Source organism: Pongo abelii, chromosome 1 (genome assembly GCF_028885655.2).
Source record: "Pongo abelii isolate AG06213 chromosome 1, NHGRI_mPonAbe1-v2.0_pri, whole genome shotgun sequence".
Classification (NCBI taxonomy): domain Eukaryota; kingdom Metazoa; phylum Chordata; class Mammalia; order Primates; family Hominidae; genus Pongo; species Pongo abelii.
Window position 1 is genome coordinate 100,060,194 of NC_071985.2, and position 127,731 is coordinate 100,187,924.

The window sequence follows — 127,731 nt, forward strand, 5'->3', positions numbered from 1 at the left end:
TTGGCCAGGCTGTCTCAAATTCCTGACCTCGTGGATCTGCCCTCCTCGGCCTCCCAAAGTTCTGGGATTACAGGTGTGAGCCACTGCGCCCGGCATTTAAAATTTTAATATGTACTTTTTGCAACCCAGAACTCATTGTTCAGTATGGGTTTTGATACATATAAGAAGGGATATTATGATACCTGAGACAGTTAACTGATGGGAGTATTGATAGCCATAAAGGTTGGTTCCAGGCCAGGCGCAGTGGCTCAAGTCTGCAATCCCCACACTGAGGTGGGTGTATTACTTGAAACCAGGAGTTCAAGACCAGCCTGGGCAAGAAAGTAACAAACACCTCATCTCCACAAAAATTTAAAAATTAGCTGGGTATTGGGGCGTGTGCCTGTAGTTGCAGCTACTCAGGAAGGGGAGGCTGAGGCAAAAGCATTGAGCCCAGGAGTTGGAGGCTGCACTGAGCTTTGATGGCACCACTCTACTCCAGCCTTCATAACAAAGACCTTGTCTCTTAATAAAAAAAGATTGATTCTAGGACTGTAGAATAGATAGTTAAACAGCATGGGATATGAGGGAAATCCTTAGCAGTATTAATTTTGCATTCCAATTTCATGTTGACGATACATACGATGGCTTTTTGTTTTAAAAGCTTTTATCTTGAGAACATGATGTCTGGAGTTAAAGGTATTGGCATATTCCACACATCTGTACTATTCTTGAGTGTGATCGCTTAAGGTGTCAAATTGATAACCTGGCAGATCCCCATCACCTACAGTATAAAGGACCCTAAAGTAAATTGGTTGAAGAAATTAGATCCCAAAGATTCTTGGTGAATTTTGAAGTCTTCATCAGTATATCCATATTAAAAGGAGATGACAGGAAGCCAAAGTAATTATGGGCTGACAGGACAACTGGATCAGTTTCATTAAAAAGGCTAACTTGAAGATAAATGTTTTGACTCCAGCTCTTTAGAGGATCTAAAGTGACCTTGATGGACAGTGGAAGAAATCACAACATGGAATTCCTTGAATAAAAATTTATTTACTTTAAATAATTTTGTCTAATGTTACATATACACAATTTAAAAACTATTTACAGCCGGGCGCAGTGGCTCATGTCTGTAATCCCAGCACTTTGGGAGGCCAAGGCGGGCAGATCACAAGGTCAAGAGATCGAAACCATCCTGGTCAACATGGTGAAACCCTGTCTCTACTACAAATACAAAAATTAGCTGGGCGTGGTGGCAGGCGCCTGTAGTCCCAGCTGCTTGGGAGGCTGAGGCAGGAGAATCTCTTGAACCCAGGAGGCGGAGGTTGCAGTGAGCCAAGATCATGGCATTGCACTCCAGCCTGGCAACAGAGCAAGAACCCATCTCAAAAAACAAAAAAAAACCTCTTTACACTGTTGAAAAAAAATTGTAATATGTACTTACAGATTGCCCTAAATTGATTTATATTCCCACCAACCTTGTAAGACTGCCATAGGCCATTTGCCCACTAATACTTGATATTAGATATGAGTGGTCATTTAATTTGTTATTATTATTATTATTATTATTTTTTTTTTTTAGAGACAGAATCTCACTCTGTCACCCAGGCTGGACTACAATGGCATGATCTTGGCTCACTGCAACCTCCACCTCCTGGCTTCAAGCAATTCTCCTGCCTCAGCCTCCTGAGTAGCTGAGATTACAGGTGCACGCCACCATGCCTGGCTAATTTTTGTATTTTTTAGTAGAAACGAGGTTTCACTGTATGTTATCCAGGCTGGTCTCGAACTCCTGACCCCAGATGATCCGCCTGCCTCGGCCTCCCAAAGTACAGGGATTACAGGCATGAGCCACCGCGCCTGGCCTAGTCATTTACATTTTTGCCAGCATGAAAGATAAGCAAAAGTTATACATACACGCATATACATACATGCATGTGTACAGATTATGGGTATATGTGTATGGGCATGTATGTATATACCATTTGTATTGTCCTCCATTTTAACTGCTTATTTTGCCCATATTTTTGTTGTCTCTCCTAGGTTATTTTTTAGAGACAGGATCTTGCTCTGTCACGCAGGCTGGTATACATGGGTGAGATCATAGCTCACTGTAGCCTTGAACTCCTAGGCTCAAAAGATCCTCCCACCTTAGTCTCTCTCAAGTAGCTAGGACTACAGGCACACAACATCTCAAGATCCTGGCCTCAGGTGAATCGCTTGACCCCAGGAGGTGGAGGTTGCAGTGAGCCGAGATCGCATCACTGCTCTCCAGCTTGGGCGACAGAGACTGACTCCATCTCAGAAAAAAAAAAAAAAAAAATCCCGAACGCAATTGATTCTCCTGTCTCAGTGTCCCAAAGTGCTTGGATAATAGGTGTAAGCCACCATGCCCTGACACTTTATTTTTATTTATTTATTTATTTAGTTAGTTATTGAGACAGAGTTTCACTCTTGTTGCCCAGACTGGAGTGCAATGGCACGATCTTGGCCCACTGCAACCTCTGCCTCCCAGGTTCAAGCAATTCTCCTGCCTCAGCCTCCTGAGTAGCTGGGATTACAGGCATGCACCACCATGCCCAGCTAATTTTGTATTTTCAGTCGAGACAGGTTTTCTCCATATTGGTCAGGCTGGTCTCAAACTCCCGACCTCAGGCGATCCACCCGCCTCGGCCTCCCAAAGTGCTGGGATTACAGGCGTGAGCCACCGCGCCCGGCCACTTTATTTTTTTTTAACCTTTGCATTGAACTTTGCATTTGACCCATTTAAACTGCATCTTAGCTAGATGCAGTGGGGTATGCCTATAGTCCTAGCTACTTCAGAGGCTAACGTGAGAGGATCATCTGAGGCCAGGAGTTTTAAGGCTGTAGTGTGCTATGAATGCACCTGTGAATAGCAGCTGTGCTCCAGCATATAGAGACCCTGTCTCTAAAAAATGAAAAAACAAAACAAAACAAAAAAAACCTACCTCGTTAGATTTGGTCCTGCCTGCCAAGATCTCTTTATATTCTGATTCTGCTATCCAACATATTATCTCTACCAGATTATTGATGTCTACAAATGTGATACTCTGTCATCAACGTTCTTAACTAAACCATTTGTACAAACATTGAATAGGACAGCACTCAGAACAGTATGCAGTAGACATTTCTAATTTAATATTAATCCATTGTTAGTTAATAGGATTCTGAGTATTGTTTGCATTGCCTGCTCAGCCAATAGTAACTGGGAGCCTAGTTCAACTGGAACGTGCAGCTGCAGGCCCCATAGACTTCACAGAAGAGAGATCTGAGTTCTGTGTCTCAAGCCAAAAGGAGAAAAAAAAATTTTTTTTTTCTTTGAAACAGCGTTTTGCTCTTGTTGCCCAGGCTGGAATGCAATGGTACGATCTCGGCTCACCACAACCTCTGCCTCCCAGGTTCAAGCAATTTTCCTGACTCAGCCTCCTTAGTAGCTGAGATTACAGGCATGCGTCACCACGCCCAGCTAATTTTGTATTTTTAGTAGAGATGGGGTTTCTCCATGTTGGTCAGGCTGGTCTTGAACTCCCAACCTCAGGTGATCTGCCCATCTCGGCCTCCCAAAGTGCTGGGATTGTAGGTGTGAGCCACCGCGCCCATCCCAAAAGGAGAAAAATTTAAATTTAATAGTAAACAAGTTTTCTACCCATTTCTTGGGCTTATGTCATCTGAGTCATTTCCTCTAAAGATCTGCTTCTTTCATTTCAGAACCCACAAATTTTCTAAACACCTATAAATTGTCATTCATTCTTCAATTTTGTATCACCTAGTTTGGGTCAACTACAGTTCCAATCTACCACATCCTTTCTGGCTTCACTTCTTTCCTTATCCACCTTGGACTTCATGGACAATGATCTCAAGACACTTTTACCACACCCTCAGTTACCTTTGTCTTTTGTTCTTTGGTCCCAACCACCTCACCCCTCCCCAGTTCTAGACCAATGTAACCTTTATGTTTATTTGCTCATTCAAGAAATATTTATTGAGGGCCTGTTGATATGCCAACAGTTGTTCTAGGTATTGAGGACACAGACGTGTTTTCTCCCATTCTGAGTGTTGGCTTCTGTTTTATAGGAGAGCATTAGTTAATCATGAGTCGGAACTGGTACCAGTATGTGGTTTCCAGCCTTAACTTGGCAGTCCTCATGGGGAGCCAAATGCCTTGTCAATTTCTCACAGCTGCTCTCCTTAAGCACCTCTTTCTAGTCCCAGCCTCTGCCTTTTGTAGACCACCTTACAGTCGACCTCAAAAGGATAATAAACCAGTGCCGCATTCCCCAGCGTTCTTCCCTTTCCTTTTCCTTTTCCCCCTCCCCTCCCCTCCCCTCCCCTCCCCTCCTCTCCCCCAGGCTGGAGTAGTACAGAGGCACAAATCTCAGCTTCCTGCAACCTCTGCCTCCCAAGTTCAAGCGATTATCCTGCCTCAGCCTCCCTGGTAGCTGGGATTACAGGCACCCGCCACCACATCTGGCTAATTATTTTTGTATTTTAGTAGAGACAGGGTTTCAAATGATCCACCTGCCTTGGCCTCCCAAAGCACTGAGATTACAGGCATGAACCAGCACACCTGGCCTCTTCCCCCCCTCCCCTCCCCTCCCCTCCTTCCCCCCTCCCTACTCCCTCCCCTCCTTCCTCCCTCCCTACTCCCTCCCCTCTCCCTCCCTCCCCTCTCCCTCCCTCCCCCTCCCCTCCCCTCCCTTCTCTTCTTTTTTTTCCTCGCTCTGTCACCTAGGCTGGAGTGCAGTGGCACGATCTCAGTTCACTGCAACCTCCACCTCCTGGGTTCAAGCGATTCTCCTGCCTCAGCCTCCGGAGTAGCTGTGATTACAGGCACCCGCCACCACGCCCGGCTAGTTTTTGTGTTTTTAGTAGAGAAAGGGTTTTGCCATGTTGGCCAGGCTGGTCTCCAACTCGTGACCTCAGGTGATCCACCCATCTCGACCTCCCAAATTGCTCTTTCTCTCTCTCTCTCAATCTCTTCTTTCCTTCTTTCTCTCTCTCTCTCTTTTCTCTCTCTCTCTTCTTTTTCTCTCTCTTTTTCTCTCTTTTTTTCCGCCAGACCAGGTCTCACTCTGTCACCCAAGATGGAGTACAGTGGCGCCATCACAGCTCACTGCAGGTTCAACTTCCCAGGCTCCAGCAATCCTCCCACCTCAGCCTCTGAGGAGCTGGGACCACAGGTGCACATCGCCACACTTGGCTATTTTTTTTTAATGTTTTTTTAGAGACGGGGTCTCACTATGTTGCCCAGGCTGGTCTCCTGGGCTCGAGGGATCTTCCCGTCTCAGCCTCCCAAAGTACTAGGATTACACACATGAGCCACTGTGCCCAGCCACATTCCTCCTTTTGACCTCTAAACTATGAGGGCACCCATCTGTATGTATCTTCCTGCCTGGCTGAAGAAGAGGATCTCCTTACAAAGGCCTTATAACTCAGACCTTTACCCACCCATCTGTCTCTTCTGAAATACTGCACCCTAACACTTATCCTTTCTCACTTTTATAATGTATTTTATTCTGCATGGTCATTCTCTTTAACTTACAAATATGTTTGATTCCCTCCTTCTAGATAATCTTTCTTCAACCCAACCACCCTTCTGCTTTCTCTTCACTCTCACATTTCTTGAAAAAAAAGTTTTATTTTCTTTTGAGATGGAGTCTCACTCTGTCAACAGGCTGGAGTGCAGTGGCGCAATCTCGGCTCACTGCAACCTCCGCCTCCCGGGTTCAAGCAATTCTCCTGCCTTTGCCTCCTGAGTAGCTGGGACTACAAGCGCGCACCACCACGCCCAGCTAATTTTTGTATTTTTAGTAGAGACGGGGTTTCACTGTGTTGGTCAGGATGGTCTCGATCTCTTGACCTCGTGATCCGCCCACCTCAGCCTCCTAAAGTGCTGGGATTACAGGCGTGAGCCACCATGCCTGGCCAGAAGTTTTATTTTCATTTTATTTTATTTATTATTATTATTATTATTATTATTATTATTATTATTATTATTATTATTATTTTGAGACAGAGTTTCACTCTTGTTGCCCAGGCTGGAGTGCAATGGCACGACCTCGGCTCACCACAACCTCCGTCTCCCAGGCTCAAGCGATTCTCCTGCCTCAGCCTCCTGAGTGGCTGGGATTACAGGCATGCACCACCACGCCCGGCTAATTTTGTATTTTTAGTAGAGATGGGGTTTCTCCATATAGGTCAAGCTGGTCTTGAACTCCTGACCTCAGGTGATCAGCCCGTCTCAGCCTCCCAAAGTGCTGGAATTACAGGCGTGAGCCACCGCATCAGGCCTGGAAGTTTTATTTTCTTCCTTTTTTTTCTTTGAGACGGAGTCTCGCTCCGTCACCCAGGCTGGAGTGCAGTGGCGTGATCTCGGCTCACTGCAAGCTCCGCCTCTTGGGTTCACACCATTCTCCTGCCTCAGCCTTCCGAGTAGCTGGTACTACAGGTGCCCGCCACCATGCCCCGCTAATTTTTTTGTATTTTTTAGTGGAGATGGGGTTTCACCGTGTTAGCCAAGATGGTCTGTATCTCCTGACCTGATGATCTGCCTGCCTCGGCCTCCCAAAGTGCTGGAATTACAGGCATGAGCCACCGCGCCCGGCCGGGAGTTTTATTTTCTATACCTTCTTCACTTCTGTCAGCCCACTGAAATTAAGCTTTTATCCTTATGACTTTACTACATCTATTCTCAAAATGCCTAATTGCCAAATACAATAGCCTATTTTCAGTCCTTATCTGAATTTTTTTCCTCTCTTGTCCTTTTAGGAACTCCTGATTTTCTTCTCAATTTCATATACTCAATGAGACAGGGGTCCCCAAACCCTGGGCTGCAGACCAGCACCAGTTCATGGCCTGTTAAGAACCGGGCTGCACAGCAGGAGATGAGTGACTGGCAAGTGAGCATCACAGCCTGAGCTCCGCCTCCTGTCAGATTAGCAGACATTAGATTCTCATAGGATTGCAAACCCTACATGAACTATGCATGCAAGGGATTTGGGTTTCATCCTCCTTATGAGAATCTAATGCCTGATGATCTGATGGAACAGTTTCATCCCAATACCATTGCCACCTCCTGCACCCCTGCCCCCAGAAGATCCATCGAAAAATTGTCTTCCACAAAACCAGTCACAGGGCCAGGTGCCAGAAAAAGAGTGGTGAGGCCAGGCACGGTGGCTCATGCCTGTAATCCCAGCACTTTGGGAGGCTGAGGTGGGCAGATCACTTGAGGTCAGGAGTTCAAGACCAGCCTGGCCAACATGGTGAAACGCTGTCTCTACTAAAATACAAAAATTAGCTGGGCATTATGGTGGGTGCCTGTAATCCCAGCTACTCAGGAGGCTGAGGCAGGAGAATCACTTGAACCCAGGAGGTAGAGGTTGCAGTGAGCCGAGATCACGCTGCTGCACTCCAGCCCGGGTGACAGAGCGAGACTTCGTGTCAAAAAAAAACTATATATATATGTATATATATAGATATATGCATATATATGTATATATATGCGTATATATGTATATATACGCGTATATATGTATATATATGCGTATATATGTATATATATACACATATATACACACACACACACACACAAACACACACACACATATATATATACACACATACAGTGAGCAAGATAAACCAAGCTTCTGTTCTCATAGAACTAACGGTGGAGGTATAAACATTCACCAAAGAATCAGACTTCCATTTCCAGCAATATAACAGACTAGACACTCTGAATAATTATTCTACTATAAAACACCCAAAACCAGGCCGGATGTGATGGCTCATGCCTGTAATCCCAGCACTTTGGGAGGCCGAGGCAGGCAGATCACGAGGTCAGGAGATCCAGATCATCCTGGCTAACATGGTGAAACCCCGTCTCTACCAAAAATACAAAAAAATTAGCCGGGCATGGTGGTGGGCGCCTGTAGTCCCAGCTACTCGGGAGGCTGAGGCAGGGGAATGGCCTGAACCCGGGAGGTGGATCTTGCAGTGAGCCAAGATCGCGCCACTGCACTCCAGCCTAGGCGACAGAGCAAGACTCCGTATCAAAAAATAAATAAATATAACACCTAAAACCACCAGCTTGAATATAAAAAGCAAAAAGCATGAATTCAAGACACATATGGCTGGAACTGGCGACAGCTCTAGGGGAATCTGCCAAATCCCCAGTGACAGAGCTTCAACTTTAATGAGCTTCAACTTTAATGCAGTGGGCACAGGCTCCGCTGTCAATGAAAGGGTAAACCAGGCCGGGCGCGGTGGCTCACACCTGTAATCCCAGCACTTTGGGAGGCCGAGGCGGGTGGATCACAAGGTCAGGAGATCGAGACCATCCTGGCTAACACAGTGAAACCCCGTCTCTACTAAAAATACAAAAAATTAGCCCGGCGTGGTGGCAGGTGCCTGTACTCCCAGCTACTCGGGAGGCTGAGGCAGGAGAATGGCATGAACCTGGGAGGCGGAGCTTGCAGTGAGCCGAGATCGCACCACTGCACTGCAGCCTGGGCGACAAAGCGAGACTCCGTCTCAAAAAAAAAAAAAAAAGAAAAAGAAAGGGTAAACCAGTAAATACCCATCTTGAAAAAAGAGACAGCAAGGAAATGTCCCTACCGCAATCTTGGCTCTGAATCAGGGGTGGAAGTCGGGGATTGTGAAGACCTCCCCTGGGTATTCACAGGCTAGTCTTCATGAGTTTATAGTCTAAGTTTATACTACCTGAATAGACAGAAACACTTCAAGCCCAGAATTTCATTTATTTATTTATTTACTTGCTTACTTACTTACTTACTTACTTACTGAGATGGAGTCTCCGTCTGTTGCCCAGGCTGGAGTGCAATGGTATGATCTTGGCTCACTGCAACCTCTGCCTCCCGGGTTCATGCCATTCTCCTGCCTCAGCCTCCCGAGTAGCTGGGATTACGGGCACCCACCACGATGCCCGACTAATTTTTGTATTTTTAGTTGAGACCGGTTTCGCCATGTTGGCCAGGCTGGTCTCAAACTCATGACCTCAAGTGATCTGCCCACCTGGGCCTTCCAAAGTGCTGGAATTACAGGCACGAGCCACCAAGCCCAACCAAGCCCAGAATTGATTTTAAAGTAGTTACAGGGTGATAGTAACCTAATTGTCAGGCACTGCAGAGAACGAAATACAAATCCTCTCTGGAGAAAGTCACCTTCAAGGCAAACCTAAAAAAAATCCCTGGAGTTCAGATGGTAAACTATAAGGAAAAAGAAATCCCTATTGTTAAGTTCCTTTGAATATGTGTTCACTAATAAAAATCCCACAAACACAAAGCAACAGGAAGTAGGCAACCATGAATGAGAATGAGCAGAAATCATAAATAGCAGAATTACGCCCACAGAGACTTTGGATATTAGAATTATATTGCTGCATATAGAGAAGTATGTTTGCCAGGAGCGGTGGCTCACACCTGTAATCCCAGCACTGTGGGAGACCGGAGGTGCGTGGATCACCTGAGGTCAGGAGTTGAAGACCAGCCTGGCCAATATGGTGAAACCCCGTGTCTACTGAAAATACAAAAATTAACTGGGCATGGTAGCACGTGCCTGTAGTCCTGGCTACCTGAGAGGCTGAGGCAGGAGAATCACTTGAACCTGGGAGGCGGAGGTCGCACTGAACCAAGATCATACCACTGCACTCCAGTCTGGGTGACAGAGCAAGACTCCATCTCAAAACAAAACAAAAAAGAAGTATGTTTAATATATATAAAAGCCTGATTCAAGCACCGGACAGAAAAAATAATGTATCACTAGGGAATAAATGACTAAAAATGACAAGACTTCCATAACCATTGCTTGGTTTAAAAAAAAAAAAACAGGCCAGGTGCGGTGGCTCACACCTGTAATCCCAGCACTTTGGGAGGCCAAGGCAGGCAAATCAGGAGGTCAGGAGTTCAAGACTAGCCTGGCCAACATGGTGAAACCCCGTCTCTACTAAAAATACAAAAATCGGCCAGGCGCGGTGGCTCACGCCTGTAATCCCAGCACTTTGGGAGGCTGAGGTGGGAGGATCACGAGGTCAGGAGATCAAGACCATCCTGGCTAACACAGTGAAACCCCGTCTCTAATACAAATACAAAAAAAAAAAAAAAAAAATCAGCTGGGCATGATGGCACATGCCTGTAATCCCAGCTACTCGGGAGGCTAAGGCAGGAGAGTTGCTTGAACTCGGGAAGCAGAGGTTGCAGTGAGCCGAGATCATGCCATTACATTGCAGCCTGGGTGACAGAGCAAGAATCTGTCAAAAAAAAAAAGATTTTTAAAGGAACAATTTCTAGAAATGTAGATACAGTAATTCAACAAATAACTAAAGAAATAATTACATATATACTATGTCTATGTGTGTACGTGTATGTATATATAATATATACTGTGAAGGAAAATAAAGGGTGCCATGAAAACATATCATAGAGTGTTAGGGACTGAATTTTGCCTCCCTTCTCCCTACCCAAGATTCCTGTGTTGAAGTCCTAACCCCCAGTACCTCAGTCTGGGATTGCATTTGGAGAAAGGGTTTTAAAGAAGTAACTAAGGTTGGCCGGGCACGGTGGCTCACGCCTGTAATCCCAGCACTTGGGGAGGCTGAGACAGGTGGATCACCTGAGGTCAGGAGTTTGAGACCAGCCTGGCCAACATGGTGAAAACCTGTATCTACTAAAAATACAAAAATTAGCCAGGCATGGGGGCATGTGCCTGTAATCCCAGGTACTTGGGAGGCTGAGGCAGGAGAATTGCTTGAACCTGGGAGGCAGAGGTTAAAGTGAGCTGAGATTGCACCATTGCACCCCAGCCTGGGTAACAAGAGTGAAACTCCATCTCAAAAAAAAAAAAAAAAAAAAAGGGCACTGGACAAGATACAGCCATTTACAAGAGGCCCTAGAAGAAACAACCTTTGTACCTTGACCTTGGACTTCTGGCCTCCGGAAGTGTGAGGAAATAAATTTCTGTTGTTTAAGCCACTTAGCCTTTGGTACTTTGTTATGGCAGCCCCAACAAACTAATACTTAAACAATTCATCTCTGGTTCTTCTTTCTCTTTTCCTGCCCAGCTCTTAAACATTGGTATTCCTCAGAGTTCTACATGGTCCTCCTTTCTCCTGTTACATAGTCTTCCTGGATAAGAAAGGGCTCTACAATTAGACTTGAATTCAAATGCTAGCCATCAATTAAAAGCTGGCTATAAATTCCCACATCTACATTTAATTTTCTTTTTGTGTAAAAAATGGGGATAAGAATATGATATGTTTCTCTTAAGAGTTGTTGGGAGGACTAATAATAATAATAGGGTGGGTGAGGTGGCTCATGCCTATAATCCCAGCACTTTGGGAGGTTGATGTGGGAAGAGCTCTTGAACCCAGGAGTTTAAGACCAGCCTGTGCAACAAAGCAAGACTCTGTCTCTACAAAAAAAAAAAAAAAAAAAAAATTTAATTACCTGTGTGTGGTAGTGTGTGCTTTTAGTCCCAGCTACTTGGGAGGCCAAGGCAGGAGGATCACTTGAGCCAAGGAGTTCAAGGCTGCAATAAGCTATGATCAAGCCACTGCCACTGCCCCTTGCCTGGGCAACAGAGTGAGACCGTATCTCAGAAATAATATCTTTTCTTGGCTGGGCGCAGTGGCTCACATCTGTAATCCCAGCACTTTGGGAGGCTGAGGCGGGCGGATCACAAGGTCAGGAGTTTGAGACCAGCCTGGCCAACATAGTGAAACCCCGTCTCTATTAAAAATACAAAAAAATTAGCCGGGAGTGGTGGCAGGCACCTGTAATCCCAGCTACTCAGGAGGCTGAGGCAGGATAATGGCTTGAACTCGGGAGGCAGAGGTTGCAGTGAGACAAGATTATGCCATTGCACTCCAGCCTGGGTGACAGAGTGAGACTCCATCTCAAAAAAAAAAAATAATAGTAATATCTTTTCTTCAGTACTAATTATGTGAAGAGACTGAACTAATTGTTTACTTTCATTATTCATTTAATCCATAATAACCCAGCAAGGTTGTTGTTTTATTCATTTTATAGCTGTGGGAACAGACCAAGAAGGTTAAATTACTCAGGCAGGGTCACTCAGCTAGTAAGGGGCAGAAGCAGATTCAAACCCACATCTATCTGGCATCAAAGCCTATGCTCTTCAACTGTGAATATAGCTAAATTTCAAAGGTAAAGTAGAAAAGAATTCATCTTTGATTTCCATTTCATTGGAAGAAGAGAGCATCACCAAAGACAGGAGCATTCTCTACAAGAATGATAAAGTGGTGAAGTTCTAAAGGAGCAGTCCCAAACTATTCTCATCAAGACTGCCTAAATGCCCCACCCGCTAGCCCCTTAGAGGGTTTCTCTTTCTTTCTTTTTATTTTTTATTTTTTTGAGACAGAGTTTTGCCCTTATTGCCTAGGCTGGAGTGCAATGGCGTGATCTCGGCTCACGGCAACCTCTTCCTCCTGGGTTCAAGCTATTCTGCCTCAGCCTCCCAAGTAGCTGGGATTACAGGCATGTGCCACCAGGCCCAGCTAATTTTGTATTTTTAGTAGAGACAGAGTTTCTCCATATTAGTCAGGCTGGTCTCGAAATTCTGACCTCAGGTGATCTGCCCACCTTGGCCTCCCAAAGTGCTGGGATTACAGGTGTGAGCCACTGCGCCAGGCTGAGGGTTTCCCTTTGTTTTTTTTGTTTGTTTGTTTTTTGAGATGGAGTCTCACTCTGTCACTCAGACTGGAGTGCAGTGGTGCGATCTCAGCTCACTGCAATGTCTGCCCCCCGGGTTCAAGCGATTCTCCTGCCTCAGCCTCCTGAGTAGCTGGGATTACAGGTGTCTGCCACCGTGCCCAGCCCAGGCTAATTTTTGTATTTTTTAGTAGAGACGGGGTTTCACCATCTTGGCTAGGCTGGTCTTGAACTCCTGATCTTGTGATCCACCCACCTCAGCCTCCCAAAGTGCTGGGATTACAGGTGTGAGCCACCGCGCCCGGCCGGGTTTCCCTTTCAAAGAAAATTGAGGCCATCAATTATGAGTGTCCTACCCATGCACAAACACCAGAATGTCTGCCATTTAACAGATGCTCAGTAAATGTTGTCTTCTCATTAAACTACAATCTACCTCTTGATAACTCCTGAAATATTTCTGTAGCCCTGACCATTCCTGTAGCCTTAATCCTGCATATCTAACTGCCTGTTGGATTCCTTATCTACTGAGTCTCACAGCACTTCTGGCTCAGTATGTATCATCTTTCCCAACAAAGCTTGTCTTCCAAATATATACACCCTTATTTAAAAGCATCACTTGGCCGGGCACAGTGGCTCATGCCTGTAATCCCAATGCTTTGAGTTCGAGACCAGCTTGAACAACATAGCAAGACCCTGCCTCTACAAAAAAAAAAAAAAAAAAAAAAAGTAAGCCAGGTGCAGTGGCTCACTCCTGTAATCCCAGCACTTTGGGAGGCTGAGGCAGGTAGATCACTTGAGGCCAGGAGTTCAAGACCAGCCTGGACAACATGGCGAGACCCATCTCTACTAAAACAAAAATTAGCCAGGTGTGGTGGCACACGCCTGTAGCCCCAGCTACTTGGGAGGCTGAGGCAGGAGAATTGCTTGAACCCGGGAGGTGGAGGTTGCAGTGAGCCAAGATTGCGCCACGGCCCTTAAGCCTGAGCGACCGAGTGAGACCTGTCTCAAAAAAAAACAAATTAAAAATGAGCGTGGCCAGCACCTGTAGTTCCAGCTACTAAAGAGGCTTAGGCAGGAAGATTTCCTTGAGCCCAGGAGTTCAAGGTTATAGTGAGCTATGATGGCATCGCTGCACACCAGCCTATGTGAGACAGCAAGAACCTGTCTCTAAAAATATATAAAAAATAAATAAATAATTGAAAAAGCATCACTAGTTACCCTACCTCCCATTATGGAAATCTTTTTTTTTTTTTTGAAGCAGAATTTCACTCTTGTTGCCCAGGTTGGAGTACAATGGTGTGATCTCAGCTCATTGCAACCTCTGCCTCCCAGGTTCAAGCAATTCTCCTGCCTCAGCCTCCCGAGTAGCTGGGATTACAGGCACGTGCCACCATGCCCAGCTAATTTTTTGTAATTTTAGTAGAGACAGGGTTTACTCCATGTTGATCAGGCTGGTCTCAAACTCCTGACTTAAGGTGATCTGCCTGCCTCGGCCTCCCAAAGTGCTGGGATTACAGGCTTGAGTCATCGCACCCGGCCGGAAATCTTGGAAGTTATCTTAAACTTCTTCCTTTCTCTTTGGTCACACATCCAATTGGTCATCAAATCCTGCTGATTCTACCTTGAGAAATACTTCTCAAATCAAAGTCCTTTCATCCTTTCCCATTCTTTTTTTCTTTTTTCTTTTTTGAGACAGAGTCTCACTCTGTCACCCAGGCTGGAGTGCAATGGCGTGATCTCGGCTCACTGCAACCTCCACCTCCCAGGTTCAAGCGATTCTCCTGCCTCAGCAGCCTGAGTAACTGGGATTACAGGCGCCTGCCACCACGCTTGGCTAATTTTTGTTATTTTTAGTTCACCATATTGGTCAGGCTGGTCTCATACTCCTGACCTTGTGATCCGCCCACATCGGCCTCCCAAAGTGTTGGGATTACAGGCGTGAGCCACCGCGCCTGGCCCCTTTCCCATTCTTGATAAATTTGTTCAACTCCTTGTCAGATTTTCCCTAGACAATTGCAACAACTCCCTAGCTAGATTCCCATGGACCAGCCTCCCCACCTCTTTGCCCACCACTCCTAGACTTGGCTTCCTAAATTACAAAATTCGATCGTGCCATCCCTGCTTAAAATTTTATCAATAGCACTGAAAGCCCTTCACAATCTGTCACCAAACTTCAAACTTTGCCCCCACCACTCCCCTATGCACTTACTACATACTAACAGGTACTACTGGCTGGACAGGGTGGCTCACACATGTAACCCAGCACTTTTGGAGGCTGAGGCAGGCGATCGCTTGAGCCCAGGAGTTTAAGAGGGGGTAGTGGTGTACACCTGTAGTTCCAGGTGGCCAGGGGAGAGGGGCGGCTGAGGTGAGAGGGTGGGAGGATCACCTGAGTCCAGGAGGTCGAGGCTGCAGTGAGCCACGATCATGCGCCACTGCACTCCAGCCTGGGCAACAAGAGTGAGACCTTGTTTCCAAAAAAAAAGCTACTACTTATTTGAGTGTTTATACGTTAGATACTGGGATAAGCAAGTATATATATCTTTTTTTTTTTTTTTTTTTTTTTTTTTTTTGTGATGGGGTCTCACTCTGTCACCCAGGCTGGAGTGCAGCACTGCAGCCTCCACCTCTAAGGCTCAAGAGATCCTCCCAACTGGGACCACAGGCGCACACCACTGTGCCCAAGTAATTTTTTATATTTTTGATAGAGACAGGGTTTCATCATATTGCCCAGGCTGGTCTCCAACTCCTGAGCTCAAGTGATCCCTCTGCCTCAGCTGGGATTACAGGCATGAGGCACCGTGCCCAGCCTATATATACTCTCATGTATCAGTGTTTCTCAAATGTTTTTGTCTTAGAGCCCCTCTATATTATTATTTTATTTTATTTCTAATTAGTATTTTTAGTAGAGACAGAGTTTCCCCATATTGGCCAGGCTGGTCACAAACTCCTATCTCAGGTCATCCACCCGCCTCAGTCTCCCACAGTGCTGGGATTACAAATGTGAGCCACTGCGCCAGGCCTTTTATTTTTTTTGTAGAGACAGGGTCTCACTGTTGCTCAGGCTGGTCTCGAACTCCCTTGCTCAAGCTATCCTTCTGCCTCAACCTCCCAAACTGGAGATTTGGGATGCTGGGATTTACAAGTGTCAGCCACCATGTCTGGCCTATATTCTTAAAATGTATTGAGAACCCCAAAAAGCTTTGTGTTTATGTAGGTTGTATCTACCAACATTTGTCCTAATGGAAATTAAAACGGAAAGACTTTAAAAATATAGGATCAAAAAAATATATAGACAGAATTAGAGCCAGGTGCGGTGATTCACGCCTGTAATCCCAGCACTTCGGGAGGCCGAGGCAGAAGCATAGCTTGAGCCCAGAAGGTCTAGACCAACCTGGGCAATATAGTCAGACCCTGCCTCAAAATAAATAAATAAATAAATAAATAAATAGAATCAGATTTTGAATCCAAAAATCCAAAATCTGAAACTTTTTTTTTTTGAGACAGGCTGTCTCTAACCCAGGCTGGAGTACAGTGGCACGAACACGGCTCAGTGCAGCCTCAACCTTCTGTATTCAGGGGATTCTCCTACCTCAGCTTCCCTAGTTGTTGGGAACACAGGTGCATGCCATCAAATTTTTTATAGAGACAAGGTCTTGCTATTTTGCCCAGGCTGGTTTTGACCTCCTCAGTTCAAGCAGTCCTCCCTGCTCAGCCTCCCAAAGTGCTGAGATTACATGCATAAGCCACCATGCTCAGACAGGTGTTTTTTTGTTTGTTTGTTTTAATCATGCATGGATGTTGAACTTTATTTAATGCCATGTTGTTTTTTTAACTATTAATTGCATGCATAGGCTGGGGCAAGGTGGCTCACACACCTGTAATACCAGCATTTTGAGAGGCTGAGGTGAGAGGATTGATTGTTTCACCAGTCTGGACAACATAGCGAGACCCTGTCTCTACAAAAAATAAAAAAATTTAACCAGGTGTGGTGGTGCACCCCTGTGGAACCAGCTGTTCGGGAGGCAGAGGTAGGAGGATTACTTGAGCCCAGGAGGTCAAGGCTGCAGTGAGCCATAGTTGTGCCACTGCACTCCAGCCTGAGTGACAGAGCAAGACTGTCTTCAAAAAATTAATTAATTAATTTTTTTGTTTTTGTTTTTGTTTTTTTTTAGATGGAGTTTTGCTCTTGTTGCCCAGGCTGGAGTGCAATGGCACGGTCTCAGCTCACTGCAACCTCCGCCTCCCGGGTACAAGCAATTCTCCTGCCTCAGCCTCCTGAGTAGCTGGCATTACAGGTGCCTGCCACTATGCCCAGCTAATTCTTTAGTAGAGACGGGTTTCACTATGTTGGCCAGGTTGGTCTCAAACTCCTGATCTCAGGTGATCTGCCCGCCACAGCCTCCTAAAGTGCTGGGATTACAGGCGTGAGCCACTGCATCCCGCCCATGACAAAGTTTTATTAACATTTTCAGGGTGGCAAGGGAGTCATGGAAAGCTAAGCACATTGTGATTCTGAAAAAAAAAAATGGGGTTCTGTCAGAAAGGAAGAAAGGGAGGATAAATATTGGATAAGACGGCTGGGCGCAGTGGCTCACACCTGTAATCTTGGCACTTTGGGAGGCCAAGGCGGGTGGATCACGAGGTCAAGAGTTCAAGACCAGCCTGGCCAAGCTGGCGAAACCCCGTCTCTACTAAAAATACAAAAATTAGGCCATGCATGGTGGGTCATGCCTGTAATCCCAGCACTTTGGGAGGGCAAGGTGGGCAGATCACAAGGTCAGGAGTTCGAGACCAGCCTGGCCAACATGGTGAAACCCCATCTCTATTAAAAATGCAAAAATTAGCTGGGTGTGGTGGCGGGTGCCTGTAATCGCAGCTACTTGGGAGGATGAGGCAGAGAATTGCTTGAATCCAGGAGGCGGAGTTGGTGGTGAGCCAAGATCTCGCCACTGCCCTCCAGCCTGGGTGACAGAGTGAGATTCCGTCTCAAAAAATTAAAAAATAAATATTGGCTAAGACAAGTAGCAATGTCTGTTACACCTCCTGAGAGGCTACTGAACTCTAGTTATATGCTAGTGTTACCTGGGGAGACTTGGGCCTGAATTTTTTTTTTTTCTTTGAGACAGAGTCTTCCGCTTTCACCCAGGCTGGAGTGCAGTGGCACAATCTCAGCTCACTGCAACCTCCGCCTCCCGAGTTCAAGCAATTCTTCTGCCACAGCCTCTCCAGTAGCTGGGATTACAGGCACCCATCACCACGCCCAACTAATTTTTGTATTTTTAGTAGAGATGGGGTTTCACCATGTTGGCCAGGCTGGTCTTGAACTCCTGACCTTAGGTGATCCACCCACCTCGGCCTCCCAAAGTTCTGGGATTACAGGCGTAAGCTACCACGCCTGGCCAAATTATGATCTTATATGTGAAATTGATTGAGTATGTATAGATGATTGATTATGGTGGTGTGATGGGAGATGCTGTGCTGGCAGCCCAGTAGTAGGGCATAGGCTGGGCACGGTGGCTCACGCCTGTAATCCCAGCACTTTGGGAGGCCGAGGCGGGAGGATAACTTGAGGTCAGGAGTTTGAGACCAGCCTGGCCAACATGGTGAAACGCCATCTCTACTGAAAATACAAAAATTTCTGGCGGCGTGCACCTGTAATCCCACCTACTCGGGAGGCCGAGGCAGGAGAATCGCCTCAACCCGAGAGGCAGAGGTTGCAGTGAGCCAAGATTGTGCTAATGGACTCCAGCCTGGGCAACAGAGCAAGACTCCATCTCAAAAAAAAAAAAAGAGAATATGGCATAAACAGGCCTTAGAGATTAAAGGCTAAAGATTAGCCTCAAGTTAGGAGAAGAGAACATGGTGCTCCAATAGTTCCAGAAATTTCTATCAGCAGAGTTGAGAGCTTCCCAAAGCACAAATTATATATAGGGCCTAAAAAGGAAAAAAAGAAAAACACTGCTTTACCAGGCTAAGGAATAAAGGAGTGGAGTAATTAAGAGGGGCAATCGAGATAAGAACAAATAGTTTTTCAACTAGAAGATAGGGGAAGGCAACATGAGATATTAAGTATGTCCAATTTCAGGCTCCCAAAGCCTGGAGAACAAAGCTATTGAGTACATCTTAGTTCCTACACTGGGGCCTAATTTTTTTCCTGTTTTGAAAAAAAAATGATGTAAAAATTCTCTGAAACAAAGATACATTTTGAGGAGGAAATGTGCTCCCAGTTTGTGGAAGTTTCAAAGGATTCCTTTTTTTTTTTTTTTTTTGAGACAGAGTCTCGCTCTGTCACCCTGGCTGGAGTGTAGTGGTACAATCTCGGCTCACTGCAAGCTCCACCTCCCAGGTTCATGCCATTCTCCTGCTTCAGCCTCTCGAGTAGCTGGGACTACAGGCGCCCGCCACCACACCTGGCTAATTTTTTGTATTTTTAGTGGAGATGAGGTTTCACCGTGTTAGCCAGGATGGCCTCGATCTCCTGACCTCGTGATCCGCCCGCCTCAGCCTCCCAAAGTGCTGGGATTACAGGCGTGAGCCACTGTGCCTGGCCAGGATTCTTTATATATATATATATGATTCAGTATGTAAAAATGATCGATTATGGTGTTGTGATGGGAGGTGCTGTGTTGGCACAGTATGAGCGAGTAGGGCATGGGCCAGATGCAGTGGTATATATATCTATCTATCTCACTATATATATATATATATATATATATATATATATATATATATATATATATCTCACCATATATATATATATAAAAATCTTTTTTTTTTTTTTACTTTTTACAAAAGGTAGGCTATGTTTATTAGAGTCACAAGCAGTTCACTGTCTCAGCGTGACTCAAGACCACAAAAAACCCATTTCTCCCTCACTTCATTCTGAGTCCTGGGGTTGAGACCTAGACTGGCAGGTGAACTGCCTGGGGCCCATTCACAGGTTTACAAGTTTCTCATTGAGGGCAATCTGTGACTGTGTGAGATTGGCCAGGTAGGTCACCATCAGCAGGTCATTGATGTTGCTGTTGAGCATGCTCTCGAAATCACTGGTAACTATTTTGGGTACTTGCTTAACCAGGCTTGTTAAGAAGTGGTCCACAGTATTGTCAGCTGACATCTTTCCAGACAGTACATCCTCTGCATATTGCAACACTGTGCCTAGGACATCCCAGATGCAAGCTGATGCCCCTCCTACTTGCTGCAAGTCACTTGAGAGTTTGATCCCTTAGTTGGGGTTAAAACAGGTCTTCATAATCAGGTCAACTCCAAGGCATTCAGTGTCATAGTATGTATATATCACCGTCAGAGGTGTGAACATCACTCCCATGGTCCTCCCAGGTACACCCATTAAAGTACTGACATAGGGTTTGATGCTCATGTGAAGGGGTGGGTTGCCCCTCCACACCTGTGGGTGTTTCTCATTAGGTGGAACGAGAGACTTGGAAAAGAAAAAGACACAGAGACAAAGTATAGAGAAAGAAATAAGGGGGCCCAGGGGACCAGCGTTCGGCATACGGAGGATCCCGCCGACCTCTGAGTTCCCTTAGTATTTATTCATCATTCTTGGGTGTTTCTCGGAGAGGGGGATGTGTCAGGGTCATAGGATAATAGTGGAGAGAAGGTCAGCAGATAAACACGTGAACAAAGGTCTCTGCATCATAGACAAGGTAAAGAATTAAGTGCTGTGCTTTAGATATGCATACACATAAACATCTCAATGCCTTACAGAGCAGTATTGTTGCCCGCATGTCCCACCTCCAGCCCTAAGGCGGTTTTCCCCTATCTCAGTAGATGGAACATACAATCAGGTTTTATACCGAGACATTCCATTGCCCAGGGACGGGCAGGAGACAGATGCCTTCCTCTCGTCTCAACTGCAAAGAGGCATGCCTTCCTCTTATACTAATCCTCCTCAGCACAGACCCTTTACGGGTGTCGGGCTGGGGGACGGTCAGGTCTTTCCCTTCCCACGAGGCCATATTTTAGACTATCACATGGGGAGAAACCTTGGACAATACCTGGCTTTCCTAGGCAGAGGTCCCTGCGGCCTTCCGCAGTGTTTGTGTCCCTGGGTACTTGAGATTAAGAAGTGGTGATGACTCTTAAGGAGTGGTGATGACTCTTCAAGCATCTGTTTAACAAAGCATATCTTGCACAGCCCTTAATCCATTTAACCCTGAGTTGACACAGCACATGTTTCAGAGAGCATGGGGTTGGCGGTAAGGTTATAGATTAACAGCATCTCAAGGCAGAGGAATTTTTCTTAGTACAGAACAAAATGGAGTCTCCCATGTCTACTTCTTTCTACACATACACAGTAACAATCTGATCTCTCTTTCTTTTCCCCACACTCATGCAGTGGTTCTGGAGACTTCTGACCACAGTGAGGTGGATGGGGTTGGGGGCCATCAGGCTGTAGTACTTATGAATCAGCACAGAGTGTTCTGTGATGTCATGGCCTGTAGCCTACCAGTCCAGGATGAGCTCATTTTTTATGCAGTTCATACATGTTCTTAGCAAATTGCATGCCAACAGCCACTTCATCTTCTGACTCATTGTGCAGCACTGAAAACCAATTGGTGACCACCACTGAGTGTTTGTTGACAATTCCCAACAGGGTCCCAATAACTCAGGCAGCTCCCTCATTGCGTCACTCTTAGCTGTCCACAATGGAGGCCAAAATGACAGGGTGCAGCCTGACCACACAGCCCCGGGGAAAGGGTCCTAGGATAGCAGGACCAGACAGAGCAGGCACTGGGGTCTGCGCTGGAGCTTGCGCTGAGGCTGGGGTCTGGCCCGGAGCTGCAGTCATAGCCGCAGTCATAGCCGCTGTTGCTGTAGGGTCTGAAGATAAGGCTGGCATTGTGGCCAGAGCTGGAGCTGTAGCCAGTGCTGGCGCTGGGGCTGGGAACGAGGCTAAGGCTGCCACTGGGGCTGGGTCCGGCATAGCTGGAGGAACACTTGCTGGTACCGCCAGGGTGGCCATCTTGTCAAGAGAGAAGCTATATATTAATTATTATTTTTTTTTTTTTGAGATGGAGTTTCGCTCTTGTTGCCCAAGCTGGAGTGCAACAGCGTGATCTCAGCTCACCGCAACCTCTGCCCCCCAGGTTCAAGCGATTCTTCTACCTCAGCCTCCCTAGTAGCTGGGATTACAGGCGCCCACCACCAGGCCTGGCTAATTTTTTTGTATTTTTAGTAGAGACAGGGTTTCTCCATGTTGGCCAGGCTGGTTTTAAACTCCTGACCTCAGGTGATCCTCCTACCTCAGCCTCCCAAAAGTGCTGGGATTTACAGGCTGAGTGACTGTGCCCGGCCTTTTTTTTTTTTTTTTGAAACAGAGTCTTGCTCTGTCGCCCAGGCTGGAGTGCAATGGCGCGATCTCGGCTCATTGCAACCTCCGCCTGCAAGGTTCAAGTGATTCTCCTGCCTCAACCTCCCTAGTAGCTGGGATTATACTTATGCACCAACACATCTGGCTGATTTTTGTATTTTTAGTAGAGACAGGGTTTGCCATGTTGGCCAGGCTGGTCTTGAACTCCTGACCTCGTGATCTGCCCACCTTGGACTCCCAAAGTGCTGGGATTACAGGTGTGAGCCACTGCACCCGGCCAACAATGGTTTTTTGTTTTTTGTTTTTTGAGGTTCAGGACTGTGGCCAAGATATTTATCTTAAGAATAAGAGACATTCTTAGGGAATGTGGACAAACCCAGAGGTTCCTATGACTAACTAATACTAAGGACCAGGAGACCTAAGTGAATTAAAATTCCCTGAGGACAGGCCCTCCCAAGAGATCATGCTGACTCCTTGCCTCCTTGATGCACTGGGTGAGAGCACTGGTTCTCTAGGGCAGTCCATAGGAGTCGAGAAGGTGGTCTGCCTGCTGATCTTGTATAATATGATGTCTATCTGATGATATGTTACACTCTGTTATGTTATCTTCTTAGTCATCATGGCCTATAGACCCTGCTCCACAGTGTCTCTAAATGTATCTTTTCCATTTCTACTGCCATCACCCTACTACATGTCACCATTATTTCTTTTTTCTTTTTTTTTTTTTTTTAATAGAGATGGGGCCTTGCTATGTTGCCTGGGTTGGTCTTGAACTCCTGGGCTCAAGCAATCCTCTCACCTCGGCCTCTCCAAGTGCTGGGATTACAGATGTGAGCCACCACACCCAGCCCTAACATTATTTCGTGACTATGATACTGCAGTAGCCTCAACATTTATTTCTTTGCCTCCAATTCTCTCTCCCTTAATCCATTCTAAAGCCCACCATTAGAGTAATGAAACTAAATTAGACTATGCATCATGGTACTCTAGGGCTTAGTGGTTCCCAATTGCTTAGAAAAGTTCAAAACTCTTTGACTTTCAAAGCCCTCAATAGTATGTCCCCATCTTTTTTTTTTTTGAGACAGAGTCTCACTCTGTCCCCAGGCTGGAGTGCAGTGGCACGATCTCGGCTCACTGCAACCTCTGCCTGCCGGGTTCAAGCGATTCTCCTGCCTCATTCTCCTGAGTAGCTGGGACTACAGGCGCACACCACCATGCCCAGATAATTTTTGTATTTTTAGTAGAGATGGAGTTTCACCATGTTGGCCAGGATGGTCTCAATCTCCTGACCTCATGATCCGCCCACCTCAGCCTCCCAAACTGCTGGGATTACAAGCATGAGCCACCGTATCCAGCCTGGCCCCCATCTCACTTTTCTATATATCCCATGTTGTTAAACATTCAGGTTCATCCATTCAACAGTGGAGTGTCTGCCATGGGTCAGGCATGGCTGGGGTTACGAAGAGAAGTACATTAAGTGCTCTCATCAAGTGGACAACCAGAGAGAGTAATAAAATTGAAGAGTAGCCAGTATAGAAGAAGGGAAATCAGGAGTGTGTGGTACCCTAAAAAGCACAGGAAGAAAGTGTTTCCACACAAGAATGATCAACCAAGTCAAATACTGCTGAGAAGTATAAGGAGGCCTGCAAATTGACCACTGAGATATGGCAATGTAGAGGTCATAGATAACCTTGACAAGTTTCAGTGGTGAGAATCAAAGCTTCATAGGAGTGGGTTCAAGGCAGAAAAGGAGGTGAAGAGGTTGCTATACAAAGGAACATCAGGCTGGGCACAATGGCTCACACCTGTAATCCCATTTTGGGAGGCCGAGACGGGAGGATGGCTTGACTCCAGGAGTTTCTACTAGCCTGGGCAACACTGAGGCCCCATCTCTGCCAAAAATAAATTTTAAAAAATTAGCTGGACGTGATGGTACATGCCTGTAGTCCTAGCTACTTGGGAGGCTGAAGTGCTCAGATGTTCAGTGCTGCAGTGAGCCATGATTGCACCACTGTACTTCAGCCTTGACAGAGCAAAACTCTGGCTCTGCTGGGCGTGGTGGCTCACGCCTGTAATCCCAGTACTTTGGGAGGCTGAAGCGGGTGGATCATGAGGTCAGGAGTTCAAGACCAGCCTGGCCAACATGGTGAAACCCCATCTCTACTAAAAATACAAAAATTAGGCTGGGCACAGTGGCTCACGCCTGTAATCCCAGCACTTTGGGAGGCCGAGGCGGGCGGATCACGAGGTCAGGAGATCGAGGCCATCTTGGCTAACACGGTGAAACCCCATCTCTACTAAAAATACAAAAAATTAGCCGGGCACCTGTAGTCCCAGCTACTCGGGAGGCTGAGGCAGGAGAATGGCGTGAACCCGGAAGGCGGAGCTTGCAGTGAGCCGAGATAGCGCCATGGCAGTCCAGCCTGGGTGAAAGAGGGAGACTCTGTCTCAAAAAAAATACAAAAATACAAAAATTAGCTGGGTGTAATGGCACGCACCTGTAGTCCCAGCTATTCAGGAGGCTGAGGCCGAATTGCCAGAACCTGGGAGGTGGAAGTTGCAGTGAGCCAAGACTGCGCCATTGCACTCCAACCTGGATGGCAGAGCAAGGCTCCATCTCAAAAAAAAAAAAAAAAAAAAAAAAAAAAAAAGGCCGGGCGCAGTGGCTCACATCCGTAATCCCAGCACTTTGGGAGGCTGAGGCGGGTGGATCACAAGGTCAGGAGTTTGAGACCAGCCTGGCTAACATAGTGAAACCCCGTCTCTACTAAAAATACAAAAATTAGCCGGGCATGGTGGTGCGCACCTGTAGTCCCAGCTACTTGGGAGGCTGAGGCAGGAGAACCGCTTGAACCCAGGAGGTGGAGGTTGTGGTGAGCCGAGATTGTGCCACTGCACTCCAGCCTGGGCAACAGAGCAAGACTCTGTCTCAAAAAAAAAAAATAAATAAAATAAAATAAAATAAAATGTATTTGAAACTCGGTGTCGTGGCTCATGCCTGTAATCCCAGCTATTCAAGAGGCTCAGGTGGGAGGATCCCTTGAGGCCAGGAGTTGTAGACCATCCTGGATAACATAGCAAGACTTTGTTTCTTTTTTTTTGAGACAGAGTCTCGCTCTGTTGCCCAGGCTGGAGTGCAGTGGCACGATCTCGGCTCACTGCAACCTCTGCCTCCCGGATTCACGCCATTCTCCTGCCTCAGCCTCCTGAGTAGCTGGGACTATAGGCACCCGCCACCACGCCCGGCTAATTTTTTGTATTTTTTCTTAGTAGAGACGGGGTTTCACCGTGTTGGCCAGGATGGTCTCGATCTCCTGACCTCGTGATCTGCCTGCCTCGGCCTCCCAAAGTGCTGGGATTACAGGTGTGAGCCACCGTGCCCGACCAAGACTTGTTTCCTAACAAATAGGGCCAGGTGCAACAGCTCATGCCTATAATCCTAGCACTTTGGGAGGCCAAGGAGGGCAGATGGCTTGAGGCCAGGAGTTCGAGATTGGCCTGGACAACATGGTGAAACCCCATCTCTACAAAAAAAAAACAAAAATTAGCCAGGCATGGTGGTGCTGGCCTGTAGTCCCAGCTACTTGGGAGGCTGAGGTAGGAGGATCACTTTAGCTCAGGAGGTCAAGGTTGCAGTGAGCCGAGTTTGAGCTCCAGCCTGAGCAACATGGTGATACCCGTCTCAAAAAAAAAAATAATAAATAATGAATAAAATGCAATTTATTTTAAAGTGAAACTTGCATTTCCTTTTTTAGCCTCTGTACAAGGAAAAATCATACTCTTCCTATTTCCTCAATCTCTTTCCACTTTACCACCTGATAAAACTTTACTTTATAAAGCATGAGAGCAAAGCTACCTCCTCCATAACACTTTCCTCTAGCTCTCTCAGCCCAAAGTGAATTTCCCAACCTCTTAACTCCAAAATGAAGTTGTTAATGCCTTGTGTAGAGCATACATTCCATCTCACATTATGGTTAGTTGCTGTACAAGATCAGACATTCCTTAAATAGAGAAACCATTTCTTATTCACTACAACCACAAAATGCTCTATCCTCGCCGCTCATACTATAAACTCCTATGGTTCTAGGTCCTGCCCAAAACATAAATGGGTGGTATGGACGCCGTATCACCTTACTAAACTGTGACATTTTGGGGATTAGGAACTTTTGGCCAAGAGGGTGACTCACGCCTATAATTCCAACACTTTATTTATTTATTTATTTTTGAGATGGCGTTTCGCTCTTGTTGTCCAGGCTGGAGTGCAATGGTGCACTCTCAGCTCACCACAACCTCCGCCTCCCAGGTTCAAGCGATTCTCCCGCCTCAGCCTTCCAAGTAGCTGGGATTACAGGCAGATGCCACCACGGCCCGGCTAGTTTTGTATTTTTAGTAGAGATGGAGTTTCTCCATGTTGGTCGGGCTGGTCTCAAACTCCCGACCTCAGATGATCTGCCCGCCTTGGCCTCCCAAAGTGCTGGGATTACAAGTGTGAGCCACTGCGCCAGGCCTCATTTTTTTTTTTTTTGAGACCGAGTCTCGCTCTGTTGCCCAGGCTGGAGTGCAATGGCACTATCGTGGCTCACTGCAACCTCCGTCTCTTGGGTTCAAGCAGTTCTCCTGTCTCAGCCTCCAAAGCAGCTGGGATTACAGATGCGCACCACCACACCCATCTAATTTTTGTGTTTTTAGTAGAGACAGGGTTTCGCCATGTTTCCCAGGCTGGTCTCAAACTCCTGGGCTCAAGCGATCCACCCACCTCAGCCTCCCAAAGTACTGGGATTACTGGCATGAGGCACAGAGCCCGGTCTGTAATCCCAACACTTTGGGAGGCCAAGGTAGGAGGATCACCTGAGTCCAGGAGTTCAAGACCAGCCTGGGCAAAATAGCGATATCCCATCTCTACAAGAAATAAAAAAATTAGCCAAGCATGGTGGCATGCACCTGTGTTCCTAGCTACTCGCGAGGCTGAGGTGGGAGGATCACTTCAGCCCAGGAGCCCAGGAGGTTGAGGCAGCAATGAGCTCTGATGGTGCCACTGCACTCCAGCCTGGGTGACAGGGCAATACCTCATCTAAAAAAAATAAATAAAAAGTGAGCTTGCTCACCTTTCCTATGTCTCTCAGCACCTTGCTTTTGAATTTTAGCTATTATTTTTACAGATCTTTTAACAAAAAGGCTGCTTTAATTAACGTTAACTAACATACATGGCATATAACAAGATCCTTGTTCTCAAGGGCTTTTACAAACGTCTAGAGTCAAATGTGCCTTATTATCAGTACAAAAATAAATGGTGTCAGCTGGGTGCGGTGACTCACGCCTGTAATCCCAGCATTTTAAGAGGCTGAGGCAGGTGGATGACCTGAGGCCAGGAGTTTGAGACCAGCCTGGTCAACATGGTGAAACCACATCTCTACTAAAAATACAAGAATCAGCTGGGCTAGGTGGCTCACAACTGTAATCCCAGCACTTTGGGAGGCCGAGACAGGCAGGTCACTTGAGGCCATAAGTTCGAGACCAGCCTGGCCAACATCGTGAAAACCCCATCTCTACTAAAAAAACTAGCCAGGTGTGGTGGCGCACGCCTGTAATCCCAGCTACTTGGGAGGCTGAGGTACGGAATCGTTTGAACGTGGGAGGTGGAGCTTGTAGTGGGCCGGGATCGCCCCATTGCACTCCGGCCTGGGCAACAGAGCTAGACTCTGTCTCAAAACAAACAAAAATGGTGTCAAGACTCTCAGACGAGATGCTAATGGATTAAAGCGTATATGTAAATAGCGCCAAAGACTATGGAACAGAGATGGGAGAAGCAAGCAGGGAGGCAGGAATAGTTTAGCTGTGGCAGTTTTACCTTAGTCCACTTACATAAATAGTTCTTTAGGGTAGCACATGGAGCATCCTCATTTCCAAACATTGGACTGAGAGTAGAGAGCTGTGCAAAATAACCACAAGTCCCCAACTATGCCCTCTTAATTATCCCTATCATCTAACACTGTTGTTCCCAACCATCACTGAACTTCCCCGTCCTCTTCCTTCAACCCGTGTTCGTCAATGGTTGAAATTTTGATTTGGTAAAAAAAAACCTCTGGCGAAAACCAGCAAAAAGAGCTCGCAAATCAGGTCTCAGGGAAGCACAGAGGTAGCCACGAGAAGGCCCGAGGTGCACACGGAAAGAGCTCGAGCCCAGGAGGAGCGCGAGCCCAGGACACCAAGCGCTCGGAGCCGCCGTTACGTAACCGGCACCCAGAGCCTCCGAAGACCGGAAGGCCCCGCTCAGGCCCCGGCCCCGCCCCGACCCGGCCGGGCAGCCGGTAGGTGCCGTGCGCAACCCTCCGGAAGCTGCCGCCCCTTTCCCCTTTTATGGGAATCCTTTTTAAAAAATAAGAGTTCGCTGACGCCACCCCGTAGGACTGGCCGCCCTAAAACCGTGATAAAGGAGCTGCTCGCCACTTCTCACTTCCGCTTCCTTCCAGTAAGGCGTCGGGGTCTTCCCCAGTTTTCTTAGCCAGGCGGCGGCGGCGACTGGCGATGTTCGGCCTCAAAAGAAACGCGGTAATCGGACTCAACCTCTACTGTGGGGGGGCCGGCTTGGGTGCTGGCAGCGGCGGCGCCACCCCTCCGGGAGGGCGGCTTTTGGCTACGGAGAAGGAGGCCTCGGCCCGGCGAGAGATAGGGGGAGGGGAGGCCGGCGCGGTGATTGGCGGAAGCGCCGGCGCAAGCCCCCCGTCCACCCTCACGCCAGACTCCCGGAGGGTCGCGCGGCCGCCGCCCATTGGCGCCGAGGTCCCCGACGTCACCGCGACCCCCGCGAGGCTGTTTTTCTTCGCGCCCACCCGCCGCGCGGCGCCGCTTGAGGAGATGGAAGCCCCGGCCGCCGACGCCATCATGTCGCCCGAAGAGGAGCTGGACGGGTACGAGCCGGAGCCTCTCGGGAAGCGGCCGGCTGTCCTGCCTCTGCTGGAGTTGGTCGGGGAATCTGGTAATAACACCAGTACGGACGGGTCACTACCCTCGACGCCGCCGCCAGCAGAGGAGGAGGAGGACGAGTTGTACCGGCAGTCGCTGGAGATTATCTCTCGGTACCTTCGGGAGCAGGCCACCGGCGCCAAGGACACAAAGCCATTGGGCAGGTCTGGGGCCACCTGCAGGAAGGCTCTGGAGACCTTACGACGGGTTGGGGATGGCGTGCAGCGCAACCACGAGACGGCCTTCCAAGGTAAGGGGGTTCATTAATCGCCAAGGCCTCACTCCCTTTTTTCCATCTCTCCCGGGACTCACCCGCCAAGGGTGGGTGGAAACCGAAACGAGTCAGTGTTGAAACGTGTCTCATCCTATTCCTGAAGCCAGAATATTCTGGCCATGAGTCATTGTTTCCGCCCATCTTGATTCTTTTGGAAATGGCAGCTCTTGTTCAAAGACCGGAAAGAGTGGGATGTCAATTTCAAGTGGGGTCGACCTGAGTTCTATAAATCCCAGTAGCGACTTTCCCGCCGCGGGTGGGCAGGCGAATCTTGCGCCGGTTTAGACAAAGGAGGCCGTGAGGACCTGCATGCTTTTCTTCCCCAGGCATGCTTCGGAAACTGGACATCAAAAACGAAGACGATGTGAAATCGTTGTCTCGAGTGATGGTCCATGTTTTCAGCGACGGCGTAACAAACTGGGGCAGGATTGTGACTCTCATTTCTTTTGGTGCCTTTGTGGCTAAACACTTGAAGACCATAAACCAAGAAAGCTGCATCGAACCATTAGCAGAAAGTATCACAGACGTTCTCGTAAGGACAAAACGGGACTGGCTAGTTAAACAAAGAGGCTGGGTAAGTTTGCCTTAAGGATGAAAGGGGCAGGCCGGGCGCGGTGGCTCACGCCTGTAATCCCAGCACTTTGGGAGGCCGAGGCGGGCGGATCACGAGGTCAGGAGATCGAGACCATCCTGGCTAACACGGTGAAACCCCATCTCTACTAAAAAATACCAAAAAAAAAAATAGCCGGGCGTGGTAGCGGGGGCCTGTAGCGGAGGCAGAGGCAGAGGCAGGAGAATGGCATGAACCCGGGAGGCGGAGCTTGCAGTGAGCCGAGATCGCCTGGGCGACAGAGCGAGACTCCGTCTCCAAAAAAAAAAGGGTGAAAGGGGCCTTGGAGTGGAAGTAGAAAGAAGGATTTTTTTTTTAGAGAGGTGATAGCTAAAGGTTTTTATGACGCACGGCTGTTTGCAGGCTCTAACTAAAGGACCATTGTTTATTTGATGTTGATTTAAGTAGTGGATCCTTAGAGATAGTGGTATGGCGGTCTTGAATTGTATCAAAAATCTTGGTTTTCTCTAGGCTATTTTTTGTTCCAATTCAGTTGAATACTCTTCAGTGGAGTCAAACCATGAAAAAATAAGTCACCAGGGGAGGATAGCTGAAATAATTCCTAAGGCGCTTCCTGTTTTAATTGAGAAGATATGGGGTGGAGCCTGCGTTTTAAACAGAAACCAGATCCGATGCAGGATGTACTTAACTACGTTGAGAAAAACTGATCTGCGCAGTTGAGGTGTTACTGAAATATTAGGTGGCGGAGATTTGAGAATAAGGGTTTTCGTTTTTTACCTCATGGGAACTCTGGAAGTCCCTTTGTTAGGATAAATCCTAATAAGACGGAGATAGTACTGTAAAGTGAAGTTTAACTGTCATGGGTGCCCGCTTAAGAAACTGAAGAACTTATTTTCTGTCTTTTTTTTTTTTTTTTTTTTGCCCAGGGGTGAATAATAATTGGTTTACTATTGTTTTAGGGGAAAACCTTAGATATTTTAATTTACCTTCTCTCTGGATAGTAGTGTTGTTAAGAGAGCAGAAACCCATACTTGAAAATGTGCTTTTCTTTTTTGTTTTCTAGGATGGGTTTGTGGAGTTCTTCCATGTAGAGGACCTAGAAGGAGGCATCAGAAATGTGCTGCTGGCTTTTGCAGGTGTTGCTGGAGTAGGAGCTGGTTTGGCATATCTAATAAGATAGCCTTACTGTAAGTGCAATAGTTGACTTTTAACCAACCACCACCACCACCAAAACCAGTTTATGCAGTTGGACCCCAAGCTGTAACTTCCTAGAGTTGCACCCTAGCAACCTAGCCAGAAAAGCAAGTGGCAAGAGGATTATGGCCAACAAGAATAAATACATGGGAAAGTGCTCCCCATTGATTGAAGAGTCACTGTCTGAAAGAAGCAAAGTTCAGTTTCAGCAACAAACAAACTTCATTTGGGAAGCTGTGGAGGAGGACTTTTAGATTTAGTGAAGATGGTAGGGTGGAAAGACTTAATTTCCTTGTTGAGAACAGGAAAGTGGCCAGTAGCCAGGCAAGTCATAGAATTGATTACCTGCCGAATTCATTAATTTACTGTAGTGTTAAGAGAAGCACTAACAATGCCAGTGACCTGTGTAAAAGCTACAAGTAATAGAACTATGACTGTAAGCCTCAGTACTGTACAAGGGAAGCTTTTCCTCTCTATAATTAGCTTTCCCAGTATACTTCTTGAAATAGAAAGTCCAAGTGTTCAGGACTTTTATACCTGTTATACTTTGGCTTGGTTTCCATGATTCTTACTTTATTAGCCTAGTGTATCGCCAATAATACTTGACGGAAGGCTCAGTAATTAGTTATGAATATGGATATCCTCAATTCTTAAGACAAACAACTTGTAAATGTATTTGTAAAAATTGTATATGTTTTTACAGAAAGTCTATTTCTTTGAAACGAAGGGAGTATCAAATTTACATTAGTTTTTTTCATACCCTTTTGAACTTTGCAACTTCCGTAATTAGGAACCTGTTTCTTACAGCTTTTCTATGCTAAACTTTGTTCTGTTCAGTTCTAGAGTGTATACAGAACGAATTGATGTGTAACTGTATGCAGACTGGTTGTAGTGGAACAAATCTGATTGATAAACTATGCAGGTTTAAATTTTATCTGATTTTGGTAAGTATTCCTTAGATAGGTTTTTCTTTGAAAATCTGGGATTGAGAGGTTGATGAATGGAAATTCCTTCACTTCATTATATGCAAGTTTTCAATAATTAGGTCTAAGTGGAGTTTTAAGGTTACTGATGACTTACAAATAATGGGCTCTGATTGGGCAATACTCATTTGAGTTCCTTCCATTTGACCTAATTTAACTGGTGAAATTTAAACTGAATTCATGAGCTCATCTTTAAAGCTTTTACTAAAAGATTTTCAGCTGTTCCAAATGGAACTCATTAGCTATGTGCATATAAAAAGATCACATCAGGTGGATGGAGAGACATTTGATCCCTTGTTTGCTTAATAAATTGTAAAATGATGGCTTGGAAAAGCAGGCTAGTCTAACCATGGTGCTATTATTAGGCTTGCTTGTTACACGCACAGGTCTAAGCCTAGTATGTCAATAAAACAAATACTTACTGTTTTGTTTCTATTAATGATTCCCAAACCTTGTTTCAAATTTTTGCATTGGCATCTTTGGATTTCAGTCTTGATGTTTGTTCTGTCAGACTTACCTTTTATTTCCTGTCCTTCCTTGAAATTGCTGCTTGTTCTGCTCCCTCTACAGATATTTATATCAATTCCTACAGCTTTCCCCTGCCATCCCGGAACTCTTTCTAGCCCTTTTAGATTTTGGCACTGTGAAACCCCTGCTGGAAACCTGAGTGACCCTCCCTCCCCACCAAGAGTCCACAGACCTTTCATCTTCCATGAACTTTATGCTGTTAGCAGGTGGTAATACCATGGGTGCCGTGACACCAACAGTCATTGCTTTATCCTGTCTTTGGGGGAAATGTGTCAAAAGTCCCCTCAGGAATTTTCAGAGGAAGAAACATTTTATGAGGCTTTCTCTAAAGTTTCCTTTGTATATGAGTGTGCTCACTTAAATTTACAGAAAGAGGTGAGCTGTGTTAAACCTCAGAGTTTAAAAGCTACTGATAAACTGAAGAAAGTGTCTGTATTGGAACTAGGGTCATTTGAAAGCTTCAATCTTGGAACATGACCTTTAGTCTGTGGACTCCATTTAAAAATAGGTATGAATAAGATGACTAAGAATGTAATGGGGAAGAATTGCCCTGCCTGCCCATCTCAGAGCCATAAGGTCATCTTTGCTAGAGCTATTTTTACCTATGTATTTATCGTTCTTGATCGTAAGCCACTTATTTATATCATGTATCTCTAAGGACCTAAAAGCACTTTATGTAGTTTTTAATTAATCTTAAGATCTGGTTATGGTAACTAAAAAAGCCTGTCTCCCAAATCCAGTGGAAACAAGTGCATAGATGTGAATTGGTTTTTAGGGGCCCCACTTCCCAATTCATTAGGTATGACTGTGGAAGTACAGACAAGGATCTTAGTTGATATTTTGGGCTTGGGGCAGTGAGGGCTTAGGTCACCCCAAGTGGTTTGGGAAAGGAGGAGGGGAGTGGTGGGTTTATAGGGAGAGGAGGAGGCAGGTGGTCTAAGTGCTGACTGGCTACATAGTTCGGGCAAATCCTCCAAAAGGGAAAGGGAGGAGTTGCTTAGAAGGATGGCGCTCTCAGTGACTACTTTTTGACTTCTGTTTGTCTTACGCTTCTCTCAGGGAAAAACATGCAGTCCTCTAGTGTTCATGTACGTTCTGTGGGGGGTGAACACCTTGGTTCTGGTTAAACAGCTGTACTTTTGATAGCTGTGCCAGGAAGGGTTAGGACCAACTACAAATTAATGTTGGTTGTCAAATGTAGTGTGTTTCCCTAACTTCCTGTTTTTCCTGAGAAAAAAAAATAAATCTTTTATTCAAATACAGGGTGTGATATGGGTCTTTTCTCATCGACGCCTCTTTTTCCTTCCCTCTTAGGCAAACCTTTTAGAGAAGTCAGCTGAGCAAATATGTATAGGTGAATTCAAAGCAAAAGCCTCACAAAGCTGATTTGCCTTAGAGCAAAGGACAGTTCCTTTCTTCAATTCAAATTAGAGGTGTTGGGTTTTTAATTAAATATATTACTGCTGTACTTGGAGGAGTTCCTAAACCTCCAAGTAAAAAAATAAAAAACCTCCTTAAAATCAAAATTTCTGTCTTGATTTATTTATTTATTTATTATTTTTTTGAGACGGAGTTTTGCTCTTGTCCAGGCTGGAGTGCAATGGCACGATCTAGGATTACACCTGTAATCCTAGCACTTTGGGAGGCGGGGGCGAGAGGGGATCACCTGAAGGCGAGACCAGCCTGGCTAGGCTAACATGGTGTAACCCCGTCTCCACTAAAAATACAAACATTAGCCAGGCTTGGTGACACATGCCTGTAGTCCCAGCTACATGGGAGGCTGAGGCAAGAGATTCACTTGAACCAGGGAGGCAGAGGTTGTAGTGAACCGAGATTGCACCACTGCACTCCAGCCTGGGCAACAGAGCAAGACTGTCTCAAAAAAAAAAAAACAAAACTGTGTATATTGGTGTTCCTTTTGTTGCAAACAATAAAACCGAATTCTGGATAACTTTTTTGTCTTGCCTTATTGCCCAGGCTGGAGTGCAATGGTGAGATCTCGGCTCACCGCAACCTCCGCCTCCCGGGTTCAAAGGATTCTCCTGCCTCAGCCTCCTGAGTAGCTGGGATTACAGGCATGCGCCACCACACCCAGCTAATTTTGTATTTTTAATAGAGATGGGGTTTCTCCGTGTTGGTCAGGCTGGTCTCAAACTCCCGACCTCAGGTGACCTGCCCACATCTGCCTCCCAAAGTGCTGGGATTACAGGCATGAGCCATTGCATCCAGCCTCTGTCTTGATTTTTTGAATCACCAGTAGTATGTTTTGTTTTGTTTTGAGGCAGAGTCTCACTCTATCGCCCAGGCTAGAGTGCAGTGGCGCAATCTCGGCTCACTGCAACCTCAGCCTCCCGAGTAGCTGGGATTACAGGTGCCTGCCACCATGCCCGGCTAATTTTTGTATTTTTAGTAGAGACGGGGTTTTGCCATGTTGGTCAGGCTGGTCTCGAACTCCTGATCTCAGTGATCCACCCGCCTCATCCGAAGTGCTGGGATTACAGACCTGAGCCACTGTGCCCAGCCTTGATCTTGAGGTAAGAGGGTACTGTACAGCAAGTTACTCTACCATAACACCTAAATAATACCTAAAGTTCAAGAGTTTTGATGTTCTTGGCAGCAGTGCTTTTCCCCTTCTATTTTCCAAAAGGAGGTAAAAAGAACAGTCAATTTCAAAAACCCCTATCCTTTATTTTCAGCTACCTTGAAAGTGAGCTGAATCACCATGGAAATGTGCAAATGTGAGGTTTGCATACTTGGTTTTAAGCCCTGAGCACCATATGCTAATCAGGATTCTGTACCTCTCTGCAGTCAGTTGCATTTCTATTTAAAAGTGCATTTTGGTTTGGAAGCCCGTTTCTGGAGCCTAACTACCAAAAGGCAGCAACTTTTTGTATCATTACAAATAAAGCTGTGTAAGTGCACTCCCAAGCAAAGGCGTGGTAGGAGAGTAGCGCCCACAGAGGACCCAAGCCCAAGTTTTGGCCTGAGTTAAGTTAGTGCTATTGCTCCCGTTGACGTTCTATGATGTGAAGCCGTTTCTGGTACAGTGTTCCCTTTCTCAGCACCTTAAAAGCTTGGATTTAATAGTAACTGGGTAACCTTAATCACTAGTCAGAATAATCAACACTTTGCCTTATTTGACACAACCAGACTTTCTCAGTTCCTGTTCTGTGTCTAGAGCAAGGTCTTCATACTGTTTTCTTTCACAAAATTTTTATTTAAAACAGTTGTGACAGCTGAAGGATTTTTTTTTACAAAATTAAAATGAAATAACTTGTAGAACTGGTGTGTAGCATGGCTCCAGCCAGATGCCCAAAGCACTGGCTATTAGTTTTTGGAGTTCAGATGGTCAGTTGAGTCTATCCTAGTGCTTCACTTGTTCAATCATTATGGAACTTTGTTTCTAGAACGCTGCCACTCTTCAAAGGCTTCTCAATTTCAAATTTGAAAACTTAATTCTCTCCCTCTTAGTTTCAAAGTTGTTACAGTGTTATCTTACCTATGTGAAGTATGTGGAAAGTTGGGGGCTGGGGATTTTCCTCCAGGCCAATTAAGAAACGGCTCTCAGGGCCGGGCGCTGTGGCTCAGGCCTGTAATCCCAGCACTTTGGGAGGCCAAGGCGGGCGGATCATGAGGTCAAGGGATTGAGACCATCCTGGCCAACATGGTGAAGCCCCGTCTCTATATAAAAAATACAAAAATCACCTGGGTGTGGTGGCAGGCACCTGTAGTCCCAGCTACTCGGGAGGCTGAGGCAGGAGAATCGCTTGAACCCGGGAGGCGGAGGTTGCAGTGAGCTGAGATCACGCCATTGCACTCTGGCCTGAGCGACAGAGCCAGCCGCCGTCTCAAAAAAAAAAAAAAAAAAAAGGCACGGTGACTCACACCTGTAATCCCAGCACTTTGGGCCGAGGCGGAGGGATCACAAGGTCAGGAGTTTGAGGCCAGTCTGGCCAATATAGTGAAACCTCATCTCTACTAAAAATAAAAAATTAACCGGGCGTGGTGGCCGGCACCTGTAATCCCAGCTACTTGGGAGGCTTAGGCAGGAGAACCACGTGAACCCGGGAGGAACCCTGGAGGTGGAGGTTGCAGTGAGCCGAGATCGTGCCACTGCACTTCAGCCCAGGTGACAGTGTGAGACTCTGTCTCAAACAAAATAAAAGAAATACCTCTCTGGTGCGGTGGCTCACGCCTGTAATCCCAGCACTTTGGAAGGCCAAGGCGGGCTGATCACTTGAGGTCAAGTTTGAGACCAGCCTGGCCAACACGGTTAAACCCCATCTCTACTAAATACACAGAAATATTAGCCATGGTGGCGGGCACCAGTAGTCCCAGCTATTCAGGAGGCTGAGGCAGGAGAATCGCTTGAACCCAGGAGGTGGAGGTTGCAGTGAGCCAAGATCATGCCACTGCACTCCAGCCTGGGTGACAGAGCGAGACTTCCTCTTAAAAAAAAAAAAAAAAAAAATGCCGGGTGTGGTGGCTCATGCCTGTAATCCCAGCACTTTGGGAGGCCAAGGCAGGCAGATCACCCGAAGTCAGGAATTCGAGACCAGCTTGGCCAACATGGTGAAACCCCGTCTCTACTAAAAATACAAAAATTAGCCGGGCATGGGGTCATGCACCTGTAGTCCCAGATTGCAGTGAGCCAAAATCACGCCACTGCACTCCAGCCTGGCGACAGAGCGAGACTCCATCTCAAAAAAAAAAAAAAAAAAAAAAAAAAAAAAAAACCTCTGAAAATTTGGTGTCCTTTACTAATAATTCTTGGGAAGTAGGAAAAGGATATACGTAGCAAGCTTTTGTTCCCACACTATACTTTGTTTATTTGCAGTTCCCTTCTTGACCTGCATAGAATAATAGTTATTTTCCATTGGGAAATGAGAAATCTTCAACATTGAGGTAAGCTGAGATTTTTTTTTTTAAGAGGTGGGATCTCACTCTATTGCCCAGGCGGCAGTGCAGTGGGACTATCACGGTTCACTGCAGCCTTGAACTCCTGTGCTCAAGCAATCCTCCCACCTCAACCTCCAAAGTAGCTGGGACTACAGGTACCCCACCATGCCTTGTGTTTTGTTTTGTTCATAGAGATGGGGTCTTGCTATATTGCCCAGGCTTGTCTATTTAGCAGGAGCTCTAGGCAGCCAGATGTTGAGAGTGTCTTCATTTTTCCATTACATGACAGTAGACTGCTTATTATGTATCATGAACTGTTAGATAATGGAATTATAAAAAGATCATTCTTCCCCTTAAGAAACTCAAAAAAAGAGGGGTGTGGTGGCTCACGCCTATAATCCCAGCACTTTGGGAGGCCAAGGCGGACAGATCACAATGTCAGGAGTTCGAGACCCGCCTGGCCAATATGGTGAAGCTCCGTCTCTAGTAAAAATACAAAAATTAGCCAGGTGTGGTGGTGGACGCCTATAGTCCCAGCTACTTGGGAGGCTGAGGCAGAAGAATTGCTTAAACCCGGGAGGCCGAGTTTGCAGTGAGCTGAGATCGGGCCCCTGCACTCCAGCCTGGGAGACAGAGCAAGACTCTGTCTCAGGAAAAAAAAAAAAAGAAAGAAACTCAAAAAAAGATTGGGGAATAGTTCAAAAGAAACATGACAACTAACTACACATGTCAAAAAGCTATAAAGGACATGGGGACATTTGCGGAAATTTATGGATTGTATAATATTAGTACTGTATCGATGTTAAATTTCTCGAGTATTATACCTTGTTTTTAGGAGATGCGTGCTAAAGAATTTATGCATAACAAATCCCATAATGAGAATGCAAATGTGGCTAGATGTTAAAGTTTGTGATCTAGCTGGGCGCAGTGGCTCATGCCTGTAATCCCAGCACTTTGGGAGGCTAAGGCAGGCAGATTGCTTAAACCCAGGAGTTTGAGACCAGCCCGGGCAGCATGGTGAAACTCCATCTCTATAAAACATAAAAAAAATTAGCTTGGCATAGTAGCACGTGCCTGTGGTCCCAGCTACTGGGGAGGCTGAGGTGGGAGAAGCTCTTGAGCTTACGAAGTCAAGGTTGCAGTGAGCTGAAATTGTGCCACTGCACTCCAGCCCAGGCAACAGAGTGAGACCCTGTCTTATAAAAAAAGAAACACACACACAAAGTTTACAATCTAGTAAGAGTCATAGACATGGACAGAAATAATTAGAAGGCACTGTACAAAGCATTATAGGGTTGGGAAAAACGAGGGTGACAACTTCTAGACGTAGAGGGTAGTAAAGAAGGCTTCATGAGAAATGTGAGGTTGGACCTTAAAAGATGAGTAACGAGGCTGGGTACGGTGGCTCATACCTGTAATCCCAGCACTTGGAGAGGCTGAGGTGGGTAGATCACCCGAGGTCACCAGTGTGGCCAACATGGCAAAATCCCGTCTCTACTAAAAACACAAAAATTTGATGAGCGTGATGGTGCACACCTGTAATCCTAGCTTCTTGGGGGGCTGAGGCCGGAGAATCATTTGAGCCCGGGAGGTGGAGGCTGCAGTGATCCGAGATCATGCCACTGCACTCCAGCCTGGGCAACAGAACGAGACTCAAAAAAAAAAGATGAGTAAGAAACACGTACCAAAGCATGGAATTGGGAAAGACCCTCTGGGTGTATGGAGATGGGAGAAGCAGGGATGGACTGTGTAGGTAATTTTCTTATTCCATCTTCCTTTCCTGCCTTCTTTCTCCGCTCGCCGCTCTTGGTCAGTGAATACTGTATGTCTTCAGTTTTCCCCATCTCAGGCCTTATATAAAAATATTAGAGCCAGGCGTGGTGGCTCATGCCTGTAATCCCAGCACTTTGGGAGGCCGAGGCAGGCAGATCACCTGAGGTCAGGAGTTCGAGAACAGCCTGGCCAACACGGTGAAACCCCATCTCTACTAAAAATACAAAAAAATTGGCTGGGCGCGGTGGCTCACGCCTGTAATCCCAGCACTTTGGGAGGCCAAGGCGAGCGGATCACAAGGTCAGGAGATCGAGACCATCCTGGCTAATGCGGTGAAACCCCGTCTCTACTAAAAATACAAAAAATTAGCCGGGCGAAGTGGCGGGCGCCTGTAGTCCCAGCTACTCGGGAGGCTGAGGCAGGAGAATGGTGTGAACCCGGGAGGCGGAGCTTGCAGTGAGCCAAGATCGCGCCACTGCACTCCAGCCTGGGCGACAGAGTGAGACTCCGTCTCAAAAAAAAAAAAAAAAAAAAAAAAATTAGCTAGGCGTGGTGGCTTATGCCTGTAGTCCCAGCTACTCGGGAGGTTGAGGCACCAGAATCACTTGAACCCGGGAGGCAGAGGCTGCAGTGAGTCGTGATCACACCACTGCACTCCAGCCTGGGTGACAGAGCGAGACTCCATCTCAAAAAAAAAAAAAAAAAAAAAAAAATTGGCTAGGCACAGTTGTACATACCTATAGTCCCAGATATTCTGGAGGCTAAGGCAGAAGAATCACTTGAGCCCCGGAGTTCAGGGCTATAGTGTGCTACGTTGATCTGGTGTTCACGCTAAGTTCTGCATCAATATGGTGACTTCTTGGGAGTGGGCGACCACCAGGTTGCCTAAGGAGGGGTGAACCTGCCTAGGTTGGAAATAGAGCTGGTCAAAACTCCTATGCTCATCAGTAGTAGAACTGCACCTGTGAATAGCCACCGCCCTCCAGCATGGGCAACATAGCAAGACCCTGCCTCTTAAGATAAAAATTGGAAAACTGGTAGGAAAAAAAGGCTCTTTGGTCTAAATAAGTCTGGACTGGGTATAAATGACACACAACTGGATGGACTGTGTTTAGGAAGTAGAAAAGACTCAATTGCTTCCTGTATCATGTTAAAGTGGTGACCCTAAACACACAATCTCAGGATCATAGCCATCTTTGGATCTAGACTGAAGGAGTTGGCATTGACAGGCCTGGTTTAAATAAAGTTGCCCTTTTAAGAGCATCACCTAAGGTAGGTCACTGGAGCCTCACTGGTCCTTCACCCTCTAGGTTTTACATAGTCAGGGAAAGGAACCAAGGTTTTGCCTAAGAGCACTGTGCTGTCTGCAGAACAGAATTTTAATAAGAGCTCCCAAAAGTTATTTAATTGAAACCCTAAGATACTGAATGATGGCTTCCACTCTCCCTGATCCTGTTCCCGTGGGAGACTCAACTATTGCTATTCCCATCCTGATTCAAAAAACCAGTTTGCTCTAGCTGCCCAGACTTCCCCACAGGCTGCATTCTTGCCCATGAGCTCATTGTTTTGGCTTCTTTGCCTGTATAAATCTACTGCCAGTGCCAGAGGTCTCAGCCCGGGGCCCCCTAACTAGCTGGGGCTGCATTCCATTCAGAATTTCACCACCCCCACTTGGTGTTCTTCCCGCCCTCATGTGGTCACATGTGTATGTTTACTCAAGTTAGCCTGGGACAAGGTGTGCTAGGATAGAGAGCCAAGGAAGCAGAGAAGGAAAAGAATGTTTAACTGTTAGGTTTCATCCTGGATTAGATTTCAGTAAAAATGCTTTCAGTTCTGTGCCCTAAAAAGTGTTAATTTTCTTGTCTGGTAGGAGGAGCTGGTTTTGAAAATTTTGCTATACATTTCATAGTCTACCCTACTGGGCTGGTTATGACCCTCAGGTATTCAGATGTGAAGGGGAGAATGCAGTTAATTCTCCCTGGGAAACACCGCATTCACATGCATTTTATTCCTGAAGCTCCTATGCCCAGATCTATCAGGCCTGCCTTTCTCAGCTCACACAGCCATCCTTTAGGTTGCCTGGAGCAGTTCCCACCATCTCCGGCCCTTGGTGGAAATGGGGGGAGGGGAGACAGCTGGCCTGCTGCAAGGGAGCAGCTGTTCGGTTTCACTGCTTTGTTACTGAACTTTCCTGAGGGGAGGATACCTTGTTTATTTCCTTTTGCATGAGAGCCCAGATCTAAGGAAAGTGGGGCACACCTCAGGTAAAGGGCTATGGGAAGAGCATTTCTCTTTGCAGAGTTTTGGATTAATACTAGATGCTTAAGTGGTATACTCCTTTCCTCCACCCCCCTCTTCTTCATCTGTAAAAACAAAACCAAAAAACAAAACTGCAGGCTGCGGCTGTGGGAGGTGACTTTTTTTCATTTCTCAGAAATCCCTCATGAGGCAAAGCAGAGAAACAGAAAGAGGGAAACAACTTCGTGTCAAAATGAGGTTGTGTGTGTGTGTTTTGAAATGAGGTGGCTTGTTGTCAGCTTTAAGGAACAACAGCTCTGCAGAGGAGCCTGGTGATGGTGGGGAGGAGTGCTGGGCTACCTGCTTCCTTGCCCCTTGCCCCACTTCAAAGCTGGGTAGTTGGGGTCAGGTATGAAACAGGATGGAAGTCACTGTATCTTCCCTTCCCCATCATGAACCATGAAAGATGTATCAGTGCTACTGTATGAAAGAAAAATTTGACCAGTTGTGGTGGCTCATGCCTGTAATCCCAGCACTTTGAGAGGCTGAGGCGGGTGGATCACCTGAGGTCAGGAGTTTGAGACCAGCCTGACCAGCATGGCAAAACTCTCTCTCTACTAAAAATGGGTGTGGTGGTATGCACCTGTGGTCCCAGCTACTTAGGAGGCTGAGGCATGAGAATTGCTTGAACCTGGGATGCAGAGGTTGCAGTGATCCTAGATCATGCTGCTGCACTCCAGCCTGGGCCAGTGAGGCTATGTCTCAAAAAAAAAAAATTAGTAAATGCTTGTGGCTTACCATTATACATAAGCGTATGTTTGCAAGACAGTGTACCTTAAACAAAGACCAGGAATACTGTCATTTCCTGGACCCAGGAAAATTGGCCAGGCGCAGTTGCACGCGCCTATAGTCCCAGATATTCTGGAGGCTAAGGCAGAAGAATGACTTGAGCCCCGGAGTTCAGGGCTATAGTGCGCTATGTTGACCTGGTGTTCATGCTAAGTTCCGCATCAATTTGGTGACTTCTTGGGAGTGGGGGACCACCAGGTTGCCTAAGGAGGGGTGAACCTGCCTAGGTTGGAAATAGAGCTGGTCAAAACCCCTGTGCTCATCAGTAGTAGAACTGCACCTGTGAATAGCCACCGCCCTCCAGCATGGGCAACATAGCAAGACCCTGCCTCTTAAGATAAAAATTGGAAAACACTGGTAGGAAAAAAAGGCTCTTTGGTCTAAGTAAGTCTGGATTGGGTATAAATGACGCACAACTATCATGAATTTGAAAGCATTTCTAATTTCTTGAAAGTTTGAAAAAGTTTAAACAGACTTTTAGCTGAAAAGTCCTGAAAGACATTTGAAAAAAAAACATCAAAAACACTTAAAACTATTCAAGGTTTGGGCTGGGCACAGTGGCTCATGCCTATAATCCCAGCACTTTGGGAGGCCAAGGTGGGCAGATCACTTGAGGCCAGGAGCTCAAGACCAGCCTGGCCAACATGGCGAAACCCCTTCTCTATTAAAAATACAAAAATTAGCCAGGCATGATGGTGTGTGCCTGTAGTCCCAGCTACTCAGGAGGCTGAGGCAGGAGAATCACTTGAAGCCAGGAGGTTGCAGTGAGCCGAAATTGCATCACTGCACTCCAGCCTGGGTGACCAAGTGAGACTCTGTCTCAAAAAACAAACAAACAAACAAAAAACTATTCAAGGTTTGGATCATTGAGACCAAAATTATTTTGATAACAAGATGCCCCGTGTGAATGAAACTGAGTAATAGAAGGCTCATGGCCAGTAGTCGTAGCTACTAGGGAGACTGAGGCAGGAGGATCACTTGAGCCCAGGAACTTGAGGCTGCAGTGAGCTGTGATTATGCCACTGCATTTCAGCCTGATGACACAGCAAGACCCTGTCTCAAAAAAAAAAAAAAAGAAAAGAAGGAAGCCAGGCACCGCATAGACCCAGCTATTCAAGAAACTGAGGCGGGAGGATTGCTTGAGCCTAGGAGTTCAAGTCTAGCCTAGGCAACATAGTGAGACCCTGTCTCTTAAAAATATACATATAATTTTTAAAAATTCTTTTATTTTTACATAAATGGAAACAGGGTCTCACTGTGTTGCCCAGTATGGTCTTCAACTCCCGGACTTAGGTGATCTCCCTGCCTTGGCCTCTCAAAGTGCTGGGATTACAGGCGTGAGCCACCTTGTCTAGCCAAAAATAAATTTTTAAAAGTGTTTTTGGCCAGGCATGGTGCCTGTAATCCCAACACTTCGGGAGGCCGAGGCGAGTGGATCACCTGAGGTCAGGAGTTCGAGACCACCCTGACCAACATGGTGAAACCCTGTCTGTATTAAAAATACAACATTAGCTGGGCATGGTGACACATGCCTGTAGTCCCAGCTACTTGGGAGGCTGAGTGAGGAGAATCGCTTGAACCCGGGAGGCGGAGGTTGCAGTGAGCCGAGATCACACCATTGCACCCCAGCCGGGCAACAAGAGCAAAACTCCATCTAAAAAAAAAAAAAAGTGAAGAAACTAGATCTGAAGCCTTAATTTTCTCCCCCATAAACAGGACTTAATGATACTATCAGCTATCTTATTACCGCAAAGATTTAAAGAGAGACTACTGATACACGTGCTTTGTGCTTTTACCTTAAAGCACTATACAAATAGAAGGAGTTTCAGGACTGTCCCTTAAGGGTTTACTCTATTAACCATTTTCAAGTCCTTAAATTCCCTAGGAGAAGCAATTAAGAACCAGGCATCAGTACAGTATGTTGAATTAAAAGGTTCTACAGCTGTATTTTGAGGCCCGGAAGAGACACAAACAGGACTTTCTATGGCTAGGCAGAGCAGGAGTCACCAGTTAGGAAAAATCCCCAGGGTCAGAAACCACCTCCTTGCCAAATTTGCCCTACTGCGTTTTTGTATGGCCCACAAGCTAAGAATCATTTTGGTATTTTTAAATGGTTGAAAAAAATGGGCCAGGCACAGTGGCTCCTGCCTGTAATTCCAGCACTTTGGGAGGCTGAGGTGGGAGAACTGCTTGAGCCCAGTAGTTCAGGACCAGCCTGGGCAACACAGTGAGACCCTGTCTCTACAAAACAATTTTTTTAAATTAGCTGGGTGTGGTGACCTGCACCTGTGGTCCCAGCTACTCGGGAGGCTGAGGCAGGAGGATGGCTTGAGCCCTGGAGGTCAAAACTGCAGTGAGCTATGATTGCGCCCCACCCCCGCACTCTACCCTGGGCAACAAAGCAAGATCCTGTCTCAAAAAAAAAAAAAAAAATTAAAACTTTAGTGTCACAAGTCTGATTGGAACACAGCTACGCCCATTTGTTTACTACTTATCGTCTATGGCTGCTTTGTGCTGCTACAGTAGAGAAGCTGCAACAGAGATGATAGGGCCTGCAAAGCCTAACATATTTATCATCTACTCCTGTAGAGAAAAAGTTTGCCCAACCCTCTACTAAAGCTAAAGAGGAGTCTCATTTTGTGATGAAAGAGGCAGGCAACCAATAGTCAACAGTAAGGAGGAGAGGAATGTAGCGATGGGAGAGAGGAAGGGTGACCTTGTTCCAGGGGAGATGATCTCTGCCTGTCTCATCAAGGGCCTTTTAGCCTAGGGATCCCAGGGGTACAGTCTGCTCCTTTTTTTATAATCCCACCCTCTTTCCCCCAGTTTCTTTTCCTCTTCACTCAAAGTTCAGTGGAGCTATCTCAAGAGATTCAGGTAAGGCTCAGAAGAGCACAGCATACAAACATGCCGACCCAACCTAGCCGTCCTCCCCCAGCACAGGGCTCTTCCCAGGCCTCTCAGCACAGCTCTCCAGTGCTCACAGGAGAAATGCTCTGCTCTGGCCAGCTTCCAGCCAACTCTGCAGCTCCCCTTCAGCTGGCAGAGCTGATGGCTCCCTGGCATCTGACTGCCATATCTCGTGCATCCCTTGTTTTGGACTAATCTTATACATTCCTTCCTCAAATCCTTTCTTCCTTCAGACTCAGCCCTGAAACACCCTCTTCTTGAGTTTTCCCAGTCTCCTAGGTCAGGAAGCCCAGAAGTCAGATTCAGGGTTTATGCTGGCTACTTTGAGGTTAACCCAGACTTTTTCTGTCTCTTGTTGACAGACTTAGACTTAGGTACTTTCCTGAGGCTCTCTACTTCCTTTAGACGGTGTCTCTGCCCTTTAAAGCTGACACCTCTTCATCACCTACCTGTGGCAAACCACCTCTACTTGAAACACACACCTCCCCAAACCATAATTTCTACCGTAGCATGATTCTCCATGGTTCAAAGAGAGGAGAGGGCTTCCTGGGTCAGTTTACTCTGGTGGGGAAGATGCTAACATGAAGTCTCTATTTGTAAACCTGGGGACAAGGGAAGAGCAAGGAATGAGAGAGGGTCTGGCTGGAGAGAATCTGGAGGGAGGCTCTCCTGGCATCTTGTTCTCTCTACACCCCACCACCTTCCATGTCCATCTAGAGTCTCCCACTAGAGCTCTTCTCTTACAGGTTTCCTGGGAGAAGGTGGCTTAAGGCTGAGACACTTATGCCCTGGGCCGGCCACTGGGTTCCTGTGCTCTGCTTCACTCCTAGTTACCAGAAAGGTGGAATCTGGATAAGTGGAGGTGCGGAGAAGGTTCAAACTCTCCACCAGACCCATGCTGCAGCTGTGAGCACCTGCTTACAGGGAGGCCTGGGGGTTGGGGAAGTCCAGGAGCTAAATTTAGTCCAAAAGCTGCAACTTAAATTGGGTGGGTATTTACCCTGGGGAAGCTGGGAGGGGGAGGGGTGAGGAATCCTGACCCAGCTGAACTTGTGAGAGCACAGATCACCCCTAGTGTCACTGATACTCAAACCACAACCCCCTCCCCCAGCACACCCTCAGAAAGGAGGCATCCTCAACAATTTGCAGGCCTTTTGCATGCTTGATCTCTCTTGTGCATATCAAGTTTGTTCCTATCACTACCCCACCCTCAACTCAATTCTCAGGGGTCCAGTTCCTCTGAGTCCTTCCCTAAATTCCCACTACTGCACCAAACCCAGAGGCCCTCCCCACATTCCTCTGCCCTCAGGCTGCAGCTTCTGCTCTCCCAAGTCCCTCCAGAGGGTTTCAGAGGTCAGCGAACAGGTGTCTGGCCACACTACTCCCCTCTAAGGGGCCAAGAAAAGGGGTTGCTTGGGGTCGGGTTCCCTTTCCTGAGAACTTCCACACTGACCCCATAATGACCTCAGTGACCAGAGGAAGGAATCCTTAGGGGCTGCACTGAGTCCTAGCTCTAAAAGAAGAGGGGAAAGGGAGCAGACCCCCAGATGAGATCTCACCTCCTGAGAGGTCAGAGGCGGGAGGCCGAGAGGGAGCTCAGGGGCTGGCAGAAAGAGAAAGAGGGTGCTGAAGCCGGGGAGCCCTGCGAGGGGCTGCGACCGCACCTCCACCTGCGATTGGTTCTCAGGCTCAGGGCAAACGCCAAACCTGCCCAGCAACAGCCCTGAGCAGAGGGAGGGGAGCTTCGGGGAAGTCAGCTGAGCCGGCGCCGCCCAGCTCTGGGCTTCCAGGAATCGCTGGGATGGCCCCAGCCTCCACCCCACCCCTCCCTGGGTCTCAGGACTGTGCCTTCGGCCTTCTATACCTACTGGGCGGGCTCGGATCCGTTTCCCTGGCCCCCTACATCTGTGATTCCCTGCTGAGGCCTCTTTAGGCTCAGCGGAGACGTTGGAACTGGGCTTTCCTTGTGGCCCCCTTTCCTCGCTCCCTGCCCTGGGCTGACGTCAGTTTTATCTTCCTTCTCCATTCCCTTTTGCCTCCTTCCCCACTCGCTCTCCTCTTAAGATGTCCAAATTCTTCCTTCTCAGCCACTTTCAACCCAGAGAAAGCCCGAGTCCCAAAGCAACAGGAAGATGTGCGGGAGACCGCGAGTGTGGGGAGATCCTGCCGCCTCGGGCAACTCTGTCGTCCCCCACAGGGTCCAGGTGCTCAGAAAACAGCAGCCACTGAGTTCACTGTTTCCACAGGCCCCGTATTCCCGGCCGTGCTCAGCTGGGCTTGTGGAGCCGCAAGCGGGGGCGCTCCTGCGGCACCGCCCCTCCCGGGCAGCCCGGCTTCCAGGAGAGACTCGGCCTCAGTCTCCGAATGGCAGGGGTCTGGGAGAGGATGTGATGGCAAAGGCCTGCCCCTCTCAGGCCGACTCTAGCAAGTTCTCTACCTTGAGAGAAGCGAGTAGGAGGAGGAAGGAGGCAAGGCTGAGCCATCTCTGAGGAATGTGGCTTTGGCAGGACATCCAGTGCTGCCCCGCTCCTCCCTCAGTCCCGCCCAGGGCTCCGGAGCCGGGCCGGGCTCCTCCTCCTCCAGGGGAAGGGCTCGGGGCAGGAATCCCTTCCCTTTCACCACCCCAGGAGAAGCCCCAGAGCGTAGGGAAATGCGTACGGCAGAAAGGGAGACAGAAGGCAGGGCTAGAGAAAGGGAACAGGAAAAAAGAGCTTCGACAAGCCAACTGCCCTTCGCTCAGGCCCCAGCGGAAAGGGGCAGATACCCGGAGACTTCCCAGAGAGACTCGACCCACCAAAAAGCGCACCACGGCCGCGCAGCCCTTCCTTCAGCTCTGGAACCCAGCGCCCCACACCTCAACTGGGAGAACTGGTGACCTCTAGTGGCCCATGACCAGTCTGCAGGGCCTGGGGCTGGCGGGGATTCTCTGAGCCAAACTCTCCTCCTGGGCTCTAATGCTGTTCCCCTGCCCACCCTACCTTCTGCCTTCACACTGCTGAGGGGTCCGTAGCCGACAAGGAAGAGCCCGTTTCTCATTTGTCATGACCATCTTTAATAAAAAATAAATTAGTTCTGGGTGGGAACCATTTCAGGAGGCAGGGAGTGGGGCTACGGGCTGGGTGGGCGGGGCAGGAGGGGGGGCGCATGCTCACATTTCTCTTTTTCACCCTCTGCCCAGCTGGGCCTTGCTCTGGAGAGGGAGTCTCTTTCCTCCTGCCTTCCTGGGTAAGGCAGGATTGGCAGTGGCTGACCCCAGCCCTAGCTAATTAGGGAGGCAGGGGCAGAGATACTAGGCAAATGAGAAGGGGTCAGAGACACAGGGCGGCTTAGAAGATGTGAGGTCTGAACATGAGAAAGGAGGCTTAGGGCACAAAACTGGAGTTGGTGGTGAGGAGACCACACTCTAAGTAGCTCAGATTAGCAAGGAACTGCGGACTTGTTTTCCTCTCCACCTAGGAAAGTCTCAGGGAAACAGGTCTTGTCCTTCTCAGTCTGTGTAACTTCTTTTTGAAAAGTGATACACGTTTGAGCACACACATATCCATGCAGTCCCAAAAGCACACCTGAGGCATATGTGTACACACCCATCACATCACCACATGGGCCTGACCACAGACCTGAAAGTCACTTTCTGTCAGTCACCTTGCCACCCTCTGTCACCTGGAGGACATCCCTGCTGAGACTGGGACAGGCTGGAGAGCCAGGGGGTTCTGAGTGGGCCGATCAATGGGTGACCGATGGTGGCACAGAAAACCGTGAGGGTGCCCCGGACCCCTTTCAGGAGGGATCCTGGGGAGACCGCTCCAGGACATGTGCGCAAGAGCGGCAACAGGTGACTGTGTAGTAGGGGTAGACGCAGAGCCGGGCCTGTACCACCAGGGGGCAATGTGGAGAGCTGTCCTTGCATTGATCATCTGGGGACAGAGGAGGCCAGTGGGCACAAGAGAGTCACCAGGACCCACCCGTCTGGGAATGGGTGTGCTGCCCATTCCCACTGGTCCTTTCTCATCTCCTCCCATACTTCAGCTAATCCACTGTATTGGGGATTGGCGAGAGGGGGTTCTTTACCAGGGCGCTGGCTGCAGGGTTGGCTGTTACAGGGGCGCTTCCTGGAGGGCCGCAGTTGAGGAGGGCATCGGGTGCTGAGGGTCTGGTTGGCGCTCAGGCACTGGACCTCCCGTGTCTGCGTTCCCCCTTGGCAGGAGCGAGAACACTGGGGCGACCCCAGCCATCATATCAGACCTTTGCCAGGTCCTTAACCCCTGGCTGCCACTTTCCTTCCCAAAAGGTGGTGGTGGGGACACTCCTAGGACATTGTGAAATCCCAAATGGAGAGGGCCTGTCTTTCCTCCAAGTCTATAAGAAGTAGGACAGTGGTAACGCTTGACTGGGCTTATTCTGGGGCACAGAGAGACCTGGAGGGGGTACAGTGAGAGGAGCTCCCCTCCACTGGGGGACCAGGCTGAGCAGGGCAGGGCAGCGCAGCCAGGCACTCACCGGGCTCCAGGGCGTGGAAAACCATCGGTCCTGGCAGGTCTGCCCTTGACAGGGCTGCAGGGCAGGGGGCCTGGGGAGGTGAGAACAGTTGCTCGGAGAAGTCACGTTGAACTCCGTCCCCAGTTTGGATACACAGATGATGTCTCTACGCTGTGTGCCGGAGCCACATTCGGAGGAGCACTAGTGTAGGGGGAGGGCAGGGTGATGAGGGGAGGGGAGGACAGAGAGCACCCCAAGTGCCCACAAGGAATCCCATTGGGACTGGCACCCCCTTCCTGCTCTCAGCAGGCACTCGGCTTACCTCACCCCAGGGCCCTGTGTACCAGCGCCAAATCCTCTCACAGGGCCCCAGGCTGCAGGCGCGCATGTCAGGGGGCCGGCTTCCTGTTGGACAGCTCTGCCCAGTTCCTGCTCCTGCTTCCCCCTGGCCCGGCCTGAGGGCTGCCCCACTCCCAAGGCAGACAACAGAGCGCCGCTGGATTCCCGTCCCACACTCGGCTGAGCACTGCGGAGGAGAGAGGCCTGTGTGAGGGGCCTGCTGGTGACTGGCACAAGGGACAGTAGTGGGGCAGGGAGGGATGCATCCTGGGTCCAAATCCTGGGTGGTAGGGAACGTCCCCAAGTACCAGGCCTGGACGGGGAATCCTAGCCGGGCCCCTCATGGAAGTTGTTCTCACTTATCTCTGAGTTCCCAGCGTCAAGCATATAGCAGGTGCTTGATCAATACAAGTTTATTGAGCTGTGCTGGAAAGGCTGAGGTGTCCTGGGCATGGTTACCAAGGATGCAGCACATGGCTGGGGGTTCGGGGCTCACCTTGGAGCTCCAGTCGCTGTGGAACCAGGCGGTAGTACAGGGCCCCATGTCACAGGCCTCTCTGCTGGGGGGCTGCGGGGGGCCTGACGCGCACTCCTGCTCACTCACTTCATCACCATTGTTCCCAACACAGCGAACCTGCCGGCTTCTCTGGCCCCGGCCGCACCGCACGGAGCACTGAGGGGGCGAGGGGAATCCAGGGAGCTGGGCTTCCCACACCTTCTCAGCCAGCTTCCAGCTCTAGGACTTCAGAACCAGGCTCTGCCTTCGATCCCCAGCCCAGCAGTCACATGGCTTCGTGGGCTGAGGAGGAGGCTGAGCCCTAGGGCCCTGGGCCCCCAGTCCCTGGTTCAGTCCCTTATCTGACTTCTATATTGGGGGTCCATATGAAACCCTGTTTGTAAATAGTTTCTGCTGATGAAAAAGAAGTTGAAAAACCACTGCTCTTGTTCACCTGTGCCCATTCCCCTCCCCAGCACCTCCTTGCCTGGGCACACTCACCTGGCTCCAAGGAGAGCCAACTTCCCAATGGCCACAGAGGCGCAGCTGGCAAGACTGGGTGATGTTGGGCCGGGGGAGATGTCCACAGCGCTCCGGGGGCACCGAGGAGCCACCCCCCCCAAATTCCTGCCGGCACTGCAGCTGGCGGTGCTGGGTGCCGGGGCCACAGGAGCGGCTGCAGGATGTCCACTCGCCAGCCTCCCAGCTGCAGGCACCAGCAGGGCAGGGAAGAGGCGGAGACATAGATGAGATGTGTGGGGCTGCCGTGGCAGCAGAGATGGAAGACACATTGGACGTGGGGGCCTCAGAGGAGAGTGGGCATGTTTGGCGTTTGGAGTCTGGGTTCCTGGGGGGCTCAGCTTGCCATGGCTTTCTTCCTGCCTACCGAATGTCTGCCTTTCTAATCCAATGTTGTCTCTCTGCAGCCAGGAGATGTCGCGTTGAGTGCAGAGTTCAGGTAAGATTCTGGGGGCAACTGCTGTGTTTCCAGTACCCTAACCCTCCCCGTGGGCCATACTCACTATGGGGGACATGGGGTGCCGTGGCAGGGTTCAGGGGAGGCTGGGGGCCTGGCACCCGCGGCACAGTTGCGTTCATCCAGTTCCTCTCCCGACTCACGGGAGATGCAGAGGAAAATGGGGCGCCAGACACCTGAGTGGGTGAGAAGGCAGCCAGGGAGGCAGGAGGCTAGAGCCCAAGCTCAATGGTGTCCCAGACACAGGGTCAGGCGTGGCCCCACAATCCAGGATGCAGGATTAGGAGTGTCAGTTGGGGGGTTTGGACCGACGTGCAGGGAACACACTGCGATGTCTCACCTTTCCCACAGGACGCTGAGCATGCAGAGTGTCCCACTCGTTTCCAGTACGCAGCTGGAGACCCCAGGGGTGTCCTGGGATGGGGCGGGGCGGGCATCTGGGGGATCCGCACCTGACGCTGGAGGGTGCCTGGGGTCCGGGCTGGGCGGGGCGCCGAAGCGAGTGGGGGCTCCACCCTCAGAATCTCTGTGCAGGGGAGCAGGCGAATCAGATGCCACCCCACTGCCCCAAGCCAGCCCTGCAGCCTCTCCCTCCTCCTTCCAAGTGCAGGGGTCAGAGTCTTACCCGGCTGAAGCTGGGGGAAAGGGGGCTCTGGGGTGGGGTTCTCAAGGATTGGAGGAGGTGAAGAGATGACATACTGATAAAAAACGCCTGGGTTTTCCTCCTGAAAGATCATCTGGGGAGAAGAGAAGATAATGAATGTGTGAGGGTGGCCAGAGGAGGATGCCACCAGCTCTCTCTCCCATCTTGACAACCACAGCTCTGCCCTTAGAGGGAACAGCCTCCCTCCCCAGCATCCAGCTGCCCCTGGCCCCAGGCTCACATAGACATCCACAGGCTGGGTGGTGGGGCCTTCAGCCGACAGACTCTCCCCTTTGCCCTCCTCCCTGGGAGGACGGTTATATCGAAAGACGGTCCCGCCGGCCCTGTAGGACCCAGGGGGATCCACAGCCCAGTTTCCATTGATGATGGACCGGCCCCCAGGGCCACGAAGTGCTGCGGGTCAGAGGTGAGAGATTGGGAAATTCCAGGGTGATAATACCTTCCTTCTCCCACACCGTGTCCTTAGCCTATAGAAGCTCCCACCAGAACCTAAGATCCCCCCAAGCCCTCTCAGCTTCCTCACTCCTTCCACGAGGGGAGGGGCTAGGCCCTGGACTTCCCCCTGTTTGGCTTGCTCACTGCTCTGAGTGGGGGTATGGAGGGCCGAACAGAGATGGAAGTGGAAGGGGAGGCAGCTGGGTGCTCACCCAGGTAGTTGGAGCTAGGCCGGAGCTGGGCAATCTGGAGCCGTGAGGCTCCCGCTGGAATCCACAAGATCTTCTGATAGCCCAGGGGGCCCCCTCGGTCAGTGAGGTTCCCAGAAACAAGGCGACAGGTAGAATCATCACCCCCACAGACTCCACAGCCATCAGGACGCCTGCCAGAGCCAAGGATCCCATCACAGCCGGGGCTCTGGAGAGAGTGAGGTGAGACAGCGGCCACAGAACGCCAGACACCACCTCAACCCCACCCCGGTCCCCTAGGGAGCCTCAGCTCACTACCCTGCTTTTTGAGCCACAAGTGAGAGCACAAAAACAGCCCCACCATCCCCAGCCAGACCCGGGGACACGGACAGGCACCCGATCAGATCCTTCAGGCTCTGCTCAGCCCTGCTTGGCAGATGAGAATTCTCCCTTGGTGATCTCAGTATGGTGTTTTGTTGTTGAATTGATTGCGACTGTGCAAATACGTGTGTGTGCATGTGTTCATGCATGTGTGTCTACATGTGTATGCATACGTGTGTGCGCGCATATGCGTGTGTGCATATGCGTGTGTGCATGCATATGTGTGTGCATGTGTCCATGTGTATGCATGTGTCTGTGTTCATGTGTGTGCATGTGTTCATGCACATGCGCACATGTGTATGCATACATGTGTCTGTGTCCATATGCGTGTGCATGTGTGTGCATATGCGTGTGTACATGTGTGTGCGTGTGTGTGCATATGCATGTGTGTACGTGCTTGCATGTGTGCATGCATATGTGTGTGTGTACATGTGTATGCATATGGGGGCATGTGTGTGTCTGTGTGCATATGCATGTGTGTGTATGCACGCACACACACACTGTCTTCCCTCACCAGACAGCGTCCAGCCACACAGATGTCAGGGGCTCCAGGCTGACACAGGGTCCCATCCTGGACCTTTTCGGTGTGACGGACATAGAAGCGGAAGCCACGGGGCCGGCAGTTCAGTTCACAGCGCTGGGAGCCCTGGACTAAGGGACAGGGTAGAAGGGTGGTTAGTGGGCTCCCTGGTGGGAGGTTAGCTGAGAGAGGCCCCAGAGGGGGCACCTTGAGGTTGCCCAGGTCACTGTGGATGAAGGAAATGTGACAACAGCACAAGCTGAGAAGGTGGTCAGGGCTGGGCACAGTGGCTCATGCCTGTAATCCCAGCACTTTGGGAGGCCGAGGTGGGTGCATCATTAGGTCAGGAGTTCAAGAGCAGCCTGGCCAACATGGTGAAACCCCGTCTCTACTACAAATACAAAAATTAACCAGGCGTGGTGGCACATGCCTGTAGTCCCAGCTACTCGGGAGGCTGAGGCAGGAGAATTGCTTGAACCCAGAAGGCAGAGGTTGCAGTGAGCTGAGATCGTGCCACTGCACTCCAGCCTGGGCGACAGAGTGAGACTCTGTCTCAGAAAAAAAAAAAAAAAGAAGGTGGTCAGGTCAGTCGAGGTCACCGAGACCATCAAGGGGACTCTGAACTGAGAGAGGAGCAATCCCTGATGCCCATGATTCTCTGTGTTCAGAGCTCTTGAGTGCTTGTCTTGGTGTCAAGTTAACACAGGCCTAAAATGAAGTGGGTGGTGACCTGGGAGCAACCGATACGATAGTGCCCAGGATGCGTGGCACACCCCCACCTGGCTGTCATGGCTGGACAGGATCTCTCCCACCATGGCCGTCTTGTGTCATAGCCACCTGACCCCCGGTGATGGCCTTCCCAGAGGAGTCCGGACAAAGCGTGTCTCCCACACCTCCTCCTCCCACCCCCACCCCTCTGCAGACCACTCACCACCTGTGCTGTCTCCTGACCCAGCCCCAGGGTGAAGAAAGAAGGCATGGCGCAGGGGAAGCAGAGGGGCTGGAAGTCATTCAGGGCTGGGAGTAAGCAGGTGTCTCCTCTCCCCTTCATCCCCAATTCCAAGCCACCACTGCCCAGGGGTGGGCAAGAAACCTCACCTTCAGTGAAGGGCTCCCACTGGTACAGCTGGCCCATGAATTCCTGGGAGTTAAAGGCCGCGCACTGCAGGGCCCGGGGGTCTGGCTGCTCGGGGGGGCAGGGCTGCGGTGAGGGGTACAAAGGAGTCAGAGCTGGGGAGCAAAATGAGGGTAGGGTCAGGGCTGAACCTGGGGAGCAGGTGGGAGGCTCAGGTCAGCGGAAGAGCTCCAAGACCCCTGCCCTGAGGTGGTCAGATGCCAAGGCCCTTCTCCCTCAGGTGCCAAGCAGAAGCTGAGGACCCAGCTTCAGGGCAGGGAGGCCACACTGGAGGTCGGGGTTGGGAGGGGAGGCCCGAGGAGACTCACCGCTTGGCTGCAGGCTCTTAGCTGCTCACTCTCCCCAGAACATCTTGGGATAGGGCTACTGGGAGCAAAGAGGCTCCAGAGGGAGCTGGCGTGGGGGCCGTTTCTCAGCAGGGGCAGCCAGGCGCCTGGGTGCTGAGGGTCAGGCTCCAGGCGGGGCCCGTGAGGAGTCCCCCCCGTTCCCCAAGGCCCCTGGCCCTGCTGGCCTCGGCCCTGAGGGACTGAAGGAAAAGGATCAGGGTGTCTCCCTGCTACCTGGGGACTGGCCCAGCGCTGGGAACTTGGCCTTTGTGGCTGAGGGGATGCACGGAAGAAGCCACCTTCTCCTAAGGAGTGCGTGGGTGAGGGGGGCTCTGTGCCAGAGGCCTGGGCTCTGGGGTGGTGCCGTTGGGGGGCAGGCCTGGTTCTGGGGGCCACTTCTGTCTGAGCAGTTTCAGGGCTTAGAGGTTCTGCTGCGGGGGATGGGGTGTGGACAGACAGTTCTGTGGGAGGGAGCTCAGACTGGGGGCTGCCGTTTGCCGACAATGGCTCTGCTCTTGGAGTAGGGGATGGAATGGGCTCTTCCCCTCTAGAAGAGATCAGGGGCAGCTCAGATCTGGGTGGCCTCCGAGGGTGCCTGCGGTTCCGGTGCAGCGGCAATGCAAAGGGCACTCTCCCATAACCGAACATTCCTGGCTTGATGGGGTCTCGAAGCCGGGACCTGAGAAGGTGTTTCAGATGTGGGGGCACAGCTCTGACCACCTCTGACCCTGTTTCCCCAGTTTACTTCCTGGCACCAAAGACAAGCCCTCTGAAGCCACCCGTGCTCCCCTTTCCTTCATGCTAAGCCCCCACCTTGCCCAAGGCCCACCTCTTCCACCCAGGCCTCTCACCTGGCCGCTCGAATCTCCTGGGTCTCCTCTCTCCCTAGGTGGGAAGCGGGACCTCGAAGTGGGCCACCCCTTCCCTGAGACTGTGTCCTGTACAAGGGGAGGGTTTCTGGAGACGTCTGGGGTCTGGGACCCTGGCCCTGGAGGAGGAGGGCTTCTGGATGTCTTGGGGGCCGGGGAGGGAGGGGCAGACTTGGGCGGAGCTGCACTGTACGGAGCTGACATGTCCGGCTCCTGCGCTGCACCCCCACCCCGCAGGGCTGGGAGCAAGAGGCCCACTGGGCCCAAGGTCCCCAGACACCTTCGGGGCCCTGGCCCTCCTCTGTAGGTGTCTGAAGAGAGTGTCCGGACAACACCTATATAGAGAAAAAGGTCAGACAGAATTGGAATGATTCGAGGGAACTGTCCAGAGCGTCCATGTAGACCAACGCTGAGGCTCACGGAGTCGCTACCAGTCCAAGGTCACATTCAGCAGCAGAGGGAGAACTACACCTCGGCCTCTTGGTGTTATGAGGCAAGGAACTGGGGAGTTGGCAGGGGAGGTGGGTGGGCTGTGGGGAATGGAGGCGTGGCCTGGAGAGATGGGGTGGGAGCCCAGGGGGAGATGAAAGGGTGGCAGGCAGGCTGCAGCTGCTCACTTGTTCAAAGCTCACCTCCTGATCCAGGCAGAGCTGAGGGAGGGACAGAAGCAGCAGCAGATACAACCAGGGCCTGCAAACCAAAGGCCAGGGGAGGGACGTCAGACTGGAGCCAGAGTGGGTGTTGCAACACCACCCTCCGCCCCCAGCCGGCTCCCATATCCTGACTACCAACTTCTCAGAAAGCAGAAGTTACTCATCACTTCCCCTGCCCCTCCCAGTGGTCCCCTTTCCCTCACTTCCAGACACAGAGCCATCCCAGCACCCCCCCTTTTTCTCCTCCCCCCACCCGTGGCCCCTTCTCTCACCTGCCCATCCAGTTCTCCATCGCTCCCCCCTACTGCCCCAGGGGAAGGGAGGAGCTGACTGGTCACAAAAACTACGCAGGCATCTGGGCGTGGAGGGTCCTCTCTGCAGGGACAGAAGCCTGGTGGTTACCTCTCCAGTGTCCAGAGAGCTTGGGGCTGGGAGAATAGCTCAGAGAGTATGGAGGAGGGGGTGAAACTGGCCCATCCCTTTACGATTCTCAGGTTGGGAGCAGGGAGGATCACTGCCTTGTCCATCTGTAGAGGCTACATGGTCAGGGGCTGACCTCAGCCTTCCAACTAAGGCTCAGTTCCCCCCAACCCCTGGGCCCTGTAGGGGCTTCTTAGCTCCTCTCCAAATCCTACCTAGGGACTGTTTCTAGGCCGGCTCAGGCACACACAAAAGGCTTTTTTTTTTTTGAAATGGAGATCTCACTCTGTCATCCAGGCTGGACGGCAGTGGTGCCACCAAAGCTCATTGCAGCCTCAAACTCACAGGCTCTCCTTCTTCCTCAGCCTCCTGAGTAGGTGGGACTACATGCGTGCACCACCACACCCAGCTAATTTTGGTATTTTTTGGTGGAGACGGGATCCAGCTAAATTGCACAGGCTGGTCTCGAACTCCGGGCCTCAAGCGCTTCTCCTGCCTTGGCCTCCCAAAGTGCTGGGATGAGAGTGTGAGCCACCGCACCCAGCCAGAGGGCTCCTTCTAAAATGGTTGTCATGTGCTCCCACTCCTGCCCTCCCAGAGGTGCCTAGAAAGTAGAGGAGGAAGGCTCCACTGAGGATGCGCCAGACACTCTCTCTGAGGACCCACCAGAAGGCCCATCCTTGGGTCTTCCAGAAACAAGATCTTCCCCAGCCATCTCTCTGTCCTACTTGCCTCCTGGCTTTCTCTTCCCTTCTTAGATAAGCTCTTTAGGGAACATCCAGGCACATCTCAGACACTTTTTGGCCAAGGGATAAGCTAAATGGGTTGATGGTTTAATCTCTAGAGAAGAAGCCAGCAATATAACATCCACTCTGGGTGCCAGCATCCGGAGTTGGTTCAGTGAGGGCTTGTTTCCTGTGCGTCTCTACCAGCTGGGGAAGCGGGAAGGAGAGGTGCAGCCGGGGCTGCCTCATGCCCCAGCCACAGGCCTCTCATTCTGAAGAGCCGGGAGGTCCATCTGAAGTTCAGCTTTGAACACTGGAGAAGTGAGGCTTGGAACCCACCCCAGCCACCAAGCCTGACTCTCTTTGCCCCCTTCTTCTCACTTTGAGTCCTTCCCACCCCTGCTCCTCATCCCACTCTTAGTTCTGCTTTCCAGGAAAAAAAAAATCTGTTTCTGTTGGATCTGAAAGGCACCCGGGAGAGGAATCCAGGGAGCCCTCGCATTGCTGAGGTGGGCCAGCTCTGGGGTGGAAAATGATCAAGAGAACGGTAGGAATGTGCTTGGGGGCAGACACTCAGCCCCACTGCCCTCCCTGAGACCTAGGGTTCGGAATTTGAGGGAGGGGTCAGAGTGGCTGAGTCAGAGCGGGCGCCTCAGGGCTTGGGGTTGGGGAGGGGGTTGCCAATGGTCACTCCTTCCCCTGGCTGGGCTGGCCACTGAGGTCAGCAACTCCGCCCTGACTGAAGGGGGGAGGCCAGGGTGTCCAGAGAAGGGCCCATGTTCCACCCAAGTCTTCAGGCTCTGCCTGACTTGTTACTCCAGCTGAGGGAAAAAGGAAATGGGGTGACGGTCACTGCCTGCCCCTTCTCTGATGCCGACCCCTCTCCATGCCCTCTCTGCCTCTGCTTCTCTCTGCCACCGAGATCTCTTCTCGCCGCCCCTCTCCACGGGTCTACCCAGTACACATAATCCCGTCCCGAGCTGGGTTTGGCTTTGGCAGTTCCCTGGAGAAGTGAGGGGTGGGGGTGACGTGAGCTCCCGGGGCCGGGCCGGGCCAGGCCTGGCTCCCTCTCTGGAAAAGTCCCACCCCACCCTCCCCTGCGCAGCCCGGCAGGGGCCCATGCCCCCTCCTCTGCAGAAACACACGCACATTTATGCTTCTCACCCCTTTCCATGTCCCTCATTTGGTGTCGTTCCCAGCCCAGGACGAGGAAAGGAGAGGTCAGAGGTGGTCACTCTGGTGCCAGAGTAGACCCCGGTCTGGACAAACGTGGGCTCCTCCTGGCCACACCTCTCCACACTGCCCAGTGAAGACTAAGGAACAGAGACCTGCGCAGGGCTCACCCCTTCACCCCCAGGTCTCCCCGCTGGAGAGTGGCTGGACCCTGTGTTTCTGGGCTAGCCATGGAGAATCCCTGTCCTGAGTCCGAATTCCCGGGCCCTCACAGAGCCCGCCATTCCTGGGTCTGGCAGGCCACCCCAACAGGTGTCTTTCTTTTTTGTCAACCTCTTCTGCCATCGGGCTGAGCTGGATCAAGGGCACCCACCTGCGTCCCTCGCGGCGACCCTGTCCTCCAAGTCCAGGAGTGCAGTGGGGGGCACACCGTCCGAAAGCACCCTCCTAGGGAGAGGGCAGGAGGCGCCGGCCGCGCGGGGAGGTCGTGGGTCTGTTTTCCAACTTTACTATGTGACTTAGGAGGAATTTTGGCTCACTCCCCGCCCGGGTGATGGGGCCAGAGTTCCACGGGATGAGACTCCCTCCCCAGGAATTCGACCCCAGGGGCTGGAAGATTGTCCCAGGCCACCGAAGCTGGGTCCGGGGTCGTGGCGGGGGCGCGGCGGGGGCGCGACCGCACAGCGCAGGGAGAGGGGACGACGCGGGCGCGCGGGGCGGGCGGTCAAACGAGACCAGGGAGAAGGGCGGCCGGTGCCGGGGTCCTGGGGAGGTCTCTACCTGCTCTGCGAGCCCCCGGTGGCCCGTTAACCCTTCTGCGCCCAGGCGCTCTCTCCAGGCAACCTCGCTCCGTGGCGGCCACTGCGGACCCTGAGCCGCGCTCCGGTCACGGCCGCCTCGGCCGCGACTCCGCCCTCGCGCCCGCCCCCGCCCCGCCCCGCCTTCCCCGTCCGCCACGCGCCCCAGCCCGCGCCCCTCGGCGGCCCCGGGGTGGGGACGGTCTGCCTCGCAGCCCCACTCGCCAGGACCACCCACCCCGGGCTACGCGCCGGGCGCCCCCCGACGGCTGCGTGAGCTGAAGCCCGGGCTGGCCCAGCCGGGGTCGGAGGGTGCCGTCGCTCCCGGGCGCTGTCCTCGTGCCTGGCTGAGACTAGGGAGTTAAGCAGCCCGGGCCTCCGAGTGGCTCGGGTGAGCGGTGCGAGCATGGCGCGGCGCGGCCCGGCGCGGCACAGGCGGGGCGGCCTCCAGGGGCGCCTGGAGCCAGGCGGCCTGGGAGAGCCGCTGATCCGGGAGGGCGGCGCCCTGGACTGAGGTGCCCGCGGCCCCCGATCCACGTGGGTCCAGGCTGTCCCCTCCACGCAGCCTCCCCTGCAAACTCGGTCACTTCTGCCTCTCCCGTGTTGAGCAGTAGTGGTTCCGATTACTGGGACTTCTATGAGCTTCGGTTTTTTCCTCAGTAAGGTTTTACACTCGGGACTCAGCGAAAGGACAGCGTGCTGACTTCTGAGTCAGACAGATCTGGATTTGAATCTCAGTTCCAGCTCTTGCCAGCTGTGTGGTCTTCGACGAATACTTCCACCCCTGTGTGGTGCAGTTTGCTCATCTGCAAAATGGGACTAATCTAATATATATGATGGGCTTGGATATGTCTCTTTATCCATTTATACATGGAAGAATGCACCCCAAACTCAGTAGTATTGGTGACATCTGGGGAGGGGTGCAGTGTTGGGGGAGGACTGAAAAAGGTTTTTGCTTTTTACTCTGCGTTATGTTTATTATTATTTTTTTTAAAATTTTTTTTTTTGAGACGGAGTCTCTGTCTCCCAGGCTGGAGTGCAGTGGCGCTATCTTGGCTCACTGCAAGCTCCGCCTCCCAGGTTCACGCCATTCTCCTGCCCTAGCCTCCCGAGTAGGTGGGACTACAGGCGTCTGCCACCACGCCCGGCTAATTTTTTGTATTTTTAGTAGAGACGGGGTTTCATCGTGTTAGCCAGGATGGTCTCGATCTCCTGACCTCGTGATCCGTCCACCTCGGCCTCCCAAAGTGCTGGGATTGCAGGCATGAGCCACCGCGCCCGGCCTCTTGTTATTAATATTATTATTATTGAGACGGAATCTCATTCTTGTCGCCCAGGCTGGAGTGCAATGCCACGATCTTGGCTCACTGCAACCTCCACCTCCGGGGTTCAAGCGATTCTCCTGCTTCAGCCTCCTGAGTAGCTGGGATTACAGGTGCCCGGCTAATTTTGTGTGTGTGTGTGTGTGTGTGTGTGTGTGTGTGTGTGTGTGTGTGTGTGTGTGTTTAGTAGAGACAAGGTTTCTCCATGTTGGTCAGGCTGGTCTTGAACTCCTGACCTCAGGTGATCCGCCCGCCTCAGCCTCCCAAAGTGCTGGGATTACAGGCGTGAGCCACCGCGCCCGGCCGTGTAATGTTATTTTTGTGAATTTTTTTAACCACAAGAGCAATCCATCTATTAGGTTTTTTTTTTTTTCTTTTTTTTTGGAGATGGAGTTTCACTCTTGTTGCCCAGGCTGGAGTGCAGTGGCGCGATCTCGGTTCACTGCAACCTCTGCCTCCCAGGTTCAAGTGATTTTCCTGCCTCAGCCTCCCGAGTAGCTGGGATTAAAGGCATGCGCCACCACGCCCAGCTTATTTTATATTTTTTAGTAGAGACGGGGTTTCTCCATGTTAGTCAGGCTAGTCTCGAACTCCCGACCTCAAGTGATCCTCCCGCCTCGGCCTCCCAAAGTGCTGGGATTATAGGCGTGAGCCACCGCGCCAGGCTATTATTTATTATAAATAAATAATATATGTAAGCTGGGTGTGGTGGTGAAAGCCTGTAGCCCTAGCTACTCAGGAGGCTGAGGGGGGAGGATTGCTTGAGCCCAGGAGTTTGAGGCTGCAGTGAACTACGATTGTGCCACTGCACTCCAGCCCCTGCGACAGAGAGAGACCTCGCCTCAAAAAATAAACACATAAATAAATAAAATATGTAAAATGGCTGGCATAGAGTAGATAATAAATGGTCACTGCTATTTTTATATTTTTACTTTTTTTTTTTTTGAGAAGGAGTCTTGTCCTGACACCCAGGCTGGAGTGCAATGGCGCCATCTCAGCTCACTGCAACCTCTGCCTCCTGGGTTCAAGCCATTCTCCTGCCTCAGCCTCCTGAGTAGCTGGGATTACAGGCACGAGCCACCACGCCCAGCTAATTTTTTGTATCTTTAGTAGAGATGGGGTTTCACCATGTTGGCCAGGCTGGTCTTGAACTCCTGACCTCATGATCCGTCCGCCTCAGCCTCCCAAAGTGCTGGGATTACAGACATTAGCCACTGCGCCCGGCCTATGTTTTTACTTTCTATTTACTGACGCGTTGTATTTTGTTGCGTCTACTCAGTGTTTTAAAGGTTTTTGTTTGTTTTTTGTTTTTAAGACAGGCTACTTTCAAACTCCTGGGCTCAAGAAATCCTCCTTCCTTGGGCTCCTAAAGTGCCGGGATTACATGTGTGAGCCACTGGGCCCAACCTAAAGGCGCATTTTTTTTTTAATAACTTGTCAATACGTATTTTAAAACCTGGATATTTTAAAATTTCTCTTGAAAAACTAAAACACAAAAATAGAAGCTCTAACAACATTGTCCTGCATCCTCACAAAATATCGGAGGTCTTTAGTTCCCCTACCTGTCATTTCTTGGGCACCTTTTGCACTTGGTGTTGAAGGAGCAGCAAGAAGTCTCTGGCCTCAAGGAGTTGGGTCTGATCAGGCACAGACACTGCAGGTAATGAGGTCATGGGAAGGTTAATACTGGGCTCAGCTGAGGGAGATGTTATCTCTAAGAAGATGATGGATGTGAAAACATAAAATGCTTTCAAAATGTAGGAACTGGGCCAGGCACGGTGGCTCATGCCTGCAATCCCAGCACCTTGGGAGGCCAAGGCGGGCGGATCACCTGAGGTCAGGAGTTCAAGACCAGCCTAGCCAACATGGAGAAACCCCATCTCTACTAAAAATACAAAAATTAGCCCGGTGTGGTGGTGGGCGCTTGTAATCCCAGCTACTCAGGAGGCTGAGACAGGGAGAATTGCTTGAACCTGGCAGGCGGAGGTTGCATTGAGCTGAGATCATGCCACTGCACTCCAGCTTAGGTGACAGAGCAAGACTCTGTCTTAAAAAAATAAATAAAAGAAGAGAAAATGTAAGAATTGTGTCCCGAGCTGGGTACAATTGCAGGCACCTGTAGTCCTGGCGATTCGGGAGGCTGAAGTGGGAGGATCACTTGAGGCCAAGAGTTCAAGTCCAGCCTGGGCAACATGGCAAGACCCCATCTCTAAAAAAAAAAAAGAAGAAAAAAGAAAGGAGAAAAAGAATTGTATCATTATTTGAAATTTAACATGCATATTTTTTCTCAGTAAATCACTAAGTTCTTTCAGGATAAAGGACTATTTGTGCTACTTTGTATCATCTATACTTTTTCCTGTTTTGTATTAGAGTTTTGTTTTTTTGATAAGTCACTGAAACAACAACAACAACTTGAAAACAGGAAGTACACCACGAAACTTGACGCGGGTCAGATCCACCTGCGCCTCCGGGAGGTGCCTCTCCTCATCCTCCATCCGGGTCCTGAGTTCCTACATGGGTTGAAAAGATAAAAGGTTAATGCCCCTCCCAGAGGAGTGGTTTATCTAGGGACTCCTGGTGACAACCTGGAGGCATATTTATAGTGCTAGCTTTGAAGGGGAAGCCCCTTTCCCCAGACCTCAGAGTATAATACAGATGATGAGAAGCCCAGCCTTCCGGGCAGAGGAGGATATTTTAGGCCAGCGACCCTTCAGTCCTGGCCCAGTCACACCCCATCAGCATTCACTTATCTACAGGGAGGGAAGCTGCAGGACAGGAGTGTGGGAGGGGAGCCTGGGAGGAGAGAAAAGGTCTGCCTTTGACATTTGTAACTGCTGAGAGCTGAAGGTCAGAAATAGTCCTTTCCACTAAGAAATGGCTGCTGACCAAAGAGCTCATGAGATTGGCTACTGCTGTCACCTCTCATGGCTTGGTGGTCTGAAAATGTTGTAAAAAGAGAAGAGTTTCCTATGCCTCAGGAGCGTGTGAAATACCAGATTAAGTTTGTGGACACTGTCTCCAGGATAAAAAGTTTTTAGGCTGGGTGCAGTGTCTCACGCCTGTAATCCCAGCACTTTGGGAGGCTGAGGTGGGTAGACTGCTTAAGCCCAGGAATTTGACACCAGCCTGGGCAACATAGCAAGACCCTGTCTCAAAAATAAACAAATACATAAATAATTTTTAAAAAGAAGTTTTTAAGGCCGGGCACAGTGGCTCACGCTGTAATCCCAGCACTTTGGGAGGCTGAGGTGGGTGGATTACCTGAGGTTGGGAGTTTAAGACCAGCCTGACCAACCCTGTCTCTACTAAAAATAGAAAATTAGCCAGGCGTGGTGGCGCATGCCTGTAATCCCAGCTACTTGGGAGGCTGAGGCAGGAGAATCGCTTGAATCTGGGAGGCGGAGGTTCGGTGAGCTGAGATTGCGCCATTGCACTCCACCCTGGGCAACAAGAGCGAAACTCCGTGTCAAAAAAAAAAAAAAAGAAGTTTTTAAAAAGATTATGTAATAAGTAGATGTTCATCCAGCCTGTAATCCTAGCACTTTGGGAGGCCGAAGAGGGCAGATCGCTGAGGTCAGTCTGGCCAACATGGTGAAACCCCGTCTCTACTAAAAATACAAAAATTAGCCAGGCATGGTGGCAGCCGTCTGTAATCCCAGCTACTAGGGAGGCTGAGGCAGGAGAATTGCTTGAACCTGAGAGGCAGAGGTTGCAGTGAGCCGAGATCGTGTCATTGCACTCCAGCCTGGGTGACAGGGCGAGACTCCATCTCAGAAAAAAGAAAAGTAGATGTTCATCCAAAATTACCTCTAAAGATTGGACAGATAAGGAAAAAAAGAGCGGACAGGCTGACATTGGTCTGACTTTGAGCTCAACATACTGATTTAATAATAATAATGTAGCTAACATGTATATAGCACTTACTTTGTGCCCCTGACCGGGCTGTTAGAAGAGCTTTACACACATTACCTCACCCTGTCCTCATTGTAACCCTGTGAGGTGGAGACTGTTACACCATTTACAGATTTGCAAACAAAGACACAAAGACAAATCCACTAATTTGTCTCTAATCTCTCAGCTAGAAAGTGAGAGAGCCAGGATTCTAAATTAGGCACTGTTATTTGTATACATTGTATGCAAATAAAATTTCCAGAAATTTAGCTGAATTTACTTAGTAATTTTTTCCCCTGGCAGGTAGCATAAGGAAGTTTTATAAATTAAATAACATTTTGAATGAATGCCTCATATAAGACGTTGTCCCTATTCCAAGATAATGCTGATGCTAATACCAATAATATGTACAGTTGGGGCCCAGAAATGAACATGCAGCTGTCTGTCTTTAGGTTTGTGGTCATAGCAACCATTTTCGGAAAGCCTGGTGTTTGCTTTTCTGCCTCTCCGAATCATGGTTGTTCAACTCCTTTGTTCCAAAACAGACACCCCATTCCCAATTGCTGCGCGCCAGGCTGGCCTCCAGCCGTTGAGTCCATGTCCTGTCATGCTGTCTCCACTGTTTTGTCTCACTGATGCTGTTCTTCTGACCATTCCGCTTTGGCTTGACCCAGCCGCCCATACTAGGCAGCTGCTATGAGAGCAGCCAGTGGTGACCTGTGCTCTTCCAGGGACTGGAGGGTGAGACCACCTTTCTGTGTTTACCTTTGTATTCACCACCTCACTCTGCACACAGTAGGCATTTAATGAATGCGTGTGGGGTGAGCACTGCCTCAGCTCTGGCCACATTCCAGCATTTTCTGGTTGTTGTCCTGCCCCCATCACGGCCCAACTGCCTTGCACCTGATGAAATGATGAAGAAACAGGATGTGATCCATTTGGTAAGATGAGGACCAAGACATGAATGGGATATTCTGGTCTCCCAGTCACCGCTATGTAGACTTTATGTCTTTATTTATTTTCTTTTTAAAAAAAGATATACTTGGTCAGGTGCGGTGGCTCACGCCTGTAATTCCAGCACTTTGGGAGGCCAAGGCGGGTGGATCATGAGGTCAGGAGTTCGGGACCAGCCTGGCCAACATAGTGAAACCTCGTCTCTACTAAAAATACAAAAATTAGCCGGGCATAGTGGAGGGTGTCTATAGTCCCAGCTACTCGGGAGGCTGAGGCAGGAGAATTGCTTGAACTTGGGAGGCGGAAGTTGCAGTGAGCAGAGATCGCACCACTGCACTCCAGCCTGGGCAACAGAACGAGACTCCGTCTCAAAACAAAAAACAAAAACAACAAAAAAAGATATACTCCTATATTTTTTTCTTTTTTTTTTTTTTTTTTGAGATGGAGTCTTGCTCTGTCGCCCAGGATGGAGTGCAATGGCAGGATCTCAGCTCACTGCAACCTCCGCCTCCCAAGTTCAAGCAATTCTCCTGCCTCAGCCTCCCAAATATGTGCCACCACCAGCTAATTTTTGTATTTTTAGTAGAGATGGGGTTTCACCATGTTGGCCAGGCTAGTCTCGAACTCCTGGCCTCAGGTGATCCACCTGCGTCAGCCTCCCAAAGTGCTGGGATTACAGGCGTGAGCCACGGTGCCTGGCCAACTTCATAGGTTTTCATAAAACCCCAAATACAACTGATGGAATATGTATGAAAGCTGTGGAATCATATACAAAACGAAGGCAGCACTATTGTTAATGATGCTGTGCAAAATTATTTTGTAGCTGATGTTCTAGGTAGATCAAGACTGCATTAAAGGAAGACTTCAAGCTGCCCCTCTGTGATGCTTAGAGTTCTTTGCTGGGGATGCTGTCAGAGTCCAGCAAGACTCTGGTCAGGATTTGCCAGTGACAGAGAGGACATAATGTCTTTTCACAGTAGGTTGACAATAATGGCTCAGCCTCTGTGACAGGAATTGGGGGGAAAAATGATGCTGCCATCTGTACAGGACCTTTCTTTTCTTTCTTCTCTCTCCTCTCCTCTTTTCTCTTTCTTTCTTTCTTTTCTTTCTTTCTCTCCTTTTTCTTTTTCCTTTTTTTTTTTTTTTTGAGACAGAGTTTCACTCTTGTTGCCCAAGCTGGGTGCAGTGGCGCAATCTCGGCTCACTACAACCTCTGCCTCCCAAGTTCAAGTGATTCTCCTCCCTCAGCCTCCTGAGTAGCTGGGATTACAGGCATGCACCACCACGTCTGGCTAATTTTTTGTATTTTTAGTAGAAACGGGATTTCATCATGTTAGCCAGGCTGGTCTCGAACTCCTGACCTCAAGTGATCTGCCCCCAAAGTGCTGGGATTATAGGCGTGAGCCACTGTGCCGGCCCTTTCTTTTGTTTCTTTCTTTTTTTTTTTTTTTTTTTTTTTGAGATGGAGTTTCGCTCTTGTTGCCCAGGCTGGAATGCAATGGCATGATCTCAGCTCACTGCAACCTCTGCCTCCCCGATTCAAGCGATTATCCTGCCTCAGCCTCCCGAGTAGTTGGGATTACAGGCCCGCACCACTACGTCCAGCTAATTTTGTATTTTTAGTAGAGACAGGGTTTCTCCATGTTGGTCAGGCTGGTCTTGATCTCTTGACTTTGTGATCCACCTGCCTCGGCCTCCTAAAGTGCTGGGATTACAGGTGTGAGCCACTGCACCTGGCTTTTTTTTTTTTTTTTTAAGATAGAGTCTCGCTGTGTTGTCAGGCTGGAGTGCAGTGGCGTGATCTCAGCTCACTGCAACCTCTGCCTCCTGGGTTCAAGCAATTTTCCTGCCTCAGCCTCCGAGTAGCTGGGACTACAGGTGTGTGCCACCATGCCTAGCTAATTTTTTTTGTATTTTTAGTAGAGACAGGGTTTCACTATGTTGGCCAGGATGGTCTCGATCTCTTGACCTCGTGATCCACTCGCCTTGGCCTCCCAAAATGCTGGGATTACAGGCATGAGCCACCACGCCTGGCCTTCTTTTTTCTTCATTTTTTTAGATGGAGTCTTGCTCCTGTCACCCAGGCTGGAGTGCAATGGTGTGGTCTCAGGGCTCACTGCAACCTCCACCTCCTGGGTTCAAGCAATTCTCCTGCCTCAGCCTCCCAAGTAGCTGGGATTATAGGCACCCACCACCACGCCCAGGTAATTTTTGTATTTTTAGTAGAGACGGGGTTTCACCATGTTCGTCAGGCTGGTCTCGAACTCCTGACCTCAGTTGATCCGCCCATTTCAGCTTCCCAAAGTGCTGGGATTACAGGCATGAGCCACCACGCCTGGCCCCTCTCTTTTCTTATCTCTTTTCTTTTTCTTTCTCTCTCTCCTTCCTTCCTTCCATCTCTCTCTCTCTCTTCCTCCCTTTCTTGCTTTCTCTCTCTCTCTTTCACCCTCTTCTCCCTCTTTCTTTCTTTTTTTTTTTTTTTGGAGTCTCGCTCTGTCACCCAGGCTGGAGTGCAATGGTGTAATCTCGGCTCACTGCAAGCTCCACCTCCCAGGTTCAAGTGATTCTCCTGCCTCAGCCTCCTGAGTAGCTCGGATTACAGGTGTGCACCACCATGCCCAGCTAATTTTTTGTATTTTTAGTAGAGACGGGGTTTCACCATGTTGGCCAGGCTGGTCTCGAACTCCTGATCTCAGGTGATCCACCTGCCTGGGCCTCCTAAACTGCTAGGATTACAGGAGTGAGCCACTGTGCCAGGCCTTCCTGTCTGCCTGCCTGCCTGCCTGCCTTCCTTCCTTCCTCTCTCCCTTCTTTCTTTTCTCTCTCTCTCTCCCTCCCTCTACCTCCCTCCCTTCCTTCTTTCCTTCCTCTCTTTCTTTTCTTTTCTTTCTCTCTCTCTCTCTTTCTTCTTTCTTTCTTTCTTTCTTGATGGAGCCTTGCTGTGTCGCCCAGGCTGGAGTGCAGTGGTGCAGTCTCAGCTCACTGCAACCTCCACCTCCCGGGTTCAAGCCATTCTCCTGCCTTGTAGTAGCTGGGATTACAGGCGCCTGCCACCACATCCAGCTAATTTTTGTAGTTTTAGTAGAGACGGGGTTTCACCATTTTGGTCAGGCTAGTCTTGAACTCCTGACCTCAAGGGATCCACCCACCTCAGCCTCCCAAAGTGTTGGGATTACAGGCATGAGCCATCATGCCTGGGCCTTTCTTTCTTTCTTCTTTCTCTTTTATTTTTTTTGAGACAGGATCTCGCTCTGTTGCCCAGGCTGGAGTGCGAGTGCAGTGGCGTGATCATAGCTCACTGCAGCCTCAAACTCTGGGGCTCATGCAATCCTTCTGCCTCAGCCTTCTGAGTAGCTGGGACTATAAGGTGTGCACAACCACATCTGGCTAATTAAAAAAATTTTTTGTAAAGACAGAGTCTTACTATGTTGTGCAGGCTGGTCTCGAACTGGGCTCAAATGAGCCTCTCACCTTGGCCTCCCAAAGTGTTGGGATTATAGGCATAAGCCATGCACCCAACCAGAACCTGTCCTCTTTACTGCGAATTCTGGTGGCAGATATGCCAGTAGAACTGAGTTCTGTGATGACTTCCCAGCTTGGCAGGCTCCTTGTGCTTGGGGGTTCTGGACAGAATGTGAGGTGGTTGTGAGGGCAGGGGCGAGACCACAGAGGAAGGATGGGCGCTGCCTAGTGGTTGGGGGGCCAGGCCTGAGGACTCAAAGCATTTTGAGAAAACAGAGCATCCTATTGTTTTGTTCTGGAGTCTGGAATAACACTACTGTCCTGACCCCATGGCACTGCAACCAATTCCCGATTGTAGATGCTGAATTAAGAGCAGGAAATAGTACATTTTGTCTCAAGTAAGGAAGGTGAGAGAAACCCAGTTTCCTTCCCCAAAGAGGCTCCTCCGAGAACATAAACATCCACACTATGATGGCCCCAAATTGCAATCTGTCGCCCCAGTCCAAAAGTAAATGAAGAATTTTTTTCCAGCAGAGCAGAGGCTTACAGAGAGGTGAGCTCTGGGGGTGAGAAGGGCCCTAGTCATACTTTGAGTAGGGCCTGTCTCTCTCTGTCAGGAGCAGGGCAGGGGGTTGGAGGGGGGCCGGGCGGGTGGAAGACCCTGAGCGAGCTGTTTCCCTCCAGACAGGGCCTCCCCCTCCAGGGTGCTATCCCGGCCTGGGTCGGGTCAAGGACTCCAACCCCAGGACTGCCTTGAGGAAGGGGCCATGAGCATTTTCCCCAAAGGAATCTTGCTCTTGTGCCTAGAAGTTTCCTTGAATTTCCAGAGAAAGCCAATTTGGTGTCAAATTAATCTTGACACGTTGGGTTGAAGGCCTGAGAAAGGCAGACATAAAAGGGTAGGAACAAGGGACAAAACTGTAACTGCAGCCAGGGAGGCAGGCAGGAATTTCATACATACCAAGGACTTGAAGTCAGAGGCAGGAGAGCCCGGCCCTGCTGGGAAGGAAATGCAAGTTGAGGCAGGAGGTGCTCACCCCTCCCACCACAGGCCCAGCTCATCTCAGTGGACAAAGGGTGGACGGGAAGGTGCGTGTCTGCTTTTTTTTGTTTTTTTTTTTTTGAGATGGAGTCTCACTCTGTTGCCCAGGCTGGAGTGTGGTGGCATGATCTCAGCTCACTGCAACCTCCACCTCCCGGGTTCAAGTGATTCTCCTGCCTCAGAAAGGCCTCCCGTCCCTGCTCACAGCCCCCCCGTCCCGGCAGCTTCAGGATCTGGCCCTGGCCCCTTGCTCAGCTGTAAAGCCTGTGCCCTCCGGCCTCCACTGCCTCTCCAGCTTCACCCCCTCTGCCCAGGGCCAGCCTCCCTCCCCTGCCCTCTGTGGAGAGACAGCTCAGTCTCACTCTGAGGAGCCTGTTGCCTCCTGGGAGGGCCCCTGCCCTGCTGCTCTCACAGCCCAAACCCTCTGGGCAGCTCTATCCACCCCAAGGAGTCTCTCACTTTAGTGTGCCTAACAATTGCCTGGGAGGTTATGAAAATAAAGGTGCCTGGTCCCCTCCTCTGGGTGGTCCTGTTTATGAACTCCACAGGGGTTCGTCTTTATTTTTTGGGACAGGGTGTCTGTCACCCAGGCTGGAGTGCAGTGGCATGATCTTAGCTCACTGCAGCCTGGATCTCCTGGGCTCAAGCGATCCTCCCGCCTTGGCCTCCCAAAGTGCTGGGATTACAGTTGTGAGTCACTGTGCCCAGCCTCTACAGGGGCTCTTATACACACCCAAGTATGAGATCTGCCCCGCTTGTTGGAAAGTTTGCCTGTGAACCAGGTATGAGCTAATTGGGGCCCTCAAACAGAAGTATGCAGGGACCATATGTTAATTGATTTCTCAATAACAGCCTGATTTCTGTTTCCAGTGCCCATTTCCCTGGGGTAAAGGAACTTCATTGTGAATTTAGGGGATCCCCACCTTCACCTGCAGGCTCTCCAGTGCTATCGTGGCAAGATGGTGTTGGTGATGATGGTGCTTCCTCACTGGGGAAAAGCTGGGGCAAGGGCCATTGCCTCTCATTGCTCTGGCCTTGATGTAGCCAGGCTCACATCTCAGGGAGAGATGTAGGGAGGCAACACATGTCCCATGCAAGTCTGAGAACAGGTCAGCCTGTGGCAGCGCTGGAGGACCCCAGCAGAAGGAAGGGTCGTGAAGGGGTCCACGCATTTTATCTAAAGCTGAAGGCCTCTCCCCAGACCTGCTCTTTTCCAGACTCCTCACCTCCTGCTGCTGGGCCTGTTCTTCAAAATCCTAAAGTCATCTTCACTCCTTTCTACCCTGATTCTAAAGTAGTAAGGAACTTTGTTACTTGTTTGTTTATTTATTGCCCAGGCTGAAGTGCAGTGGTGTGATCACAGCTCACTGCAGCCTCGACCTCCCAGGTTCAAAATATCCTCCCCCCTCAGCCTCCTAAGTAGCTGGAACCACAGGTCCTGCCACTATGTCCAGCTAATATTTTTAATTTTTTGTAGAGACAAGGTTCTCCCTGTGTTCCCCAGGCTGGTCTTGAGGGAGCTCCAGTGATCCTTCTGCATCGGCCTCCCAAAGTATTGTGAAGATAGGCATGAGCCACTGCACCTGGCCATAGGAACTTTAGAGACTGTCTTGCTCAGTCCCTTCATTTTACAGGTGAAGAAACTGCCTCGGAAGAAGTGTGACTTGCCTTGGGTTTACAGACAAACACAGGGTTAGATTCCAGGTCCTCACAGGTGTCAAGTCTTGGCCTTTTAACCCAAAGGCTTCCTTCTTTCTCCACATATTTATGTGTCCACCTCCATTCTATGTTCACCACCTGCCTGAGCTGTCCTCGCTCTTACATGGATGACAGTGATCAATGCAAAACTGTGACACTTTGCTCTTGGCATCCCAGGAATGCCTTCTCCTTCCCATCCCTCATCTCCTGCTCATTCTTCGAGTGACTCAAATGCCACCTCTTCCAAGAAGCACATACAAGAAGCCCGATGTGACCTCTGCCCTTCCAGCTTCATTCAGCACTTGGAATCCACACAGCTCATGCCATGGTGTGACCACAGATAGGCTGCGTCCTTATGTTATTAACTTTTCAGTACTGAGATTAGAAATTCCTAAGAGCAGGACTTGCCTTACATGTCTTGGTTTCCCCACAGGGCCTGGCATGGAGGACTGTGTGATGAAATTTCAGTCACTGATTATGTGCTGGCTGCTTCTCAGCCCCTTGCTACGTGCTCTAAGCCCCAGGTGCAGAACCAGTCATCAGGATGTGGACTTTCATTCTCCAGTTGCTGGACCGAAGGTGGGATTCCATTCAGTGCCAGACTGTGGGGCCCTTTTGTGGATCACTCTGTTTTTGTTTATGAGCAGCTCCAGGCAGAGCGTTTACAGGCTGCCTTGGCTCCCTGGCCAACTGGCTGTGTGGAGGGGGCCATGGACCATGCCAAGCGTCAGGGTTCTGTGGAGTTTAAATGAAAAGATGCACATAAAGCCTGTAACTGAACAGTGCCTGGCCTGCCATAAGTCCCACACACATATTGGCTATTTGTATTACTATTTAATTTAGAGTTAGAAGATTTGAGCCTGGGCGTGGTGGCTCACGCCTGTAATCCCAGCAATTTGGGAGGCCAAGGCTGGCAGATCGCATGAGCTCACGAGTTCGAGATCAGCCTGACCAACATGGTGAAACCCTGTCTCTACTAAAAATACAAAAATTAGCCAGGCGTGGTGGCGGGCGCCTGTAATCCCAGCTACTTGGGAGGCTGAGGCAGGAGAATTGCTTGAACCTGGGAGGCGGAGGTTGCAGTGAGCTGAGATTGAGCCACTGCACTGCAGCCTGGGTAACAGAGACTCGGTCTCAAAAAGAAAAAAAAAATCAAATTAGAAGATTTGGCATTAAAATACTGTTTGTCGACACAAGTATGGGTGACTGTGCTCTTATCCCTCAGAGGAAGCCATTTCGAAGGCCTCAGGAGGAAGCTATGCAACAGTCCCAATTGTTCTCAAGCAGAGGAGAGCAGCACTTTGGTTTACCCAAGTGCTGGCCCAGAAGGCCCTCAGCCGCTTTGCATCCTGCCAGGGACCTGTCATCACCAGTCAACTCTGTTCCCCGGCTCGTCGCCCCAGATTACTGGGGATCTGAACACCAGGAGGGGCTGGCTGATTGCTGAGAACAGGTGGGTCCTGAAGGCCAGGCCAGAGCCTATTTGTGGGGAGGCAAAGTCAATTCCAGCCAAGATTCTGGAGAGAGTTAGAGAGGACATTTTTTTCTTTTTTGAGACAGAGTCTCGCTCTGTTGCCAGGCTGGAGTGCAGTGGCATGATCTCAGCTCACTGCAACCTCCTATTCCCTGGTTCAAGTGATTCTCCTGCCTCAGCCTCCTGAGTAGCTGGGATTACAGCCACGCGCCACCACACCCAGCAAATTTTTGTATTTGTAGTACAGACAGCGTTTCACCATGTTGGCCAGGATGGTCTCCATCTCCTGACCTCATGATCCGCCCACCTTGGCCTCCCAAAGTGCTGGGATTACAGGCTTAAGCCACTGTGCCCGGCTACAGAGCACATTTCTATCTCAGCCTCCATCTCCTGAGTGGGGGGTGGGGGGGGCACAGATACCAGGCATAGTGAGGTGAACTTTGACTGAAAGCAAAATGACCAACCAAGACTTTGGGACTGAACCCTTCATAAGAACTCAGGTCTGAGCAAAGCGATCCTGTTGGGGCCGGCCAGGTGCCTCTTTCCGTGAAGGTGCAGGGCTCAGAAGAGCCTGGGGCATGCGCAGAGGATGACAGCGGATTCAGTGGCCTGGACAAAGGGCATCCCTCTCCAGGGAGTCTCTTGCAGAGCAGTGCAGCCCACACCTGCAGGGCAGCTGCAGCCTCCTTGGGCGCAGGAGAAGTGCCGTCCTCCTGCGCCCCATCTCTCCAGGACCAGCTCCTCAGAGTTGAGGCATGTGAGCACAGGTTAGGGGTGGGGTGGGGCCACTTGGGTTAGGATCTGACCGTGGGTTTGTCACTTCTGCCCCACCCTGGCCCAGAAGGCTGAGTTAAGGGTGGGAAGGGCCTCCCTGCAGGTTCCTGCCATGCCGAGACTTCAGCACCTTTCTCCCCACGCCATCCTTGTCCACAGTGTTAGTCCTTTACACCAGATTTTAAAAACAGGTAAAGCACACACAGGATCCACAACACGTCTCCTTCTTCCAGCCTCCCTCTCTCCTCCTCCAAGGCCACATCTGTACATCCTTATTAAAATACCCCATGCATATGGAAGCACATGTGTCATTATTCTCCTTTTTCTATCTTTTTTGGTCACAGAGATTCTCCCGAGAGGCTGATAAAAGCTATGGGTTCTTAGTGCTTAGGAGTTAGAATCTGAAAAAAACAGGCTGGGCACGGTGGCTCACGCCTGTAATCCCAACACTTTGGGAAGATGAGGCGGGTGGATCACCTGAGGTCAGGAGTTTGAGACCAGCCTGGCCAACATGGCGAAACCCCATCTCTACTAAAAATACAAAAATTAGCCAGGTGTTGTGGCTCGCCACCTGTAGTCCCAGCTACTCAAGAGGCTAAGGTAGGAGAATCACTTGAACCTGGGAGGCAGAGGTTGCAGTGAATAGAGATTGCATCACTGCACTCCAGCCTGGGCAACAGAGTGAGACTCCATCTCAAAAAAAAAAAGCTCTGGTTCTCTTCCTGAGATAGGTATACACAAAAAACATTTAGCATAGAGTTTCGGGGTTTCCACACTCCATGTGGCCCATCTTGCCCTACTCAGCAAGGGGTTCAGTTGTGGCTTACTGCAGTGAGGCTGGTCTATACTCCATCCCCTCAAGGCCGTCCCCCAACACCCATGGGTGCCCTCTGCTGCAATCCTGACAGGAGCTTGGCAAAACAGCTCTTCTAAGGCCCTGAAAAAACGGCTGAGGCAGGCCAGCCATTCGGTGCTTTTCTGAATAAAATGAAATCTAAACTCTTGACATGGCCAAGAAGGCCCTTCACGCCTGACCAGGCCTGAGCCTCCTCCCTGGCCTCATCTCAGCACTATTACTGCTACTCCGGCCACACTGGCCTCTCCGTTCTTTATTGGACATGTCAATCCTGGGCCACCTCAGGGTCTTTGCTGAAGCTGTTCCCCCTGCCTGGAAAAGCTCTTCCTCTCTAGTTGCACTGCTGGCTCCTGGCTGCTAGGGTGTCAGCACAGATACCTTCCTCCGAGAAGCAGCATTAGAAAGGGGCATGTGTCCCCACCCCCCAGCACCCTTTTTCTCTGTTGCACCATCTTAGTTTATTTTGTTCAGGACACTTGCCACTTCTGAAATTACCTTTTTTTTTCCTTAGTCATTCACTGTTTGTCTTCACCGTTAGGGGGCGAGCTCCAAGAAGTCAGTGGCCTTGCCTGTCATCTCCCAGAACAGGGCCTGGCGCACACACTATGCACTCAGTGAATATCTGTGGAATGAAAAAAGGATCATAGTGGAGGTGAGATGAGAATCTTGACTCAATTCTCTGTCCCACCAAGGCGGGTCCTGGCAACCCCTGGCCCCCATTCTAGGCAAAGTTCCTGCCTTTCCCTCATGTCTCTATTGCCAGCCGGCCTGCTCTTTTCCCAGATCTCTGGAGCCACTCCCTCCCAACCAGCATCTAACAAAAACTCTTTTGTGATTTTATGCCTGGGGTATTTCATCTGAGTCAATTGGCTTCTCCAGCCTTAGCTCAGCTGAGTCCAAAGGTCTGATCAGTGTTTCCAGTGTAACAGCCAACTCTATGGTCCCAGGGCTCAGAGCTCCACTCCAGGGGAACGAGGGAACTGACAGAGGACGGTCCAGCCTCTGCTCCCTGCGCTTTCGTTCCTGAGTCTTGTGGAAATAAAGAAAAACCAACTTTAAAAAAGCAAAGGCTGGCCAGGTGTGGTGGCTCACGCCTGTAATCCTAGCACTTTGTGAGGCCGAGGCAGGCGGATCAGGAGGTCAGGAGATCAAGACCATCCTGGCTAACATGGTGAAACCCCGTCTCTACTAAAAATACAAAAAAATTAACCGGGCGTGGTGGTGGGCACCTGTAGTCCCAGCTACTTGGGAGGCTGAGGCAGGAGAATGGCGTGAACCCGGGAGGCAGAGCTTGCAGTGAGCCAAGATCGTGCCACTGCACTGCAGCCTGGGTGACAGAGCAAGGGTGTCAGCCATCTGCACTTGCATTTTGACGGAGCTTCGAAGGCAGGCAGAGGAATGGGACAGCTTTATAGCTGAGGAAAGTGAAGGCTTCAGGTGTGCCCTGATTGGAGGCTGTTGGTGTGGGGAAGCTGCGCGTGCATGGGCTAACTAGAAGCAGGGCATCCTGTGTGCTTGGTTAGGGGTGCATTTTTGGCTTTCCCTGGTTGGTCCTAAATTGCAAGTGAGAACAAAATTAAGGAAACTGTCAGTTACTAATCAAGCTCTGGCCATTTGGGGCTGATTGTTACAGACATCATTGGTTATTGTTTAGCTTCCTGGATTGTCACTAGACAATCTTACAGGCTTCTTGCAAGCCTGACTTACAGCAGGAAGACCTCCCAGGTTAATTGTTGCAGATAATGAGTTAGTTTCCCCAGCAAGTGACCGCAGGCTGTAGGTGAGAGTTGTATTTTTTTTTCTTGAGATAGACTTTTGCTCTTGTTGCCCAGGCTGGAGTGCAGTGGCGAGATCCCGGCTCACCACAACCTCCGCCTCCCAGGTTCAAGCAATTCTCCTGCCTCAGCCTCCAGAGTAGCTGGGATTACAGGCTAATTTTGTATTTTTAGTAGAGACAGGATTTCTCCATGTTGGTCAGGCTGGTCTCTAACTCCCGACCTCAGGTGATCCGCCCACCTTGGCCTCCCAAAGTGCTGGGATTACAGGTGTGAGCCACCGTGCCCTGCCGAGAGTTGTATTTTTATATATGGTCTGGCCATTGTTCATTTGTATAATCAGTTTCTTAGTGTACAGAGCAGATCAGTCATTTGGGGATTCTTTCTCCCTTCCCTTAGATGTGTGAATGCCTTGGAATAGTGGAGTCATTGAGTATTTCATTTCCTTTGTTCAGGAGCTCTCTACCAAAGTTATTCTCTGTGCAAAGATGGTGACGGATGCGGTAAAAAGAACAGGACGGGGCCAGGCCTGTTCCCAGAGGCTGCAGTGCAGTTAGGGAACTGAGGTGTGTTGTTCTTGCGAACTGCACATGCCACATGACTGGCTCAGAACAGGGGCTTCCGAAGAGAGGAATTAGGAAGGCGTTATAGACAGTGTGGTTTCTGGAGTTCCGCTTTGAACCAAAAGCAGGATATCTATAGATGGAAATTGGGAAGGGAAGGGCGAGGGCGCTCTTGGAAGGGAATACTCTGAGGAAGGGCGCGGGTGTTGCGGGCCTCCGTTTGGTCACTCGCTCTCTTCTGTGCTCGGTGCTTCGGCCCGTAGAGCCACTGGACACTGGAGACAGTATGAAGGTGCCTGCTGGGTTGTGACGGCCTCAGTGCGGGGTAAGGCCTGGTGGGAACAGCCTTTCTTATCAAGATGAGGAGCCTGAATTTGGGCCCTGGGCAGTAAAAATCGCAATAATAACCAGCACTTAGGGAGCACCGGCCTCAGAGAGTCCCTGCAAACCATGAGGCAGTTACTGTTATCATCTCCATTTTACAGATAAGGAAACTGAGGCAGTGATTAAGGAACCTGCATGGGACCACACAGTAAGTATCAGAGGGGAGAAAATGATCAGATGTTGTGCTTTGCAAAAAAATTGTCTGTAACTGTGCTCCCCCAGATGCTGCCTCCCGATTCAAAGTCTTTGTTCTTAAATGTGCATCCTATTAGTAAGTACCCAGCCGTTACTAAGTACCCAGCATGGCCTAAGCATTTGCATGTATTATCTCACTTAATCTTCACAGCCCTCTGAAATAAGGAACTGGGATTATCATTCCCATTTTACAGAAGAGAAAACTGAGGAGCTAAGTAGCTTCCCTGAGGTGGTGCAGTCCAGGCCCCTGCACATCTACCTCTGTGCCACACTGCCCCTTGTCAATAGGCAGGGATGTAACTGCCCATCAGTCAGGCCCTGATCCACAGCAGTGAATCCAGGGCCTGGGCTATGAGCTGACCCAAGTTGGGGGCTCTTGTCTTTCTGGATCACACTTTAAAGAATTTGATGTAAGCTACAGATACTCGCCCCAGAAAAGTGCACACACACAGACACACAGCATTTTGCATACTTTAAGAAATTCACAGGCCGGGCACGGTGGCTCACCCCCGTAATCCCAGCACTTTGGGAGGCCGAGGCGGGCGGATCATGAGGTCAGGAGATCGAGACCATCCTGGTCAACATGGGAAAACCCCATCTCTACTAAAAATACAAAAAATTAGCCGGGCATGGTGGCGGGCGCCTGTAGTCCCAGCTACTCAGAAGGCTGAGGCAGGAGAATGGCGTGAATCTGGGAGGTGGAGCTTGCAGTGAGCCGAGATTGCGCCACTGCACTCCAGCCTGGGTGATGGAGCAAGACTCCACCTCAAAAAAAAAAAAAAAAAATTCACAGATCCCCACAAATCTTTCCATGGGCCCTGCTAGGCAAGCGGGCCTTAGGAGAAGACATTTGGGGGAAATGCTTCAGCCTTTTTGGCTCCAGTCTGGGGCCAAAGGACAAGACTTTGAGTTCTACAAGGTTTCATTTTAGGGACAAGGAAAACAAAATTCCACATCTATTTTCATTTACTTCATCTGAGAAAGGAATAAAAAGCAGCAGCCTGCCCACCAAGCCCCCATTTTGGGGCTGAACCTAATTACCCAGCTTCTCTCCCACACTCAGATGGCTGAACGCTGCTGGAGGAAATCTAATTCTGCTGGTTTCTGCCAATGCACACGTATAGTTTCTAATCCCAGCTGGGCCTTTAACACTACTTGGCAGCTCTTACTGTACCAGATAAACACTCACACCCCGTTCCCACAATGGTCATTCCAACCCTTCTTTAATGATTCATTAAGCTTTAAAGTTTCCATGTGATAGCAGAAGCCCAGCTGCACATATTTCAATTCACACCTTTCACGGATTTATCCTGCTTCTCCCTCCACCTGTGCTCTAGATCCTTCTTTTTTTTTTTTTTTTTGCTATTTATTTAGCGGCTCCTGTGCCTGTCATTGGGCTAGGCTCTGGGATGCCTGTCATAGTCCCTGCTCTGGTGGAACAAATAGCCCTGAGACAAAGACCATCATTCAATAAATATTAATAATTACAAGTGCCAGGCGCAGTGGCTCACGCCTGTAATCGCAGCACTTTGGGAGGCCGAGGCAGACGGATCAAGAGGTCAGGAGATCGAGACCATCCTGGCTAACAGGGTGAAACCCCGTCTCTACTAAAACTACGAAAGAAAATTAGCTGGGCGTGGTGGCGGGCTCCTGTAGTCCCAGCTACTACTCGGGAGGCTGAGGCAGGAGAATGCTGTGAACCTGGGAGGCGGAGCTTGCAATGAACCAAGATCACACCACTGCACTCCAGCCTGGGCAACAGAGCGAGACTCCGTCTCAAAAAAAAAAAAAATTAGTAATAATAATAATTACAAGTGTGATGAGGGCCACTCAGGGACAGTGGGGAGTGTTACAGAATGTGTTGATCTGGGGGTTTCAGGAAGGCCTCCCTGAGGAATGACATTTAAAGCTGAGACTTCAGGGATGACATGTTGGCTAGGAATGCTTTGGCCTACACATAACAGAAAACCTGACTAACAGCAAAACCATAAGGATGTTGACTGTTTCCTCAAGAAGCCCAGAAGCAAAAAGTTCCAAAGTTTTTAAGAGGCTTCACGATATCAAGAACCAGGAGTTGACATCTTTGCAATTTTCTTCACTTCTCTCTCAGTTATAAGGTGTTGTCACAGAATCAACTGTGCCTTCCTTATATAACATCATCCCAATGCAAAAAAAAAAGAGAAAGGGCTCTGGTTCCTCAACAGCTCTCTTTTATAAGGGCACAAAAATTTATCCACAAGTTCCCTGAAGTCTTCCTCTTGTGACTTTTTGGTCAAACCTGGGTCATATGCCCACCCCAGATAGGCGAAGAGGAAGAGGGTTCCCACGATTGACTTAGACCAATCATGATTTCTTCCATAATACAGCGAGGACCCCACCTTCCCTGAAAATATTTGCTGCCTATTGGATGCCTCACTTGAGGGTCAATGGGACCACCAATTCTGCATATATATGACTAGATAATTGAAGCAAGTCCTCCTACCAATGAAAACTTTTATTTATTTATTTATTTACTTATATATTTTTTGAGACGGAGCCTTGCTACGTCGCCCAGGTTGGAGTGGAGTGGTGCGATCTTGGCTCACTGAAACCTCTGCCTCTCGGGTTCAAGTGATTCTCCTGCCTCAGCCTCCCAAGTAGCTGGAATTATAGGCGCCCACCACCGCGCCCAGCTAACTTTTGTATTTTTAGTAGAGGCAGGGTTTTGCCATATTGGCCCCATGTTGGCCAGGCGGCTCTCAAATTCCAGGTTCCAGACCAGCCACCATGCCCAGCCTCTGGTGCTTTTAAAATGAGTTTTTCAAGCTTTTAAGTTTTCGGCCAGGCACAGTGGCCCACACCCGTAATCCCATCATTTTGGGAGGCCGAGGCAGGCGGATCACCTAAGGTCAGGAGCTCAAGACCAGCCTGGCTAACGGGGTGAAACCTCGTCTCTACTAAAAATACACAAATTAGCCAGGCGTGGTGGTGGTAGCCTCCCAGCTACTCAGGAGGCTGAGGCAGGAGACTCGCTTGAACCCGGAAGGCAGAGGTTGCAATTAGTCAAGATCATACCAGTGCACTCCAGCCTGGGCGACAGAGCAAGACTCCATCTCAAAACGAAATAAGTAAATAAATAAAAAATAAAAATAGGCCAGGCATGGTGGCTAACATCTGAAATCCCAGCACTTTGGGAGGCTGAGCCAGGCTGATCACCTGAAGTCAGGAGTTTGAGACCAGCCTGACCAATATGGTGAAACCCCGTCTCTACTAAAAATAAAAAAAAAATTAGCTGGGTGTGGTGGCGGGTGCCTGTAATCCCAACTTCTCGGGAGGGAGGCTGAGACAGGAGAATTGCTTGAACCCGGGAGGCGGAGGTTGCAGTGAGCCGAGATCGCACCACTGCAATCCAGCCTGGGTGACAGAGCGAGACTCTGTCTCAATAAATAAATAAATATATAGGCCGGGCGCGGTGGCTCACACCTGTAATATCAGCACTTTGGGAGGCCGAGGCGGGCAGATCACGAGGTCAGGAGATCGAGACCATCCTGGCTAACATGGTGAAACCCCGTCACTACTAAAAATAAAAAAAAATTAGCCGGGCATGGTGGCAGGCGCCTGTAGTCCCAACTACTTGGGAGGCTGAGGTAGGAGAATGGCATGAACCCAGGAGGCAGAGCATGCAGTGAGCCGAGATCGTGCCACTGCACTCCAACCTGGGTGACAGAGTGAGACTCCACCTAAAAAAAATAAAAATAAATAATAAATAAATAAATATATAAAAATAGAAATAAAAATACAAAAATTAGCTGAGCATGGTGGCATGTGCCTGTAGTCCCCGCTACTCGGGAGGCTGAGGCTGGGCAACAGAGCAAGACTCAGACTCAAAAAAAAAGAACATTAGGTTCAATAGATAACAGAGACATACTCGCCATGTGCAGTAGCTCAAGCATGTACTCCCAGCAACTTGGGAAGATGAAGTGGGTGGATCACTTGAGCCCAGGAGTTTGAGACCAGCCTGGGCGACAGAGTGAGACCCTGTCTCTACAAAAAAAAAACTTTTTTTTTTTTTGAGACGGAGTCTCACTCTGTCGCCCAGGCTGGGAGTGCAGTGGCGCGATCTTGGTTCACTGCAAGTTCCGCCTCCCAAGTTCACACCATTCTCCTGCCTCAGCCTCCTGAGTAGCTGGGACTACAGGCACCTGCCACCGCGCCCGGCTAATTTTTTTGTATTTTTAGTAGAGACGGGGTTTCATCGTGGTCTCGATCTCCTGACCTTGTGATCCGCCCGCCTCGGCCTCCCAAAGTGCTGGGATTACAGGCGTGAGCCACTGCACCTGGCCAAAAAAAAACTTTTTAAAAAAGGAATGAAGTACTGATGTATGCTCAACGTGAATGAACCTTGAAAATATTATGCTGAGTAAAAGAAGCCAAACAAAAAAAGACCACATACGGAATAAATCTATTTACATAAAACATACAGGGCTGGGCACGGTTGCTGACACCTGTAATCCCAGCACTTTGGGAGGCCGAAATGGGAGAATTGCTTGAAGCCAGGAGTTCGACACCAGCCTGGGTAATACAGCAAGACCTCTGTCTCTACAAAATTAGCCAGGTATGGTGGCGTGTGCCTGTAGTTCCAGTTACTCGGGAGCCTGAGGTAGGAGGATCACTTGAGCCCAGCAATTTGAGGTTGTAAAATCAACTCCAGGTGGTTACTAGCGTTAAATAAGCTAGGCAAAATGAGCTATAACTGTACCACTGCATTCGTGTCTGGGTGACAGAGGAAGACACCATCTTTATGAAAACAAAAAAATAAAACATAGAACGGTGGGACCAACCAAAACCAACAGATTTAAGTTTTTAAAAATCAGGATTTGTATTAAGTGTAAATGGACAAAATATTTCATTTAAAAGGCAGTTGTTGCAGACTGGATTTTTTTTTTCCAATTGAACTGTAGGCTTTTTTTGTTTGTTTGTTTTTTAAGACACGGTCTCACTCTATGACCCAGGCTGGTGCCATCACGGCTGACTGCAGCCTTGATCTACCAGGTTCAAGTGATCCTCCCACCTCAGCCTCTAGAGTAACTGGGACCACAGGCACATGGCACCACACCTGGCTAATGTTTTGGGTTTTTTTGTTTTTTGTTTTTGAGACAGACTCTTGCTCTGTCGCCCAGGCTGGAGTGCAATGGTGCCATCTTGGCTCACTGCAAGCTCCGCCTACTGGGTTCAAGCGATTCTCCTGCCTCAGCCTCCTGAGTAGCTGGGATTACAGACGCATGCCACCATGCCTGGCTAATTTTTAGCAGAGATGGGGTTTCACCATGTTGTTCAGGCTGGTCTTGAACTACTGACCTCGTGATCTGCCTGCCTCGGCCTCCCACAGTGCTGGAATTACAGGCGTGAGCCACTGCACCACGCCTTTTTTTTTTTTTTTCCAAGACAGGGTTTCACTCTGTTGTTCAGGCTGGAGTGCAGTGGTGTGATCATGGCTCACTGTACCCTCAAACTCCTGGGCTCAAGAGATCCCCTCAGTTCAGTCTCCTGAGTAGCTGGGACTACAGGCAAGTACCACCACACCACTCTAATTTATTTTCATTTTTTGTAGAGACAGAGTCTTGTAAACTCCTGGCCTCAAGTGATCCTCCTGCCTAGGCCTCCCAAAGAGCTGGGATTATAAGCATACGTACCTGGTTGCTTTTTTTCATTATAGCCATTTTAGTGGGTGCAAAATGGTACCTTCTTGTGGTTCTAATTTGCATGTCTCTAATCACTAAAGATGTTGAGCATTTTTTCATTGCTTATTAGCAATCCGTATATCTTCTTAGATGAAATGTCTATTCAAATCTTTTGCCCATCTTTTGATTGACTTGTCTTATTATTGAAGTATGAGTTCTGGATATTCTTTTCTGCATATATACCCATGTTGTTTTTCAGTAGAATTATGTCTTAAACTCAACTATACTCTGGTTTTGGATTTCACTATCAGGATGATGTGACTTTTTTTTGACATCTTTGTAGTGGTAGTCTAGTTATTCTTAATAACTTATGATGCTGTGGAAGCCTGAGATTTTTTTGAGTCTCTGGTGTATATAATATTTAAATTTAAAGAAATTTGGCCGGACACAGTTGTGCACCACACCTGTAATCCGAGTGCTTTGGTTGGCTAAGGTGAGAGTGTCTCTTGAAGCCATGAGTTCAAGGCTGCAGTGAGCTCTAATCACACCTCTGCATTCCAGCCTAGGTGGCAAAGTGAGATATCATCTCTAAAAAAAATTAAAAATAAAATTTAAAAACAAATCTAGCAGCGTAAAACAACAGTCATTTATTCTCTTATAGTTCCAGAGGCCACATGTCCAAAATGAGTCTTATGGGGCTAAAGTCAAAGTGTCATCAGGATTGGTTCCTTCCGGAGGCTCTGGGGGAGAAAGATTCTTTTGCTTGTTTCTTCCTGTTAATGGTGGCTGCCCACATCAATCACCTTGATCTCTGCTTCCACAGTCAAATTCCTTCTCTTCTGTTGTCAAATCTCATTCTGCCTACTTTGTGATGACATTTAGGGTCTGCGCAGATAATTTTGGATAAGCTCCCATCTCAAGATCCATACCCTTGGCTGTATCTGCAAAGTTCCTTCTGCCTTGTAAAATAAAATTCACGGTTTCCAGGGAGTAGGACCTGGAAATCTTTGGGGACATTATTCAGCCCACCACACTGTCCAGCAGAAATATAATTCCAGTCACCAATGTAAGCCACATATGTGATTTTTTTTTTTTTTAGACGGAGTCTCGCTCTGTCACCCAGGCTGGAGTGCAGTGGCACGATCTCGGCTCACTACAACCTCTGCCTCCAGGGTTCACGCCATTCTCCTGCCTCAGCCTCCCGAGTAGCTGGGACTACAGGCATGCACCACCATGCCTGGCTAATTTTTGTATTTTTAGTAGAGACAGGGTTTCATCATGTTGGTCAGGCTGGTCTCGAACTCCTGACCTCAGGTGATCCTCCTGCCTTTGGCCTCCCAAAGTGCTGGGATTACAGGCATGAGATTACAGGCACCTGGTCGCCACATATGTAATTTAAAAAATTTTTAGTAACATTAAAAAAGTAAAATGAGACAGATGAAATTAATTTTAATAATATATGCCAGGCGCAGTGGCTCACACCTGTAATCCCAGCACTTTGGGAGGCTGAGGTGGGCGGATCACTTGAGGTCAGGAGTTTGAGACCAGCCTGGTCAACAATGCAAAACTCCATCTCTACTAAAAATATAAAAATTAAGTTAGCCGGGAATGGTGGCGCATGCCTGTAATCCCAGCTACTCGGGAGGCTGAGGCAGGAGAATCGCTTGAACCTGGGAGGCAGAGGTTGCAGTGAGCCAAAATCATGCCACTGCACTCCATCCAGCCTGGGTGACAGAGCAAGACTCTGTCTCGAAAAAAAAAAAAAAATATATATATATATATAGAGAGAGAGAGAGTTCATTAATCCAGTATACCTCCAAGATTTCATGTCAATATGTAAACAACAGGAAAAATATTGATATCTTGCATCCTTTATTGTAGAAATCCATTGTGTATTTTACACTTACAGTACATTGCAATTCAGACCAGTCACATTTCAAGTGCTCAATAGTCACAAGTGGCTGGTAGCTACTGTATTGAACAGTGCTGCCAACTTCTTGTTTTGTTTTTTTTTTTTTGACGGAATCTCGCTCTGTTGCCCAGGCTGGAGTGCAGTGGCGCCATCTTGGCTCATGGCAACCTCCCCCTCCTGGGTTCAAGCAATTCTCCTGCCTCAGCCTCCTGAGTAGCTGGGACTACAGGCATGCGCCGCTATGCCCAGCTACTTTTTGTATTTTTAGTAAAGACAGGGTTTCACCATGTTGCTCAGGCTGGTCTCGAACTCCTGACCTCGGGTGATCCTCCTGCCTTGGCCTCCCAAAGTGCTGGGATTACAGGCGTGAGCCACCACTCCTGGCCAACCACTACCAACTTCTAAGCTGGAAAGTCACTGGAATGACTGTTCAGAAAAGGATCACAACATGGCTTTTCTTTTTTTTTTTTGAGACAGAGTCTCACTCTGTCACCTAGGCTGGAATGCAGTGGCATAATCTCAGCTCACTGCAACCTCCATCTCCTGGGTGCACGCGATTCTCCTGCCTCCACCTCCAGAGTAGTGGGATTACAGGCACACGCCACCATACCTAGCTAATTTTTTTGTATTTTTAGTACAGACAGGGTTTCACCATGTTGGCCAGGCTGATCTCGAACTCCTGCCTTCAGGTGATCTGCCCACCTTGGACTCCCAAAGTGCTGGGAATACAGGAGTGGGCCACCACACCTGGGTGGCTTTTCCATTTTTAAGACTTACTTAAAGAATTTGTATATACTGTTCCTACAATTTGTGTCCAATCATTAAACAATAGCCAAGACATTCCTGAAGAACAAAGTGGGAGGGAGTGCTTGGCCTATAAATATCAAACTTTAATATAAAGCTACCAACTGTGCAGTATTGTGCAAGGAGGAACAGATATTAGAATGGAAGGTCCATAAATAGACCCATGCAAATATGGACACTTGATTTATGACAAACATGGCCTGCAGAGGGGTAATAACAGTCTTTTCAACACATGGTGCTGGAATAACTGAATCTCCAAATGGAATAATATGAATCATGACCCTCTACCTCCCAGTAAATGTCAAAATCAACTCCAGGTGGTTACCAATCTTAAATGAGCAAATAAAACAACAACACTTTCAGAAGATAGGCAAGGGACTTGAGCAGGCATCTCACAGAAGATATCCAAATGATTGGTTGACATATCACAAGGTGTTTAACCTCATTTATAAACACAGAAATGCAAGTTAAACCCATACTGAGGTACCACTGCACCACAAACTCACCAGAATGGCCAACCACATTGACAACCTCAAGAATTGGAGAGGGTGTAGAACAAGTGGAACTCTCATACACTGCCTGTGGGAAGAAAAATTAGTACAACCACTTTGGCATTCTCTAGTTGAGCCGAATAAACTCTGACCCAGCCATTCAACTCCTAGCTGTATACCTGACAGAAATTCATGCAATATCTACCATTTTTATAATAGCATATTTGAAATAGCTTAAAAGTGGAAACAATCCATGTATCTATCAACAGTAGAATGGATAAATTGTGGCATATTTCTGAAACAGAATTCTATATGAAAATGAGGCCGGGCGTGGTGGCTCACGCCTGTAATCCCAGCACTTTGAGAGGCTGAGGCAGGCAGATCACCTGAGGTCGGGAGTTCGAGACCAGCCTGACCAACACGGAGAAACCCTGTCTCTACTAAAAATACAAAATTAGCCAGGCGTAGTGGCAGGCGCCTGTAATCCCAACTACATGGGAGGCTGAAGCAGGAGAATCCCAGGAGGCGGAGGCTGCGGTGAACTGAGATCGCGCTGAGCCAAGATTGCGCCACTGCACCCTAGCCTGGGCAACAAGAGCGAAACCCTGTCTCAAAAAAAAAAAAAAAAAGAAAAGAAAAGAAAATGAATGAACTACAGGTATATAAAATAACATGAATGCATACTTAAAGAGTCAGACACACACAAAAAATATGTTGTAATTATTCTGATTCCATTCTTATAAAGTTCAAAAATTGGCAAAATGAAATAATTGTGCATTATTCACAATAGTCGAAAGATGAAAACGACCCAAATGTCCTTCAACAGATGAATGGATAAGCAAAATGTGGCATATACACACATCGTATGTATACACATACAATGGAATATGATTCAGCCATAAAAGGGAATGAAGTTCTGATACATGCTGTAACATGGATGAGCCTTGAAAACATTATGCTAAGTGAAATAAGCCAGATGCAAAAGGACAAATATTATAGGCACATTATATGAGGTACCCAGAATAGGCAAATTCATAAAGACAGTATATTAGGAGTTATCAGGGGCTAAAGGGAGGGGGAATGCCAGTTATTGCTTAATGGTTACAGAGCTTCTGTTTGGGGTGATGGAAAAGTTTTGGAATAGATAGTGGTGACGGTTGTACAATATCGTGAATATAATTAATGCCACTGAGTTGTACACTTAAAAATGGTTAAAATGGCAAATTTTGTCCTACATTTATTTATTTATTTATTTTTGAGATGGAGTTTCACTTTTGTTGCCCAGGCTGGAGTGCAATGGTGTAATCTTGGCTCATCACAACCTCCACCTCACGGATTCAAGTGATTCTCCTGCCTCAGCCCCCTGAATAGCTGGGACTACAGGCATGCATTACCACACCCGGCTAATTTTGTATTTTTAATAGAGATGAGGTTTCTCCATGTTGGTCAGGCTGGTCTCGAACTCCCAACCTCAGGTGATCCGCCAGCCTTGGCCTCCCAAAGTGCTGGGATTACAGGCACGAGCCACTGCGCCAGCCTATTTTATTATTATTATTATTTTTTGAGATAGAGTTTCGCTCTTCTTGCCCAGGCACAATCTCGGCTCACTGCAACTTCTGCCTCCCAGGTTCAAGCGATTCTGCTGATTCTCCTGCCTCAGCCTCCCGAGTAGCTGGGATTACAGGCGCCCGCCACTATGCCCGGCTAATTGTTTTGTATTTTCAGTAGAGACGGGGTTTCACCATCTTGGCCAGGCTGGTCTCGAACTCCTGACCTTGTGATCCATCCGCCTCAGCCTCCCAAAGTGCTGGGATTACAGGCGTGAGCCACCGTGTGTGGCCCTAATTTTGTATTTTTAGTAGAGATGGGGTTTCTCCATGTTGGTCAGGCTGGTCTCAAACTCCCCACCTCAGGTGATCCGCCCACCTCGGTCTCCCAAAGTGTTGGGATTACCGGCATGAGCCACCACCCTTACATTTATTTTACCACACTTTTTAAAAATTAATAATGTAATATACCAAAAACCATTGAATTGTACATTTTACGTGGGTGAATTGATGGTATGCGAATTATATCCAATAAAGCTGTTTACAAAATCCGAAATGACTGCTTTTAGGGTTCATTTTTAGGTGGTAAACTAGTTTTAACAAGCAATTGAGTGATAACTCTAAATATCAAGGGAGCAGGATTCCTTCATGGGCACAGGAGGAGGGCGTCGTCAGGAAGCAGCATTGTGGGGGCCTCTGGGATGCTTCAGCTTTACTTAGGCATTTGTTGCAGGAGGCTCATTTTATAACCATCCATTGAGCTATACATTTATGTTTTGCATACTTTTATTATTAATTTGTTTGTTTGTTTGTTGAGAAAGAGTTTCACTCTTGTCGCCCAGGCTGGAGTGCAATGGCACGATCTCAGCTCACTGCAACCTCTGCCTCCCGGGTTCAGGTGATTCTTCTGCCTCAGCCTCCCAAATAGCTGGGACTACAGAGGCACGCCACCACACCCAGCTAATTTTGTATTTTTGGTAGAGACGTGGTTTCACCATGTTGGCCAGGCTGGTCTCAAACTCCTGACCTCAGGTGATCCGCCCAACTCGGCCTCCCAAAGTGCCGGGATTACAGGCGTGAGCCACAGCGCCCGGCCAGGGATTTTCAAAGGTTATGTTAACTATGTAATTTTGGCCTTATGTACTGACTTACAACCTAACTTTGGTGTAAGGTGTAACTCCATTGCTGATGGATTTGAGAGCTACTTAAGAGACTTGGTGATAGGCTGGGCACGGTAGCTCACACGTATAATCCCAGCACTTTGGGAGGCCAAGGCAGGCGGATCACCTGAGGTCAGGAGTTCGGGACTAGCCTGACTGACATGGAGAAACCCCGTTTCTACTGAAAAAATGCAAAATGAGCCGGGCGTGATAGTGCATGACTGTAATTGCAGCTACTTGGGAGACTGAGGCAGGAGAATCAAACCCAGGGGGCACAGGTTGCGGTGAGCCGAGATTGCGCCATTGCACTCCAGCCTGGGCAATAAGAGTGAAATTCCACCTCAAAAAAAAAAAAAAAAAAAAAACAAAAGACTTGGCGACTGATTGGACTACAAGGGAAAAGGAGAGAAACTAAAGAATGACATTCCCAGGCCTAACAACTCTGATATTCTCTGGCCTAAACAACTGACTAAACAGTTGTTCTATTTATTGAGATAGGGCCCATGGGAAGAAGAATAGTTGGAGGGTAAAGAGGATGGGCCCACTACTTTTTTCTTAATATTTTATCATGAAAAATTTCAAAAATACAGAAAAACTGACAGATTGTACAGTAAACAACCATATACCTACCACGTAACTTATTGCTATATTTTCTTCTTCACATCTTTCCATATACCTTGAAGAATTCATTTTTGAACAAGCTGAATTTGTGATATCTAGGAGACATCCAAGTGTCCTATGTAATAGGCCGCTAGTGTAGAGGGCAGAAATACATTAAGAGCAGGTTACAAGTGCTGCCTCCTTTTCTTCATCTCCCATTCATACTCAACTCTCCAGAATTTGACTTTTGACACCTTCCTTTTGAAGGTACTACCACTGAGGACACCGACTACTGAGAAGTCCAAAATTGAACTCATGTCTTCCCTCTGTGAAACCTGCTCCTCTTCCTCCTGTATGTTCTGCTGCCTTAGTCAGTATGAGCTGTGAAGTACCATAGACAGGGTGGGTTAAACAGCAGAAATGTATTTCTCACAGTTCTGGAGGCTAGAAGTCCTAGATCATGTGCCAGCATGGTCAGGCTCAGGTGAGGGCCCTCTGCCAGGTTGCAGCCTGCCAACTTCTTGTATCTCACAGGGCAGGAAGAGCTAGAGAACTCTCTGGGATCCCTTTTATAAGAGCACTAATCCCATTTATGAGGGTTCCACCCTTATGACCTAATTACCTCCCAAAGGCCCCACCTCCTAATACCATCACATTGGGGGTTAGGATTTCAACAAATGCATTTGGGGGTACACAAACATTCAGTCTGTAACACTTACCTTAGTTACCACAGCCTCAAACTTGGTAGTCACCCTAGACACCAGCAAACAGGTTCTCTCAACCCTATCTCCTGAAGAGCTTTTAAAAAAAGTCCCCTCCCTCACCATGCCCTCAACCTTTTTTTTTTTTTTTTTGAGGCGGAGTCTGGCTCTGTCACCCAGGCTGGAGTGCAATGGCACAATCTCGGCTCACTGCAACCTCTGCCTCCTGGGTTCAAGCAATTCTTCTGCCTCAGCCTCCCAAGTAGCTGGGATTAGAGGCATGCGCCATCACGCCTGGCTAATTTTGTATTTTTAGTAGGGACGGCTTTCACCATGTTGGTCAGGCTGGTCTTGAACTCCTGACCTCGGGTGATCCACTGCCCTCGACCTCCCAAAGTGCTGGGATTACAGGTGTGAGCCACCGCGCCTGGCTAGGTATATTTAAATATACCACACTTTCTGTGTTATTTCCTCTTCTCTCCCTGAAGGCCAGGCTAGGTGGCTGTCTCAGAGTTCTGAGAATATTTCTAACATTAGATGTTCAAGTCTCCACAGACGCTAAAGTCCCTGAAGGTGGTGTTGTAGTCTTCGTTATAGCCAGAGTACTTTTAGCACTCTGCCTAACACAAAAAGGACTGTTTACTTTAGCTGAATTTTGCATACATTCAATGCTTTGTATATCCTTCCCTTCCAACAAAACCCTACTCAAGCTTGAATTCTGTGAAGCTTTCCCTGGCCTCTCCAATAGTTAGGAGCTCTGACTCCTTTACTTTACTCACCGCCCCCTGAATTGAGCAAGTTATATTTTAATAGTGTATACAACGAATTGCAGTGAATGTTAACACGTTCACCTTTTATTGCTAACAGCAATGCTACCTGTGCTTCCAGGCTCTATCCAAACTCACTGCTTTCAGATAATAGCTGGCTGGTCCCTAAGGAGAATTCTTTAACTCTCAGCATTTGATGTTCAATTCAGTACCTCCTCATATTCAGCACTGTAGCTTACAAGTGCTCTCCGGGTTCCCTTCCTCTCCTCCCCGACAGACTAAACTGCTAGGGTTTGGGACCGCGGTCCTCCTCGCCTCCGACTCCCACCTCTCTTTGCAGCATTTGGCGCTGCAGTTGGCAAACAGAGCTCTAAAGCATCTCCAGGAAGCTCCTGTATAGACCAAAGCCCCCGCCCAACCCCCCCCCCCCCCTTTTTTTTTGAGACAGAGTCTCCTCTCTCGCCCAGGCTGGAGTGCGGTGGCGCGATCTCACTGCAACCTCCGCCTCCCGGGTTCAAGCAATTCTCTGCCTCAGCCTCCCGAGTAGCTGGGATTATAGGCGCCCGCCACCACGCCCGGCTAATTTTTTTTTTTGTATTTTTAGTACAGACGGGGTTTCACCTTCTTGGCCAGGCTGGTCTTGAACTCCCGACCTCGTGATCCACCGCCTCGGCCTCCCAAAGTGCTGGGATTCCAGGCACGAGCCACCGCGCCCGGCCCAAAACCCTTTAAAGACATGTCTCCGCTGGCGGATTCGCCCACCAGGTGACAAGGCTTCGCGGGCCAGGACTCCGCCCGCTCCCCGTGGGCTGGGACGACCCAGGCCAGGAGGGTACGGGTGGGACCGGGGTGTAGGGGAATTGCTGGGCCGGCCTTTTCCCCCTGCCTCCCCCGGTTCCTCTGTCCTGGAGGCCGTAGGAGATGCGCAGGAAGCCCGCACATGCGCAGTGTCACTCTCGAGCTCCAGACTCCAGCGCGGCGGGCAGGAGGCCCAGGCAGCCCCGGGGCTCCGGAGACTGGGCTGCCGGCTCAGGGGCGGGGCACAGCGCTGCCCTAGCCCCCTCATTGGACCCCGTGCTGACGGACAGGTGGGGCGGACAGCCTGCGAAAGATCTGAGGAGCTGCTGGACTGGAAACTGCTCCTGGCCTAAAAATACTTAAGTAAATAAATGAAAGCCTGTGGAGGAGAGGAAGGAGAGGTGGGCGTGGGTCTGGGAGCAACTGAGGCTCCGCTTGCTCCTGGCTGGCGCAGGATGATGGTTCTTGGTTCACTCTCTCCGTCTCCGCTAGAACTGGGGCGGAGAAGTCCGCTTTCTGGAAGGTTGTCCTGGCGGCGGAGTCACACAGGACTTGTCCCTCTGGGACTCTTCATTCCGATTCTTTCAGATCCAGCCTTGAGGCCTCGGGTTCCTGGGAGCAGCTTTGTAGGGCTTGAGAGTCCTAGTCACCGCCACCCTCGGGTCCAGCTCAGGTTGGGGGCTACAGCTCCGTTCCTCCGGCACTGGGACGACACTCTCTGAACTGGCCTCCCAGCGTGCCGCCTGGCTGGCTGCCGACTAAACTTTTTTTTTTCTTTTTGAGACTGGGTCTCGCAGGTTGAAGTGCAGTGCCGAGACCATAGCTCATTGGGTGGCTGGGATTACAGGCGCGCGCCACCTCCCCGGCTCTCCGACTAGACATTATTTTATTTTTTGAGACAGAGTCTCGCTGTGTCGGCCAGGCTGAGTGCAGTGGTGCGATACTGGCTCACTGCAACCTCCACCTCCCAGGTTCAAGTGATTCTCGTGCTTCAGCCTCCCGAGTAGTTTGGATTACAGGTGGGCACCACCACGCCTGGCTAATTCAGTAGAGATGGGGTTTCACCATGTTGGTCCGGCTGATCTCGAACTCCTAACCTCAAGTGATCCGCCCCCCTCGGCCTTCCAAAGTGCTGGGATTACAGCGTGAGCCACTGCGCCCGGCCTAGACATTCTTAAAAGGCAAATTGGAACACATCCTCCGCTTGAAAACGCCAGTGCCCCCTGGGCCAGGGCGCCAAGATCCACTTAAAACCCTGCGGGTGAGGCATTAGTGATGAGCTCCTGCTTATCATTCCAGCCGTATCTGAGAGGAAGGCCACCAAAGAGTCAGGCCCTTTCAGCCTTGACCCTTGTGCGCACTCTGCCCGCTCACACCCTCTTTCTTTACTGGAGAAGCTCTGACCTCAACGCCCCTCCTGTGCACCTGTGCTGCCCCCAGCCCCACTCCCACCTTGGGACGTTCCTGTCATGCTCAGAGCACGCTGGGGGCCCTGTACCACAACACTTGTCACACCTGCTAGGCTCAGGGACAGTGAACAACCTCAGTGCAGGGGCTGTGTGTGTTCTGAATGTGTATCCCCAAGTCTAGCAGAGTGTGCATAGATAGGGGTTCAATAAATGGATATTGGCCAGGCACAGTGGCTCACTCACACCTGTAATCCCAGCACTTTGGGATCCTGGCCAACATGGTGAAAACCCGTCTCTACTAAAAATACAAAAATTAGCTGGGTGTGCTGGTGCACGCCTGTAAACCCAGCTGCTCGGGAGGCTGAGGCAGGAGAATTGGTTGAACCCAGGAGGCGGAGGTTGCAAGTTGCAGTGAGCCAAGATCGTGCCACTGCACTTCAGCCTGGGCGACAGAGCGAGACTGTGTCTCAAGAAAAAAAAAAAAAGGATATTGAATGAATGAAGGCATGGATTCTAAGGATCAAAAGTGAAGCTTTAAAAATGTTAGGCTGGGCTGTGGCATTTTGGGGGCTCACGAAGGCCAAGAACCGTATCTTCTTTGAGTCCTGATAGCTAGCTAACAAGGTGGCACTCCTTTCAAAATATGTGAATAAATTCAAGATGGCAAAGTGACATCAAGCTGTTTAGTTATGGTCCCATCACACAGTCTGTGAACATCTGCTCAGTGAAGGGGGCAGGGCTGTGGGCCTCAGGGGCCAGGCACTGAAGGAAATACAAGCAGGCTTAGGAGGGTGTGTTTGTGGTGTGTCTGAAAACGCCAGTGCCCTCCTGGGCCAGGGCACCAGGATCCACTTAAAACACTGCGGGTGAGACATTAGATAGACAATGAGGACACCAAATCCAAGAGGTGTTTACTGTAATGAGTGTTCAAAGGGGTGGGGCAGGGTGGGGTTCCCGCCATCTGACCCTCTAGGGCTCTGGGGTGACTCATTCTTCCTTGGGCTCAGAGGTGGAGCTGATATTTTTTCCTCCAGTTGAGCCCTGCTCCCCCTGGCCCTTGGCGTTCTCAGTGTCTCCAGCCACTAGAGCCACGTTCCTCAGATAATTGATGTTGAAGCAGTTGACCTGTTCATCCCCAGGACTCAGGTAACAGCAGAGGGCAGGGTCTCGCCAGAAGTTACGTCGGGGACCACACAGATCATTGATGAAGGTTAATTTCTGATGAAGGAGAAAAGTAAAACAGATGATGGGGTGGGGAGGTGGTCCAAGGATGGATGTAGATACTTGGGTGCCCAAAGACCCCCTTTCATCAGCTTCTACTGCTCTCTCCCTGGTTCCCCTCTTGGGGCCCAGAGAGAGTGCAAGCCTGCCTTGCACAGCTGGATTCCTTGTGACTGACAGATGTGTACATCTGGAAATGCCAGAAGCCTGTGGCCCAGAGAAGGCATAATAGGAACTTACAGATGGGGAGCAGGTCAGGTCAGAGTGAAGACTTTTCTGGAACCAAGAAAAAAACACCTCCCCCACTAGTCATTACAACTGAAGGCTGGTTTGAGGTGCTAAAGACAAGGGGTGGCCTGCAGTTCTAGCTCTTTCCCTCCCCTCCCCTGCATTCCTCTGGAGACTAGACTCCACACACTCACCTCCTCCTCTGCACAGCAGGCCTGTTCCGGAAATGGCAGGTCACAGCAGTGGGCAGTCATGTTGTGGATCAGCCCAGGAATATGTTTACTATGTTGGTGTGAAAGGGCAGCTGTTAGGGTCTTTGGGCATCTTTTGGCATCAGATGGGGTTGGGATATCATGATTTTGCTTTTCCCAAAGGTGTCCCGAAAGGAAGTTTTTGGGAAAGGAAGAGAGTGGGGAAGGGCTAGGCAAGACTTACTGCTTGGTGAGAACTCTTTGGTTTCCACAGAGGTGGCCCATGAGGTTGGGGGTGACTCGACTGATGTCAATGGTCAAGATGTCCCGGTCATAGTTGGGGTAAGGAGCCCGACGGGCAAAGCACTCATCCCGAGTAGGGCTGGGGGGGTGGTGGCAACATGAGTGGTGGTGGGTCTTCACGGCATACTCCCGGTCACAGTATTTGTCAAGGGTATCCTCCCACTGTGGACCAGAGAGAGGGAAGTCAGAAGCTGGACACTTGGCCCCTTCTCTCCTGACCATTGACTTGCCTTATTGTCCCTGGCAACTAGATGAGGGGCTCCCAACCTCAGGGGCCCAAAGGGAATGGGAAAGAAGTAGAGGGTTAGGAGGCAATTGTTGATTTGTGGGCTTGGGAAGGTGGATGAGTGGAAGCCTGGATGAGGTTCCAAGCTGGTGCCGGGAGATGAGCTGGAACAGTCGATGGAGAAGGTCAGGTGAGGCCAGAGCTGGACGGATGGATGGATGGTAGACAGGTGCGTGTGTGGGTCATGAGTGGAGGAGGCCAGAAGTGTAGTACGAAGCTCAAGATGAACAGACTCAGGTGACGAACACAATGGATGGACGGACAGCCACAAGCAGATGAATGGGTGGACGCACTCACAGCAGGGGGTACATGGATGGATGGACTGGCAGGATCAGAGGTCGAAGATAGGCAGGCAGGCAAACAGGCTCTCGGGGAGGCTGGGACGCCCACTTACGGCCTTCCATGTACAGGTGTGATTGTTCCCCTGGCGGCAGCAGCGCTGGAACTCCCTCTCCAGCTGGATCAGTGCCAGCAGCTCCCTTTGTAGGGGGTCAGTAGCTGGCAGGTTGCGTGGCACAGAGCGGAAGCGCCTCAGGTGGCAGATGTTCTTGATATTGTCCAATGTGGGCGCCCCAGGAGGGAAAGGCAGCTCAAGACCCGAGGAAATATCAGGCTGATGGCTGGGGCAGGCCCGGAGCTGGTAGTGTGGCTGGGGAGCTTCCTCCTGGAAGCAGGAGAACCGAACCTCCCCCTGCCGCGTGCAGCACCAGTGGGGTCGGGTCTTGACCGAGAACTCGGCCTCACAGAATCGGCTCATTGCTTCCTCCCACTAGAGCAAGAGGGGAGGATCAGCCCACTTTCCACATTCCTGCCTTCCTCCCAGGCTCCAGGAAAGGACACTGGGCAGGCAGATAAAAAAGAAACAGTGGTTGTCCTCTGCTCCCCTGGCACACTGGGGAGGCCCAGGGTAGGGCCAGTGAACGGGACCTGAGGTTCCTTCAGACCCAGGCCTAGCGCTCTAACCCTTAAAACACACATACTGTCTGGGGGTTAAAGGACACCCCCCGGCATCAAGAACCCAACCTTACCACAAGTTTGGCACACTCTAGGCGGTTTGTGTGGCTGCGGCAGTGGCAGCAGCGGGAATATCCAATCTCCAGGAAATTGAGGGTCTCACCCTGGCGAGTGAGGTGGGAGTAGCTGGACTGTGGTAGGTTCCAGGGACCATATACCACATGCTGACGGTTAGGAAGGCAGATTTGGTTCAGATTGTCTGGAGAAGGCCGCCCAGGGGGGAAGCCATCCAGCCGGTGGCCCCAGCCCCCTTGGGACCGGCCCTGTTGGCAGTGCTGGGCTGCATTCCAGGACTCAGGTTCTGGATGGCTCTGGTCCCCAGATGGAGCTGGCATTCCTGGAATGGGGAAAACAGTGGGAAGTGGGGACATGTGGAGGAACCCACAAAGGCTGGATGAGCTGGGAGGATTGAAAGAATCTGGGGTGGAGGAGAAAGGGTTGGGAGGATATAGGGGAAAAGAGAAAGAACAATTTGTGGCTCTTCCTTTTAAAATAACTGAAAGGAAAAGAGAAGTGAGGTGTGAAAGGTGTCAGCTCACAGCCTGCCCCCACCTCCTCCTGCTTCTCAAGGCTCGGGCTTCCTGCTCCTCTCCCCAGGGTCCCGAGCACTAAGGCAGAGGGATGGACAGACCAAAGCTGTCACTCACCCTCTCTCAGCATGGATTGGATGATTATCTCCTCCTGATATGGAAGAGGTGGGTCTACTGGGGTAGAAGGAGTAAGTAAGCAAAAGCCATGTTGGGATGGCCATCTCTAGCAGAGAAAGCCTGGCTAGTTTATATGCACAAAGAACTCAGCAGAGACGCAAGTGAAAATAGATGCTATTTTTGCACATTTAATCACATAACTTTCTAAAACAGGTATATCCTCAATTTTAGAGATGAAGAAACAAAGGCTTGGAGAAGCATGTAACTTACTCAAGGTTATACAATTGGTGAGTGGCAGAGCCCACCATCTTGTCTGCCCCGAAGCCCACGCTCTGGGGGAAGGCCATGGGGTAAAGGTGGGTAAAGAAGAGAGGGAGGGAGCTGCTTACCTTCCTTCTGTTCATTGGGGTGCTGGAGAGAGGGCAGCTCTCTTTGGAGGGGGACAGCTTCCTGAGGGAGAGGGGGACCCACTGCAAGATAGGGGTGAGGGCACCAAGGAGCAGGGATCAGCGTGGGGTCAACAGGATCCATAGTGGGATAGAGGTGAGGGAGGGTGGGCAAGCGCTCACCTTCCTTTTCAGCAGGGAGCTGGGCAGGTAGCAGCTCTTCCTGTTGGAGAGGGGTAGCCTCCTGAGAGGGAGGGGGCTGCACTATAGAAGGGGGAATGTGTGAGCAGCCCACCCTTTCTCCTAGCCAGGGCTGGGAGAGGGGGTGAGGGCCTCTTCCCTCCTTTCCACCTGAAAAGTGGGATGTAGGCCAGATTAGAAACCTGGAGGGTCACTGAGGAGGGCATGGGGTGGTGACCTTACCTTGACTCTGTCCCTCAAAGGGAGGGCCATGCTGAGAGGTGTCAGGGTGATCCATGGGGAGGCTTCGGGATAGGGGTGGGGAGGGGGGAGCTGCGTAGCCAACTAGAGGCAAGAGGGGAGACATCAGAGCCCACAGTGCCTCCTGGAGTCCCAATCCCATGCTGCTCCCCCAAACTCTTACCTTCTTGAAAGTGCTCTGGCCTCAGCTGCCTCTGCCCTGTAGCCTTGAAGCCTGGAGGGAAGAAGGGCAAGTCAGGGGCCACTGGGAGGGCCTTCCCTGGACTTCAGCAAGGGATGGGGAGGCTGTGGAGATCAAGAGTGTAGGAGAGACAAGCAAGACACGAGATGCCCCTCTGTATTCACCTGCCCCGTGTCCCCTAATCCTCTCCCAGCCCCAACACACCTAGACATGACCAGCTGGGTTCTGAGAAAGCCTGTGGCGTTCTGATAGCTCCACCTCTACTGGCTCAGAGGTTGGGCCTAAAGGGAGTATGGCATACGGGATTGGGGAGGGAGGCCCTCATTTCCTCTGCCAGCGTCTTTCCCTCAGGGCTGTGGGTTGTCCTCCCCAGTCTCTGCTGGGATGCGTCTCTAGCTTTCAGAGGAAAAAGTCTGGACCTTGAGCTGGTTGGAGCCTACCCTATCCACCTCCTCCACCCACCCTCCTACTCCAGGCCCTTGAAACATCTTTAGGCCTTTGGTTAAGGAGGCTTCCTGAAGGTTGAGTGCTTCCCCTTCAGCCAGTCTCAGCTCCTCCTTAGTTTAGGTCTCAGTTTAGGGCCTGGGGGACTGGGACAGGCACAGGGAAGGGTCACTTGTAGGTGATCTGCAGACACAAAAGACCAGGAGCTGGGAAGAATGATGGCATGGGGCTTCACAGAGAAGTGGACAGATTTGCTGACATCCTCAGCAGCTTCCTGCAGGAGTGCCCTGGGTGGTTTTTTTTCCTTTTCTTTTCCTTTTTTTCTTAGTTTCCACCCATAGCATTGAAGGGTTCCTGTTTTGTTCAGGCATCAAAGCAGATAAAGAATGTGTTTGTGCTGGATGGAGGGTGGGCCTGTGGATGGACACCCCTCAGCTCCTCTAATCAGACAGGGAGTCAGTCAAGGCTTGCTGGGTCAGCAATCCGGTTTTGAGCAGCCTGGGGGCCCCTTTTCCCTCTCTTGCCTCTCCCACCAGCCACCTCCCTACATCCTCATCAGCAGGAGACCCTCACTCTGTGAACCCACCCCCCACTCAGTTGTCCATTTGACTGGGATTCTGTGTTTCTTGGCAGCAGTTTCTAGGAACCCCTCTCCTTCTGTGCGCCTGCTCTCTGCCTCCTTGGTTAAAGGCTCCACTGGCCCAGGCCCACTTTGGGCCTGCTCAGAAAAGGGAAGCCAAACGGAGAATCACTCTGCTAGTGATGAGCCGTCTGGGATGCCTGGACCCAGACCCCCTCCTAAGTGCTGATCCCCCAACTCACCTCCCTCAGAGGCAGCCGAAGCAACGGCCAAATAGGTCAAGACCAAGGCTGCTCTGGCTGTGGTCCCCATCCTGGGGCAACTGACCACTGGACACCCAGAGGTGGGTCCTCTCAGGCAAGTCTGGATGTGAAGGGCCGGCCGCTGAACCTTGTCTGGTGGCTGTTACTGTTGTGAGCTTCAGGACCGGCTCTTCTTTTATAATTGTCTGGTGTGATCTCCCGCCCTCCTCAGCTTCCTGCCATGACTCAGTCCCAGCTGCTCCTCCTCTGGAAGCCACTCCTCCCAAAGTCACCCTGAAGCCTCCTCAGAGGATTGAGAAGAATGGGACTGATGAGAGGAGAACATTCTTGTGAACTTCAAGAGAAACTGATTCAGAGAATCAAGGAGCAAGAGGTGTTTGAGCCCCTAGTTTGTGCCTCAGTTTCTCCATCTACATGCTGCCTTCTGTGGAGAGGGGATCTGCCAACTCATGAACTGGGGTTGGGGAAACAGGGCACAAAGGAGTTTACAGGGGGGAGCAGGAAACCTATCCAAGGGATCTCCCCTACCAGTGTGAGGTCTGGACTGTCCCTTTTCAATTTCCCTAACTCTCTGGGACAAAAAAGAGGGAGACAAAGTGGAACATCCTTTTATCCCACCTCTCCGGAGTCAGAGATGAAGACATATGACCAGCAGCTTCCCGTTTGTATTTATTTATTTATTTATTTGGAGACAGAGTCTCGCTCTGTCACCCAGGCTGGAGTGCAGTGGCGCGATCTCAGCTCACTGCAACCTCCACCTCCCGGGTTCAAGCGATTCTCCTGCCTTAGCCTCCTGAGTAGCTGGGACTACAGGCGTGTGCCACCATGCCCGGCTAATTTTTTGTATTTTTAGTAGAGACAGGGTGTCACCGTGTTAGCCAGGGTGGTCTTGATCTCCTGACTTCATGATCCGTCTGCCTCAGCCTCCCAGAGGGCTGGATTACAGGCATGAGCCACTGCGCCTGGCCCAATTTATTTTTTTTTGTAGTTTCATTCTCCTCACATCCAAACAGCTACAGCTTCCCTCCTTTTGTGGGGTCCCCAAACCAAGTCTCTTTTCAGGAGAGCAGACATGTGCCTCCACACAGTTCTGAAGTTCTGGGGGCTCCACACTGTCAGCTGGGTTGGGGTCTCCCATGTGAGGGAGGCTGATGGCTCTCGCAGGTTTCTGCCTCATCTATGTACAAAGGCTCAGAAAATTTCTTCGGCATTTGGGACCCTCGTGTTCTGTAGCTCCACCAGTCGCTGCACAGCCTCAGGCAAGTCCCACTCCCCAAGGCGACGATTATCTCGAGTCCGAATGTTCACTGTTCTCTTACTTTGCTCTTTCTGGCCAACCACTGCAGGTAGAGGAAGTTTGGGAACCTCAGGGCAAATTCATCCACATGAAATAGTTTCTTTTGCTCTGCAGAAACTTGAGAGACCTAAATCTTTAGGAAGGGTGGGAGCAGAGCCCAGATATGGTTCACAGAAAGGAAGTATTCAGCTGTGTCTGCTAATACTAAATGACCAGTCCTGCTCATCCTGAGGAGACAAGGAAGTGCTTCAGTCCCCGCAGGCCTTATCGCTTCTGGTCAAGAGCCCCAGGGTCAGAGACATTAGAGTCAAGCAGAGAAAGACAAACACTGAGAACCCCACAGAGAGAAAGAGAGAGAGAGAGAGAGAGAGAGAGAGAGAGTGTGTGTGTGTGTGTGTGTGTGTGTGTGTGTGTGTGTGTACTGAGAACCCCACAGAATCTGTGTGTGTGTGTGTGTGCACTGAGAACCCCACAGAGAGAATCTGTGTGTGTGTGTGTGTGTTAGAGGAAGGGGAAGGTGGCAGGAGTGGTGTGGCCTTCACACTGCCCCGCCTCCCCCCAACCACTTCTGACCCTTAGAACAGTTTCCTCTCATCAGTCCCACTCTGGCTCTTGGTGTCTGTTAGGGCTGGATTCACAGAGTGAGGGGCCTCTGCTGAGGAGGATGTATGCAGGGGCTGACTGGGCGGTAAGGGAGGGAAAGGGGCCATGTGCAAGTCCCTGGGATTGCAGCACAGCTTGCTCTGGGTGCTTGTGGGGCGAGTGGGGTGTGCAAAACTCAAGAATCAGGTAATCTGGCTGAGGAGTTTCCGCTCCTCGCCTTTGAGGCAGAGCTCTGAACCCTGGAAAATGAAAAAGGGAGCATGGCAGTGACAGAATTTTCTCCCTAAGGCCTTTCTCCTCATCCCTTAGGGCTGATTCCATCTAGGTCTAAAATAAACAAGGGTAATTAACACCGTATTAACCCTCCCGTCCCTTTCTCTCTGATACTCCCTTGGTTAATTAACCTAACAGACACCAACAGCTAGAGAGGAGTTAAAAAGAGGAAAACTATTTTGAGGGTCAGAAGTGGTTATGGGGAGGACAGGGCAATGTGAAGGAACACAGGGCCCAAATGAGTCAGGTGTCCTGAATCCTGGCTCCTACCTGCTCAGGTAATGAGCCCCAATTAACCCAAATATGCATTACCAGACTTGGTAAACTTAACAGCAAGAATGCAGATGGCAGGTGGGAGAACATCGGCTCTGAGGTTCAGCTTACCAAACTGAAAATTGTAGTGGGCAAGCTGGGCCCGGCGGACTCTCCGGCTGAGGGTCAGTCCAGAGTCAGCATCCAGGTCACTGACCAGTCCTGCAGCCCGCAGGCTCTGCTGTGCCTGCATCAGAGGTTTGGTGACAGGAAGTTAATTTACTGGAAAGTTGAGGAGCTAACAGTCTGATGCTCTTTTCCCTCAATGCCCCCATCTGTTCCTCCTCTCCCTGCCTCAGGGCTCTCCACTTCTCACCAGCAACCTCTCCTCATTTCATCTCCACATTGAGGCCTCCTCCCCATTCATCCCCAACCCCACAACCTTTCTGCCTCCTACTGGAGATGACCCCCCAGTTATTCCCTGGACTTTGCCTTCTAGCCACTGCTCTACCCAACCAGCTGTTCAACTCTGGTACCATCCATATCCTCAATTCTCTCTAGAAAGGAAAAATAAAACTGTGTACTCAATCCCAGTTTTGTGCCAAGTGCTCTTTTGGCGGCTTTCAACATTTGTTAATTGGTTTAATTTTCATACATCTCTACAAGGTAGGCATTAGTTACATTTTTTAGATACAGGATTTCCAGCATCTAGGACAGCAGCCACTCGAGCCCAGCCTTGTGGCTCCGAGGGCTGTGCTCCTTCCTCCACCACCCCTGCGGCCTCTTCCTGCCCACTGCAGGGCACCAGACTCTCTACTGGACCTGCTTCTGCCCCCTCCCTTGCCTCAACTCCTTACCTCTTTGGCATACTCCTCTTGCTCAGTCCCCACAGGGATGACCACCACCTGGAACGGGGACAGCCACAGTGGCCTGGTTGGGAAAGAACAGATGATGGCAAATTAGTCACTCTGGCTCTGGCCAGAAGTGTGGTTGTATGGAGCAGACTTGAGAAGGAAAGAGGCTGGCATATGAAGGGGGACAGGATCTGGAGCATAACTATCCGGTTTTGGGCCAGAACAGCAATCTAGGTCAGAGGTCTCACCATTTCCCACCGCAGCTTTCTGCCAGCACTCCCAACAGTCTTTCCACAGAACCGAGCACTGCTCGGTGAATGAGGACTGGACGCTCCAGGGCACCCGCCTGCCTTGAAAGGAAACAGGGGGGTGGATGGAATGGTGGAAGTATCACGAATTGTGTACCCAGGATCACCTTCCAGTTTTTAAGAAATATTCAGCTCTGGCAGGAGAGGGTGTGGAGGGTTTAGTTTTTAGGGCCAAAGGCAGAAGGACTTATTCCATGCACTGTTAAGGGAAAAGAGGATAGGGCAAGGTTTTATACCCCTTATACTGGAGGTCAAATCTCAGGGGCAGTTGGAAGTCAAGCTGAATTGTCCCACACTGATGTGGCCGGCCCAGGGCATCGTGGAGGTGCACGTCAATCTACAGGAAACAGATAGGAAGGCATGAGATAAGCCAGAAGCACTATCCAGGAACCACTATCCTCCATTACCTGTGCCATCCCACCCTTTAACCTACCCTCATCCCGGGCTACCACCCTCATCATGTCACCCAGCTCTATCATATGCTACCCCTCCACTTCACTCTACTCAACTCACTCTGGCAGTAGTTCTCAGCAGCTCTCTCCACCTAATAATGGTGTTATAATATTACCTGATGTCCACACCCTGGCCTCTCAATTCCTTGAGCTCTTCATCTCAGAGATCTTCACCACCACCCAGATATGGCTACACCCTTTATCCTGTCATCTCCCCCAATGGCTGTACCTCTGAAACTGTCCATCAGACACCCTACTCTGATTACTGTCTCTTGGTCAGCCAGCTCCGACAATTATTCCTTTTTTTTTTTGGGACAGAGTCTCACTCTGTCACCCTGACAGGAGTGCAGTGGCATGATTTCAGCTCACTGCAGCCTCTGCCTCCCGGGTTCAAGCGATTCTCCTGCCTCAACCTCCTGAGTAGCTGGGACTACAGGTACACGCCACCACGCCCAGCTAACATATATATATGTATGTGTGTATGTATGTGTGTGTGTGTGTGTGTGTGTATATATATACACACACATATATATACACACACATATATACACACACATATATACACACACATATATATACACACATATATACACACACACATATATACACACACATATATACACACATATATACACACATATATACACACACATATATACACACACATATATACACACACACATATATATACACACACACACATATATATACACACACATATATATATACACACACACACACATATATATACATATATATATATACACACACACACATATATATATATATATACACACACACACACATATATATATATGTGGTTTTTTTTTTTTCAGTAGGGATGGGGTTTCACCATGTTGGCCAGGCTGGTCTCAAACTCCTGATCTCAAGTGATGTGCCCACTTTGGCCTCCCAAAGTGCTGGGATTATGGGTGTGAGCCACCACACCCGGCCATGACAATTATTCCATTAATGGCACTTCAACCCACAGGTTCTTTAACTCCTCATTTTCTCTCCCATCTTCAGGCCCCTCCCACCTTTGTTTCTTATCCCATGAAGCTGTACCATTTTCCCTAGTTCCCCTTGTACCATTCATTGTTCTTCTGCACCTTAGCCTCCTACATCTTTGGCCCTGCAAGAGAACTGCTCAGTGCTGCCCAATATGTCACAAACCACACAGATGCAAATGCAGAGATTGATGCCACCATAGAAGTCAGTATTTCGAAATTCAGCTGGTCCCTGTCTGCTGCCAGCAATCCTTTGGGTTGCCCTAATAAGCTCTATGCTCTGTTCTCCTCAGGGATTTTCCAGCTTTTTGCTCTCTCTTTTTATGGCAGTATTTTAGCCAGCAACTTATTAGACTGATTCAACATAACACACACTTTATGCACTTTATGACTGTTATCTCTGTAACCTTAAGCACATTGTTTAACCTCTCTCAATTTTTTTCTTAGTAATAAAGATATTTTATTTGCCTACTATTATTGCCGAAATAAATCAGAAGACACACTTTCATTACTGTTAATATTTTAATTTCCTAACTACTTATTGAAGCAGCTAAATAAATACCATATGCTGGAATAAACATTTGGGACATAAAAATGAGAATACACATGTTACCTGAATAAAAGACCCCAACACTGTCAACAGCAACTTTGAGTACTCAAAAGATTTTAGCCAGGCAAGGCACATGGCTCACTCCTGTAATCCCAGCACTTTGGGAGGCCAAGGTAGGTGGACCACCTGAGGTCAGGAGTTCGAGACCAGCCTGGCCAACACGGTGAAACCCCGTCTACTAAAAATAGGAATACAAAAATTAGCTGGTATGGTAGCAGGTGCCTGTAATCCCAGCTACTGGGGAGGCTGAGGCAGGAGAATCGCTTGAACCCAGGAGGTGGAGGTTGCGGTGAGCCGAGATTGTGCCACTCCACTCTAGCCTGGGCGACAGAGTAAAACTCCACCTCAAAAAAAAAAAAAAAAATTAGCTGGGCGTGGTGGTGCACACCTGTAGTCCCAGATACTCGGGAGGCTGAGGCAAGAGAATCGCTTGAACCTGGGAGGTGGAGGTTGCAGTAAGCCAAGATCCGCCACTGCACTTCAGTCTGGCAACGGAGCAAGAGTCTGTCTTGAAAAAAAAAAAAAAAAAGGCTAGGCAGGATGGCTCACGTCTGTAATAATCCCACCACTTTGGGAAGCCAAGGCGGGCAGATCACCTGAGGTTGGGAGTTCAAGACCAGCCTGGCCAACATGGTGAAACCCCATCTCTACTAAAAATACAAAAATTAGCTGGGCGTGGTGGTACATGCCTGTAATCCCAGCTACTGGGGAGGCTGGGGCAGGAGAATCGCTTGAACCCGGCAGGCAGAGGTTGCAGTGAGCCGAGATTGCGCCACTACACTCCAACCTGGGCAACAGAGCAAAATTCGGTCTCAAAAAAATATATAAAAATAAATAAATAAAACAAAACAAACAAAAAAAGATTTTAGCTATATAACAGTTTTTGAGTAATTTCCTTTCTCTCTGTATCTTTTTATTTATTTATTTTATTGAGACAGGGTTTTGTTCTGTTACCCAAGCTGGAGTGCGGTGCCTTGATCATAGCTCATGCAGCCTCAAAATCCTGGACTCAAGTGATCCTCCCACCTCAGCCTCCTGAGTAGCTGGGGCTACAGGTGCCCACCATCACATCCAGCTAATTTTAAAATTTGTTTTAAATTTTTTGTAGAGACGGCTGGGTGCAGTGGCTCATGCCTGTAATCCCAGCACTTTGGTAGGCCGAGGTGGGCGGATCATGAGGTCAGGAGATCGAGACCATCCTGGCTAACACGGTGAAACCCCATATCTACTAAAAAAAAAATACAAAAAAATTAGCCAGGCATGGTGGTGGGTGCCTATAGTCCCAGCTACTTGGGAGGCTGAGGCAGGAAAATGGCGTGAACCTGGGAGGCAGAGCTTGCAGTGAGCCGAGATCGAGCCACTGCACTCCAGCCTGGGCAGCAGAGCAAGACACAGTCTCAAAAAAAAAAAAATTTTTTTTTGTAGAGATGAGGTCTTACTATGTTGCCCAGGCTGGTCTCAAACTCCTGGATTCAAGTGATCCTCTCAGTTCAGCCTCCCTAAGTGCTGGGATTACAAGAGGGGGCCACTGCACACGGCCTTTTCTTCATATCTTCAGCCCCCTCACTGACAACTCTCCTCTTCTCCACTCTCATTTCAGCAAATGATCCTGCCTCATGAAGAATTCAGATAATTGATACCATGGGATGGGAAGAGCCTCAACTTCCTGTTACCATGCCTATAAACTTCCTTGCATCTACCTTCAGCCTTTCCTTCCACCCTGGATACAATGGCAATGGTGATCCCTTCTATGAAGGCTTCTCAATCCTACCTTAAACCTCTCCAGGAACTTCCCTTTACAACTTCTTTTATAAATTCAACTTCTTCCTCCAAACAGACTTCCTCTCATCATAGCATTTATTTTATTTCTCATTTTATTATTATTTTTTTGAGACGGAGCCTCACTCTGTCGCCCAGGCTGGAGTGCAATGGTGCGACCTCAGCTCACTGCAACCTCGGCTCACTGCAACCTCCACCTCCTGGGTTTACAGGTGCCCGTCACCATGCTGGACTAATTTTTGTATTTTTAGTAGAGATGGGGTCTCAAACCCCTGACCTCAGGTGATCCACCTGCCTCAGCCTCCCAAAGTGCTGGGATTATAGGCGTGAGCCACCACACTCGGCCTGTTTTATTTTTACTTTTTGGGATGGAGTCTTGCTCTGTTGCCCAGGCTAGGGTGCAGTGGTGTGATCTTGGCTCACTGCAACCTCCACCTCCCAGGTTCAGCGATTCTCCTGCCTCAGGCTACTGAGTAGCTGGGACTACAGGTGTGTCCTAACACCTCACCCGGCCAATTTTTATATTTTTAGTAGAGATGGGGTTTCGCCACGTTGGCCAGGCTGGTCTCGAACTCCTGACCTCAAGTGATCCACCCACCTCGGCCTCCCAAAGTGCTGGGATTACAGGCATGAGCCACCACACAGGCCTCATTTATTCACCTTCTAACTCCACCCTCAGGCCCTACTTTACTGAAAATGGTCCTTTGAAATCCAGCAGCCTTTTTACTAAATCCAGTGGACACTTTTCAGTCCTTTTTTCCCCTTGACTTCTTTTCTTTTGAGACAGGGTCTCACTCTATCACCCAGGCTGGAGTGCAGTGGGACGCAATCTCGGCTCACTGCAGCCTCTACCTCCTGGGATCAGGTGATCCTCCCATCTCAGCCTGCAGGGTAGCTGGGACCACAGGCACAAGCCACTGCACCCAGCTAATTTTTTTTTTTTGGTAGACACAGGGTCTCCCTGTGTTGCCCAGATTGGTCTGCCATGTGTTTTTATCCCTATCCCCAGCCTCTGCCTACACTGCTCCCTCCTGAAACACATCTTTACTTGGCCAACACTCACCTTTCAGATTGGAAAGTGATTCCTGCAGGACACCTTTTGTAACCTCCTCGAGTAATGCTAACCCCAGCTAACATGCTCTTTTGGTACCAGCTCTTTTGGTACACAGCACAGATCTCGCAGCACTGATATGGCCTATTTACCTTCAACAGCCCTCAGTAGATTGCAAATTGCAAATGCCAAGAGGGCAGAACGTATATTGTTTTTCTTTATATCCTACGTAAGTTTAAAAATATTTCTTCGTGGCCGGGTGCGGTGGCTCATGCCTGTAATCCCAGCACTTTGGGAGGCCAAAGGGGGGTGGATTGCCTGAGGTCAGGAGTTCGAGACCAGTCTGGCCAACATGGCGAAACCCCATCTCTATTAAAAATACAAAAAAATTAGCCGGGTGTGGTGGCATGCACCTGTAATCTCAGCTACTCGGGAGGCTGAGGCAGGGGAATTGCTTGAACCAGGGAGCTGGAGGTTGCAGTGAACTGAGATCACGCCACTGCATTCTAGCCTGGGTGACAGAGTGAGACTGTCTCAAAAAAAAAAATTCTTTGTATCTATTAAATATTTACTAAAACAAAGCAAAAAATAAATAAATACACACTAACCAGGGTCCCAAGCTTACCTTAGGTCCATAGAAGGCACCATCTCCAGAGTTGAGGTCCCAGGGTTCTCCAAATTCCTTCAGGGCCTGTTTAAGGACCTTTGAAGGAATGAGACAAGAGTGGAATACATCATCTTAGACTTCAAAAGCAACACATCCAGTCAGTCCCCAACAAATGACCCACTCACCAGATGCCTCTGAGAACCTTGATGACTATTACTGTATTCTCCACTCCTTCCCACCAGAGAGTGGTTTATCTGCCTCTATTTCTCTACCTCCTACTCACCTGTTCGGCCTGGTCCCAAAGGCAAGGGTCCCCCAGGAAGCCAGATGGCCGGGTGGACAGTGCCAGGTGGAAGGAGAAGCCAAGAACGGCATAGACGGAACGGAGGAAATCAAGACAGCTTTGGATCTCTGCTTCCAGCTGGGGGCAGGAAATAAGGGTCAGTGAGCTGTGAGCCAGCTAGAGATCAGGGATGCTGGCAGTTTGAGGGAAACAAAGGGCAAAAACAGAGAGGAAGCAGAAGCAAACTAGGGGTAGAATGTAGCTGAATTATAGTACATACAGGGGGCAAATAAAGATCAAGGGTTTGCAGGTTCATAGGGAGAAAGAAAGGTGGTTTAGAAAAGCTTTGGTGGAGCCAGGGAAAGGCCACCTGATCTGTTGTACAGAAGATGTGAGCATCATCCTGCTGGAAGCACCGCAGTCGGGTCAGTCCCCCCAGACCACCAGAGGCTTCAGCCCGGTGTAGAGCCCCAAAGTCAGCTAGTCGCAGGGGCAGTTCCCGCCAGGATCTGGGCCGGTGGGCGAACATCAGGCTGAGGTTGGGGTGCAGAGGGGTCAGGGCCATAGGGAGGACTAGCCCCCGAAGACTGCTCCTCCACCCAATCTGCTTGCCTACTTTCTCTGCACCATCTGCTATAGCCCTCTCCAGCTTCAGCACATCCTCCCACTGAGTCCTGTCAATCCCACTCATCACAGTCTGAACCCTGAGGTTCAAAAGTGGATTTCTCAGTAACACAATAACAGACATCATTTACCATTTCCCTGTTCTGTGATGGTCACTGAGCTGAAGGAGGAGCCTTAGATAGCAACTTTAAGGAGACTGAGACCTAAAGAGGTAAAATGAGTTTCCCAAATTCACATGGTTAGCTAGGGGGAAGATTGTAGGCTCAAATCAGGTGTCCCAATACTCTTTCCAAGGTGCTTTCTTTTTTTTTTTTTGAGATGTAGTCTCGCTCTGTCACCCAGGCTGAAGTGCAGTGGCGTGATCTCGGCTCACTGCAAGCTCCGCCTCCTGGGTTCATGCCATTCTCCTGCCTTAGCCTCCTGAGTAGCTGGGACTACAGGCACCCGCCACCGCGCCTGGCTAATTTTTTGTATTTTTAGTAGAGACAGGGTTTCTCCATGTTGGTCAGGCTGGTCTCAAACTCCCAACCTCAGGTGATCTGCCCACCTCGGCCTCCCAAAGTGTTGGGATTACAGGCGTGAGCCACTGTGTCCAGCCCCAAGGTGCTTTCTATTATTTAATATTTAGCAATCTGATTGTAACCCTAGCTCCCAGCTTACCAGTGTGCAGGGCAGTTCATAGGCTTGAGGGCGAGTGTATCTGTGATATGCCTGGTAGAATCGTCACTCTGGGAGCTGGGAGGCCTGTCAGAGCCTGGGGGCTGCACGGCAAACATGTCTTCCTGATAATGCTCCCAGTGCCCTGACTGTTTCCAGAGTTTTGTAGAAAACAGTGTGGGAGTTTTCACCTCGGAGAAACCACGACGGGCATACTCAGCCTGGAGAGGAGGGTACAGACATGGAAGGTCAAAGTAACTGGAAGGAAAGCAGGTAGGGTGTCAGCTGTGTGATCTTCCTGGGCCCTCAGGCCATGCTGATTGCAACCACAACCTATTAAATACCAGGTCCCATCTCTATGCTCCCCAACTGCAGACCACACAATTGTAGTATTAAAGGTCACCAGCACTTTCAATATTTATGTTTATGATTCCAAACCACCCCCCCGGCCTTTTTTTTTTCTCTTTGAGACGGAGTCTCACTGTATCACCCAGGCTGGAGTGCAGTGGTTCGACATCAATTCACTGCAACCTCCCCTTCCTGGGTTCAAGGGATTCTCCTGCCTCAGCCTCCCCAGTAGCTGGGACGACAGGCACTGCCACCACACCGGCTAAGTTTTTGTATTTGTTTTAGTAGAGACGGGGTTTTGCCATGTTGGCCAGGCTGGTCTCGAACTCCTGACCTCAGGTGATCTGCACGGCTCAGCCTCCGAAAGTGCTAAGATTATAGATGTGAGCCACTATGCCCGGCCCCAACCCCCATCTTTTAACACAAACACCTTAGCTTCTTCTAGTCCCTCAGCCCCTCCCTGGTCTTCTTTCCTCTAGACCTGGGTCCCCTTACCCTGATAAACGCCACTAGTGCATTATACACCCTTGTCCCTCGTGGCAGGAAGAAGCAGCTCCCAGGGCTCAGTTCATGGAAGAAGAAGAGTTCCTGTTCCTGGGGTCAGGAATAGCAATATTGGGTCACTTCAAGGGCAAGGAGGTGGCTTTGGAACTCAGAACAACTGACGGAGCTGCTCAGTCTGTGTGACTGAATCTGCTCCCAATTTCATAATCAGGTTCTGTCATCTCTCTCCAACCCTTATCACCATCCCTCCCTATCTTCCCAATCTCTGTACCTTCCCAATGCGCCGGTGGTCCCGCAATTCTGCTTCCTCCCTCCATGCTTCCCAGGCCCTCAGCAATTCTGTTGTGGGGAATGAAATCCCTGACACTCTCTGCAATGTCTCTGGGGCCCCTGAAGACCTCCATAAGGATGATGAGTTCTGTGTGAGGACATAGGGGACCAAAGGAAAGATGAGGACTGAAGGCCCCCAACCTTTTTCAAGACTCATATGATACTCTCAGTGTTAAGTGTCACAGGTATGCCTCTTGACAACAATCCCACCAGTAAGATGAACACCTCCATCCTCTAGACACCCTTCTTCTAGATTACAGTGTTGAAATTGCCTGACCCTTAATTCCTACATACAACCCGGTCAGGCCTAACCTTACCTTGCCATCTCTTTTTCTCCCCATTCTCATTACCCCTTTACTTAGTTTCTTCCCATTCTAATCAATGACTGCTTAGAGGAGTAACCATAAGCTCTGGTCAACTGTCAGTCTATTCTTCCATTTATCAATATCCTATACAGCTGCTAGAAAAGTCAGTCTTCTACACCATATCCCATTCCTGGCCACATGAAATCCAAAAGCCTCTGCCTGCTCTCTCATTTAACAGTACTAATGAGCCGGGCGTGGTGGCTCACGCCTGTAATCCCAGCATTTTGGGAGGCCGAGGCGGGCGGATCACGAGGTCAGGAGATCGAGACCATCCTGGCTAACATGGTAAAACCCCGTCTCTACTAAAAATACAAAAAAATTAGCGGGGTATGGTGGCGGGTGCCTGTAGTCACAGCTACTCGGGAGGCTGAGGCAGGAGAATGGCATGAACTCAGAAGGTGGAGCTAGTAGTGAGCTGAGATCGCACCACTGCACTCCAGCCTGGGCGACAGAGCGAGACTGCATCTCAAAAAATAACAAACAAACAAACAAACAAACAAAAAAGTACTAATGAGAGGCCGGGCACAGTGGCTCACGCCTGTAATCCCAGCACTTTGGGGGGCTGAAGCAGGTGGATCACAAGGTCAAGAGTTCCAAGACCAGCCTGACCAACATGGTGAAACCTTGTCTGTACTAAAAATACAAAAATTAGCCAGGTGTGGTGGCACGTGCCTGTAATCCCAGCTACTCAGGAGGCTGAGGCAGGAGAATCGCTTGAACCTGGCAGGCAGAGGTTGCAGTAAGCCGAGATCGGGTCACTGCACTCCAGCCTGGGCAACAGAGCAAGACTCTGTCTCAAAAAAATAAAAATAAAATAAAATAAAACTGTTAAACAGTACTAATGAGAAACAGTCTATACGTGTGTGTGTGTATATATATATCTGTCACCCAGGCTGGAGTGCAGTGGTGCGATCTCGGCTCACTGCAAGCTCTGCCTCCCGGGTTCATGCCATTCTCCTGCCTCAGCCTCCCGAGTAGCTGGGACTACCGGCCATCGCCACCACACTCGACTAATTTTTTGTATTTTTAGTAGAGACGGGGTTTCACTGTGTTAGCCAGGATGGTCTCGATCTCCTGACCTCGTGATTCACCCGCCTCAGCCTCCCAAAGTGCTGGGATTATAGGTGTGAGCCACCACGCCCGGCCCCTATATGTATATTTTTTGAAACAGAGTCTCACTCTGTTGCCCAGGCTGGAGTGCAGTGGTGCGATCTTGGCTCACTGCAACCTCTGCCTCCCAGTTCAAGCAATTCTCCTGCCTCAGCCTCCCGAGTAGCTGGGACTACAGGTGCATGCCACCACGCTCAGCTAATTTTTTATTTTTAGTAGTGACGAGGCTTCACCATGTTGGCCAGGCTGGCCTTGAACTCCTGAGCTCAAGTGATCCACCCAACTTGGCCTCCCAAAATGTTGGGATTACACGTGTGAACCACTGCACCTGGCCGACAGTCTATATTTTACAGCACTTTTTAACTTTTCCTTTCTCCTGCATTAGTTGGTTTTCATTATCTTTTTTTTTTTGAGACGTTGTCTTGCTCTGTGGCCCAGGCTGGAATGCAGTGGCACAATCTCAGCTCACTGCAACCTCTGCCTGGCAGAGTTCAAGTGACTCTCCTGCCTCAGCCTTCTTCGTAGCTGGGATTACAGGTGTAGGCCAGCACACCCAGCTAATTTGTGTATTTTTAGTAGAGACAGGGTTTCACCATGTTGGCCAGGCTGGTCTCGAACTTCTGACCTCAAGTGATCCGCCTGCCTCAGCCTCCCCAAAGTGCTGGGATTACAGGTGTCAGCCACCATGCCTGGCCTGGTTTTCATTATCTTTATGAGGTGAATTTACTGGTAGGGCAAAAAGGAATTAATAGCTTCATTTTATAGATGGGGAAAATAAGTAAGATTTACCCAAGGCCACCACGCCATGGGGTTTTGCCATGTTGGCCAGGCTGATCTCAAGTGATCCACCCACCTTGGCCTCCCAAAGTGCTGGGATTATAGGCATGAGCCACCACGCCCAGCCTAAGTTCAGAGCTTTTTGCTCTACACATCTGCATTTCCCCTTGCTCCCTTGTAACTCATCCCATTCCATCTAGTAACTCATCTTGTCCAGAACAGTATTTTCTTTTCTTCTTTTTTTGAGACGGAGTTTTGCTCTTGTTGCCCAGGCTGGAGTGCAATGGCACGATCTTGGATCGCCACAACCTCCACCTCCCAGGTTCAAGCGATTCTCCTGCCTCAGCCTCGCAAGTAGCTGGGATTACAGGCATGTGCTACCACACCCAGTTAATTCTGTATTTTTAGTAGAGACGGGGTTTCTCCATGTTGGTCAGGCCGGTCTCGAACTCCTGACCTCAGGTGGTCCACCCACCTCGGCTTCCCAAAGTGCTGGGATTATAGGCGTGAGCCACCATGCAGAACAGTATTTTCATAAAAAGCATACCCTTCACTAAAGGTATTCTCCCTGTGCCTGTCAAATGGTGTTCATCTTCCTCCTGGACCACGCCCCCTCTCTCTACGACCCTTCCCTGTATGACCCATCCAGCTTGCTCACACCCTCCTGCTCCACCCCCCTTAATACTGACGTCATATTAGGGCATCTGAATTGGCTTCTGGGCCCTAGCAGGCTGTCCAGTATGTGCCATCAAACTGGGGTTTTTAGAATGTGGGGACAAAGTTTCTTTCTCCTGTATTCCCCGCTCAGCTTATGAGAGTAAAGAAAGGGCTTACAGGGCCAGGCTCAGTGGCTCATGCCTGTAATCCCAGCACTTTGGGAGGCCGAGGAGGGAAGATCACTTGAGATCACCCTGGCCAACATGGTGAAACCCCGTCTCTACTAAAAATACAAAATTAACTGGGCATGGTGGTGCGCGCCTATTATCCCAGCTACTCGGGAGGCTGAGGCAGGAGAATTGCTTGAATCCAGGAGGCGAAGCTTGCAGTGAGCTGAGATCACGCCACTGCACTCCAGCCTGGGTGACCGAGAAACTCGGTCTCAAAACAAAAAAAAAGGGGTGCCAACAGAAAGTATCACCTTCCGATTCTCCTGCTCATCCCAGTGCAAACATGAATTTTTTTTTTTTTTGAGATGGAGTCTTGCTCTGTTGCCCAGGCTGGAGTGCAGTAGTGCAATCTCAGCTCACTACAACCACCACCTCCCAGGTTCAGGCGATTCTCCTGTCTCAGCCTCCCGAGCAGCTAGGACTACAGGTGTGCGCCACCACACCCAGCTAATTTTTGTATTTTTGGTAGAGATGGGGTTTCACCATATTGGCCAGGCTGGTCTCAAACTCCTGACTTTATGATCCACCTGCCTCAGCCTCCCAAAGTGCTGGGATTACAGGCATGAGCCACCATGCCTGGCTCAAAATAGGAATCTTAACCTAACTCTGTCCCACAACTGACCGATAGCAGCTTCAGTCCTCCAATCTGTCCAGTATGCCGAAGGTGGGGGCCCTGGCAAAGGTCAACCAATGTGCCACACCTGGGAGAAAGAAGAGGCCAGTTAGTGATTTTCAGAATCTTCAGCTTCTAGCTTTCTCCCTCTCATGGTCTTTAGCTGACAGAAGAGGTGAAGAGAAAGGAACTGTCCTACTGAGAGAGGGCAATGGCAGATAAAAATCAATTCTCCGGCAGGGCGCGGTGGTTCATGTCTATAATCCCAGCACTTTGGGAAGCCAAGGTGGGTGGATCACGAGGTCAGGAGTTTGAGACCAGCCTGGACAATATGGTGAAACCCCGTCTCTACTAAAAATATAAAAATTAGCCAGGCATGGTGGCACATGCCTGTAATCCCAGCCACTCTGGAGGCTAAGGCAGGAGAATCACTTGAACCCAGGAGGCGGAGGTTGCAGTGAGCTGAGATCGCGCTACTGCACTCCAGCCTGGGAGACAGAGCAAGACTCCGCCTCAAAAAAAAAAAAAAGAAAAAAAAAATCAATTCCCATTCCCATTTCTTTTTCTGGAGCAACACAAATTACCTTCTATCTTTCTTCCCTTATCCCATTTCTGGCCTTCTTCAATGCTTCCCCACCTCTCCGTTTGCCTTAATCTTGACAACTCTTACCCATATACTGTTGCTGTTGGACCTGTCACTCTTTCCTCAATCAAGTGAAGCTTAAAGGGGTTATCCTGGAAAAAGGTAGAAGGGAGATTGAAGAAAAGTGTTTATTCCCACAAAGATGTCCTGGGAGAGTCACCTCTTCCCTCCACCCCACCTTGAACAACTGGCGAAGCTGATCCCGTGAAGCCTCTAGCCTCCGGAAGGGTTGAGCAGCAGCTGTAAGTTCCTGGCAAATCCGCTCCAAAACAGGTAGCTCTGAGCCCCGGATTGTCCTGGAAAGAGGAGAATTGGTTGGGTTGCATCCTACGAGGTGCATCAGTCACCTGGGTGACAAACCTGTTGGCTAGCAGGTGAGGTCCTGTCCTTCAAGAGAAATCTAGAGTTATAGGCAAAGACAGACAGAGAAAATATAAATAGGAAATCAGGTAACAGATATTACAGCTGGAGAAAAAGCTCTATGCATGAAGTTAAAAGTTGAATGCAGGAAATCTGGATAGACAAAGTTAGAACAATAGTAATGAGGGCGATTAAGTAAAACTTGAATTTATGAAAGCTAACAAGTAACAAAGTAAGTTGTTTCTTCTTTTTCTTTTTGTTTTTTTTGAGAGAGTGTCTTGCTGTGTCACACAAGCTGGGTGCAGTGGTTAAGATCATGGCTCACCACAGCCTCAACCTCCCAGGCTCAAGTGATCCTTCCACCTCAGCCTCCCAAGTAGCTGGCACTACACGTGCACCAGCCAAGAAGGTAAATTTCAAGCAGAGTTAGAAGAGGGACATGGACTAGCACAGAAGGAGGTACTAATGTCATAGTTGAGACCTAGAGAAACCCTTCTCCTCCAGCTTCCTCATCCAAATGAAGCATGCCCAAGGCCCCTGAAAAGAGCCTCAGAAACCATCCCAGAATCATTCTCCTCCTTCCTTTCATTACTCACCTCTCCTTTCCCAGGAAGAAATCATGGTAAAAGCCATATTCTGTACTTGGACCTCTGCAGAGAACAGCACCTAGGAATTGTTCAGCTGCTGCCCCCAGGACATGGGTGCTGGAGTGCCAGAACACCTGGGTTCACAAAAAAGGGGTTCATAAGTTCATAAACTTCTCCCTTAACCCCTAGATCTCTGAGCTCTTCCTCACAGAAGCTGGTAGGAAAGCTGGTATGGTTCTTCTAGGAATAACTACCACAAAACGGGGATCCTAGATTTTGAGGGTGACCACTAAAAAGTAACAAGCTTAAAAAAAAAGGCTAGGTGCAGTGGCTCATGCCTGTAACCCCAACACTTCAGGAGGTCAAGGCAAGCGGATCATCTGAGGTCAGGAGCTTGAGACCAGTCTGGTCAACATGGTGAAACCCTGTCTCTACTAAAACATACAAAACTAGCCAGGCATGGTGGCGTGTGTCTGTAATCCCAGCTACTCAGGAGGCTGAGGCAGGAGAATCACTTGAACCCGGGAGGTGGAAGTTGCAGTGAAGCAAGATTGCGCCACTGCACTCCAGCCTGGGTGACAGAGTGAGACTCCATCTCAAAAAAAAAAAAAAAAAAAAGACTGAATAGAAAAGAAAGAAGGCCAGTATCTTTTCTTCTTTCAGTGCATAGAAGCTCCAGCCCCACCCCTCAATCCTTGGTGCTTCCCAGTTCCAAAGCATAGAAGCTGGAGGCCCGTCAGTCTTCTGTTGCTCCTGTAAGCTTTTAGGGCTTCAGAATAATTTTTCTTTTTTTTTTTTTTTTTTTGAGACAGAGTCTCGCTCTGTCACCCAGGCTAGAATGCAATGACGCGATCTCAGCTCACTGCAACCTCCGCCTCCCGGGTTCAAGCAATTCTCCTGCTTCAGCCTCTCAATTAGCTGGGATGACAAGTGCTCACCACCACGCCCAGCTAATTTTTATATTTTTAGTAGAGAGGGGGTTTGTACTATGTTGGCCAGGCTGGTCTTGAACTCCTCACCTCAGATGATCCACCTGCCTCGGCCTCCCAAAGTGCTGGGATTACAGGCGTGAGCCACTGTGCCTGGCCAGAATAAGCTATCTTCTTAACACAGTGGTTACTTAGGTCTCTGTTTGGTCTTTTAGTCCTATTTTTTTCTGTCCCATGAATGTAGTGCGATAGGACTATTCCTCTTGGATTTGGTCACTATTTACACATAGATGGCAGGAGAACTCTATTTTTCTGGATCCTAATAGGCAAGGTCTGTGCTACCTGAGCTGACATGAAGAAGACAAGGTGGGGAAGTGACCAGGTTGTGTGCTCAGCTGTATAAGCCATGTTAGAATTTAATATACACTACAGATGACTTATAATGTACGTGCTCAAGAGTTGAGGGGGCTGAATTTACATATTTATCCTTTTGTTTTTCAACATATCATCTCTCTCCCTTTCACTAGCACAAATGTTTGCTTAATAGATCGAAGCTAAGTTAAAAACTTTCACCATGAGTTTCCTAACCAGAAATAGTCAAGACAGTCTGTGGTAGGTCTCCCTCCCAACTACAAATGGAGAAACTGAGGCAAAAGAATAAAATGTTAGAATTTCCTGCTTCAATATCTCTTGGTTTAGTAGTCACTGTATTCCTGATAAGAAAGAAACTTACTGCTTTCCCCTCTGGGGAATCGAATGTCAGAAATCTGAGGTCAGAATCTGTCTCCAAGGGCCGCTCCAGATCATAAGGTTCTCCATTCACTTGAGCAGCCACTGCAGTATCTGCCAGTGTTGAACTTCAGCAGTGGAAGGTGGGGATGAAGAAAAAGACAGGGTTACAAGGCACAAAAAGGAAAATATCACATGTTCTGATTCCTATATGAGAGTTTAAAAAGCTGATCTCACAGTGGTAGAGAATAGAGTGATAGTTACCAGAGGCTGGGAAGGATGGGGGAAGGGAGATGAAGAGGTTGGCTAATGGGTACAAAAATAGAGTTAGACAGAAGGAATATGCTCTAATGTTCCATAGCAGAGTTGGGTGAATACAGTTAATAATAATTTATTGTATATTTCAAAATAGCTAGAAGATTTGAAATAGTCCCAACACAAAGAAATGATAAATGTTTGGGGTAACAGATATCCTGAACACCCTGATTTGATCATTACATATTGTATGCATGTATCAAAATATCACATGTACCCCATTCATATGTTCAATTCTTATATATCAATTATTAAAAAGTAAATTAATGATTTAAAAAAGACAGGGTTACAATCCACAGTGGGGAGAAAGTTGCTCATCTCTCAGCAACTGTAAACTTGCAAAGGTAAAATGAGTTACAAGAGCAATAGAAGCTTTCATTTCTTTCCGCAATGAAAGGACAGAGACTCTGATGCAGAAACTAGTACAGATAAAACAAATCTCAGGCCGGGTTTGGTGGCTCATGCCTGTAATCCCAGCACTTCAGGAGGCTGAGATGGAAGGATCGCTTGAGCCCAGGAGTTCAAGACCAGCCTGGGCAACATGGAGAGACCCTGTCTGTATAAAAGAACAACAACAAAAAACAAAAACAAAATCTTCAGGAAAGGCTATCTTAATGGGGATGGAACAGAAACAAGCAGACCAAGTTTTTTTCCCCTGCTCAAGTGAAGAGAAAGTAAAGGGGCAGAAGGATAATCCTGGTAGTTACAGGATGGGCCTGTTACCTGATCTGCCGGGCTAGTTGGTAGGGGGTTGTATTCCATGCCACAGCATCAATTTTCTGGCCTCCAGGAAGTGATATCTTAATAGTCCGGGGTTCCTTCTGTGCCATGCTTGCTAATCTCTTTACCTGAGCAGCCCATAGCTCCTCAAAAAGGCCAAGCCGCTCTGCCAACCAGCGTGGAGGGGTCGACACAACTGCCTGGAGAGAAAGATATATTAGCAGGTAACACACGTCCCATCATTCTTTCTTAGAATTAGGGATGATGGCACTTTGGGGTGGTTAAGTGGACTTCGTCCAAATTCCTACTCTTTTAAGGGGATTGGGTGATACAAGACCCTAGGCTGGGGGCCCTTCGAGCTCAGAGCCCCCCAGACCGCTAACTCGAGAATTAGATAACGAGTTTAGATATGAGTCCTTTTCTGGGGACTCGGAGGACCAGGGAGAGGAGGAGTGGCGTGAGGCTGGGCTAACATAAAAATTTGGGGGCTTCGGCTGGGCTGAGTCTGATGCGGATCGGAACTTTGGGGGTGCCTCACGCACCGTGTGTAGCCTGCAAGCCTGTAAACCTTGGAGCCGGAGCCGCCGCCACCTCTGATACAGGGCCATGTTTCTTCAAACAGTGCCTACATCCTCAAACAGATTATCGCCGCTTCTCCTCCACATAATTCTTCATTGGCTTCTTGTCCAACAAAGTGCGTGTCTATTGGTTACTACGGCTGCCACTCTAGTCTGGCACCACCTCCAGGAACTCCGAAGAGGTACACCCCACACAGCACCAGCAGCGGTGTGAGTGGTTCCGGCTGACCGGAAGACCGAAAGTGTAACACACCCTCGCTATCCCCCAGACCCGTGGCGTTTCAGCTGAAACCCAAAAATAGCAATTAGGCGTCCTGGGGCTTTGAGGACAAGGGCAGGTGAACTTTTGAGGGCGAGAGTGGGAGAAAACCAGACAGGAAACGGTAGTAATTTCCCTTTAACTATACATTTTATTTTACATGGTCCTTACAGCAAGTAGCAAAACTTAAGAGCATAGACTGGGGAACCAGACAGACCTAGTGTAAATTCTGGATCTGCCATTAACTATGTAATTTTGGGAAAATTATTTAACTTCTCATATTTATTTAATAGAGACCGGGGGTGGGGGGGGGGGGCGGTTGTCACTATGTTGGCCACGGTAGTCTCGAACTCCTGGCCTCAAGCAACCCCCCCCCCAACCCCCACCGCGCTCCTGCCTCCCAGAGTTCTGGAATTACAGACGTGAGCACGTTGCCTGACCTACTTAATTTCTCTAAGCCTCAGTTTTCTCAACTATAAAATGAGAATAGTGTTACTCCCAATTGTTGAGTTAAATTTTATGTAAATCGTCTAGCGTGGCCCATGGTTTTTTGGTAATGGGCAAAAGCAACAAGAAGCTATTATGATAAATGAGTGTAACAGTTTTATTTTTTAATTTTGAGACAAGGTCTCACCATGGCCCAGGTTGGAGTGCAGGGGTACAATCATGGCTCACTGCAGTCTCGACCTCCTGGGCTTAACTGATCACCTCAGCCTCTGGAGTAGCTGGGACTACAGGTAAATATAACCACTTTAAAGCTGGAGCAAAGATGGCCGCGTGCAGTGGCTCACGCTGTAATCCCAGCACTTTGGGACGCTGAGGCGGTGGATCACCCGAGGTCAGGAGTTCTAGACCAGCCTGGCCAACATGGTGAAACCCCGTGTCTACTAAAAATACAAAAATTAGCTGGGCATGGTGGCGGGTGCCTGTAATCTCAGCTACTTGGGAGGCCGAGGCAGGAGAATCGCTTGAACCCGAGAGGCGGAGGTTGCAGTGAGCCGAGATCGCGCCATGCACTCCAGCCTGGGGGACAAGAGCGAGACTTCATCTCAAAACAAAACAAAAACAAAAAAAGCTGGAACCAAGAATCTGCAGAGGTCAGTTTGAGTCCCTTTATACTCATGGTGCTTCATAGGGACTTTATAGACCTTTTAATCTTTTTTTTTTTTTTTTTTTTTTGAGATGGAGTTTCACTCTTGTTGCCCAGGCTGGAGTGCAATGGCGCGATCTCGGCTTACCGCAACCTCCGCCTCCCCAGGTTCAAGCGATTCTCCTGCCTCAACCTCCCGAGTAGCTGGGATTACAGGCATGTGCCACCCCAGGCCCAGCTAATTTTTTATTTTTAGTAGAGACAGGGTTTCTCCATGTTGGTCAGGCTGGTCTCGAACTCCCAGCATCAGGTGATCCGCCTGCCTCGGCTTCCCAAAGTGCTGGGATTACAGGCGTGAGTCACCACGCCCGGCCAGACCTTTTAATCTTACAGATGAGGAATTTAAGGTCAAACAGCAAGTACTGATGGTGATTTCTAAATCCAAGCTTAGTTCTCTTTTACCACACCATGCTTTCTCTAGTAGAGTTTGCTCCCAGTATACTCCCCCATCACCTCAGAAAGAGGTGCCTGGCTAGAATTTTAGCTCTCCGCTCCCTACATAAGCCCTTTGCCTCTAATTCCTTTCCCAGCTCTCAACTTCCTTTATCCTTTCTCTTCCCTCTCCCTGATACATCTAGGACACAGGACTAGGTAAATTTCATCAAATTTACTCAGTAAATATGGGAACACGGTCAGATTTGTAGTAAAGTATGAAGGGAAACTGACTTGGAGGTAGCCATCAGGCTGTGAGTAATTCCCATTAGTCCCCTCACCTGGAGGTGGGGATGGTTAGAGTTGGTTCTGAAGTTTCAATCGTGATAGAATCAAGGGTTGTAGAGGAAGAGGTGTCAGAAAAAGCAGTTTAACCAAGGTTTCCAGAGAGACCAGGTTTCCCGGGCAGGGCAGTTGATCTGAGTCACAAGAGCCTCCATGGATCTTGGGTCCATCTTCTGGTAGACACCCTGAAATACAAAGAGAAAGAGACAAAGAGTGTGGGAGAGGAAGATAACTTGTGTGTGTGTGGTTGGGAGAAGATAGTTAAGAATTTTAAAATGGCATTCAGAAAGGGTGGCAACAGGCAGAATTCTTCTCATGCCTCTGCACCAAAAGGGGAAAGGTGTATTGCAGGCAACAAAATGGTAGGTGCCCAATAATTATTGAATCAAGTATGTACCAATCACGGTATTGATTTGATGCTCCAAAGGAAACAGACACTGACATAGTCCCTTTAATCATTCTACCTTGTCGTCTTGTGTTAGGATAGTAAAGGGATGGTAAAATAACTAGGCTACCCTGAGACGGTAACTCCCTATACTCATCCATCATTTACTAACTGCTTACTGTGTGCAATGCAGTGAGCTGGGTGCTGAGGGGATGCCGATCAACTACCACATCATCACCTACGTAACTTTTGTTGCAGTGGAGGAAGGAAGGAATGTTGAGTTATTCCATCCACCCTCTGTAAGAAGCAAGCAAGCAAGTAAGCAAGCGCAAGAGCAAGCTAAGGCCACTTCATGAGTTACTGGTTCTTCTACAACTTCGGACTTGTGACTAGCATATGCCTCAGTATTGGGGAATTTTAATCCATTAGTCAGCCTAGGAAACATCTATTCTTTTTTTTTTTTTTTTTTTTTTTTTTTTTTTTTTTTTAGGTGAAGTCTTGCTCTGTTGCCCAGCTGGAGTGCAGTGGCATGATCTCGGTTCACTGCAACCTCCGCCTCCTGGGTTCAAGTGATCCTCCTGCCTCAGCTTCCCCAGTAGCTGGGATTGCAGGTGTATGCCACCATACCCAGCTAATTTTTTTTTGAGTCAGAGTCTTGCTCTGTCACCGAGGCTGGAGTGCAGTGGCGCTATCTTGGCTCACTGCAACCTCTGCCTCCTGGGTTCAAGTGATTCTCCTGCCTCAGCCTCCTGAGTAGCTGGGATTACAGGTATGTGCCACCACGCTCGGCTAATTTTTGTATTTTTAGTAGAGACAGGGTTTCACCATGTCAGGCTGGTCTCGAACTCCTGACCTCGTGATCCTACCACCTTGGCCTCCCAAAGTGCTGAGATTACAGGCGTGAGCCACTGTGCCCGGCCTGTTTTTTGTTTTTTGAGATGGAGTTTCACTCTTGTTGCCCAGGCTGGAGTGCAATGGCACGATCTTGGCTCACTGCAACCTCTGACTCCCAGGTTCAATCGATTCTCCTGCCTCAGCCTCCCGAGTAGCTGGGATTACAGGTGCCCACCACCACGCCTGGCTAATTTTTTGTATTTTTAGTAGAGATGGGGTTTCACCATGTTGGCCAGGCTGGTCTTGAACTCCTGACCTCAGGTGATCCACCTGCCTCGGCCTCCCAAAGTGCTGCGTTTACAGGCATGAGCCACCATGCCTGGCTTGAAACATCTATTCTTAAAACTTGGGCTGTTGCCCCTCCACCCTAGAATACTACTGAACACCCAGTGCTATGCCTTCACTATTTCGCTTAATTCCTAAAACAACTATGTCAAGTATACTTCCTTTAAAACAGGAAAATGATTCTCAAAGAAGTAAAGCCCCCAGTCTATCTGAATGCAAAGCCCTTGTTGTTTATGCTATGCCATACTGCCTCTCAGGGACCAGATTGGTCATAATGTGTCAGGTTATAAGATTCTGATACTTGTGGCCAAATAGGCCTTTGATATAGGGTAAAAGAGGTGGGTCCAATAGAAAGCCAAGAAAAGAGGCGTCTTCTAACTTTTCTCTACCAGATTAAAGTTAAGGAAAAAAATGTGCAGAAAATAAAGCTAGATTTCCACAGAAGTGCAGGAAAAAGGGAATCCACAGTGAAGGGTGTCCTAGGCCCTTAGTAAAATTTTAGGAAATTCTCAGCTTAACTCCACTTTTGGAATAGAAATTCCAAGGTGACTAGAGTCCTAGTTCAGAAGGTATTGTTTTTATAGCTTTAAACTACATGTAGCTTTAAACTACATGTAAATATTTTCCACTTGTCCTCAGGATCAGCACATACCTCCAAATCTATCTTACTTCTTAGAAGCACTAAAGATGTAGAAAATATATTTGGCTGGGTGTGGTGGCTCACGCCTGTAATCCCAACACTGGGAGGCTGAGGCAGGCGGATTGCTTGAGTCCAGGAGTTCGACAACAGCCTGGACAACATAGTGAGACCCCCGTCTCTACAAAAAATAAAAAATTAGCTGGGCATGGTGGTATATGCCTTGGGAGGCTAAGGTGAGAAGATTGCTTGAGCCCAGGAGATCCAGTGCAGTGAGCCGTGATTGGCACCACTGTACTGCAGCCTCGGCAACAGAATGATACCCTGTCTCAAAAAAACAAAAAAGAGAGAAGGCTGAGGCCGGGCACGGTGGCTCATGCCTGTAATCCCAGCACTTTGGGAGGCCGAGGCCGGTGGATCACGAGGTCAGGAGATCGAGACCATCCTGGCTAACATGGTGAAACCCCGTCTCTACTAAAAATACAAAAAATTAGCTGGGCGTGGCAGCATGCGCCTGTAGTCCCGGCTACTCGGGAGGCTGAGGCAGGAGAATGGCGTGAACCCGGGAGGCGGAGCTTGCAGTGAGCCGAGATCGCACCACTGCCCTCCAGCCTGGGCAACAGAGCAAGACTCCGTTTCAAAAAAAAAAAGAGAAGGCTGGATGCAGTGGCTCACGCCTGTAATCTCAGCATTTGGGAGGCTGAGGCAGGTGGATCTGAGGTCAGGAGTTCGAGATCAGCCTGGCCAATATAGTGAAAGCCCATCTTTACTAAAAATACAAAAATTAGCCGGGCGCGATGGCTCATGCCTGTAATCCCAGCACTTTGGAAGGCTGAGGCGGGCAGATCACCTGAGGTCGGGAGTTGGAGACTACCCTGACCAACATGGAGAAACCCCGTCTCTACCAAAAATACAAAATTAGCCAGGTGTGGTGGCACATGCCTGTAATCCCAGCTACTTGGGAGGCTGAGGCAGGAGAATGGCGTGAGCCCGGGAGGCGGAGCTTGCAGTGAGCCGAGATTGTGCCACCGCACTCCAGCCTGGGCGACAGAGCGAGACTCTGTCTCAAAAAAAAAAAAAAAAAAAAAATAGCCTGGCATGGTGGCACATGCCTGTAGTTCTAGCTACTTGGGAGGCTGAGGTGGGAGAATCACTTGAACCCCGGAGGCAGAGGTTGCAGTGAGCTGAGATCGTGTCACTGCACTCCAGCCTGGGTAACCAAACAGGAATCCGTCTCAAAGGAAAAAAAAAAAAGAGATATTAGAGGTTAAAAAAAAAAAGGAATAAGGTAAAATATATAAAGAAAGGATTATGAAGCCGGGTGTGGTGGCTCATACCCGTAATCCCAGCACTTTGGGAGGGTGAGGTGAGCAGATCATTTGAGGTCAGGAGTTCAAGACCAGCCTGGCCAACATGGTGAAACCCATCTCTACTAAAAACACGAAAAATTAGTTGGGCATGGTGGTGCATGCCTGTAGTCCCAGCTATTCGGGAGGCAGAGGCAGGAGAATCGCTTGAACCTGGGAGGTGGAGGTTGCAAGGAGTTGAGATCATGCCACTGCACTCCAACCTGGGAGACAGAACAAGACTCCGTCTCAAAAAAAAAGAAAGAAAGAAAAGAAAGGATTATGTCATTGCTAACAAAAACCTTTGGGGCCCAAAGAAGTAGCCAAGTGGCTAAAGGCACAAGTGGTAGGGAAGTTAGGTTTATTTTTTAAAAAATAATTCCCTAGTAATGTAAGTGGAAGATCTGGGATGGGGCCAATCTTTAACTTTGCTTTAAAACGCCATCATAGGCTGGGCATGGTGCCCCACACCTATAATCCCAGTACTTTGGGAGGCCAAGGCAGAGGACCATTTGAACCCAGGAATTCAAGACCAGCCTGGATAACATAGTGAGATCCCATCTCTACAAAAATAAAAAAAATTAGCTGGGCATGGTGGTGCATGCCTGTAGTCCCAGCTACTCAGGAGGCTGAGGTGAGAGTTGCTTCAGCCCAGTTGGGTTACAGTGAGCTATGATTATGACACTGCACTCCAGCATGTACAACAGAGTGAGGCCCCCGTCTCTAAAAATAAAATAAAAGGGCTGGGCATGGTGGCTCATGCCTGTAATCCCAGCACTTTCGGAGGCCGAGGCGGGCGGATCACCTGAGGCCAGGAGTTTGAGGCTAGCCTGGCCAACATGGCGTAACACTGTCTCTACTAAAAATACAAAAATTCGCTGGGCGTGGTGGCGGGCACCTGTAATCCCAGCTACTTGGAAGGCTGAGGCAGAATTGCTTGAACCAGGAGGTGGAGGTTGCAGTGAGCCGAGATCTCGCCATTGCACTCCAGCCTGGGTGACAAGAGCGAAACTCCATCTCAAAATAAATAAATAAATAATAAAATAAAATAAAATCAGGCCGGGCACAGTGGCTCACACCTGTAATCCCAGCAGTTTGGGAGGCCAAGGTGGGTGGATCACCTGAGGTCAGGAGTTCTAGACCAGCGTGACCAACATGGTGAAACCCTGTCTCTACTAAAAAAAAAAAAAAAAAAAAAAAAATTAGCCAGGCATGGTGGCACCTGCCTATAATCCCAGTTACTTGGGAGGCTGAGGCAGGAGAATCATTTGAACCTGGAAGGCGGAGGTTGCAGTGAGCCGAGATTTTGCCATTGCACTCCAGCCTGGGCAAAAAAGAGTGATACTCCGTCTCAAAAAATAAAATAAATAAAATAAATAAAAATAAAAATAAAATCAATAAAAT

The 127,731-nt window shown here is 49.3% G+C and overlaps 5 protein-coding genes, 1 long non-coding RNA gene and 2 pseudogenes across 32 annotated transcripts; 3 read left to right on the forward strand and 5 right to left on the reverse strand.

Moving 5' to 3' along the window:
* The first annotated feature begins 94 nt into the window (after window positions 1-94).
* Window positions 95-175, forward strand: LOC112131421 (small nucleolar RNA SNORA40; annotated as a pseudogene).
* Window positions 176-19,486: 19,311 nt separating this feature from the next.
* Window positions 19,487-28,181, reverse strand: LOC100435811 (eukaryotic translation initiation factor 3 subunit F-like; annotated as a pseudogene). Its single transcript, XR_010137868.1, has 3 exons — window positions 27,886-28,181; window positions 21,045-21,675; window positions 19,487-20,067 (listed from the first exon to the last, which is right to left on the reverse strand). The product of XR_010137868.1 is annotated as a eukaryotic translation initiation factor 3 subunit F-like (transcript).
* An 83-nt stretch (window positions 28,182-28,264) lies between these two features.
* MCL1 (MCL1 apoptosis regulator, BCL2 family member) lies at window positions 28,265-33,794 on the forward strand. 2 transcript variants are annotated; one of them, XM_002810274.5, is made up of 3 exons: window positions 28,265-29,236; window positions 29,587-29,834; window positions 30,895-33,794. In XM_002810274.5, exons 1-3 carry the CDS (start codon window positions 28,549-28,551, stop codon window positions 31,009-31,011), a joined length of 1,053 nt encoding a protein of 350 aa, XP_002810320.1. In that variant the 5' UTR covers window positions 28,265-28,548; the 3' UTR covers window positions 31,012-33,794. The 2 variants fall into 2 exon arrangements, with proteins under 2 accessions (XP_002810320.1, XP_009243016.1); XM_009244741.3 differs by lacking the exon at window positions 29,587-29,834 and having other exon boundaries at window positions 28,280-29,236.
* Window positions 33,795-48,233: 14,439 nt separating this feature from the next.
* ADAMTSL4 (ADAMTS like 4) lies at window positions 48,234-59,890 on the reverse strand. 9 transcript variants are annotated; one of them, XM_063717776.1, is made up of 19 exons: window positions 59,762-59,888; window positions 59,355-59,498; window positions 56,936-57,038; window positions 56,628-56,700; window positions 55,993-56,345; window positions 55,124-55,820; window positions 54,779-54,881; window positions 53,675-53,811; window positions 52,804-53,008; window positions 52,377-52,549; window positions 52,118-52,229; window positions 51,833-52,018; window positions 51,539-51,668; window positions 51,018-51,222; window positions 50,517-50,693; window positions 50,004-50,207; window positions 49,703-49,882; window positions 49,274-49,418; window positions 48,234-49,119 (listed from the first exon to the last, which is right to left on the reverse strand). In XM_063717776.1, exons 3-19 carry the CDS (start codon window positions 56,953-56,955, stop codon window positions 48,983-48,985), a joined length of 3,237 nt encoding a protein of 1,078 aa, XP_063573846.1. In that variant the 5' UTR covers window positions 56,956-57,038; window positions 59,355-59,498; window positions 59,762-59,888; the 3' UTR covers window positions 48,234-48,982. The 9 variants fall into 9 exon arrangements, with proteins under 9 accessions (XP_063573846.1, XP_063573855.1, XP_063573857.1 ...); XM_063717785.1 differs by having other exon boundaries at window positions 59,355-59,474; window positions 59,762-59,882; XM_063717787.1 differs by adding an exon at window positions 57,816-57,923 and having other exon boundaries at window positions 59,355-59,871.
* A 5,070-nt stretch (window positions 59,891-64,960) lies between these two features.
* LOC129058776 (uncharacterized) lies at window positions 64,961-92,887 on the reverse strand. Of its 6 annotated transcripts, XR_010137876.1 has the most exons (6): window positions 92,432-92,879; window positions 90,373-90,493; window positions 75,747-75,873; window positions 71,379-72,882; window positions 70,369-70,403; window positions 64,961-65,894 (listed from the first exon to the last, which is right to left on the reverse strand). XR_010137876.1 is itself a non-coding variant. In XM_054553368.2 (5 exons), the coding sequence occupies exons 1-4, from the start codon at window positions 92,874-92,876 to the stop codon at window positions 75,863-75,865; spliced, it is 615 nt and encodes a 204-aa protein (XP_054409343.1). In that variant the 5' UTR covers window positions 92,877-92,887; the 3' UTR covers window positions 71,756-72,882; window positions 75,747-75,862. The 6 variants fall into 6 exon arrangements, 1 of the variants encoding a protein (XP_054409343.1); XR_010137875.1 differs by lacking the exons at window positions 64,961-65,894; window positions 70,369-70,403 and adding an exon at window positions 87,051-87,123 and having other exon boundaries at window positions 71,756-72,882; window positions 92,432-92,878; XM_054553368.2 differs by lacking the exons at window positions 64,961-65,894; window positions 70,369-70,403 and adding an exon at window positions 87,051-87,123 and having other exon boundaries at window positions 71,756-72,882; window positions 90,373-90,458; window positions 92,432-92,887.
* On the forward strand, window positions 72,624-78,479 carry LOC129058777 (uncharacterized). Of its 2 annotated transcripts, XR_008524137.1 has the most exons (4): window positions 72,624-72,726; window positions 73,373-73,600; window positions 75,790-75,903; window positions 78,075-78,479. It is a non-coding gene; the product is annotated as an uncharacterized LOC129058777 (long non-coding RNA). The 2 variants fall into 2 exon arrangements; XR_010137879.1 differs by lacking the exons at window positions 75,790-75,903; window positions 78,075-78,479 and having other exon boundaries at window positions 73,373-74,694.
* A 2,024-nt stretch (window positions 92,888-94,911) lies between the features above and the next one.
* Window positions 94,912-100,471, reverse strand: ECM1 (extracellular matrix protein 1). 2 transcript variants are annotated; one of them, XM_002810279.6, is made up of 10 exons: window positions 100,182-100,471; window positions 98,898-98,948; window positions 98,717-98,818; window positions 98,477-98,557; window positions 98,297-98,377; window positions 97,275-97,597; window positions 96,641-97,015; window positions 95,902-96,122; window positions 95,661-95,748; window positions 94,912-95,235 (listed from the first exon to the last, which is right to left on the reverse strand). In XM_002810279.6, exons 1-10 carry the CDS (start codon window positions 100,249-100,251, stop codon window positions 95,005-95,007), a joined length of 1,623 nt encoding a protein of 540 aa, XP_002810325.1. In that variant the 5' UTR covers window positions 100,252-100,471; the 3' UTR covers window positions 94,912-95,004. The 2 variants fall into 2 exon arrangements, with proteins under 2 accessions (XP_002810325.1, XP_002810327.1); XM_002810281.6 differs by lacking the exon at window positions 96,641-97,015 and having other exon boundaries at window positions 100,182-100,390.
* A 387-nt stretch (window positions 100,472-100,858) lies between these two features.
* Window positions 100,859-120,809, reverse strand: TARS2 (threonyl-tRNA synthetase 2, mitochondrial). 10 transcript variants are annotated; one of them, XM_054553309.1, is made up of 19 exons: window positions 120,619-120,754; window positions 120,080-120,276; window positions 119,046-119,169; window positions 117,393-117,517; window positions 116,615-116,732; window positions 116,464-116,528; window positions 115,803-115,881; window positions 111,983-112,129; window positions 111,703-111,801; window positions 110,863-111,080; window positions 109,949-110,111; window positions 109,579-109,716; window positions 109,314-109,391; window positions 106,247-106,366; window positions 104,026-104,126; window positions 103,730-103,831; window positions 103,485-103,557; window positions 102,760-102,874; window positions 100,859-101,542 (listed from the first exon to the last, which is right to left on the reverse strand). In XM_054553309.1, the coding sequence occupies exons 1-19, from the start codon at window positions 120,682-120,684 to the stop codon at window positions 101,394-101,396; spliced, it is 2,277 nt and encodes a 758-aa protein (XP_054409284.1). In that variant the 5' UTR covers window positions 120,685-120,754; the 3' UTR covers window positions 100,859-101,393. The 10 variants fall into 10 exon arrangements, with proteins under 10 accessions (XP_054409284.1, XP_024105318.1, XP_054409286.1 ...); XM_024249550.2 differs by lacking the exon at window positions 106,247-106,366 and having other exon boundaries at window positions 120,619-120,809; XM_054553311.1 differs by lacking the exon at window positions 103,730-103,831.
* Window positions 120,810-127,731: the final 6,922 nt, after the last annotated feature.

Bases quoted from the DNA above. Each gene is read 5' to 3' on its own strand.
- MCL1 (XM_002810274.5), top strand. From the start codon at position 28,549: ATGTTCGGCCTCAAAAGAAACGCGGTAATCGGACTCAACCTCTACTGT. The intron at 29,237-29,586 runs GTAAGGGGGTTC...TTTCTTCCCCAG, and splicing joins CCACGAGACGGCCTTCCAAG to GCATGCTTCGGAAACTGGAC. The intron at 29,835-30,894 runs GTAAGTTTGCCT...TTTGTTTTCTAG, and splicing joins TAGTTAAACAAAGAGGCTGG to GATGGGTTTGTGGAGTTCTT.
- ADAMTSL4 (XM_063717789.1), bottom strand. From the start codon at position 56,955: ATGGAGAACTGGATGGGCAG. The intron at 52,019-52,117 runs GTAAGACTCTGA...TCCCCTGCACAG, and splicing joins TTTCCCCCAGCTTCAGCCGG to AGATTCTGAGGGTGGAGCCC. The intron at 49,883-50,003 runs GTAAGCCGAGTG...CCCCTACACTAG, and splicing joins ACACAGGGCCCTGGGGTGAG to TGCTCCTCCGAATGTGGCTC.
- LOC129058776 (XM_054553368.2), bottom strand. From the start codon at position 92,876: ATGAGGGGGCTAGGGCAGCGCTGTGCCCCGCCCCTGAGCCGGCAGCCC. The intron at 90,459-92,431 runs GTGAAACCCCGT...GATGTCTCCTAG, and splicing joins AGACCAGCCTGGCCAAGAAG to ATATCACAAATTCAGCTTGT. The intron at 87,124-90,372 runs GTAGGTATATGG...TTCTTCCCACAG, and splicing joins ATATAGCAATAAGTTACGTG to GCAGTGTATGAGAGTTCCAC.
- ECM1 (XM_002810279.6), bottom strand. From the start codon at position 100,251: ATGGGGACCACAGCCAGAGCAGCCTTGGTCTTGACCTATTTGGCCGTT. The intron at 98,558-98,716 runs GTAAGGTCACCA...CCCCTTCTATAG, and splicing joins CTTTGAGGGACAGAGTCAAG to TGCAGCCCCCTCCCTCTCAG. The intron at 95,236-95,660 runs GTGAGTGTGTGG...CTCCTTCATCAG, and splicing joins CCTGCTGTGCAGAGGAGGAG to AAATTAACCTTCATCAATGA.
- TARS2 (XM_054553309.1), bottom strand. From the start codon at position 120,684: ATGGCCCTGTATCAGAGGTGGCGGCGGCTCCGGCTCCAAGGTTTACAG. The intron at 106,367-109,313 runs GTAAGCTTGGGA...TTTTTTTTCAAG, and splicing joins GTGCCTTCTATGGACCTAAG to ACAGACTCTTGCTCCGTTGC. The intron at 104,127-106,246 runs GTGTGCACCACC...TGTTTCCTGTAG, and splicing joins CCGAGTATCTGGGACTACAG to ATTGACGTGCACCTCCACGA.